This window comes from Ambystoma mexicanum, chromosome 2p (assembly GCF_040938575.1).
Source record: "Ambystoma mexicanum isolate Mex_15411 chromosome 2p, UKY_AmexF1_1, whole genome shotgun sequence".
NCBI lineage: Eukaryota > Metazoa > Chordata > Amphibia > Caudata > Ambystomatidae > Ambystoma > Ambystoma mexicanum.
Genome location: NC_090923.1, coordinates 1,142,011,518 through 1,142,155,696, shown reverse-complemented (window position 1 = coordinate 1,142,155,696; position 144,179 = coordinate 1,142,011,518). Strand labels below are relative to the sequence as shown.

Below are 144,179 nucleotides of genomic sequence, written 5' to 3'. Positions count from 1 at the left end.
CTTGCTTCTCCTGCTCCCAGCTCTCCCGGCACATCCCTCGCACCCCAGCTGGTTGCCTTCACGGGACACAGGACCTCCTGAATTTGATGAGCTATGGCTGCAACTCAAGGTTGAAGCTCCCGTGTTTCTCCTTCCCGGCGATGACTCTCCAATAAGTGTCCTTCATCGCGTTTTATGTCACTTGGCTGGGCCCTCCCCAGCAGAGGATTATAGTCCTCTTTCTCTGTCCAATGAATGATCGGCATCACTTGCTCATTCTTCCTCTTCACAGTACCAATACCATTTATTTCGTAAGGTTGATTCATAAACCTTAGGTCACAATAACAAACAGTGGTTTGATATTCTTGGCCCTTCTTGAGCCTTGAGGCTGTTGATGGTCCCAGAGTGAGTAACTCAGGGAGTTCAATGGCGGAACAAGATTCCTTGTCCCCAAGGGGGGAATCTCTCCTGGTGAAGTCCTGCTTGCCTGTACCCTTAGGCAGGGTATCGGATAGAGGGCTCACCTCCCTAGCCTCCCAGGCAAAGGGTCCTTGCTTGGGAGACGTGACTGAATCTCATGATTCGTCACAATCCCTTCTCAGCAATCAACCTCCAGTTGGGGTGCCACACCACTGCCAGAACTGCACCCAGCCCCTGCTCTCAACAAGTTAGCCCCAACATCTCACCCCTATATGCAAAGTGGCTGGGATTGTTGTGCATGAGTGGTGGCATTTAAAATGCTCCTGTCCTAAGGTTAACACACCAGAAGAGCTTAACACTATGTAGATCATTGGAGCCACCGGGCCTAGTCTTTCACATGGCCAAGGGCAACAAGAGACCAAAATTGTCCTTTTCAAATAAAGACCTCCCTGCTGCACCCAGATAGAAGGTTCATACATCCAAGATGACTTCAGCAGAAGAATATAATGGATCAGTGGTGGTCTTGGAATCCTCGATGCCTGAGGCTTCAGCCAATGCACAGCAAGGGGACCAGTCGGAATTGTCCGTCATCTTTACCCAAATGAAATTGGGCTTGACCCAGTTAACAACAAGTTCAACAAAGGATTGAGAAGTAAAGTGGACGTATATCTGAGGTAGAGCATCGAGTAGGAATCCTGAAAGGCACCAGTTCATAGGTGAGCCACGTCATAAGAGCACTGCAACAGGAGGTGAACGGGATCCAAGCCAAGAATGAATAATGTACAGGTGGTCAGCATACCCTATTCTATTCCCGTGAGCAACATGGGAATCTTTATGGAGACGTTCGTTAGGGAAGCCCTTTGTGACCCCCTACTCTCTACAAAGTTCTTGGTGCCTAGGGCACATTGAGTAGCCGGTCCAAATTCTCCACCTGGTCAAAATGCCTGCCCAATGATTGTCAGTCTGTTGAACTACAGACATCGAGATCTGATTCTACGGCGAGCCCGCGAATCAGGAGAACTAAACTATCGAGAGGTAAGAATCTCCTTTTACCCAGACTTTACATCATCTATCCAAAAGGCCTGACTATCATTCACCTCTGTAAAGCTCAAATTGTGGGACAAAGGCTTGAAATATGCAATATTTTACCCGTCCAATCTTCTTATCATTCACAACAATAAAACACACTTTTTTACTGGCCCAAAAGGAATCACACTCTTATCTGGACTCCCTCCCAGCCTTTTAAAATACCAGAGCCCCTGAGTTGAGCAGGATCTGGGAGTTGTGAGGCAGGCATGGTACCAAGAGTTAGACACAGACACAAAGATACAAGTTTTAATACCTTTGATTTGATTTGATTTTTTATTTATATAGTGCACAAAGCTCAGAGGCATCTAGCCGCTTAAGCTTATGAATATGGTTACAGTAAGGTCAGGGAGCAAGCAAATTGCAATAGTAACAGGCCAGGCAGAGAAAGGACCTGTGTAGTGCAAGAAAATACATATTTAGAAAAGCTTGTCTCTTGTTGCAGGGAACTACATCAGAGTACATATAAGGGACGTAGTAGGTGCATTAAAAACATACTTGGGAATGCTCACCTTTAGTTGCGGGGGGACTACATTGTACTCTGGGATCCCCAACCGGCCCACAGAGTCGGGGTTTTCCCAGAAGCACTTTAAGACAAGATAGCAGCACCCATGAGATGGATGAGGGTGCAGATTAATTCTCCAACACCAAATCAATAATTACAACTCGACGGTTTGGCAAAGGGAGTCTGTTTAATGATAAGTACAAAAAGCAGGGAGTCTCATGAATATCAGCAGATGCGTGATCTTCTCTCTCGCTTCACAACTCCAACGAACTTCATAAAAAACACATCATTTATACTAAAAACTCATCACCACTGACATTTTAACGCTCAAACGTTGGCATGCAATTCTATTGGTTCAGGAAAGGTAACTTTTATATAGGTACTATATCTGTATATGCTAACGAAGTAAGGAGATTGGATAAACACTGTCAGGTGGAACATCTAAGCCCTACCTTCAAAATGGCTACTGTAGACGTCACTAAAGGTACGACGTCCCATTGGTTCTACTAACTATAGGACCCTAGATTACTTGGTCCACTGTGATTGGGTTGACACCAACCCCACTCATACTTTTCCACTTTGCTTAGCAGCACACAGAATGGTCAGCCAGGTGCAGCATGCCACTTAGCTCCCCTGTCCTTCCTCCAATTATTGTTACAATCAATCATTACTTTATTGGCCATGTGTCAATTATTTCACTGTGGTTGGCCTCGAGATTGCATCTCCTGTCTGGAAAAGTTCTGATATCTTCGCCTGGCCTGCTGCCATGCATAGGTGTGAAAGTCTCACTTCTCCTTGCTCGGCTGGTCACGTGATTCAGACACCATGAATTTGCCTCTTCTTCATGTAATTCGTGTATTTGATTTTCGTTTCACCCACCACCTGCCTTCAGTTCCTTATCTTGACCTTTCTGAGCAGGATAGTCTGTTCTTTGCTTCAATTAATTGTAGCTACTGTTTGTCTATTTTAACTGATACGACCTTGGCTTTCTCTGCACCATTTGCCCCTGCTAAGTTTAGTTTCTGCCGCGTATTCTCGATTTAGCTAAATATGAAGCTCTCCTTGTGTGGCCTTTAGTAACCTTTGGTTAATTCTGCTTCTTGTGCAAAGTGGAAGTATACTTATATAACGTGCATCTTTTGAGGTAGATATGTATAGGTGCCGCTTGCCGCACTATCTTTCTACTAAGCATAGCAAGCCGCACGATTTTCTTAGCTTTCTTGCGGTTCCAAACATATGTACATGCATAAACTGGTCGAATATCTTCATCATGCTTACAGCTTTAGCTTCTTACATTTGAAATCATCTTTTCGCTTTAGGTCCACGATGTCCCTTGTTCATGGTGTTTCGTCTCTTTGCGTCATTCTCTGGTCGTCATTTCTTCTATATTTGAGTCAGTCCGGGTTCTCGTGTCGTCACCATTCGTCTTCCATTAAGCCCTTTTTGGCTTCTTCAGGGACTGTACTTAGACGATCTTCATTTCGTTTTATTTGTTGATATGGTTTTCTCAATGGGTACCTTACTGTCCATGGTTTCCTTGGTATTGGTACTTCAATAGGCATTGTTCTTCTGATAGGTACTGGACAAAGCCCCAATGCGGCTCTCTTCTGGTTTATTTGCTAATCATAAGTCACATAATTCGGCGTGAACGTTCCTGGTACTTCAAAATGGACGGTTGGAGTGCGTGCTGTACTTGGGACCTCCTCTACAACATCAAAAAGTATATGGGACATAATAGGAGTATTGAATACATAAATTGGGAGTTCTGAATGGGGTTGGATACTTCCGTACTGGCCGCATATCGATAATGGGAGTAGTCTCGACCATCAAAGGAAAAATAACATAGTCAATGTCATTCAGTCAAAATAAGAAAGGTCTATGTCAGAAACCTATGCTTGCCCTCACGCTTTTACAATAACTATGTGTAAGGAAATGTACCAAAACAAAAGAGTGTATCTAAAGAAAGTCAGAATGGCAATGGAGTTGGTTCACAACTTCCTTCCCCAAGTTCAAGCCACTGATATGATATGATATGGGATTTCTAACGCGCCTATACACAAGTGTTTCAAGGTGCGGCCAGGCAAGGAGGAACAGAGGGAGGACAGAAACAACGATCTTACTAGCTAGACCAATTGACATTGAGATTGCGCAAGTCCTGGGTAGGGGGGAAGGGGAAAAGTGCCAGGAGAAAGGGGAGGGGGCAGTGTTGTACATGGGATCAAAACAATAACAAGAAGTGCGGCCAGCAGGTGGCAGGTGATACGGCAAATGAGGACAGAAGGTGTCCAAAAGTGCAGGTAAGGGGACTGTAGGGTTACAGATAAGGGCCCAAGTGCAAGGGTTGCCGGGAGGCAGTGCAGGTGTGCAACTGGGTGGGTAGGGGCCTGTGCCTGAAATCAGAGGTTAGCCAGGTGACTAGTGCAGTATCAGACAGGAAATCGGCAGGGAGAGGAAGAGAGAAGGCAGAGCAAAGGGGAAGGTCTTGAGGTGCTTCGGAACCAGGGATGGTTCTCCTTGAGTTTCCGAGGCAGGGAGGCTGTTCCAGAGGGAGGCCCCAGTCGAAGAAAGAGATCTTCCACCAACTAGTTGCTTGGAGAAGCGACTGACCCTGAGGGAGTTGGAGGTGGAGGAGCGAAGAGCTTGAGTAGGAAGATATTTACAAAGAGAGAGTTGGAGGTATTGAGGACCCAGGCCCCAGAAGGCCTTGTGGACAATGTAGAGGGTCTTGAACTTAATCCTTGCAGCCACTGGGAGGCAATGCAGAGATTTCAGTGCTGGAGGGATAGGATCCCTGGGCTTGAGGCCAAGGACAAGTCTTGCAGTCCTTTTCCGGATGAGTTGCAGAGGGTGGAGAGTAGAAGCAGGCAGATTTAGAAAGAGGCTGTTGCAGTAGTCCAGTCTAGCGAGAACCAGAGCTCTATTGACAGTGAGCTTCTGGAAGAAGGAGAGGAAAGGAGGAATACTTCTGAGGAGGTGCAGTTGTAGTTTTATTTCTTAGTGACACTGGAGTTCTTTAAGAGTTCCTTTCGGGAGGCCAGTTCGCACAGTTCAAATAGTTCCCACAAGTCTTTCAGGCTTCCCTCGCCAGATTCAGTTTCAGCTCAACACAACACAGTTCACTCAGGCTTCCCTTGCCTGATTCATCAACGGATCATCATAACACAGTTCTCTCAGGCTTCCCTCGTCTGATTCACCATCAGCTCAATGTAACACAGTTCTGGTATAACGTTATTTCAGGGTGACTCTTTCACCATAGGCCCCTCAGGTTTCCCTTACCCGAGTCTGGACCTTTCTTTACTTTAGACAACGGTTCACAACCATTTTACAACAGGCGCCTCAGGCTTCCCTCACCCGAGTTCGGACCTCTGTGGGCTTTACCTTCCTTCAATTCGTAACTCAGCCCAAAGGATTCCCTTCCCCAACCTTCTTGGTTGTCAGTTCACTTTCACGTCAAAGACTTTTGAAACTGCATAGATTTACTCAGGCCTATGCATGACCACTTCGACACAATGCATCTTGGTTATTGTAGTCTGAGATTCTTTCACAGTTCACAGAGATTTTCGATAATGTGTTTCGTTCGGCAGGACCACTCTGTTACATTGTACTTCTTAACAATTGAGTCTTTCTCTACACACGTCTGCCGTCATACGCATAACCTTGCTTGCAACTTTGTTATCATTCACGTCTTCACAAGCCGGGCTCTCCCTTCATCCAAGAACTCACCGGCTGTGATTGCTTTCAACATGTCCTTCAGTGCTCTCACGTCCGAGGTCAAGGTCTCTCCCTCCTGCCTGCCCCTCAGACCATCCCAGATCCTCTTGTTGTTATGGGGAAACTAGTGACCTTTAGGCACATCAAAGAAAGGATTCCTCCAGCTTTTTGGCTTTCCTCTCGGAACCTTTTTGGCTTCTTGGAGACATGGCTCCCTCGCCTTTCTTCCGCTTGCTCTCCTCTGCAATCTGCTTCCCTCGTCTGATTCACCATCAGCTCAATGTAACACAGTTCTGGTATAACGTTATTTTAGGGTGACTCTTTCACCATAGGCCCCTCAGGTTTCCCTTACCCGAGTCTGGACCTTTCTTTACTTTAGACAACGGTTCACAACCATTTTACAACAGGCGCCTCAAGCTTCCCTCACCCGAGTTCGGACCTCTGTGGGCTTTACCTTCCTTCAATTCGTAACTCAGCCCAAAGGATTCCCTTCCCCAACCTTCTTGGTTGTCAGTTCACTTTCACGTCAAAGACTTTTGAAACTGCATAGATTTACTCAGGCCTATGCATGACCACTTCGACACAATGCATCTTGGTTATTGTAGTCTGAGATTCTTTCACAGTTCACAGAGATTTTCGATAATGTGTTTCGTTCGGCAGGACCACTCTGTTACATTGTACTTCTTAACAATTGAGTCTTTCTCTGCACACGTCTGCCGTCATACGCATAACCTTGCTTGCAACTTTTTTATCATTCACGTCTTCACAAGCCGGGCTCTCCCTTCATCCAAGAACTCACCGGCTGTGATTGCTTTCAACATGTCCTTCACTGCTCTCACGTCCGAGGTCAAGGTCTCTCCCTCCTGCCTGCCCCTCAGACCATCCCAGATCCTCTTGTTGTTATGGGGAAACTAGTGATCTTTAGGCACATCAAAGAAAGGATTCCTCCAGCTTTTTGGCTTTCCTCTCGGAACCTTTTTGGCTTCTTGGAGACATGGCTCCCTCGCCTTTCTTCCGCTTGCTCTCCTCTGCAATCTGCTAGCCCCTCGGCCTTCCATTCTCCTGAGCCTGTTTCCCAACAGCCCTTGCTCAGCTATTCCTTCCCATACCTATCCTCGTTCTCTGTGTGCTTCTTTGCTCCACCTCTTATACTCTGTTTGGCCATCAATGTGTTTCAGGTGTGTGTAATTGTGACTGAGTGCCTGCCCTGCCTGGCATCATTATTGGAACAGGGCCATTGCATCTTACTAGCGGTGATCTTCCTAATCCCAGTCTTTTTCTTCCACGTCTCAGTAGTCGAGTTGTCAGAGAGAGAATGGGATTTGTGGGAGTTGTAGTATGCCGTAAATGCAGAGGGAATATTGAGTAGATAGCTGTCAGGAAATGGAAGATACCATGTCTCACTTCGGGTGTCTCTTCCTAATTTCCCGAGGGCCACCTACCCAGGGGATCCTCCCTCGCTTGTCTGCCCCCAGGGTTGGGTTCCAATAGCGATGGCCCTTCCCATGCCAGCTGAGGTACTCCCGGGGAGTGGGCAGTGAAACACTGTTAGGCTTTTCAGAGGAGAATATGGGAATGCGCCCTCGACACCTCGACAGAAGGGTATAATTGAATGATGTAAGTTGAATAAACAGTGGCCCCGATGACCACACAATATAACGGTTGAACTCTTCCCTTTCATTGCACCTTTGACTCTATCACAAGGATGCCTAATAGGGTATCGTGCCCCAGCATATGCTTAAGGATATAACACCTAAGTCCATTTATTTTCAGATATTAACGATTCTGGAGCTCCCCCCCCCCCCAAAGTGGGGGTGAATGGATGAGCGACTCGACGTTGCCCTCGGGCAGTTGCTCAAGGTTTGATGTTTGGGTTTGTTTGATGGCATGGGTTGGTATTATCACTGTGTGTTGTGGAAATAGGGTTGGGGGAGGGAATGGCTCGGCTCCCAGAGAGCAAGGCAAAATTTAAAATTACGGGGAGGGGAGGTCGGAATTCCAAGGGTTGAGGCCATCACATGGTCAGACCATGCAGTGATACACAAAATTGCAAATTTGCCAATCAGGGCTTTAGATGACAGCATTAGCCGCTGAAAGCCAATAGTTTATTCAAAGTATGTGCCAAAAATGCTGACAGTAGTTTGTTGTAGCACCTCCATTACGCAGTAGTGAGCTACAAGGCATGTGCAGGCCTAGTAGGGGTGGTAGGTCACATTATGCATTGTAGATAGACAGGCAGGGTGAAGGCCCAGTTCTGTAGCTAATAGACATTATTGGAGTGTTTGGAACATTATGGCACCTATATAGCGCTTAGATAGCCAATCTTAAGCGCTATGAACACTAAGCTATGAGTGCATGCCTTTTAGAGCTTGCTCACATAGGGTTAATTCATCTCGACTTCTCTTAGAATATTCTGCCTTTCTAACTGTAGCCCTGCATGGCTTTGTAAACAAATCCTCTTTTCTCTGGGAAGGCACTGATAAGACATTCCTGAGTTTTCGCGCAGATGGGCTCCAAGCAGGGAGGGGCACAGAAAAGGAGCACAGTGGAAATTCACAGGGAAAGTTCTGGAACTGTGCGTCATGGACTGACAGCACGAGATTATAAAAATGCATGCCCACATGACTCAGGTGGGAGATCGATCTGTGGACTTGGTTCGAGCAAAATCGAGTGTCCGGAACCTGCTGCTCTGTCGGCACCCTGCAGCGCTGTCCTCTGAGCGGGGCTTGCAACAGCTAGCTTATGAGGGCCAGGGTCTCCCAGTGCTGATTGAAGGGGCGTAAGACTGTGTTTCTCTATGTTTCTCTAAGTTCTATGTTTCTCTATATTTTGTATTTGTCTAAGTTTTGTGTTTTGTAATCTTCTCTAACTTGAATCCCAAGATGTTGCTGAAATTCACTGTTTAGAATAAATGCTAAAACGGATTGAAGGTGTCATTTGTCACTAGCATGAGTTCACTGCTCGGGACAATAGAACCTGTAGTTTGGGCTGAATTGGGTAATTTTTGCTCTCAAGGGCTGGTCCCGAGGAAGATTTTCCCAATATCAAGACATTTGGTGGCAGCGGTGGGATTTGTGCAGAGCAGTGCCTTGCTGTGAAATGACAAATTGTGTGAGAGAACACAGTGCAGAGTGATGAGCAGGCTGTCGCATTTCCTTGGTGGTCTCACTGCAGCTCTGAGACTTCAAAAAGACAGCAACGTTGGTGTCGGCTTGCTGCGGCCGATAGCTTGTGTGGTTAAGACTTTCCCATTCAGTAAATCAGTTGTGGCTGACTTACTGCTTGGGAATGAAGCCAGGGAGCACAAGGCGATAAACAAGCGGGAAATGGCTATGTTTAAAGCGCTCCGATGAATGGTCAAGAAAGATTTATGTTCAATTAGGAAAGAATTTTGTCATGCGGTTTCCCCAGTTTAAAGTTGTAATTTGGAATGCAAAGTGAGACGGAGTTCTCAACTCTATTCTGTCATGAGGGCAGGAAAATAGTTGCGAGGATTTGACATGCAAATTGTGAATAGATCTAAACATTGTGATCCAGCCCCAGTGTGCTAGCGAGTGGGGGGCTGTAATGTAAGGAGGCGAAGGTTTGCTTTTTAAATGTATGCTTTTGAAGTGTTGACATTCCTGAAGATAACGTGGGAATGAGCAGGGTTTAGGAGAAAGAGTAACATCTGTGTTGAGAGCCTAAAGGGTTTGTTTTTTGGCAAATGTAAATTCCATGTGCTGGTGGTGAATTCTGTTTAAGGAACACGCTAAAATGGCTACATTGCATTTTAGCTGTGCCTTGCTTACAATGGGTGAGAGACTCACTTAAAAAAGAAAGTGAGTGAATGGCATTTGGATTTTCGATTTTTGTGTATTGATTTGAAATTGCAGAATCAGTTTGCAATGGTTTGGGGGAAAAGACAATTTATATTTTCTAAATTGCCCCTAGAGTATGTGACTGTTCCCACGCTATGCCATGGATTAAAGTACTGTTGCGTTATAAGTGATGTATGTTTTGGAAATAGTGACCTGTTGACTGTGATACATGGTGAAAAATGTTGTTGACACATTAACAGCCCACAAGCAATATAGAGTGTGGGTTGTTCTTGCAGGAAAACGTGCAGGGACCTGCACTACACTTGACATGTTTTAAATGCACTGAAATAATTGGTTTTAATTTGGCAATGGTACAACAGAATGAAAAATCTGTGTGTGATAAGACAGCACAAAGATTTAGTGGGTTGCGGATTCTTTTTAAAGATCGCACATTGCATTGGAGTGAGTTTGTGAAGCCAAACTACAAGGTTACGAGGAAAAAGAAAAATGTATGCCTTTACATGGGACATTGATCAGTTTAAACAGGCTAAAAAGACATTTTGCAAAATTACATGGAGTAGAATCTGATGACAAGAAAATGTGCCTCTTTTGAAAATAAGAGTCTTGCTGTGCAGAGCTTGTGCCTTGAAGATAACTTGCACTGTCTTGGGCGAGGTGCGCGAAAGAAAAAAAAACTGTTGGAGGAAGGCAGGAAAGCAGAATGCCGTGCTCCTGTTCAGTAAAATGGTGTTTATAAAAGCTGGCAGATATGGGAGCTTTTCTGAGTTGCTGAAGCAGTGCAGGAAACAGTTAATCTGGATGAACTGTCTGAAACGAGTGCCTTCCATTGAAGCCGTCCCAGTTTAAGAGTTATAGGCAAAGAGATAAGCTTGCTGCGTGGTATGGCGCTGCCATGTGCACAGGAAAGATAAACAATGACATTCCTGCATTCCATCCCCTGTGAGAGACACCGTCAGTGTGAGCAAAGACTGAGGAGGGGGTGCAAAGACAGAATGCTGAAACAGAACTGAAGGCAATAATTGCTGTGAGTGAGAAGATGAAAAAGAGCGCAATCTACCTTACACCTGCTGATGTATGCATGCTTTCTGACACTGGCATGCAATAACACAGCTGATCAGAAGTAAAGAATTTGCCCAGTATCAACACTGGAAGGAAAATAAATGCTGCATGCAGAATGGCAGACAGGCGCATTGCATCTGAACATTTGGGAAACCTGTGCATCTGTGAATGGGCTAAGAAAAGACAGCTGCCCATTTCAAGAGACATTGCCGTGCAAGCTGCATCCCCATGCCCCATGTGATGTGAAGTGAAGAGACATTGCTGTGCAAGCTGCAACCCAGTACTCCATGTGATGTGAACTGAAGTAAAGCGCTGTGCACTGGAGAAGAAACCTCTGGGCGCTTTGAGAAGTGAAAATACACAGCTTGCAAAAATGCAAGCTACAATGCCAGGGCTGGAGTAACTGACGAAGACATTATGGTGTTCCAGATGGAAGCAAAACTGACAAAGGTAGCCGTTTTGCAAGAAACAACATGCAGAGCGGGGCTTTGGAGTATAACATGAACACTGCACATTAGCCATGATCCAGAAGCCTCAAGGCTTAGTGCAAGAATGAATGATTTGTTGAAGCAACAAAAGGAACTGATTCAGACTATCGCTCTCAAAGGGGTGGCCCAAGAAATCAGCAGACACCCTTTGGGAAACTGACAAGTGGAAAACCAGAGGCTTGAAAGACACTAGCTGTATGGAGAAAAATAAACAAAGCTGCTTGTGCAACTGCAGGCGGTATGGGACTGAAAGACTTTACCTTTGAAAAAATGGAGTGATGCCAGCAGGGCAACCTAAATCAAGATCATGAAACACTGGAAGCAAGTTGGCGCCTGGCATTCGTGATCGCTTTGGTAAAAAAGAAAAGCATTGATCCATTGAGAAGTGCGACCTGGGTACTTATTATATGGCTTTTGTAAAATCACAGATCAGTCTGAAGTACCATTGACCAACTATGATCGCATTGCACAAATGAGTTTGTGACTAGGCAATTACACCCCGTATGGTTGAGTGCAAATAAGCCCCCAGTAACATGCAGAAGGGTGACAAATAATTGTGGTAGCAATGATAAAGTGTGTAGTTACCTGATGAGACTTCTGAAGGTGGGGGTGGTGTTAAGGGAAGGGGTGGATAACGCTGATATTGTAGTTTTGATGACATCCTAACGTGAAGAACAATGACATTGTACTTTTGATGAAATCCTAACATTTCTGTTTGTATTTTGCCTAGGCAAAAAACCAAGACAGTTGCGTGCCATGATTGGGGTAGATGTGTGCAATTTGCGGGTGACACTGATCAGTCAAGCAGACGCATTCTCAGAGAAAGCGAGTCACTGCGAGATGATATGTGAACTTTGAACCTGTCCTGCACCGCACTCAATGCTGCTAACATGCATGACGTATGAGGACATTTGTTCTGCAACCTGCGAAAGGTGTCCAACAGAGTAATAACTTTTGCTGAACTGGCACGGTGTAGACTTGGCTAGTTATCAAACATTTGATGCTGCACACCCAAATGATTCAGTTGCTGGAAATAATCTGGTTGATGTGTTTTGCCTTTCTTGTTTAAAGGATTGTGGACAATGGGTTGTGGACTGTGACATCATGCACCACAAACAGCTGTGTGACACAGCACTTGAATGCTAACACATTGAAAAATGTTTTTTTAAATGCACTTTTTGAGATGAATCTGAAAAAACAAAATGTTTTGCTTTTCCAACTTAATTGCTTTAACCAGAGATGTTTTGCCTTTTCTAAAACTACTACGTTGCATGTAGGCAGGAAAATGATTTATGAATTGTGTGGGCAGCAGGATTATGCAAGCAGGAGCGTAATATATTTTGAGATAAAATGAGTGCGCACACCAAAGTCAGCTGTGCGTAGGTTAAGGTTCTTAATTTGTAGTAATGCTGCCAAGTGTGTGAGCTCTAATTTGAGATGGTAACCTTTGAAACACTGAATACTTTTACAGCCAGCTTTAAGGCGGGAAAATGAAACCATGACTGACTTAATACTTGATTTTATGACACAGTGTGTGACACGGTTTTTGTTAAACCAACCAGTTTCATGTTTTTTGTGGGGACAGCTGTCTCCAGTACACTAATGCAAAGAGTCACCTTTTGATTGTAGACATTTAATATAATTCCTTGGAAAAGCGCTACAAATGAGTATCCACATGGAATTGCTAGCGTACTGGCCTGGCACATTGTCGGGCATCTTTTGTCACTGACTCATATGACTGGTGCTTATGAAATCCTAGGCCCAAATGTTTCAGTGAATGGATCCAACGATTTGTTTTTCTGACCAAGAACTGCAGCAAGTGTTCTCGCCAAGATTTTATGGACTATAATTTGACTAAATGCATTTTACACAATGGTACGATGAAACAGCCACTGCCGGATGGTAGTATGGTGTTTGTAGCTAAAACTAATATTGTATATGGTAGGCATCCCAATTGGAGAAGGGTATTCTCCTAGTCACACAAGGTAGAAACTGTGAACATGCTAGATTTCCCAGTAGTAAGGCAACATTTAAATTGTAGGCTGGTAATGCACACCTCTATTATTACAGTGATACACTTAGACATAGATTTATCACGAGGCAATGTTTCCTTAGTACTACCAAGCTGCTACAAATGGAGTCCATTTCTATGGCCCATCACCAGAGTGCGCGTAGCTAGGGAGCTAGATTCATTAAATGCGGGAGCAGCGGAGGGAGGGGGGGGGTAACAGGAGCTTTAAACGATTTTGACATAGAAACTGTGCGCAATAAGCTAGCCACTATGGGTTCTGATGCCAGCTCTGCTATATAACCTCTGGCCTAGTGGGGTCCATTGATAAGCCCAACACTGCTATAAGTATTGGCCACCACTGCAGATGGCAAAACTTTAGTTATGAAGACATTTTTACTGCCATAGGGCATGTCAACAAGACTGCTAAATACACATGATTCATTTTATGGCAAACATTGTTAAATCAGCAGGTGTTGGCTTTTCGCTCCGAGTGGGGGCGACCATCCTCAACCCACTGGCACACAGAGCTACATTTACCAGCGAACATATGGATCAAATTGCTTGCTTTTGATTGCATGAATAACACATGCCATGCTTTAATGCAAATTAGTAGAATTGTTTTTAGTTAGATAACCTGGTGCCCATGGGTTCACCTTGCTCATGAAATTAGATGGTTTTTGGTTGGGTTCCACATACATGGGGGAAGTGTCTAATCACACAGCCCATAGGCACGTTTGAATGCCCTGGGATCAGGGGGGGGTAGGACCTTAGAGTGAAATGCTGCCAGGTTTAGAATTGGTAACATACATAAATGCAATAGTGCATTGTAGATTAGACTACACCGGATTGCCTTGACATTCTAACTGCATGCTGCTTTTTAACTGACAATCAGTTATACAATAATTATTTAGGTATTTTTGTGTAGGCCAGGTTTTGGCTAGAGTAAATGTCCACGTTCACTTTGTGTAGGTATTTTTGTGTAGACCAGGTTTTGGCAAGGGTATATGTCACTGTTCACTTTGTGTACATTTTTGTTTAGGTAGTGTTTTTTACTAACCTTGCATGCCACGCTTTGATTAGGGGTGGAGTGTAGTGATACACAAAATTGCAAATTTGCCAATCAGGGCTTTAGATGACAGCATTAGCCGCTGAAAGCCAATAGTTTATTCAAAGTATGTGCCAAAAATGCTGACAGTAGTCTGTTGTAGCACCTCCATTACGCAGTAGTGAGCTACAAGGAATATGCAGGCCTAGTAGGCGTGGTTGGTCACATTATGCATTGTAGATAGACAGGCAGGGTGAAGGCCCCAGTTCTGTAGCTAATAGACATTATTGGAGTGTTTGGAACATTATGGCACCTATATAGCGCTTAGATAGCCAATCTTAAACGCTATGAACACTAAGCTATGAGTGCATGCCTTTTAGAGCTTGTTCACATAGGGTTAATTAATCTCGACTTCTCTTAGAATATTCTGCCTTTCTAACTGTAGCCCTGCATGGCTTTGTAAACAAATCCTCTTTTCTCTGGGAAGGCACTGATAAGACATTCCTGAGTTTTCGCGCAGATGGGCTCCAAGCAGGGAGGGGCACAGAAAAGGAGCACAGAGGAAATTCACAGAGTTGGGTTTTTCCATGAGCAAGCCTATATTTTGCACAGGGAAAGTTCTGGAACTGTGCGTCATGGACTGACAGCACGAGATTATAAAAATGCATGCCCACATGACTCAGGTGGGAGATCGATCTGTGGACTTGGTTCGAGCAAAATCGAGTGTCCGGAACCTGCTACTCTGTCGGCACCCTGCAGCGCTGTCCTCTGAGCGGGGCTTGCAACAGCTAGCTTATGAGGGCCAGGGTCTCCCAGTGCTGATTGAAGGGGCATAAGACTGTGTTTCTCTATGTTTCTCTAAGTTCTACGTTTCTCTATATTTTGTATTTCTCTAAGTTTTGTGTTTTGTAATCTTCTCTAACTTGAATCCCAAGATGTTGCTGAAATTCACTGTTTAGAATAAATGCTAAAACTGATTGAAGGTGTCATTTGTCACTAGCATGAGTTCACTGATCGGCACAATAGAACCTGTATTTTGGGCTGAATTGGGTAATTTTTGCTCTCAAGGGCTGGTTCCGAGGAAGATTTTCCCAATATCAAGACAGACCATGAGCTAGTTGTAGCTGACTGGCGGATACCAGTGACCCCGGGGAGCTATAGGTGGAGATGCAATGATGTCCTGCTGAGGGATAAGGTGTTCAGGGAATTTCTGACGCAAGAGATAAAAGCCTACTTTGAGGTTAATGACAATGGTGAGGTTAGTGCGGAGACGGTGTTGGAGGCGGCCAAAGCAATGTTCAGAGGCATGCTTATTGCAGAAGGGTCTCAGAAGAAACGTGAAAGAACACTGATTGAGGGTAAACTGCGGGAGGATCTGACGGCTATGCGGGCTAGATTGAATCAGAGGGATGTTGACAGGGAGGCTCTTCTGGGGGAAATGAGGGACAAGAGACAGGTGCTCCACACGGTTTTGATTGGTTAAGTTCTCAAGAAAATGAGATATACCAGGCAGAGGTATTATGAGAGGGGGGACAGGGTGGGAACCCTCCTGGTGAATAGGATGAGGGGCACTAGGGTGGACCGGAAGGTGGCAGGTGTCAGGGACCTGGGGGGAGGGATGCGGAAAGGCGCAACCTGCATCACGGAATGGTTTGCACAATTCAACGAGGGATTGTATGCCGGGGAGAGGGTGGACGATGTTCAGGCATACCTTTCTGACCAACGTCTCCCCAAGCTCATATATGCGGACAGAGAGGCACTGGAGGGGGAGATTTCTGATGAAGAGGTTGAGGAAGCCATTAAAAGGTTGAAGGTAGGGAAGGCATTGGGGGGTGATGGCTTCAAGTCTGACTTTTATAGGCAAAATCAGTCTCTACTGGCGAAACCTCTGGCCAAGGTGTTCAATCAAATAGTGTGGGGAGTGTCAGGGAGCAAAGCTTGGGATTCTGTGGGCAGAACCTAATTGGCGCTTTCAGACATGTAAATAATTGTAAAATAAACACACCAACAAAAGGCAAAAAACTACAGCTTTATAGAAGGCTTCTATGTCCTCATTGCAGGAAAAGGACCTGCAGAACTACACTATCCAAGCACCCCTCGGTCAGGAACTACTTGACTAGACCCACGTTGGGCGAGGCACACGCACGTGTGTACACCAGAGCCAAAGCACAGGTCTTGCGCTCGAACACGCGATCTGAGAGGACGTGTCAGCCGGAGCTCCCACTATGGGGACCAGCACGAGGGGCCACGCCCCACAACACTTCTCCACAGGCCCCTCGCCTGCAAAATAAAAGTCGCGCTGCGCAGGGGGAGGTCCACAACACAGGGAGAATTGCCATTAGCTGCGTTACGGAGCGGACAGCAGAGAACCGCCAGAGAAGCAGAGGGGCATGCGCCAGGGGCCACAGCCCGCATCCTAGATCCCCCTGCTTCACCGAAGCTAAGTCCCTGTCTAATTCTTCTTCGGTGCCATAGACGCTAGCGGGTTTATTCTGATTGCGTGCATAACTACCGAACAACGGCCTGAGCAGTGCATATACTCTGCATACAATTAGAATACCTAATTAGCCATGCGGCGAACACCGCGTTCACAGCTAACTTGTGCGACGTGGCAAGTCGCAACCCGTCACGTGCGCCAGATTGCACGAACGCTCGCCCTAGGAGGCGAATCTGACTAAACCCTACACCCCAAGGCATAGGCGCAGCGCATAGCCACGTGCGGCGTAAAACTGCACAGCTAAGGCAAAACATTCACGTTGCATGCAACTAAAACAGAGGCAGGAGTCAGGAGGCAGACTCTGAAAGGGGCACTAATTTGGTGCATGTACAATGTGTTGCATATGAGTGTGTGTGTGTGTGAAGAAACATGCATAGTAATTCCTGCTCTCGTTGCAGCACTGATACTGCTCCATAACCTGACCTGAGAGTGCGCAGGCAGGAGGCCAGCACTCACCCCAGTGCTAAGTGCCTTTCTAACCCTAAACTGTGTTGTGTGCATGTATTTTAGTGTATGTAATGTAATTGCATTTCATTGTGTTTTCCCATGTCCCCTGCCCTACCCACTTCCCCTCTCCTAACCCTTTTTCCAGTTATCCTCGCGAACTGAACCCATCCAACCAACGACTCCCTAACCCTCTTTCCCCACTGGGGTCTCGGCGGCCTGTGTGGGCTTTCGCTTGCAGGCACCCAGACCACAGGGGGGATGGTTGGTTCGTGCCACTCCTGGACCTGGAAACCGGATGCGTGACAGTAGCACAAGCCCAAGCGTGACAGGTCCCCGAGTGGTACGAATCGCCAGACCATGGAGGAGTTTACTAAAGTCCTGCAGGATTTACAGGCCGAACTCACTGCTACAAGGCAGGACTATGTAGTATTAGCGACCCAAGTGCGTAGTTTGACCGCACAACAATCTCCCCTCCCACGTGAAGGTTCCGTTTCCACACCAGTCCAAGTACATGTCTCCCCAGAATCCGTAGTGCCATTAGCCCCACCTGAAAGATATTCAGAGGATCTGCAGAAATATCAGACCTTCCTAACGCAATGCAAACTTCATTTCTTGACGAAACCAGCAGCCTTTAAAGTAGCCCAGACGAGAACAGCCTTTGTCATATTGTGAAGAGGTGCCGGAAGCGGCCTTGGGAAAAGCCACCGATTCGCACACATCGGTCGAACTCGGCGGTCCTGACAGGAGCGGAACTGGCCCCGCCGAACGCTACGGTGGGGTTAGCTACTCACCTTACTGGAGTCGCCGACCCGGACTGGGAAGGGGGCGGGAACCTTGTCAGGATGCAGACCGCGGCCCCCGGCCGAGGAGGAGCAAGAATCCCGACATCAGAGGTCACCCCTATGTGCCCAAGTCCCGGCGCCGCATGGATGCCGCCGATGGAAGCACTTCAGGAGCAGTCTCCATGCTGCAGAGGCAGGCAAAACGGACGGCAGGGAAACCCGGTTTTAAGGGGGGCGGGGCCAATCCTTCCCAACCAATAACAAACGAGCTAGGCAAGACGTCTGCTCATTGGTGGGGATTTGAACCAAGGGAAGTATATAAAGGCCCGCCTTTTCTAAACAAGGCTGTCTGTTATTTTCACAGGACACCGAGGAGCAAGCAGGCAACCCCGAGTGGTGGGCCTACCCAGATAACCCGAGTTAGAGGACCACAGCCTTATCACAAGGGCGAGTGGGGAAGGAAAAACCCCACGGTGAAGCAACCGCCAGAACTTTCAGTTTGTTGTTTATGTACCACACCTCAGTTATTGTCTTTTCCCGGATCATCCATACGGCAATAATAAAGATTATTGCAAAACGAGCATAGTCTCCTGTCCATAATTGTTACACTGGCGACGAAGGTGGGATATCGACGGCGCGATGGAGGCATTGATAAAAACGCTGTCGGAAGGACAGCAGCAACTGCAGCAGTTGGTTCAGATACAAAACCAACAAGCAGCTGCCGACCGCCAAGCCTTCCAGCAGGCATTGCAGGTACAAAGCACGGTGCAAACTACTGCACAGGACAAACATCATGACACTATATCGAAGCTAACCGAGCTGGTGGCTACCTCTAGGACACAACCAATGGTCCCATCCGCATTACTACAGAAGTACAAAGACGGCGAGGACCCTGCCTTCTTTTTTACAAGCTTCGAAAGAATAGCCAGGAACGCACAGTGGCCCCCCGAACGATGGGGACAATATGTCGCCCCCTTGTTGTCAGGTGTCATGCAAGGAGCCTACCAGGCGGCAAACCCCACCGGGAATACTCCCTATGGTGAAATAAAGGCGGCTGTACTGGATCGTCTTGGCCTTGATGAAGAGGCCTATCGAATCCAACTAAGGGACACCAAGTTACGACCTGGGGAAAATCCACGGCAGCTGTATTATCGAATAAAAGACCTGGTGGAAAAATGGCTGTCAACTCCGACGGTCGTAACTCAACCGATACTTGAAAAGATTATCCTTGAGCAGTTCATAGAAGCCCTACCAGGACAAATGCAGAGGTGGGTGAGGCAACATCACAGACCCTCCCTAACTGAAGCGGTGGACATTGCCTCTGCATATCAAAAAGCTGGGTACCACAGGTTTCCACCCACAGGGATAACAGCCCGCATAGCAGTACCAACGACTGATGCCCCGCTGACCAAAGGGGTCAGACCACAACAGTTGAGATGGAGACAACCCGAGGAGGCGGTTCGGAGGCCAGACGAGAAGAGGTCGGGAATTGAAGACAAGTCCGCTGGGACCAGTCCGGGATATCGGCAACCGCAGTGCTTTGAGTGCAACGAATGGGGCCACATAGCCCGGTTCTGTCCCAGGAAAAGATCCGCTGAACCAATGGATATCGGATACCTGCACGCGCTACAAGAAGAGAGCATAGCCGGTCCTTACATCGTGGACATACGAGTGGACGGCAGACCCACACGCGGTCTACTTGACAGCGGCAGCCGGCAAACCGCCATATCACCTAATGTAAGTAGCAAACCCAACTTACTTAACGTGTCCGTACCTATTAAATGTATTCATGGAGATATAAAACTTTATCCGATGAAAAATGTGGCTATCGAAATTAATGGGGAGTTGTCACCCGTGAGGGCTGCCGTCCTACCTTCTCTGCCTGCCCCGGTAGTCATAGGGACTGATTTACCTAACTTTGACCAGGCACTGATGATGGAGGGGAGAAGGGAAGTATGTCCCGAGTCAGAACCGGGAAGGGGCATGCCTAGTCCAAGAACCCTCAATAAAAAGAGACGAAACCGTATGGACTGGTGTCAGGCTTGTTATACGACTAGAGCAATCGACTGGAGACTAGAGGATAATGAAGATAGCATCAGGACAGAAACCCTAACGGACAACACCCTCAAGGTAGCCCGGGAGAGGGCTACACAGGAAGGGGATCCGGATCTTTCCAGGGGACCAGGATTTGTGCTTCATCAGGGTCTACTGTACCGAAGATACAAGACAGATGATGGGACTGTTAAGGAACAGTTGGTTTTACCCAAGAAACAACGCCCCATAGTGCTGCAATTAGCCCACAACCATCCTTGTGGAGGCCACATGGCTTCGCTGAAAACACAGCAAAATATACTCAAACGGTTTTATTGGCCGGGAATTTATGGCGAGGTGGCTCAGTTCTGCAAAAGATGCCCTACCTGTCAGCTAACGAGCGGAGTAAAACCAGCCAAAGCTCCTCTACAAAAAATGCCCCTTATAACAGTACCATTCCAGAGGATCGGCATGGACATTGTCGGTCCATTAGAACCAGCCAGTCGAGGGTATAAATACATGCTGGTCATAGTCGACTACGCTACACGTTATCCTGAAGCATTTCCCCTTAAAGGGACGTCAGCCAGACAACTATGTGATCAACTCATACCCTTCTTTGCCCGAGTTGGCTTACCCTCAGAAATCATCACTGACCAAGGGACGAATTTCATGTCGACTTTACTGCGACAAGTGTGTGAACGCCTACACATCAAGCAGCTAAGAACATCCGTGTATCATCCCCAAACCGACGGCTTAGTCGAAAGATATAACAAAACGATAAAGAAAATGTTGAAAAGGGTGACAGGACCAGGTGCCCAGAACTGGGATAGGGCGATACCTCTTGTTCTGATGGTCCTTCGAGACACACCCCAATCCTCCACGGGGTTTTCCCCCTTCGAACTCCTGTTCGGGAGACAACCCCGAACTATCCTAGACCTGGTTAAGGAAGAATGGGAAGCCTCCGAAGAAACGACCCTAACCGAATATACCGAGGAACTGAAGGAACACTTAAGCGCACTGCGTGCTTTGGCGGAAGCCAACCTTTCTCATGCCCAGAACATACAAGAGAAAAACTACAATAAAGGGAGCAGAATGAGAAGGTTCAGCCCAGGAGACAAGGTACTCGTTCTCTTACCTACCAGCGCCAACAAATTACTGGCCAGATGGAAAGGCCCGTACGAGATCACGGATGTTCTCAGTCCCGTGACCTATAGGGTGCACCAACCTGACCGAACCAACCCGGATCAAATATACCACATTAACTTGTTGAAGGAGTGGAATGAACCCCGGGTATCAGCACTAGGAACCATCGGAGACATAGAAACATTGGAAACCGCGAACCCAGACCCCGGTTCGCTGGACCGCGTCCAGTGGGGGAACGCCCTATCGCCACACATGAGAAGGGAGCTGATGCATAGGCTACTACCCTACAGAGAATCCTTTTCCACCCTACCAGGGAGAACCAATTTACTTGAGCATGAGATAAAAACAGAGCCCGGACAAGTAGTACGGCTCAGACCCTACCGGATACCCGAAGCCCGGAGACAAATCATAAACACGGAGGTGGATGAAATGTTGCAACTAGACATCATTGAGCCTTCAGTCAGCGCTTGGTCGTCGCCCATCGTTCTGGTCCCTAAACCTGATGGCTCAATCCGCTTCTGCATGGACTACAGGCAGCTGAACAGCGTGTCCAGTTACGAAGCATACCCAATGCCACGGATGGACGAGTTGTTAGAGGGACTCGGGGCTGCCCGGTACCTGAGTACGCTAGACCTAACAAAGGGATACTGGCAGATCCCTTTGCGACCCAAGGATAAAAAAAAAAACGCCTTTTCCACACCAAGGGGACTGTATCAGTTTAAGGTTCTTCCTTTTGGCCTACATGGGGCACCAGCCACCTTCCAAAAACTTATGGACATCATCCTAAGACCGCATGAGGGATATGCAGCGGCCTACCTTGACGATATCATCGTATACAGCAAAACCTGGGAGGATCATCTGAACCATTTGGAAAAGGTGGTAGCCGACCTACACGTAGCCGGCCTTCACATCAATCCCAGTAAGACCACGATGGGAACTCACGAAACAAAGTACCTCGGCCACATGGTCGGGGGTGGAATGCTGAAACCACAGATGTCCAAAACTGAGGCCATTCATCGCATCCCAACACCTGTGAACAGGAAGCAAATACGGGCTTTTCTGGGGCTCGTTGGTTATTATAGGAGGTTTATTCCCGATTTCTCTGCCATAGCCGCGCCACTCACCGATGCGCTAAGACTCAAAGGGAACCCAAACCTGACCGATAACAAAGACGCCCTAAAGGCCATAGACCTGCTAAAGGAGAGGATCACATCTGATCCGGTATTATGTTGTCCCGACTTTCAGAAGCAGTTCTTCCTCCAGACCGATGCCTCGGACCAGGGCTTGGGCGCAGTCCTGTCTCAGGAACAAGAATCGGAACTGCGGCCCATTTGCTTCATCAGCCGTAAATTGCTACCACATGAGTCGGCGTACTCCACGATTGAGAAAGAATGCCTGGCCATAAAATGGGCGATTGAATCCCTCAAGTACTATCTGGTTGGTCGTCGGTTCACGTTGTTCTCGGACCATGCCCCTCTCCAATGGCTTGCCCGACACAAGGATACCAACCAGAGGGTTCTTCGCTGGTTCCTCTCCCTGCAACCCTTTGACTTTCTGACTCTGCATAGGCCAGGCAGATTTCAGCTGGTGGCGGACTACCTGTCCAGATGCTCCCACTGGCCCGATCGGCCAGATCCCGGGGTGAGTATGTGTGAAGAGGTGCCGGAAGCGGCCTTGGGAAAAGCCACCGATTCGCACACATCGGTCGAACTCGGCGGTCCTGACAGGAGCGGAACTGGCCCCGCCGAACGCTACGGTGGGGTTAGCTACTCACCTTACTGGAGTCGCCGACCCGGACTGGGAAGGGGGCGGGAACCTTGTCAGGATGCAGACCGCGGCCCCCGGCCGAGGAGGAGCAAGAATCCCGACATCAGAGGTCACCCCTATGTGCCCAAGTCCCGGCGCCGCATGGATGCCGCCGATGGAAGCACTTCAGGAGCAGTCTCCATGCTGCAGAGGCAGGCAAAACGGACGGCAGGGAAACCCGGTTTTAAGGGGGGCGGGGCCAATCCTTCCCAACCAATAACAAACGAGCTAGGCAAGACGTCTGCTCATTGGTGGGGATTTGAACCAAGGGAAGTATATAAAGGCCCGCCTTTTCTAAACAAGGCTGTCTGTTATTTTCACAGGACACCGAGGAGCAAGCAGGCAACCCCGAGTGGTGGGCCTACCCAGATAACCCGAGTTAGAGGACCACAGCCTTATCACAAGGGCGAGTGGGGAAGGAAAAACCCCACGGTGAAGCAACCGCCAGAACTTTCAGTTTGTTGTTTATGTACCACACCTCAGTTATTGTCTTTTCCCGGATCATCCATACGGCAATAATAAAGATTATTGCAAAACGAGCATAGTCTCCTGTCCATAATTGTTACACATATCTTATCTCACCGGGGATGTGGCGGCCTGGGCAATCCCTCTAGTACAAAGTATTATATTATATTATATGATTGGGAAGAGTTCCAGTCAGAATTCGGAAAGATATTCAACCGTAGGGCGGCAACCATGTGCAAAGACCAGGAACTCTTGACCCTACGGCAAGGAGGTAAGGAGTTGGTGACCTATGTCACCCAATTTAACCGCTTGGTGGCTGAGGCAGAATGGCCCCAAGAGAAACAGATGTCCCTCTTTTACCAAGGCCTGAGAGATGATCTGAAAGATTTAATAGCTCAGGTAGATCCCCAATCCCGAGACTGCCCAGCCATGATGGACTTGGCTTTACGCCTTGATCATCGACAGGCCAAACGTCGTGGAGACAAGAGGCGTGGTGATCCACGCCCGATAGCACGATTGGATCAATTGCGTGTCTCACGGCCCGTTGGCCCTGCCAAAAAGACGTCTGGGGATGAACCCATGCAAATTGGGTCCATTCGAGGACCACTTACTAAGGAAGAAAAAGACCGCAGGCATAAGGAGGGGCTCTGTTTGTATTGTGGGGCCACGGGACACTTCGTGAAGGAGTGCCCCACAAAACCTAAGGCACAGGGAAACGCCTCGGCTCGACAGTTGTAGGGGTAGTACGGTCGAGCCACACAATGAAAATTACCCCAGTCATTGGACTCTTGAATTATGCTCTGCACGTAACGATGTCCGGGATTTTAGGGTTTCTTGGCCAGGAGGTTCTTGTTACCCTTCTCTTAGATTCAGGGGCTACAGGTAATTTCATCGACATTGCCTACGCCAACAAATGGGGAGTACCCCTATGTCGAAAAGAAGTTCCAGAATCAGTGAAAGCAGTGGACGGGAGAGTGTTGTCTTCTGGTCCTATCACACACTGTACACAAGTTTTAACTTTACAGTGTCAACAGAATCATATGGAAAACATCCAGTTTGATCTGATTTCAGCCCCCCAGTTTGGTGTTATAGTAGGTCTACCATGGTTTTATAAGCATAATCCACAGGTGATCTGGTCGGAAGGCAAGGTATCGCTATCCTCCACAAAATGTCTAACACATTACTGTAAACCCAAACAAGACCTAATGTTGGCACAACCTGCCAGAGGCGCCCTGTGCAGCATATCCATGGAGGGCGTTGACCTAAGCACCCTGCCTCTAGAATACCAGGAGTACCAGGAGGTGTTTAGTAAACAGGCTGCTGAAACCTTGCCACCCCACAGACCGTTCGATTGCCGTATCGATCAAGAGCCAGGTGCATTTATGTGCTTACTGAAGCTGAGACGTTACATCTAAAAAAACTACATTGACGCCAATCTTAAGAACGGGTTCATTAGACATTCCAACTCACTGGTATCTTCACCTATCTTTTTCAAACCCAAGAAGACCAGTGATTTGAGAACGTGCATTGACTACCGCAGGGAAAACCGTATTACGATTAAGAACCGATACCCATTACCCCTTATTCCAGTGCTGTTGGATCAAGTGTGCAATGCAACGGTCTACACTAAAATGGACCTACGAGGGGCCTATCACCTGGTATGAGTACGAGCAGGTGATGAATGGAAGACGGCATTTAGGACCAAATTTGGCTTGTATGAGTATCAGGTCATGCCCTTCGGCCTGTGTAATGTGCCAGCAGCATTCCAACACTTTCTCGACAGAGTCCTGCGCGGGTACCTGGACGTATTCGCAGTAGTATACATAGATGATATACTTATATACACCCAAAACATGCATGATCATGGGAAAAATGTTTGTGCTGTGTTACAACGCTTACGGGAACATCGTCTGTATGCTAAAATCAAGAAATGTGAATTCCACTGGTCCACGGTGAAATTCTTAGGATATATTCTGACGCCTGCTGGAGTGCAAATGGATCAGCGAAAGGTACAAGCTGTCCTAGAATGGCCAGTTCCCGTGTCGGTCAAAGAAGTGCAAGCCTTCTTGGGATTCGCCAATTTTTATCGGCGCTTTATTAAGAAATTCTCCCAGTTGGTAACGCCCATTACAACATTGCTCAAAAAGGGGAAAACATTCCAGTGGAATGAGGCTGCGGACCAAGGCTTTCAACAATTAAAACAGGCTTTCACCTCGGCGCTGGTATTAAAACATCCAGACCTAGCTCTACCGCTCATTGTAGAAATGGTTGCCTCAAGCTACTCCCTTGGTGCTACATTGTCGCAACGGGACCCCCAGACAGGCTTACTGCATCCGGTGGCTTTCTATTCTCGGAAGCTGCTCTCAGCAGAAGCCAATTACGCTATCGCTGACCGAGAATTGTTGGCGGTAAAAGCTGCGTTCGAAGAGTGGCGACACTACCTATTAGGGGCTCGTCACACCGTAACGGTGATCACAGACCACCGGAACCTGCAATTTATTAAGACAGCAAAAGCCCTCAGTCCTCGTCAATTACGTTGGGCATTGTTTTTTGCCGACTTTGATTTCTTGATCACCTATCGCCCGGGTGCCGATAACCGAAAAGCAGATATTCTGTCACGGTATCCGGAAGGGGAAACCAAGGAGGTGTTAGAACTTCGTACCATGGTACCTGCTACGTGTATCATCGGAGTAGTGGGCAGACCCAACATCTTTGACGATATACTCAAGGCCATGTCGGTTCAGGAGTTGCAGGGTGGGTGTTCTAAAGGGGTACAACATTCATTAGTGAATAGCATTCCGTATTACGCTAAGGCTTTGTATTTACCCACAGTGAAATTGCAGAAAGAAGCCATGCAATGGTGTCATGGTGCCCCTACAGCAGGTCATCCAGGAATAACTAAGACCGAGCAAAACGTAGCTCGACATTACTGGTGGCCCACTCTGAACCGCGACGTACGTCTATACGTTTCAGATTGTAATATCAGCGGCTGGCAAAAAGCCAACCATCAAAAACCTGCAGGGTTATTGCAACCTCTGCCCACGCCACCAACTCCATGACATACAGTCACCATGGACCTAATTGTGGATTTACCTCCCATTCAGGGTTTCACTTCCATTCTGGTAGTAGTCGACTCTCTCACCAAAATGAGTCATTTCATCCCTTGTAAGGGAACTCCCACTGCGGGCGAGCTAGCAGAACTGTTCTTGCAGAACATAGTGCGGTTACATGGTTTGCCGAAATGCGTTGTTACAGACTATGGCCCTCAGTTCACTTCCCATTTTTGGTGGGCTTTCTGCCAATTGATAGACATGGAAGTGAGTCTGTCTTCTGGTTACCATCCAGAGACTGATGGCCAAACAGAAAAAGTGAACCAGGGTCGGGAGCAATATTTGCGCTGCTACACCACCAGTGCTGAGACATCCTGGGTGCAGTATGTCTAGCAGAAATTGCTTACAATAATACCGAGCATACCTCCACCAAATGTACACCAATTTTTGGTGCCCATGGTTTTCATCCAATGGTATTGCCCACGGCCGCTAATTCCCCACAAGTAGATTTGCCCATGCTGACGGGACGCCGTGCCCATGCTCAGCAAATTTGGACCCACATACGAGGAAATATGAAAGTTGCAAAAGCAACCTATAAGACCTGTGTTGACAAAAAACGGCGAGAAAGCCCTCAACAAGGGGATCGGGTGTGGTTGTCCACACGTAACATTAAAATGACTGGACCATGTAAATTACAACCCCGGTTTCTTGGTCCATTCACCATTTTTGCCATAGTCAACCCAGTAGCAGTGAGATTGAGCCTACCCAGTCAAATGAAGATTCACCCCACCTTCCATGTCTCGTTGTTAAAACCAGCTCGCCCTACCATTTGTGCAGAAAAGCCACTGCCCATAATCGTCCAAGGCCATCCGGAATATGAAGTGCAGGCTATCTTGAATTCCCAACAAGGAAAAGATGGGCTTTATTACTTCATAGATTGGGTGGGGTACGGGCCGGAAGATCGGTCTTGGGAGCTGTAGTGATACACAAAATTGCAACTTTGCCAATCAGGGCTTTAGATGACAGCATTAGCCGCTGAAAGCCAATAGTTTATTCAAAGTATGTGCCAAAAATGCTGACAGTAGTCTGTTGTAGCACTTCCATTATGCAGTAGTGAGCTTCAAGGAATATGCAGGCCTAGTAGGAGTGATAGGTCACATTATGCATTGTTGATAGACAGGCAGGGCGAAGGCCCCAGCTCTGTAGCTAATAGACATTATTGGAGTGTTTGGAACATTATGGCACCTATATAGCGCTTAGATAGACAGTCTTAAGCGCTATGAACACTAAGCTATGAGTGCATGCCTTTTAGAGCTTGCTCAAATAGGGTTAATACATCTCGGCTTCCCTTAGAATATTTTGCCTTTCTAACGGTAGCCCTGCATGGCCTCTAAACTAATCTTCCTTTCTCTGGGAAGGCACTGATAAGACATTCCTGAGCTTTCACGCAGATGGGCTCCAAGCAGGGAGGGGCACAGAAAAGGAGCACAGTGGAAATTCACAGAGTTGGGTTTTTCCATGAGCAAGCCTATATTTTGCACAGGGAAAGTTCTGGAACTGTGCGTCATGGACTGATAAATATGCATGCCCACATGACTCAGGTGGGAGATCGACCTGTGGATTTGGTTCGAGCAAGATCAAGTGCCCGGAATTTGGAGCTCTGACGGTACCCTACAGCGCTGTCCTCTGAGCGGGGCTTGTTACAGCTAGCTTATGAGGGCCAGGGTCTCCCAGTGCTGATTTAAGGGGCGTAAGACTGTGTTTCTCTATGTTTCTCTATGTTTTTCTAAGTTCTATGTTTCTCTATATTTTGCATTTCTCTAAGTTTTGTGCTTTGTAATCTTCTCTAACTTGAATCCCAAAATGTAAATGAAATTCACTGTTTAGAATAAATACTAAAACTTATTGAAGGTGCCATTTGTCACTAGCATGAGTTCACTGCTCGGCACAATAGAACCTGTATTTTGGGCTGAATTGGGTAATTATTGCTCCCAAGGGCTGGTCCCGAGGAAGATTTGGCCCTTTTCAAGACAGGAGCCTGCTCGGAGTGTTCATGCTCCAAGACTTGTTAAAAGGTTCCATTTAAATTATCCAGACAAACCCAAACCCAGATCCTTCTGTGCGGGGGGGAGTACTGTCAGGGAGCAAAGCTTGGGATTCTGTGGGCAGAACCTAATTGGGGCTTTCACACATGTAAATAATTGTAAAATAAAGACACCACCAAAAGGCAAAAAACTACAGCCTTATAGAAGGCTTCTATGTCCTCATTGCAGGAAAAGGACCTGCAGAACAACACTACCCAAGCACCCCTGGGCCAGGAACTACTTGACTAGACCCACGTTGGGCAAGGCACGCGTGCGCGTGTACACCAGAGCCAAAGCACGGGGCTTGTGCTCGAACATGCGACCTGAGAGGACGTGTCAGTCAGAGCTCCCACTATGGGGACCAGCACGAGGGGCCACGCCCCACAACACTTCTCCACAGGCCCCTCGCCTGCAAAAGATAAGTCGCACTGTGCAGGGGGAGGTCCACAACACGGGGAAAATTGCCATTAGCCGCATTACGGAGCGGACAGCAGAGAACCACCAAAGAAGTAGAGGGGCACGCTCAGGGGGCACAGCCCGGCATCCTAGATCCCCCTGCTTCACTGAAGCTAAGCCCCTGTCTAATTTTTCTTCGGTGCCATAGACGCTAGCAGGTTTATTCTGATTGCGCGCATAACTACCAAACAACGGCCTGAGCAGTGCATATACTCTGCATACAATTTGAATACCTAATTAGCCACGCGGCGTACACCGCGTTCACAGCTAACCTGTGCGACTTGGCAAGTCGCAACCCGTCACGTGCGACAGAGGCGAATCTGACTAAACCCTACACTCCAAGGCATAGGTGCAGCGCATAGCCACGTGCGGCGTAAAACTGCACAGCTAAGGCAAAACTTTCATGTTGTATGCAACTAACACGGAGGCAGGAGTCAGGAGGCAGACTCTGAAAGGGGCACTAATTTGGCACATGTACAAAGTGTTGCATATGAGTGTGTGTGTGTGTGTGAAGAAACATGCATAGTAATTCCTGCTCTCGTTGCAGCACTGATACTGCTCCATAACCGACCTGAGAGTGCGCAGGCAGGAGACCAGCACTCACCCCAGAGCTAAGTGCCTTTCTAACCCTAAACTGTGTTGTGTGCATGTATGTTAGTGTATATAATGTCATTGCATTTCATTGTGTTTTCCCATGTCCCCTGTCCTACCCACTTCCCCTCTCCTAACCCTTTTTCCGGTTATCCTCACGAACTGAACCCATCCAACCAATGACTCCCTAACCCTCTTTCCCCACTGGGGTCTCGGAGGCCTGTGTGGGCTTTCGCTTGCAGGTGCCCAGACCGCAGGGGGGATGGTTTGTTCGTGCTACTCCTGGACCTGGAAACCGGATGCGTGACAGGGAGACACAATACCACCGACGTTTCTCCAGGCCCTGATTGCCGTAATACCAAAGCCCAGGAAGGACCCTGCGGAGTGCGCCTCATATAGGCCCATCTCCCTCCTGAACATAGATGCAAAAATCTTTGCCAGGGTTCTGGCGTCACGCCTGGAAGTCTATCTCCCATGGCTGATCCACCCAGACTAGATGGGCTTCACCTGAATAGACAAGGGGCGACAGTATGAGAAAGAATGAGCACACAACGTTCGAGACGAGATAGGTCTCTAGCTCTCGCTGGATGCCGAGAAGGCATTCGACCGGGTGAGTTGGGCCTTTATGGGGGAAGTCCTCCTGCCCATGGGGATGGGTCAGAGGTGGATGGGATGGATATCGGCATTGTATTCAAACCCAACGGCAAGGGTGGTAGTAAATAGGTGTGAATCTTAGTCCTTCGCTTTAGGGAGGAGTATGCGCCAGGGAAACCCCCTATCCCTGCTCATATATGCTCTGGTGATGGAACCATGGGCAGTGTCGATTCAGAGAAACAAGGAGATCAGCAGCATTGTGGTGGGTGTAGTGCATTGTAAGATGAGTTTATTTGCGGATGACGCACTGCTCTGCATCACTAAGCCATCCCAGTCAATCCCACATATGCTGCAAAGCCTGGAGAAGTACAGGGAGATGTCGGGTTTCAGGATCAATTTAGGAAAATCTGTGACATTCTGAGCAGGGGGACCCTCGAACACAGAAGAAGGATTTCTGGCTGGGCTCCCTTTAAGGGTACAAAGGGACGTGTTCCACTATCTGGGGATCAAGGTCACACAATGTTCCGAAAGATCTTTTCACAAGCAATTTCTTCCCCATGTGTGCTGCAGTCAAGCGAGACATAGTGAGGTGGGCAGGAGCAGGCTTATCGTTGCACGATTTACTTTCATTGTTTGCTGGATTTACTTCCCTTGCTTTCTTATCGTTCTTATAGTTCTTAGGTCAAAGGCTTTTGACTTTATGGGCATTTTGCTTGACCTCCTGTATGACCACTTTGAGCTATCTCAGCAGCTCTCTTACGGCCTTCTGGTATCTGTAGTTTTACTCAAACCGGGATCGGCCAGAGTTTCTCGGAGCAGCACCCACGTGGTGCCGGTCCCCTTCTGCAGCTGGTAGCTGGTTTCCCCTTTACAATTTTACAGTTCTTTACATTTCTTTTACTTTGCCACTTTGCAACTTTCATTCCCCACAGCCCGGTTCTTATCGGTTTCCCCTTCAATCACTGGCTGTGATGAACCGCTTGGTTTTCCTTGCAACTGGAGTCAAGGCCGGTACCACGGTAGCAGGAGTCTCCCCCGCTCCGGCTTATCAGCGTTGATAAGCTCCGTGTACTGTTCACATCTGCTGCAGGACACTTGAGCTATTTTCCTCGGTCTTATGTTTCCTTCTGCAGAGGTTTCGATGGGTTTCGTCGAGAAGGGAAAGGTTGTGTCTCTCCTCGTCGGCCTCTAATTGTTTGTCACCTTTCTCATCCTCTTGAACTGCCTGGTCTGGATATCTGGCTTGTCGTGCAGTCTGCCTTTATTGTACTGTGCTCTCTTGCTCCCCCTTTTATCCCTGTGGGGAAGGGAAAGGGCCGTGAGGTGTGTGTGATTCTGATCCATTGCCCGACTTTGCCTGACCCTGGTATTGGGACAAGTCAGGAAAATGGCTCTGGTGTTAGTCCATTGTCTTTCATGTTGTGAATTAGGGAGGATTCTCATAAATGTGCCAATTGCTCCCACTTTAGAGCCCTCCAGCTCTTTTGCTTAACTTTGGGATTTTGAACTTTTAATTCTGTTTGTTTTCTGTGTTTATTTCCTTTGGTTATGGAGTTTTAGACAACTCCATAGGCATCATCTTTTCATGTGTGTCACACAGCATCCTCAGTGCAGTGACACAGGGAAGCCTTTTAGGCTGTCCCAAGGTTTAAATACCTTCTCTGGGATAAACTACTGTTTCCCAGAGAAAGTAAAGTGAAATTGACTTTACTAGTCATTTCAAATTCCTAGACCTAGCACATCCTATCTTACAATAGAGTGCTGGAGGGGTTACTTAGTATCCCCTATTTCTAGAAACTCATGTTGCAGTCAAATGCTACCCTTTCCTCTCGAAATGGCTGGTGGCAGTGGTTTTACAATGAACTACCATGATTTTTCCCGACTGCGAACACCGGTAGCGTTAAATCACGGGAGACATGTTTTTCAAGATAGCGTCTGAGCCCCCTTTGTTTAAACAGGACCTGGTCTTCTTTTTTCGCCATTTCTTTTTGGAAAGGTCCTTCTAGAGTTTGTCTCTGCGTACCAAACCCAGTTTGGTCCCTTTTTGTCTACGCCTTTGTCGGGCTTTAGGACTGAAGACCGCCTCTGGTGCCGAGTGTCTGAGGTGGACAGGAAGGGAGGGAGGTGCCCGAAACTCCCTGTGCTTAGTCTCCTAGGAGACCCAAATGCACTCTGGTGTGATTGGCTGGCTGACTGTCCTGCAAGGACAGCCGCCCTGCTGAGTGAGTGGCAGCTAGGTTGGAATGAATGGGAGGAAAGAGGATAAAAGGCAAGTCTCTTGGCTTGGAAGGCAGAGTCGACCACTGGAACGAAAGAACCGAAGACGAGGTGGAAGAGGACAGCTGCTGCAACTCCCGGACCGTTGGTTTGCCCGGTGAAGCCCTGCTGCAGGTCTGAATCACCAAGGTCATCTCGACAGAGAAGCCCTTCAAGGACGACTTCTGCCTTTGAGTTGGTGGGACCAATCAACTTGTAAGACACCTGGATACCATTCTCTGAGCTGGTTGTATTTTCCTCAGAGTGCTGCAGGAAAACGAATAGCCAGGGAGAGGGACACCGGTTTGTGTGCTTGTCTACAGCTACCGGAATTGAAGATTTGCTTCTGCCAGCTTTTTGACCAGTCCCCGTGCAGTGCAGGAGTTCCTCGACATCCTCCCTCTTGTCCCCACGACTAAGGCTCAGGAACAGCAAGATCAGCATGAACTGCCAGGAACAGATGTCTTCAGCTGCATCTTTTTCTTCATTGTAAGGTACTGTGAAAACCTGACCGAGAGAACTTACCTCTCACTGCGAAAGTGCTTGAAACTTTGGCAACTTACAGGCCTAGTCAGCTTCTGAGCCAACATATCAATCTTTCTTTTACAAACTACTTCCGAGAACTTTGGCAAAGACTTTTCCGTTTAACTTCCAGAACTGCTTTATCCTATACAAGACTTTAGCCCATTGACTTTGCCCTAACCTATTGCATTGAATCAGCTCCTCTGGCAAACTCAAACTATTTGCACTGCTTAAGAGTAACTATAATATCCATTTTATTAACTTATGCCTTTTTGCTCCTACTTCAAATGCTCTGAATGCCATTTTTCTCCTCCTTCAAAGTGGTTTAAATGCCTCAGAAACTGATATTGTTATGTACTGAAGTATATTTTTGTGCGATATAGATTGCCTCCTTCTAGTGAATGTTTTATAAATGACTGTTAAATAAATGAATAAGTGTTTTACCAAGACACCTGAGTATAAGGGTCTGTTTGAGCACTTGTAAATATAGACCTCTGTGTAACATCCTTACAGCTCACATTCCCTCTCGAGATAAACCTGACTGCTCGGCTCGCTACAACAAAACTGTGTAGTACAGACTTATACCAAAGGTTGGTTTTGCTTACACCTGTAGTCCTAGTTGTGTGTAGTGGTCGCAAAGGGTACTGCATACAAACTTTGCCTAACATTGTGCGAAAGTGTTTGTGTCTGAAAAGGGGAGGGGGAGCAGTGTTTTTGAAAGTCCTACGGAAGAGGATGGGGAAAAGGTGTTGAAGGAAGGGGGATACCACGTCTCACCCGTCAGTGTCCCACTCTCCGAGGACCCCCCATCCAGTTGATCCTCCTTCACTAGTCCACCCCCAGGTACTGGATCCAATAGCGATGGCCGTGTCCTGGCCACCTGGATGACAGATCCCCAGGGTTTATCCAGGGAGACATCTTCAGGTTTCTCACAGCCGGTAAACAAACATAGGCTGCAAGCTTTAATCGGCCACTGAGTTACTACTGTATGCTTTTTATGTTGACGGGAAAGTTTGAAAGGGAATTGTATCTGGGCAATCACAAAAAACAGAGGCTCTTCCAAAACTAGGGTGAGTTGGAAGTTAGTTGACCAGTTTTCCCAGGGAGCTTGATCCTAACCCTGGGCAGTGGCTTCCTTCGAGGGTTTGACAGCTAAGAACTAGGTCTGCCTCCCGTCACAGTCTTCAGCTACAACCCAAACAGACTTGTTTTTGGACACTGAGAATGCTAGGATCCCAGCGGGTAAACATGCATAGGGTGCAAGCTTTAATCGGCCACTTAGTGACTACCGTATGTTTTTTATGTTGAAGGGAAGTGTGAAAGGGAATTGTATCCGGGCAATCACAAAAAGTGAGTTGGCAGTTAGTTGACAAGTTGTCCCACTGAGCTTGATCCTAACCCTGGGGAGTGGCTTCCTCTGAGGGTTTGACAGCTGAGAACTAGGTCTGCCTCCCATCACAGTCTTCAGCTACAACCCAAACAGGCCTGTTTTTGGACACTGAGAATGCTAGTATCCCTCGCTGATTATTTCAACCTGTTCCTCTTTAGCACACGAGTGAAGCGGCTGCATTCCCCATACACAGCCCCCACTCACTTGCACAAATACTAGATCAGCGTGTTCTGATTCTAGAATAGGTCCCTGAAGTACAGGCAAGTCCCTGTTCAGTCCAGAACCTTGCAACGTGCCACCTCAGCAAGCTCTACCCCATGAGGCAGACGGGCGGCTGTAAGCCCGAGCCTGCTGAAGGGTGTCCCTCTGTATCTGGTGAGTGATAGGGCACTGCTGCCACACCAGCTCAGGGAAGCCTTTCAAAAGCTACACCGTGCTGGTGTAGCAGCAACGTCCCATTTAAATGAAAAGCTCCAAGCTGCTGTGTTGGAGTGGAGAGCTTATCACTTAAATAGTGCGCCGCAGCCACACCAGCATGGGCAGTCTTTCAAAGGCTGACCCATTCTGGTGTAGCAGCAGCACCCTAGTTAAATGAAAAAGCCCTGCTCCCATGCTGGAGCTCCCATAAGAAGGGACATTTGTTTTTATGAGGAGCAAATTGTAAAATCGTTTTCAGGGGTGGGCTACAGGGGCCACAGCTTTTCCGTTGTTTAGAGTTGTAGGTATGTGCAGTGCATGTAACGGACAAATCAGAGCAGGCATATTAACCCTTTGTGCAATCTAACTGGGAATGGGAAATTCTGACCCGTAGGATGCAAGTATATCTTAGCAACAGAGACATTAACACCCCGGGCTATATTACAGGTACTCAAACTTAATTTTATCTCTTATTTGATTCATTTTTTAATTGACTCTTTATTTTAGAAGAATTATTTGAGTACTGATTAAATGTTGAATTTTTAAGTTTTGGCTCCACGGGGTGGTGGTTTAATTTCCCTCTGCATGTGAGCCAAAATGAATTCCCTAAATGATGACTAGGAGATAAGGGTTGGCAGAGGTAGATATAGAGTCTGGCTTTTGTTGGCTGAACTGTCTTTTATCTTGGTTAACTGCAGTTAAAAGGTTTTGCATTTTGCATTATTCATATTAGTAAACGTCTTTTAAGATCAGACAGCAGGCGACCATTGCCAAACACAGTGGGCCTTTGCTGACTTTCGCCAAAGTCCAAACCAACCATGGTTGCCTATGCCCAAGCCAATGATTGCCAACTATGGCCCACCAGCTCCAATCATAGCTAACCATTTCCAAGCTTCGCCAATCATGGTCAAGTCTTGCTGATGATGGACAGCGATTGTGGACCATGGCCGACTATAGCCATCCGTTGAGCCAGTAAGGTTGTTCCATGGGTTGATTCCCCACCACAGACATCTGAGGATCACCTCTAGACTGAGCCTTGTATACTTTCAGGGTCTATCAAAGACCTTGAAATGATGTGAGGTTAATGGTCAAGGTGTATTATTGAAGTAGCAAGAGTACATTTAGTACCAATTAATCTGTTTTTACATACTGCCTGTATTCCTCTCCTTCTTGACAAATTTATGATATACACAGCCTATAAGCTAGCTAGACTGGCAATACTGCTTCGGAGAGGATTAATACGCTTGCTACTGTGATCTGCACGTGAGCAGGAGTAGGTACAATTTTTATATTATTTATTTCAAACATTTTCATCGCGAAACATATTCTAATGAGGCCTCACAGCGTTGAAAAGATTGACAGCTTCCACAACCACGAGGTTGATGAAACAGGAACTGTTCCATTTTCTAAGAGTATAATCTGGTATGGCAGAATTTGCTAAACCAGGGGACTACACCAAGAACTGCACTAGAAGCAGTTAACATGCTTTAACAAGCTTCTGGCCGTGGGGCTTCGAAGGGAAGGATGCATCAATCCTACTCACTGACAAATAATCTGACAGGGCTTTTGTATTGAGCTGCACAATAGAGGAATACATCAGTACAGTACTCCACTCATGCACATTTTCTGAACTAAGGACGTGAGACCAAAGGATATGCAGGAGGTGGCACTTTGCAGCAGCACAACATCTCACTTATCTCCTGACTCAGGGTCTGTGAGCCCAGGCCATTGTAAAAGAGAGGCAACATAATGCGTACCTGCTGCACCCATGCACCAAAGCAGTATCCCACTCATGTTCAGAATGGAGGGCTTCTTACCTGCAGATGCTGTAATGGGTGACAAGCACAACATGTATGCCTATTGTGTCGATTTTTCTGCACAGCATACTGTAGTGCAACGCTCTGTGTTGCCCTCATCGCTCCGTCCCATGCTACAAGTGCATGCTGCTCCTGGTGCGGGGAGGAGTGTGGAGGTGTTGCAGGGCGCTGCACAGAAAAGGATGGAGTGGCAGGCAGAGAGGTTGCTCTCATGGGGCTCTCCTGCTTGTGGAGTGAACTACACAACGCACACCAGACAGGTGTGATAGCATCATAGATGCTTTATGAAGAATAATACAGTATCTTGCTAACAATAACAAGGCTATGTGCTTTATTTAAGGAAGTCAACTTTATGTGTAGAAATGCTCATTTCTACTCATATCTCTCAGGCACATTACCTCCATGCTCCTCTTCCTTGTCCCAGTACCTACTTTTAAAGTATCAGCCTCTTTGTCAGAAACCCTTTAGGGGTCGGCATATGAGGAGGGGCACACAGCTTGTGGATGTTGTTTGGCACACAGCTTGCAGACTTAATTGGTGCTGTAAACACGCTACCGGTGTAACAAAAATGCTGAAGCCATGTGTGCATTCAGCCACTTGATTTATAAGCACTCTGTGTTTATTTCATTGAAGTCCTGTTAAGCAAAAGCATTGGCAAAGCCAACAGTTTTAGCTTATGTATAATATTAGGAACTTGCCGGGCACTGCTTAGATGCCCCGGGTACTCACACCATTTTGCACTTGCAACTATACATGGGCAGTTAATAATAATACGACTGCGCCTGGCAAGTGCCTTTGCCATGCCTACACAAAAGCCCAAACTGTTTGCATTGCTAATGCGTGTTGTATCAGTGTGCTTCATCTTGTCGATGTTCCTGTTGCTGTCTGTCACAGACACACCTTGTACCCACTGACTTTCCTTATGTATTGCTCGTTGTGGTTCTTTCTATTTGTGCCTCGTTGATGGAAAATTGTATTTGAAAGGTTGCATTTCTTGATTTATGCAAGGAATCTGTGGTGGTATATGACGAGGATGTATCACTTTGTTGAAATTACTGTTCACGCTCTTTCTTGAATATAACATTTTGACAAAAAAAGTGTAGAAGCTAATGGAGGAAGTCTTATGTGGTGTGTTAAAGCCCCTCAATCAGGAGGATGGGTGAAATGCACAAAGGTGGTTCATAAGCTCATAGATGTGGTACCAGGGACTGTAAAGCTTCATATCTTGACCTGATGGAGAACACCTGGACACAGTGGCATACTACGCGGGGGGAGAGGGGACACACTGCCCCCCCACGGGCTCTTTTGAGAACCTGACTGGGACTATCGTTAGTGGGCTACTTCTGCCGTTCGGTACCTCAATGAGGGTGCCCAGCGGAAAAGGTGTCCCGCTGGCAGGACAAGGTGTGCAGAGGATTTCCAGCTCAGCACCTTACCCTTTCCAAAACCTCTGCCAGGACAATGTCCCACGGAGCTCCGGGCAGCAGGAGAGGGCTCTCAATTTGCTCTTTGTCAACAGAGCATTTCAATGTGAGCCATTAGGCACTAATGGGAGGGAGGTATATTACCAGGGACTTTTGTCCCTTTAGAAATGTGCATGGGAGGGAGTGATCAGCAGTGAGAAGGTTCCATAATGCTGCAGGCTTTATGAAATAATGACTATGGCTTTACCCAAGGGGGATTTGTTAGGCTCACATTAATCTGCATGATGCTATTGTGACTTTACATGCAGGGTGGGGAGAATAAAAGTAAAGCCATCCTCTTATTGCTCAACATATTTCTATAATGATGTATAGTGTAAAGTTAATAATTAAAAGGGTATGTTCTTATGTAATGTGCTTTGCTTCCAAGTAATTGCTATAAAGTATTATTTAAGCCCATGAAATGCAAAGGGACACCTTAATAAATATCTATATAAACTTAACCTGTAAAGATCTGCTCAGTTGCTTAAATTGTCCATATCCCTGTTTTACGATTTAACCAAAGTGTGTGATCCTGGGCAGATCATGTAATCAGACTGTGTTTTATCTGCAGCTGTGTAAGTGATTCACTTCAAAGCTTATGTGTTAACATATCATGCTGTTATTTTTTTTTTTAAAAAAGCCTGACTATAGAGTTGCTCCATATATAGCAGTGCAATTTAGGTATTTTGCACCATAAAATTATTTGCCACTTGGCTTACTTATGACAACTTATTTTAGAGTCACTTCCATTGTGCCTCCAAGTTTCAAAGACTGATGATGCTCCTTTCAATGTGCTTTTCTGTGAAGTAATTTCTGTTGGCATAGCTCTCAACCATTTGTCTTGCAAAGGCGGGTGAAATCACCCGATTTTGTTTCTGGCGGGTGAGACGCCCATTGGAACGAATGGGCGTGCAGGAGGCCTGGCGGGTGAGTCAGCCCTTTGCAAGGCGGGTGACAACCCGCCAAAAGCGGGTGAGTTGAGAGCTATGCTGTTGGTGCAATCCATACGCAAATTTGTATGTATTTTGCCCAGAGCGCCTGGACAGAGCTCTAGTAGATGACTTCCCTGCATCTTTAATGATTCCGTAGTTTTATTTTTTTGTTGTGTTAAAATGCCATATGCCACTAGTAATGTTAACAAAAAAGTAGATTGGGACAGGGGTATGCAGTTTGTGGGCGTGAATGAGACCACATGGAATAGCGCGCACTGCATCTGAGGGGAAAGTAGCGGGATTTAGGACTTTCATCAACACCCTTCCCCACTCTTTCAATGCTGGATACTCCCCCGACTGGACAATATAGCGCTCAATAAACATTTCATAAGCTGTAGCTGTCTTGTTATTACCACAACGGAGCGCAGCTCGACATTTCATGAACTGTAACGCGTCATTAATGGCTTCATCAGTCGAAGCCTCGTATCTTAATGACAAGTTAAAGTTTATGAAATGCCGAGCTCCGTTCCTGTTGTGGGTATAGATTATTTTGAGAGAAAGCTTTACATCAACATCTTCCTCAAAGGCACCCTCGCGTTTTAATGCAAAACTTTCCCTCAGAATAAACGGCGTTTACCTTTTTACAACAACGGAGGCAGCTCGTCGTTACGTGTAAGTCACGTGACGAGGGGACGTTCCTATGAGCATTCCTCTAATGGGATTGGTAGCTAGTCGCCTCCGAGCAAATAGGCGAGTATGAGAGAGCTCTGTTGAGTGTGTGCTGGGGGTAACCATGATGCGTTTGAAACAGAGCGTCTGCTAGGATGGGGAAGCGCCTGCGTGGGTCCGCCCACGCTTCCGATAATTAAGAAGAAGAAGAAGAAGAGAGCGTCTGCTGAGGTGAGAACCCGCAACAGCGAGAGGCTGACAGCCCCCAGAGAGAGAACGTGGACCGAGAGCGCGTCCAGAATCCAGATAAAATGAAACCTGGTGAAGGGGCTACTAGCTAGGGCGAGAGGAGTACCTCTAAAAACATTGTTCTATCGTTAAAAGAGAGAGAATCTTTCTAGATTACAGCAAAGGCAGTAATAGAGACCCCTGAAAAGAACGACGATCATAGCCTCCTTATGAAAACGAGAGCCCCAGAAATTGGGCGCTCCCAGATGCAGAAATCTTGGCTAGCCCATAGTTGTGTGAGGGCTGTTGTTTTATGTTAGTGGGTATTTGCAAAGCGCTAATCTGCCACGGGTATGGTCGTATAGCAGTGAGTTATGTTTGATAATGCGTTGCTGCATTTCATTTCCAATACAGTTCAGACCGTGTAGATGGAGTTATTGAAGTATAGGACGCAGTATTGGGATTGACCAGTAATTTCACGAATAGGCAGAAGCTATCTGTGCGTTTGTGGTGTGAGCGGGAAGTTAAGTCTGTGGCTTGTCTGCATCGCACTGTGTTAATTTCGCAGTCTTTGGTCATGATTCTTGGCTCAGCTGAGTTGGCACTTCATCCTTCAGAATATTGTGTTGACGAATAATCCCTTATATGGTAGTACTTTGAATCTGGAAGAATATGTAATGAAGTACTATATATAAAGTTAATATCAAAGATGTCTACTTCCGTCCTAATTGGGAGGGGGGTGGAGAAGGGTTGCGGGGGATATATATATATATATATATAGCTCTCTCGGGTGATTGTCATAAGGGAACCTGTTAAGGAGAAAGTCAAAGAGCGAGAACTAGAGACTGCAGTACTGAGACGTGCACAAGTAATCGATGTTCAGAGTGACAGTGGTGGCATCACTATTGGGTGTGGGATGGATAGTCAGTTAGGGTGCAGCACTGAGGGGCGGTGCTAGGTTTCAATGTGGGTGCCCTGAATATAGGATGCTGGCTGCTTTACAAAAAAACAAAGTGCATTTTGGGGACATAAGAATGACCAGCAATTTATCAAATATGCCTGTGATAGCAATTGAAGTGTGTATTCCTTTTGAGCATGCAATGCGCACTTGGTATGATTCTCGTTTCATCTGCCAGTGTAGTCGCCATGACAGTATAATGTGTGCAAAGCACGAGACCTATATACAGGGGTTCTGAGTGTGTAGGTGTTTGGTGCCCCGGAAATCCTTCTGCACTAAAATTCCCTACACTTTCAATGGTACTTCCTAAAAATCTTAAGCGCTGTCGTTTTTTGGCCCAATTCCTTCCCTGAACTTAAGAAGTTAGAACATTGTAGCATTACTTCTCATATTTTCTGAAAAGCCTGCTATTTGTTGTTTGAAGTACCCTGGATGCATCTTTCACGTTTAGTATAATTTATAGTGTATGCATGCTATTTAGATTCTGCTGCATGGTTCTTTAATGTTTTGTTTTCCCAGTATGGGATAATGGGGTTATGCATGATCTGCTCACTTAACAAGCAATCTTTATTATTCCTATTGATACTCTTTCTCGTAACGGTATTTTAACTTGTGAGGCTCCTGCATCTAACACAGGAAACCTCCTTCCCAGGCTACTTCTTTCAGTGATAATTATCTGCAAGTAATGTATTTGTTACCGCCACATCACTCTTCCTCGTCCCAGACTTAACAGAGCAATCCAAAATGGGGAGTGTTCTGTGACAACCCACACTGAGACACAGTCTCCCTGCTGAACTCCCAATCTCCAGACCCGGTAATCACCCCATGTATGTGAATTACTGATTGTAGAACGCTAAGCCCAAAACATATGGCTGTAGGGGCCTCAAAATTCATAACTTGTAGTTTCGAATAAATGTATTTGTTGAGTGCAAAGTAAATAAATGCTAATCCCTCTCCATCACTCACGCTTGTCTATCCCAAACGGCTGTCATACCTGTCGGAAGCTATCCACAGAGCCACCTCAAACAGACCTAAACAGACACAACATTGCAACCAGCTCAAGGTCACATTGTATAAAAGACTCAAAGCAGGTGGCTCCAGCTTTGCTCTCCTAGCCCCGAAGAACTGGAATGCGCTACCTCCAGCCCTCAGGAAAGAGCCCTCCATCACTCTATTCCGCAAGACTCTCAAAACGCAACTCTTCCACTAACCCACCACCCACATCAGATGGCTGACCTACTTGTACCGCTTCTACTGTATGTATCGCCTCACTGAAGCTCGACTTGCATCTGTTTGCTAGCCTAAACAAGTATGCTGTCACTATGTAAACTCTATGTCCGCTCAAGATAAGTATGCTGTAACCGCGCCACAATGCCTTTGGGCCGCTGGCGCTTTATAAAATCAAATAAATAAAATTGGTGTGTCTGTGTAGTGTGGGTAACCCATAGTCATGTAAAGTGGCATGGATGATTGGTTAGTACATTGGTTAATTTTGACAGCACCTCAAAAGTGTAAGCGCAGATCCGATTGCCGTTCAGTGGTACCCACCAACACACCTGGTTGAGGTCAGTTGGCCGGCACGCCACCTCTCCAAGCATAGAGGGTAACTTCTCCCACTGGTTCCTCGGCCTGCAATAGATTGGGTGCACCTAGTACATTTCTTGTTATTCTGCAGTAATTATTCATTATAACTGTACTTCGACTTATGAGGTTGGTTGCTGAATAGATGCATGGCCTGTTTGCATAAATCTAGAAGAAGTGATGCGTGACTGAACACCCATAATTGTCTGGGGTGACCAATGGTTAGTCTAATGCTTCAATGAAATGAGTTAAGTGGCTTTTCTTTCTGAATGTGTAATCTGTCTGATGTGAGGGAGGCTACTCTCCATTGATCTCTCTGACCTTAGCTTCAGTGTCCTGGGCGTGTTAACGCTTTTTGGTGAGTCTTTCTGGCATTCCTAGGTAGAGACTGTTTGCGTAGTCGATTCTTGTTATTTTCAGAGATAAGGCTATAAGGGTTCTGTGTGGAAAAGGGTTATGGGAGTAGTCCCCTGAGGAATCCCGGGAGGTAGAAGCACTTTTTTGTGATTGCGTTGTTCCTGGGATAGTTCGTTGTCTACGCGTATTCCTAGGTTATTTGCCACGTTTGAGGTTTCTGGTTGGGGTCCCATACCCGGTGGCCAGTCCAGTTGTGGGCTCCCATGTCTGGTGGCCAGTCAGCTGTGGGTTGGTTATATTGCCTTCCGGAGAGTGGGACCAATATTTCCGTTTTGGCTGGGTTCAATTTTGAGGTTATTCGTTGTCATCCAGTTGTAGCTGTCTGTGTGACAATTGTTGAAGCTGTTGGTTGGTTCTTGGGTCGTGGTCATCTTCAAAATCAGTTGTGTATCGTGCGTAGTTGTAGGCTGTCAGTCCGTGGGTGCAAATGATTTTAATTAGAGGGTACATGTAGCTGTTAAATAGAAGGGGGGGATAGGCTGGATCCTTGTGGGACTCCCCAGGAGATGGTTATTGAGGTGGAAGGTGGTAGTTTCTTTTGTTTCGATTTTTGAGGAAGGACGTAAGCTTCCTTAGGGCGGGTTCTTTTATGCCGCCTTCCAACAGTCTTTTTATTAGTGTTGCATGGCTAGTGGTGTTGAATTCCACAGAGATGTCCAGTAATATGAGGGCAGATTGGGTGCCTGTATGCAAGGTGGCCACTGTCATGTGGCCCGAAGGCACATGGACCTTCTGCACCACAGATGCCTTACCTGGTGTGTTTGTTCGACTTCAGTTGACCTGAAGCGCCAAAAGTTGCTCCTGGTAGATGTAGATATTAAGCTAGCCCTGCTCTTTTAGGTAACGCGCCGGAACTAAATAACTCCCAGTTTTAAACCCTGAATGTTTACTTTTAAGAACCCTATAATCGTTTTCTGAAGATTCTCCATCTTGAAGAATTTTATTGCCAGAAACTGGTTTACAGCTTTTAGATCCAGGATCAACTTGTTGTTGGGTTGCAAATCAAGACAATCCTTATCCTTTATGGGCTTTTGGAACCTTGACGGTGCCCTATTTTTGAGGAGCTTCCTCATAGTTTTCTGGTTTTCTTCTCTTTTCACCCTCCCCTTTGTCAAAGGTGAATGATGACTGAGTGAGGGTGGGGAGGGACCACAAACTCCTATTTGGTTCCCCAGTTGCATCGTCTTCCTGGCCCAACTGCCTGATGTGAATCTGTCCCATACCTTGGAAAAGTGGATTGGTTTGCCGCCTAACAGCCTACTTTGATTGTCAGGACATCCGGCTTTTCTGTGGTGTGGCAGCCTAGATTTCCTGAAATTCTGATGTGCCGCTTCCCTTTCTGGTTTCCTATGACCTTCGATAAACTTTGTGATTTCCCCTGGATCTTGGTCCGTATTCTGTTCTTAGTAGAACTTTTCTTTCCATATTAGTGTGTGTGTTTGTCAGCTTTAAAAACGCTGTGGATCTTGTTGTCCTGGGTCTCTCTGAAGAAATGGTTGCCATTGAATGCAAGTTTCAATGCAATAGCGTTCTGGGACCTATCAGATCGAGGCCATGGCTCAGTCCGGAAATGGTTCTGCCAACATGACGTTTCCTCTCACTCTGTCATAGAAAAGGCAGATATGAACGCGGTATGCTTCTGCATATTAGAGTGAGTGCACAGTCTTACCCTTTGTCTACGGCTTTGCTCAATTTTTCAAACATAGTGAACAAAGTCTCTACAGTGTATGTCACCAATGTATGTAATGACATTGAAAAGTGGTGAGAGCACCAGGAACAGTTGGTTACTGCGCCAAGCTCATCCTTAGACGTTTGGTTCTAGTAAAGGCAGTCGGCTGCAGGAACCCTTGAGGCTGTGCTCTTGTGCCCCAAATGAAGATTGGGTGTGTTTGTGTTGGATTCCTACACAATTGGCGCTTTACACATCTCTATCGTGGTCCCTATATTTTTTTGCGATGAAAGATATAGTCCATTCGTTTTAGCTTGATACCTTTACAAATGTATTATCTCTGTGGGTGCCGACACGTGTTTGGACCATTACAAGGCCTTTATCAAGGCAACAATCAATATGCTGTATACATTTGTTTGTTCAGATATTAGCCATATCCAAACACAAGCGTGACAAGTGATTGAGTGTAGTGACATATGAGGTATGTTCACAAAGACATTGATTTGTGTAATGACATTGTTAAAATGTCATCATTAGTATACCATTATCAGTATGCAGCAATTTATTTACAAGTTTGTTGTTGATGGTGTATGTTTTACATACCAATTAAAATAACAGTATCATAAAGCATGAGAGACACAAATGCACAAGGGAGGAGAAAAGGACATTTTATGTTAGATGGTCCACTTGTTGTGTTTGAAAGTATCGATAAGTTAAGTATTTATTTAAATTGTAGGTAATTTTGTGAGCTCACCTAAAATATGGTGTCTCCTCTGTATTGAGTTTTGAAGGCAGATAGCCAATGGTGATTATTGTCACTGAGTGCATCTGGGAAAATTAAGTGGTAGATTTAGGCACAGTTGGCTCCAGATATAAGTTGTCATTCAGGCATGTGTATTGATGCAATTAACACATGGGGATCTGGCTGGTATATGAGAGTCCCAAGTGTGCAGCCAAATTTTAAATGTTTATCAAAAGTAATGCTATCCTCCTGGTTATTAACGTGTATCTATTGAAAATAGAAACTTGATCACCCGGTCGTGATATTTGTATTGGCTGGTCATGCAGGTTGAATAGTTGGTGAGGCCTGGTCTACGTCCCTCCGTGATTGTGCCCGAAGTGCAGCTGGGGCCTATACATGTGTTTTAACATAGTGAAAGGGGCAGGAAGTATTCATGGAATGTATTAGGATTATCATTGATGCCTATTTTTTTATATCAATGCCTTACCGTACCCAGTGGACACCTTGCAGCGCTGCTAGTACACACGTGGGTGGTGTGACTGAACAATGGATACGTTGCGCCAACACAGTTGGTTTCTGCCGTAGTGGGTCATGTCATTGCACATATACATTATTTGCTAGGTTCTGTGTTTCTGTGAACCAGTCCAAGATAAGATCAGCCGAATGTCAGGTAGTAGTGGGGTGGGGGGGGTCAAACACTTTCTCAAGTGATACATTACTCCTGTGATGCTGGTGCACCTTTGAATTGGTTGTGCAGCTAAGCCTAAGTGTATGCGATAACGGCGGATATCCCGACGTTGTCATGCCGCATAGTGCTTGCAAAGTCCTCTACATGACCTAATATAGTTAGTGTGATAGGAGGGTCGAGGTATAGCAGCGGCCCCTCGTTTTCCGTAAAGAGTCAGGCAGTAGCGATATCTCATTAATATTATCGATCAAAAAGCTGACAATCCCTGTTAAATTCAGTTTTCTTACTCTAGTGAAATACTTTGTTCGTTCACATCTCGGAACAAAGAATCGAAACTCCCCCCAATGTCCCGCTTCCCTTTAAGGCTCATTGCCTCTCACGATTCGGATGTTAGTCTGCCGGTCATTGGTCCTGCCTGCACTGATGCAGAGTGATACTTATTCTTCTACTGAGGATTCCTATTGGCCCATTGCCTGGCACCTGGATTGGTCAATAGTATATGTTCCCTGATTCGCCTATTTGGTCATGAGACCTCTGCGCCTAATGTTTATTCTCTGTGATTGATAGAATAATGCTATTCCGCTTATCTTGCGATGAGGCATGGCCTTCCTGGATTGCATTGTGCATTCCCATAATTAACGTGGCACTCAATTGGGTAAAGAGGGTTATTGCATGTATTGTTGTCCTATATTTGTCTGATGAGACTTCAATACCCAAGTGGGTCATCGCTTAATGCGCAAACTTGCATATCAGTATACTACATGGTATAGGATGTGGATTGTCTCTAGTCATAAACCAATTATTAAGTCTGCCAGTAGGATTGCCAATATTCCTTCTGTATGCAAAAAGTATAATTGTAAGTGTCACTAGATACATATACAGTTGATCAGTAAAACGTACAAGCTGCATTGATTTCAGGGAAATTATTGAATTATTATACCTTTTTGGTTTGTTGAACAGCCTAGTGCATACATGGCTGGTCCTAAATTGTGTGATACGCCATTACTGGATGGGAGCTATGTAACTTTACACTATGTTAATGGACGTTGAGCAATACTTTTGCTCACCTAGGGTTGCCTATTCCATCTACAGCGTCCGCAATTTATGGTTGATGGTGTGGTGGTGTATGGGATATTGTTGGCCATGGAGGGTGGATAAATACAGTGTGGGGTGTGCTGTATTCAGGCACATGGTCACTGTATGCATTGAGTGTCACGCTGAGACCCGGGCGCACTCATTCTGAATATTTGTAATCGGGTAGCATGTGGTGCCCCATGGAACCGTATAGGTTTATACATTGTTTTACACAAAAAGTAGTATGATAATACAGTGCTGTGTTCAGGCACATGGTCATTGCATGCGTCATGAGTGCCACACTGAAACTAATGTGCACCCATTCTGAGATATATGGCATGTCAAAACATTTGTAATCAGGTAGCATATGGTGCCCCATGTGACCTCATAGGTTTAAAGACATTGTTTTACACAAAGAGTAGTACGATCTGAGTTAGGAAAACCTAAAGGTCATTCCAACAGTAATTGGCTTGTCATATGAAGACGTTTAGTTCATGCTCAGTGTTGAGACCATGCTCAACATTCCTTTTTCTGCATATCAGTCTAGCTTCATGCTGTCGTAGCTTGAGCGCTCTGTTTCCTCCTCGTGAATCACAATTTCAAGTCCCACGAATTGGATCTCTTTCTGGTTTGTCATTTTGATACTGCTCTTGTCAATGACGGTGGGTATCTGGCGTCTGTGGCTTTCAACGTGTGTCATGACCCTTGCCGGCAAGTCAGCCTTCCAGTTAGGGCCAGGTCAAAGGCCTTAAAACCTCATCCAAGACTCTCTTGGAGTCAGTCCTGGCGCCTTTGGTGCCAGGCTCATAACCATCATGAAGACCAACATTGGAATGGGACTATTTACTTGGGGGACTATTTAACTTGGGGGTGGGGGGGAGGTTCAGCCAACATGGAGGCACACACATAGCTCAGTTGCAAGGAACTGAACTATGCGGGCTAGTCTTTTGGGTGTGGCAGGCCTGGGACTACTTTGGGTGTGGCATGCCTGGAATTATTTTACCTGGACTACTTTTATCTGAGACTATTTAAACCACACCCAAACAGCAGAACATGCTTTGTGTTATTCTGCTGTGGGCAGCATAACACTCACTGTGTCCAGTTCTTTGATGCCAGCTTACCTGAAACCAAGGACCTGCAGAGAGAGAAAGAACACTAAGAAACTTACCTGGAACAGTATCCTGTCTTCAATTGATCGCTGACTTCAGTTCCACTCACCTGAAGGTACGAATTCGCATCATCCGGCACCGCATGCATCCTGGAATACCATAACCTGGAAAGAGGAGAAAGAAAGACAGCATTAGTAAGCGTTTACTCACGTTTCCTCCCGAATGAAGAAAGCCATACAATTCTTACCTGGGTAGTCATCTCCTGGTCAGTATCATTGCTGGAACATTACGGCGCTCGGCGAGGAACATCGCTACCTGCAATATAAAAGGCGAATCAGCATCGCGCATTACTCACCGGACAGCATCTCGCACACCGCGCTTTCGCCTACCGGCCCATGCTCACCTTCAAACTGCATGACAACACCAAAATACCTTTCCATACCTAAAAGGAAAGAAGCAAGACATTATTATTCGAACTAAGAGGAACATAAGAACTGCATATAAAGCCTGTAAAGCGGCAAACCTATGGAGTCGCAGCAGGCCTGGATTCCCACAGGGGGGGCTTGCACCAGTGAAGAAACTTGGTCGCTGCTCGCCCACCACATTACGCGCCCCTGCCACGAGGAGCAGGTCGGAGAATCCACCTTTTTACAATATTAAGACCCATCTTTAACCAGAGGCGTTACCAAGGGACCAGGAGAGGGTTTGAGAGTGCAAATCATCCAACCAGGGCTGGGTGGCGTCCCGGTGGATACCTGGTGAGCGTCCAATATACTTAAGTCCACACACATATGATTGCATAGGTGACAAATTTGTATCTGCAATTTATGAATTGCTCAATACTCTTCTTATATATTGTGCCAAATTGTACATTCTCAGTGGTTAGTGCATGTGGACACATTGAACAGGTCCTGCATTTATGGAATCCAGGGTTTGCTTAGCCAGTTGGTTGATTTGGGTGCCTGTGGTGCCATAAATGAGGGACTGAGCATGAGTTTGAGGGTGGGTGCTCTGCAATATGATAGCTTAGGTTTGTCAGAGATCCAATTTTATATGTCCCTGCAATTGCCAGGATATGTCAGTGCTTCTTAAGGATTCTCTGCTATTTATAGCGGTCTTCATTATATTGGTCGCAAATCTGATACAGTCCTCTGTGTGTGTTTGGGTGTCCCTTTTTTGGGTTGGAGTAGATTGACCCTTGGGCTAGCATTGGCTTTAATTATAGCATCGTTAATGTTAGACATTTTGTATATTCCCTCGAAGAAACAACCTTTCAGTGGGTTGCACTCTTCTTGGTATGTCGTATTTGAGCTACAATTCCTTTTTGCCTGGATACAATCTCCTTTTGTAATGTTCTCTATGACCTTCTTCTTGTGGAGAATAAGACAGATTTGACTTCCGTAGGTTTCCTATAGGTCCTGGTTTCTATGCAATTTGCATTTGTTGTGATTCTGATATCCAGGAAATCTATTGTGTGCTTGCTTTCGGTTCAGTCAACTCAATTCCAAAACTGTGTTGTTCAAGTATTCCTTGTAGGAAACACAAGTGGACCATCTAACAAATCATTTCCTTTTCTCTTTCCCTGGTGCATTGTTGTCTCTCCTGCTGTATGATCCTGTTATTTTAATTGGTATGTAATACATACACCATTAACAACAAACTTGTAAATAAACTGCTGCATACTGATAATGGCATACTAATGATGACATTCTAACGAGGTCATTACACAAATCAATGCCTTTGTGAACATACCTCATATGTCACTACACTCACTATTCACTCAAATCACTTGCCACTTTGCACTTCTCACGCTTGTGTTTGGATATGATGACTAATAGCTGAACAAATAAATGTATACGGAATAATGAATTTAATGACAGTTTTGTGTGCAGGGGAATTGTATTGACATATTCACCAATGTTTTCAGTTGACATACGTGATGAGGGCTCTGTTGCCAATCTCAAATGTGTGCCCTTTTCTTGAATTGCAATTTTAAACTTAAAAATGGTTGTAGCAAATGTAATTTGGCCCCAATAGACTGCAAATTGAATGCGTCGATTTTCAAAGATTGGATTATCAGGCATCTAACGGACCACAGCCAAGAATGCAAACATGTAATCAACTGGGGTCTATCTAATTGTTATGTACAGCGTTATTCTTTTCAACATTGCCAAAGTGCATATCATTCAATTCCGTATGTAAAGCTTGTACATAAGTGGATTGACCTAAGCTTTTAATATAGATTTCCAGATCCTCCCCTCAAAGATCTGAAACCAGTCCATAATAGATTCTGATCTAAAGTCATTGCTGTATAGTATCAATGGCACAGCTTTAGACTTCAGCATAGCCAATAGAGAAAATCCCTATGCTCCATGTCAAATTTCATGCATGCCAATACGGTGGATAATGTTTTTTTCAAAAGTTTTTGCTTACAACGTTCCTCAGTTAAGGCGTTAGTAAATTGAATGCTTATATATGTAAATTCAGTAACTTCATTTTATCCTATGCTGGTCTAGTCCATCTAAAAGGGTCTCTTCTCTAAATTATACTGAAGCCTATATATTCAACTGTAGTTTCTTTTGTGGACTCCAGTGGTCTGGCTGAAGTTTGAGCTTTTATATAATCTTCATTGCAAATGATAACTTATGTAATCAAGTGTGAATGGACCCTACCTGAATTTGAACATGCATAAAGGTTACACAGAGATCTTTGGACATCTGCGTATGTGCAAATCTGACTCAATGGGATGAACCTTCTGAATTGGCCTGCCAGCCATCAGTCGTCCATCGCCAGCTCTATCACTGCTGCAAAGGCATCACCTCTTTCAAGGTCCATCTAGAATCTATCAGTCCCAGACTTCTCGTTCATACTTCAGCCCCCAAGCCCTTTGGTTCCACTACACCTCCAAGCGCTATAACATCGGAACAAATCAAAAGCCTACGTGTCTGGATTCATACACATTTTGTGGCCATTTTAGTCTTTCAAGCATATTTTTCCTTCAGACAAAAATATTATTTACACCGTGTCATTTTCCCTGTGTATTCAAATTAAAATATGCATTAAAAAAAACACAGGAGCTCAATTTCTTTAATGTATGTGTCAAGAAGAGCGCTATTTATATATTTTTTTGTTTTTACTTGAAAAAAACAGTTACTCCTGTGATTGGTGCTGATCTGAGGCACAGGTCAGCCCATTTGATATCTGCTCATTTGTTTACTTTCTCTGTGCTGTGAGTCTGCACAGCCTACGTCATACAAGGCATGGTTGACAGCTTGATGGACAGGCAGAGAGAGGCGTTTCCTTTCTTTACTGATAAGGGAGAAGTAGCGACATCAGATTGATTTCTACCGGTTTGCATGTGTGAACTGAGAACAGGGAGCTTGACTCGCAGTAGATCTCGCCTCTCAAAATCCACCATTAGTTTCTTTGGCTCCATCACACTACAGGAGCTATTTATACATGGACCCATCTCCCTCAGAATCAGACTAACGAGCTTCCAAAACAACGTAATGCCTCAGGTTCACGGGCATGTAGCTAACGTGGCCATCGGAAGCTTTCTCTTCTCTTGCATAAATCATATGCTCGTTAATAATTTGAAGAGTGCTGTGCTCCGACCGGAAACATCACACAACTAGCCTCTGCTGCATGCCAGGTAGTACACAGATGAATGTTTGTGCCACGCTCTTCTATCTGATTTCGTGCAGGCAGTACTTTAGGAAACAAAGACGTGCAGGTACTCGCCAGATTACGAAACCGGACATTCCGGCGTGTCGCATTCGCCGGCATCTTGGGTACTGGTCGCTTTTAGGCGCACCCTGTTGTTTGCAGTCAATGCCCAGCGAGATTAAATTATGTGCCAAGTAGCACACGCTTTGGTAAAGCAGTGTATCGGAGATCCTTCCACACAAACTTTCAGTTTATTATGCATTGTGTTAAGAAAGTTTGAATATCTATATTACATGAGTCATTTTTTTTTTTGCTCGTCAAACTAGCAGATAATAGTTGTAAACTAAGCTTCAGGCGGGAGTGTGTGTGTTTTCAGTCTAAAATGTTCCATCACAACTCCAATTACTTAAACATTTACACATTAGTATAGCCACTGCTAATAACAAAGAAACATCATTTGCAAGGCTTTCAAAATCAATCCCTGCTCCATCAAATTACTCCAATGGTAACGGGTGAAGCCCAGTTAGTGTTCGGCGCCTAGTGTGGTGAGAGGCAGTAGATGCTTGTTTCTCTCTTTTTGTTCTGGCACTGCGGGTGGTGGAGAGGGGGGGGGCGCCGCTTTCCCCATCAAACCCTGCAGAAGCTTAGTCCTTTAAGTTGTGGTAAAGTGAAATGAAAAATGTTTTCACCTCGCAACATAGCAGAGTAACAGTACCCTTTTATGCATTGAGAAGTGCAGGCACTTTGGGCTAGTTGGGACCAGTCCATTAAAAGCACTGCGTGCACAGGAAAATACATTTACCAAACACCTATAATGGGCGTCAAAAGAACTGTGCTACCTAATATGCCCGTTATGATTCACTGTTGCAGCATTAAGTAGGGATACCATGTAATAAAGATAATAGATGGGATAAAGTACCCTCTATGGTATGCTTTAAGTATCTGGCAAGACACCAAGGTGCTACTTTAAAACGTCACGGCACGAGATGACTTGCAATATCCTTTTTACGTACAGGAGGGATTGTTATTCCTTATCGTATATGGCCACACACTGGCCTCCCGTTTAATATTTGACCTCTTCTCTAATGTATTGTAAGAGATCTTGCAGTTGCTGATATGGGATTGCAAAAAAATAAATATTGATATTTTATTTCTATCGCGCTCATACACAAGTGTTTCAGAGCGCGGGAAGGGGAACAGGGGAGAACAAAAACAACGATCTTACTAGGCCCAGTGACATTGAGAACGTGCAGGGTAGAGGGAGAAGGGGGAGAAGTGCATGGAAGGGGGAACAAAAGGAGAGTGCGGAGCGAGAAGGAAAAAACGAAAGCAAAAATAATAATAAAATAATAAATAAAAAGGCAACAAACAATGGGAGTGCAGCCAGCAAGTGCTGGGTTTATGGCAGCAGGCCATGTAGGTCTGAAAGTGCAGGAAGAAAAGGGGAGGGCTGTATGGTACAGATACAGATCCCAGTGCAAGGGTCTGTATCGGAGGCAGTGCGTGAGGGTGGCGAGATGAGCAGGTACCTCGGCCCGGAGGACAGAGGGTGGCCAGGTGCATGGTGCCGAGGGAGAGTAGAATCAACAGGGGAGAGGGGAGGAGAAGGCAGAAGCAAAGAGGAAGGTTTTGAGGTGCTTCTGGAACCAGAGATGGTTCTCTTCAAGTTTTAGAGTGGCACGGAGGCTGTTCGAGGGAGGCCCCAGCCGAAGACAGAGATCTACCCCCAGCTTGTTTCTTTGAGAAACGACTGACCCTGAGGGAGCTAGAGGAGCAGATGCTCGAGATGAGAGGTATTTGTGGAGGGATAGCTGAAGGTATGTTGGACCCAGGCCCCAGAAAGCCCTGTGGACAATGCAGAGGGTTTTGAATTTAATCCTTGCATCCACTGGGAGCCAATGGAGAGATTTCAGAGCTGGAGAGATACAATCCCAGTGCTTGAGGCCAAGGACAAATCTCGCAGTCCTGTTCTGGATAAGTTGTAAAGGGCGGAGAGTAGAGGCAGGTAGATTAAGAAAGAGGCTGTTGCAATAGTCCAATTTAGAGAGAACCAGAGCTTGGGAGACAGGGAGCTTCTGGGGGAATGAGAGGAAAGGAAGAATACCTCTGAGGAGGTGCAGTAGGATGTTTGACTTTTTTGATACATCAGCGATGTGGGCAGAGAGGGAGAATATGCAGTTTCCAATGTGTTACAGAACAATAGGATAAGCAGTTTAATAAAATGCATCTAAAACATTCGAATTGGTAAAAGTTGTCAAGGTTTTACATGCTTCAGTGGCAGCTGGAGTTCTGCTGTGTGCTGGCTCGAGCAGGAGGCCTTAGGACCTCCCAACTGAAGCGAAATGACGGATTACAGAACAGTAGTATTGTCATTTTCTTATTACAGGTCAGTAGTGGTTTTGCAACCACCCTGTAAGAAAATGATGTACATGCTTTTACTGATGTTATAGCGGTCGTGTGACCCTCTTTTATGGGCCATAGAGCGAGTACCTGCCCATCTTGCTCTGTGTCCCAACTTCCCCTGTTTTCATTTAGTCTAGGGCCCTTTTTGTAGGCTGCCTTCTCCTTTGCTGTGCTCACTTCCCACTCCCCCCCCCCCCCCACTGCGTGTATCGCCCACGCACGCACACTTCTTCACTTCCCCTTTTTTATGTGCGCAAGCGCTCTTCTCTCATGGATGCGCTCGCTGTTCCTGGCGCGTTTTCATTTAGGGGGTAGTTTCTGTTAACCACAGGCCCTTTCGCCGCTGCATTTCTTATCGTGTACTGTATTAGCGCATGCCCTGCTCGCTTCCTTTGCGTTACACAGTTTGTACCTCACGGCCGGGCCACTCCCTTCCCTCTCACCATTTATCAGCAAAATATTTTTTTTTATTCAAGCCATTTCTTTCCCGTTTCTATTATTATTCTTGAAGGCGCAATAAGCAAACACGTGTTTCTTTTGTTGGTTTGCCTTGTGTTGACGGCTAGGCATTTTTTGTATTCTCTGCTGACTGATGGTGATGTGACCCATGAGCAGAGAGGCCTTTTCTATCCACCGTCTGTGGGTGGAGTGGAACTTCTGCATTGCTCTGTGCGTGCAGGTGTATTTTAAGAGAAAAGGGAGTGTTGGTAGGTTGCCAAGTGGGTGGAGGTGCCGCGGGTGCGTTTCCTGCCTTTCGTGCCTCTGGATTAGCCTTCTGTGCGTATCCCGTGTTCCTTTTCTGTTGGAGGAGGCGCTTTGACCACGTTCCCAGATAGTGGGTGAAGGTGCGTTTTCCTTGTCTTCCATGCCCATGGGTCTTCTGGGTGTATGTGTGTTTCTCGTATTCCTTGTCTGTTGGAGGAGGTGCACTGTCCGTATTCTCAGTGAGTGAAGGTGCATTTCCTGGATTCTGTGCCCATGGACAACCCTTCTGGGTGTATGTGCGTTTCCCTTCTTCCTTGTCTGTTGGAGGAGGTGCATTGACCGCGTTCCCAGCCAGTGGGCGGAGGTGCATTTCCTGCATTCTTTGCCTATGGAATATACCCTTATGGGTGTATGTGCATGTTCCCGTATTTCTTGTCTGTTGGTAGGAGGCGCATTGACGGTGTTCCCAGCCAGCGCGTGGATGCGCATTTCATGTCTGTAGACGGAGGTGAAATCCCATTTCCCCTGGATGCAGAGTGTGGTCAAATTGCCCTGTGGATGGAAGGGCGTTCTCGGTTTGTGGGTTTTAGCGCGGGTGCAGGTGCATGCCACTGGATTACCTAGTAGACAGAGGCACATTTCGTTTATTCGTGTCTGCGGTTGTTGAGGTGGTGGGATGGGGAGCAGAGTGGTGCATTTCTTATCTTTAGTGCCTAAAGTTGGTGCTTGTCCGATAATGACCCACTTTGACATTTGCTTCTTCTAACCTTTCAACTAAATCATGTCGTACTTGTATATGAAATCGGGCAAGAAGGAACGTTATTTTGTCAGTACGTGCAGGTGCTTTTTTTCTATTAATGCCGTTTGTAAGGACATTGACTTTGGGGGGGGGGGGGGTTAGGTGTATTGTATTTGGTATCTGTGGGTGTTTCACCCTGCAGGAGGGGGGTGTCTCTGCAGGTCATGCTGCAGCACGTGTGGGGAGTGCTGCCTGGTTAGTGGCCTGATTGCTACAGCAGCTGCACATCCCCTTTTTGTCACTTATGATAAACAGTTTTTTTGAGGAACTTGTGGCCCGAGATCTGCTGACTGTATGTTTTGATACCTTGACCAAGGATGAGTGCATCAAGTCTCCTCCAGTTTGTCCAGATGAGGTGGTTGTGTTTCCTGCGCAACAGACCTCACTGGGTTCTGGGCAGGGAGCGTGTGGATACCCTCACGGCACCGAGAGCATACAAGCCAAAGCTAAAGACACACGCTTAAGAAGAAAAGTTCTTACTTTTATTCCTGTTACATGCCAGGCCCCGGTGGTTGCAGTCTTGGTCCTCGGTGTGTTGGACTACTGCAACTCACTTTACCTGACTCAACCCTGCTACTTGATCAAGCGACTACAGTTACTCCAGAATGCGGCGGCCAGAGCTATTCTTCATCCTCCATTTGGAGCGCATGTGTCTCCACTGCTTAAGAAATTGCACTGGCTTCCCATAGCAAACAGGACTTCTTTCAAGTCCATGTGTATGGTGCTCCGAGCCTTCTATGGCCTTGGACCGGAATACCTTCAAACCAAATTTCCGGGCTATGTGCCAAATTGATCTCTCCGCTCCCACTAGTCTCTTTTGGTAGCGGTACCTCGCTACCGACTTGCCCGAACAGGAGGACGTGCCTTCTCGGTGGCAGCCGCCAAAGCCTGGAACGACCTTCCCCTTGCGCTACATGGAACTGCTGATCACCTCGTTTTCTGACGGCTACTAAAAACGACTTTATTCTAAAAGTTAAGCTCCTCCATTAAAACTGTCTATCACGCTATCAGCGGCAAGATGCCTTGGGGTGTACGTGCACTTTAACAAGTTCTGTTAACATAACATAAAGATACCACAGGCCGTCTCCGTCTCAGTAGTGAGAATAGAAAAACGCGTAAACAACTAGAAGTAAAAACATCATTTTTATTGTGCATCGGTTTGAAAAAATCTTTCACAAGTACAAACAGTACATACAAAATAGGAATCTAATGTCCTATCTAAAATGCAATGAAAATGAAATCCATATGGAACATATAAGCGTCCAAAGGACTAAATACAAAAATAGTCCAGATTAGGTACAACTAACTTCATATAGACCCAACTATGTACCTATAAAATATATATATCATTCAATTCTAAATGCTTTAAAAGCCTTAAAACCGTAATTTGAGATTGAAGTTTCAGAAAAAACACATAGCCAACAAGATACACTCTGGATAAAGAATTATTACAACGCACTAATGACAAAATAAGTTCCTGTCTCCAAGGCATGTTGATGGGTATACGTGCAATAAACACGGATCACATTTTAAACAAGCATTGACAAAGTTAACAGTTTTGGCTGCTTGTACATATATTGGGCATTTTCTAAGCACTGCAACTTGCCAGGTATTCGTCACTGTTTTGCAGCGTTATCATTAATGGCTAATTAGTACGATTATGACCGTGCCTGGAAAGTGCATTCCATACAAACACGATAAAAAAAGGCAAAGAAAAATTGAGATTTCTGTTGCGACTTAGCAAAAATAAAGAGTTGATGGCTGAAATGCTTAGAATTAATCTTAGCCAATTGCTCTGGGCAACAGTCCAGGCCATCGTTCTTCACCTGCCAAGCCATTACAGAAAGGGGGAAAACATATGCAAATCAGGCTTGGTCCCACCCTCAAAGGGGCAGCCCAACCTGAACTGCTAGGGCACATCCCTTCTGCACGAGACCACAAGCATCCCCAGACATGTTTCAGCCTCACTATTTCAATATGGTCGCGTTTTCTTTTCTCCAGTAAAATATAGCGCATTCGGCAAGATTATGCTCCATGCATAATCATGTGATGCGTGATGTGAAGCGTCCTTTCATTCAAACATAATAACAATGCTCTGCGCATGCGGCAGACGCACAGTATGTTTCCACGCCCACTGCACATAATCAGGTTGTCAACAACCGGTAATTGCATAGAAGTTATACATATGTGTCTGATGTTCAAATTGGGTAGTTGCCGTGTGAGGATGAATACTGATGGTGTGTGTTTTCATTCATATTTGTTGATAGATGGCCCATGAACGTTCGCATTTAGGTGCATATATGGATGGTTCCCACATGAAATGGGATCTACACCTGTCCATTTATGTTCATCATCAAGCTTCTCGAAGTCAGTATTAAAGTAGATGCATGCTCTGTCACAGCATTCACATAAATCTTGCTCTGTGCTGTGTATATTTGGGTATTCTATTTAATTCTTTAGGACTTCTTCTTGCACCTAAATAAACCCGAGCATCCACTAACATCAATACAAACAGGGTCCAGTTAAGATACAGTCGTAATGGTGATTATGGTTGCATTGTTGTGTATAGGGATGGACACCAAACTGGTATGCTAGCATTCCCAACATTTGTGTATGTATGTATGTATGTATGTATGTGTGTGTGTGTGAATGTCACTTTTATACAAACGGGATTGACATTTTGTTATAGATTATACAAATTGACTGCATAAGACGCATGGGATGTCTTTCTTGTCTAATCTTCCTTTTTGAGGATTTATCATTAAAGAGGTCGGTAATTGGAGATTTAATGGCTTAATCATGTTGTATGTGGCAATCTGACAGTGTCTGAGGAATTTATACTTGGGTTCCTCTGCAGGAAGGAGGCCTACGTGTGTACATTGACACTTTCTTTGCTAACCGGCCCGAGATGGGTGCAATAGATTATCAGGTAACAATTAAGTACAAAATTGTTTTGCAACAATTAGTTGATTGTTTAAGGTAATTTATAAACACTGCAAGATCATGATTAGAATAGTTTTTGATTTGCGGACGTTTATGTAGTTTAACACTTTCAATATGGGACACATGGTCATACACAATTTAATAATTGAAGAATGAAAATCATCCTCTGAAAAATGCTCCATAGTTAGTTGTGAACAGAAACATATTGGGTATATGGACTGTAATCAATTTGCAGTTGCTTCTGCTTGATTCCAGTTTTGTAACAACTTTTTAGTATATGAATAATACAATTTTGTTAGTTATTTTTTGGTTTGCACTTTGCCACTGGGTGAGGTATCATTTTTTTGATTTAAGGTGAAGCTTTTTCTAACTTTATATCTTCTGCGGCAACGTTTTTGTACTTTTTCTGTATGTTTTAGCATATATGTTTGATGTTGGATGATCTTCAAGCTTTTTTTAATGAGCTATTGTGAATAAAATGTGTAATATATTTTTTTAGACTAATGATCTTGGAGTTTATTTATTAGCTCCACATGTGTTTCATAGTAAAATTCCTTAGTGGAGGGGATTTCTTTTATTGTATTTTCGTTTTTTACCGGGTTTATCCCCTCTGATTTCTGGGTCCCTCTAACATGTATTAATGGACCTGATCTATGTAACCTGCAACATGAAAAGAAGTTTCCTTTTTGTACATGGGACTCTGATTCAGAGTCATCGGTGACCAAGGCACTTCGTTATAACAATGGTGACGAGCTGAAAGAACCTATACTGTGCTAAGAAGGACCAGCACTGTTCTGGGGGAAAGCCTGAAGAAGGGACACCAACTGCCCCCCCCCTGTCCCTCCCAAAACCTGAAGATAAGTACCCTCTATCAGGGATTTTTAGTGGCCAGCCTCTGAGTAAGACCCCAGCATTGTGTCTGTTAGTGTTCATGACATGAGCACAGGCGTGTTGTGCTAAGGAAATCATTAAGATGTGGCCAGGCTGGTACCAGTACAAAGCTGAGAATGTGGGGCCCCGTGCTGACTTGAGGAAGTTTGCCAGATGTAAGGCAAGCGCAAAGAGAAGATATTTACTGGAGAATTAACAGGAGTCTTGTGTGTCAGCTGTGATCTTGGCAGAGGATCCATGTTCATCTGGGCTGGGCAAGGCAGGAGAACTCTGCTAGCTGGGGCTCCGTGGGGGTCTTCCATAGCAGAGACATGGATACAACGGAGGAGCTCTGTCCTCTGGCGGCACAGGAGGTGTGGTGCTCTTTCTTGGAGTGTCCCCATCAAGTGGCTGTCTGGACAACGAGCAGGAAAGCTCCAAGCTCACCAGGGCTTTGTTGAGGCTGGAGGCAGTGAGAAAGGCAACGGCAGGTGGGTGTCTGAAGAGTGGATGTGGGATCGTTGGACAGGTTCCGTCCGGTTGTGCACTCGAAGTGCAAATGATGTATAACAATGTCGCTGGCCCATACACTACAGTACAGTGAGCAGATTGGGACCTGTGCCTGTCCAAGTGGTTGGCGTCTGATTTTCCATGGAGAGCGGTGTTCGGCCTTGGAAGAAGGTGGACGTGAGATACTTTTCTGTGTGGTGTGTTCACAGGAGAAGATTGGGTGGCACAATGACGATGCTGTTATTATTACAAGCGTTTGGGTACCGGTACTGTGGGGGCTGAGGCACCATTAAGGTATTGAGGGGTCAATTTTATTGGAGGTTGGAGCTCTATACTGAGTTATCACAGCCACAGATGTTGCTAGGTTGAGGCAGAATGGTCGCAGCCACAGACTTTGGAGCGTCCATTGTGGCTTTTGCTGGGCTGTTGCATATTTAGGTGAATGGCAACTCGAGCTTAGTTGTGATGCGAGGCTGTTGAAATGTAGTGAGCTTTAAAGTGAATGCATGTGGTGGCCTCTGTTAGAATTGTTGGAAATACAGAAGTATTTTAGATGCATGATGTATGTTACAGTGGTGAATCTAGCGATGTCATCACTCCTTTCCCTGGGAAAGTCTCCCTATGGGACATGGGAAATGCAGAAGCTACCTGATCCTGACCATGGTAGCGGCTATCTGAGGGAGTACCACATAAGGGGGGGTGACCCTCATGGGAATGAAATGGATTCGGTAGGTGGAACATGGTATCCCGCCCCTTTTTTTTCCCCTGTGAAAAACCAGAGGGTGTTTCACTACCTAGACCCCGGGGATCCCTTAGTCAGGGGACCAGGGCATGGCCATTGCCTTTTGGATTCATACCCTGGGGGTGAATAAGTGCGGAGGATCACCTGGGTGAGTGGTCCTCGGGGAGTGGGGAAAGAGACACCCAATGGCGAGACGCGGTATGCCACTTTCCCAATAACCCTATACATTCCTATTTTATAGGATATTCCCACTTCCCAAATCCCCCCCACACCCTCTTTCCTACACAAATGCTGAGCTGAGGACGAGGAGGTCTAAGGCTGAAGGGATTACCACCCATGCAATACACTGGACATGTCCCTCTTGCGACATCAGTCACTGTTGGGCATTTTAATCACGCACACCTAATACCTATTAACTCTCCCCACATGGTTAAAAGGTGGAACACTGAGACACACTTGGAGCAATTCGGTGCATGAGAAGGAGCAGTTCCGTCAGGGCTATGGCGAACCAGGTGAAGGAAAGTGACAAACTGAGTGGTTGAACCAAAGGGGCAGGAAGACAGTGACTCCATCCCTGGCGACAGATCATTATTTCCAATGAGCCGTGTGGATTGCGCACAACAGCCCAGCTGGAAGGGAGAAAAAGTCTTCCGAGTGATACAAGGTTACCAGCCACCCTCTCGGATGAACGGCAGAGTTGGGGAGGTGCAGAAGTGGCAGCGGTAACAACCTTGACTCCTACATCAAAGGCATGAAAGACGGAAAGCATGTTAACACAACCGTGAGTTGAGGTAAGTAAAGAAAGCTGGTCTGTGTTTAATTGAAATGCTTGCAACAGTATCGGAGGGATGAAGGTTGTGCGAGTGCTGAGAAAGTAAGTCCATTGTTAAGAACTGTGAATACAAAATACAAAGTAGCAAAGTGCTCCGGCAAAGTGAGATTGCCCAATCGAAAGTCTCTGTGAAATGTTTTAAAGCTGCAGAGGCAGCGGGGAAAAAGAGAGTAACCACATGAAAGAAAGGTTTGCAAGACTTGATCTAGAAGCAATTGATCTGAAAGTAAGTCATACATAGCAATTTGAGGAGTTCAAATCCGCAAGACTGAGTAGAAAGACCAAGAAATTGCAAAGGGACATTAAGAGTTTAAATTAGAAACTATTTATCCGTACATCACAGATGACTACGCTACAACAATAAATGGAGGTGGAACCCAGGGTCCATCAACACAGAGTGGGATAGAAAAACAGAGGCGGTGGGTCCCCTTCTCCGGCTCAAGTAGTGGATCCTCTTCGGATGATCAATCCAGGTACCAACAAGGACCCTTTCAACCCAACTTCCCCCACCCCATTTGGCTCCTTTTTTCAGCAGAGGAGGCCCGGGAGGAGCTCCATGGGGTCGGCAGCAATGGGTAGGGGGCAACCAAGAGGAGGAAAGTTTGGGCCAAGACCACGTAGAAGGAGACTGAGATATTGAACCAACATAATGACCATGCAACAAAACCAGTATTTAATGTTGCTGCCATTGAACTCTCACAAGCTGGAACCTCTGTGTCAACCAAAGGTCTATCCTTTGTACCGACCACACAGACAGACTGGTATGACTTGGAAATGGAGGTATGCCATTTTCTACGCACAGTTAAATTACGCACTTTCTTTCAGGTACATATCATGGAAGAATGGGAACAAGCCACAGGATTACACACACACCCTTGACCTTCACACCCTCTGACAGTCAAGTCCCGGGTGATCTTCTCACATTTGAAAGATATATTTTAAATGATTTGAACAAATAGAAATCCAGAAAAATGAAGATCCAACATAATTTAACTAAGAATGAAAGAAACACTCATTTCCTTACAAAACAATAAGATCGTAATGAAGCCAGCAGACAAAGGGGGTGGCATAGTAATCATGTCGGACTCCCAATACAAACAGATTGTTCGCGGAATTACTTAGCGACTGAGAAAGCTATAGAGTCCTGTGAAAAGGCCCCACCAAGGAGCTACAACAGGAAATCCAAGATACCATTAACTATGCACTACAACACGATTGGATCTCGGAGAAGCAAGCAGATTTCATCAGTAGGGCACAAGGAAGCACTCGATGCTTCTATGCTTTACCAAAAATCCACAAGTATCCACACAACCCACCGGGGAGACCAATTGTCTCAGGCTGAGGGTCAATCCTGGAACCTGAATGACCATGTATTTGCGTGACACCACCTACACTATTAAGATCTTTGAAGGGCTGGAATTCAGTCCTGAACATCATGAGCTGGTGACCATGGACATAAAGTCTTTTGTACACCAGTATCCCAGAAGATGCAGCCATTGACTGCATTAGGGAATGGCTTACAAATGACCCCATGCAGACTAGGGTCCCGACGACCTTTATTGTGGAACTAATGACCATTGCACTGTGCAAGAATTTCGTTGTATAGAGCAATTTGACATACTTGCACACCAAGGGAACAGCCATGGGTGCGGCTTTTGCCCCTAGCCTTGCAATTCTTTATATGGCCAAATATGAAAGCGACTTTATTTTTTCAAACTTGGAACAGGTGGAGAAAATATATGAAACGCTGGTACAGGTACATTGACAATATGATATTTGTCTGGGCAGGTCCAAAAGAGGAGCTACAAAGATTCTGGGAATGGACCAATTCCTGCAGTGAACATATTCAATTTACCATGGAGTATAGTAACTCGGAGATCAACTTCCTGGACCTTACCATCCGACACAGAGAAGGCACACTACAATGCGACTTATATCGAAAAACAACGAATCGCAACACCTTACTCCACCATGTAAGTAATCGCCCCACCCACACCAAAGAAAACTTGCCATACAGAAAATGTGTACATATACGTAGGAATTGTGCATCCATGGCCCATTACTTCAGATCTGTGGATACCCGGTCCACATGTGAGTGGGCACGGGTCTACCCGAAAAAGCAATTGGGGCATGCGAAAAAACAGGGCAGTTAAACGGACCGGAGGAGTCTGCTACAAACCGATCAGGAATTTACTACCGCCATCAGTGATCGGCTGACGTGTGTCATTACACACAGTATCCACACGTTCCAAGTGAAGAAAATCATACAGAAGTATTGGCCGCTAACCGGAATGAATTTGTCCGAAGAACCCATACCACAGATTGCGTACCAACGGGCAAAAAATATTCGGCATCATTTAGTACACTCCTTATATTGGCAGGACACTTCCAACAATGGTCTATGGAACGTACACACACTTCAAGTACATTATCCATGTGGAAGTTGTGTGGCATGTCAATTTACGGTGAAAATGCAATCATTCACGATGGGGACCAAACAATGCACTCTTGGAGATCTTACAAACTGTAAAACCAGCTGTGTGGCCTAAGATATATATATATATAGGACAAACAACGCGTAAAGTGAACACACGGATATCTGAACACTGATCAAAAATAAGATGTAAGAACCCGACAGCCTCCGTTGTAAGCCACTATTTGGAAGCAAACCACACACCAAACGATATCTTATGGTGGGTGGTAGAGAAAGTCAAGGGAGGAGCAGACGTCCAGAAAAGCTTACTTGAAAGAGAGTCTCGCTGGATTTATCGATTTTTAGATAATTATAATCGAGGTCTCAGATCTTCTAGCTGGTCACATAATGAACTGACACTGCCCACAGTATAATAGACCCCGACATTATCACCCGAGTCCCTGACTCATCTGAACGTGGCCTCTGGGTACACATAGGCCAGTGAACAGCAGCAAATACAATACAGAAGACGGCACATAGGAGCAGGGACCCCTGAGGAATCATTAGTGCATGCCCAACACCCTTGCTAGTATTTCCCCAGATTGACACAACTCATATATGTCCAACAATCACTAACATGAATACCTACAGACCTGGGCAAGACATCCCAGCAATATTTAATACATGAACACCAGTATGGATATAAGACACCCGTCCATGGTGACACAACCCCTGAGACACATCGGAACAACTAGCCCATAGAATACAATATGGGCTGCAACTACCAAATAAGGGCTGGAAGCCATTTGTTTACAACGGAAATACACGATTACAATGCAAACTTAGATCAGTGTAAGCAAAATGGGCGGACCGATTCGTTCACTCATGCACATAATGATCCAATCTTCCTTTATGAACCACCCCACAGGATCTAGAAAGAAGTACAAGATGGGGCTTTGATGCCCTCTACACCATACTTCAGAACAGCAAGATATGTTCTCCACTTTAACTAAAAGGCAGGAGTCTTTTCCGAACACTTCCTGTGACGTGACTAATGCAGCTGTATGTGCCTCTTTAATGTCCACCCGGGCTCAAGGATTGGGATAGAGCACCGGTGGGTACGTTGACCACCAGTAGCTAGAGGTGTTTTGAATTAGTTGAGTGTCTAGGACTTCAGACACATTATGTATTACACCTTTACACCGCCACGTACATACTGAAGGCAGCAATCAAGCACCCATAGACCACCGAAACGTGATGTCTTATTGGGGACAATTCTGATCTGAGGTTGACAACTCTGAGACATTTAATAAAATGGGTCCCCTATACATATTTCTCTCACGTTGGCTATACAATAACCCCGACAACCAATGTTCCACTAAAATGGGCCAAACACTCGATCAATGAATAGCTTTGAATCTTAATAATCTCTTCCGTTAACCTCCAGAAATATTTTTTGTTTAATAATTAGTGGCAAAATAAGGCCAAGGCTTCCAATATAGTTATATAATTTATTTTTATTGTTTGGAGATTGGAGGATAGGAGAGAGTAGACATGGCTGAAAGGAGAAACCCCCCACCCCCAAAAAAATATATACAACTATTTGAATTATTCACTTCTTTTGAAAATGTTTTTCGGGTATTGCATTTACTGTCTTAAATTAATTTGATGTGATTTTTCTGATTTATTGTTGTACATTTAGGAGCAACTTCTCAATGTTAATATGTGGAATTGATTATTTGTGGTGGATTAAGTGTCGTTATTGTTAATGTCAAAAAATTGCTGATTTTATGATATTTCAATATCTAATATTAAAACTTTATTTGACTTTTCTAGTTTTGAATCTTTAGGGCGTTATTTATACATGCCACATTATTCAATTGCACACATCACTATGATGTTGTACTAAAGTAATTTAATTATTGCCTTGTACAGTCCCACCTTTCTTATTCTAATAAACTATACCACACCGGGGAGCTCCCAAGTTCCCAGGAACATGGGGTATTATACGATGGCCCTTGCGAACAAGGACCAGTGGAAGGTACACTAATTTTCAGATTTGAGATTTCAGCTCAGGAGACCCAGCAACATGACTAAAATAGCCCAAGTTGATGTCTTTTTCAAAACATTTTCCCTTGAGAAAACAGAGGTACACCCTTACGTTGATGTCTATTCGTAGCAAGTACATTTTCCAAGAGACATTGGAACTGAAGGAAAATATGTAAAGTGGAAGTAAAGAAAGAAAGGAGGGTTGAAGTGGTCATGTGCAGGTGAGGGCAAAAATCCTACCAGTTTAGAAAGTCTTCGACAGCGAAATCATAATAAAAGGTGGCTCAATCCCGATGGAGGGAAGCCCATGTGTGGAATGTGACGTAATCTTGCGGAAGGGAACCCCACCATGGAGAAAAGGTTTGAGCCCGATTGAGGGGAACCTATTGTGAACTGTGACCAAATACTATACTTTTTAACTTTTTGTTGAAACTGTGTAGAAGCTTAAAGGGTGACCTGGGCTTGGGTGATGGAAACCCGAGAGGTTCAACCCTTGAACTTGTAACTCAGACTTGAAAGGCCAAGAAGGCTCTGGAGGGCAGAGCAAGCCGACTGTGTTCGCAAGCCAAAGTGTGTTCATCAAGTGTTCCATCTAACCCTGTGCTATATACCGTGGGGATGAGAATTGATACGGATTTATATTTCCATTCAATTTTGTTTCACCACTGATTTTATTTTCTCCCTTTTTTTAGATACATATCCCTATGTCACATTATTAGGGTGAGGCCAGGCATTAGGTTTTTGTTAGTATAGGCCTCTATTATTCGAGATTACTCCCATCTTAGTTATAGGACCACACAGGAATTTTTCCAACTCCTTTGAGTCTAACAATAAAGGTTTTGAAACTTACAACTATTGTGTCGGTGTCTACTTGCGATATCGTACCTCCCTTACACCCCTTAGAACCTGACAACACCCCCCGTAATTCCACAATGGCAAATTGTAATGTTAGACAATAACCTCTAATCGTGGCTAATAGCAAAACTCTTTCATATACTTATTTGAAAATGTTTGACAATACTGAGACGATGAGGACTATTGCGATTTGCTGACGCTGAGAAGCAAGATACGTGCTCTAATTGGGAGAATTTGATGGGTGCCAGGACATTCAAAAGCACCAAGCATTGGAAAAGATGGAGTCTCTCTACACCTGACACGAGTCGGGGAAAACCTATGGAAGCAAGCTGCAGCGTGGATCGAGGAAACTCTGAAGCGGGACGAAGGCCGTGTGAATGCCGGTAGCGGACAAAGCTGCCAAAGGAAGTCCGAGGCATCACAGGAATCAGAGAAGCAACAAGGTGCCTGCGAGACAAGGGAACAACTCGCTGGGAGAACCAAGACTGCAAAGGACGCCAAAGCTGCTAAGTGAAGCCGGTGAGCCCATAGAGGCAAGTTGGGATGCTGGGACGCTTCGTGGCGTGCAGCGCGTAGCGGTAGAACAGACTTCTAGGAACTTGGTAAGCACGAACAGGGAAGCTGGGACACCGAGACATTTGTTAAGAGAAAACGAGGCAGATGACAGCAGGTTGAGGACCCAATGTATTAAAGAAGCAAATAACTAACCTTGGAACTGTTTGAACATTGAGAAAGCATGAAAGTGTGACCCTTGGAAGAAAAGGATTGGGAGTCTGGGACCTGCACCCAATTGTGTTGATACAAATCATTGGAAACCTAACGGGGGTGTGTACCAGACTAAGAGGAAGGTCTGGGACTAATTCTAATGCTTATTGAAGTTTCTGAAGTGTGTGGAATCCAGGGGAAGTGAGACAATTCCCCCCTGGGAAATTGAATTGTGACAGATTGTGCCCAGGGAATCATTCCCTCTGGTTCTGTCAGGATGCTGAGAAGTGAAACTGCTTCTTGATCATGTGTAAATCTGGGAAATGTGAGGAGGGAGACATGAAAGTCAGACACAAGATTGGCACGTTTTTGGTTAAAAACTTTTATTAAACGAGAAGGAGTTAGTTGGTTGGTTGGGGGGGGGGGGTGAGGCTTCTCTGCTCTAAGAATTTCCCTACCTAAACCAAACACTAAGGATCGGTCTGTGTCCGGATGTCAAAACAAAACTTTTTGCACTACAAAAGGCCATTCTGTTTGGCCCAAAGCACCTCATAGGTGAGAATAGGTCCCCTTCGTCACCTTTCTTTCTGTGATCAGATTTGAAGTACACTACAAGGGTAAAGAATTTGGGTTGCATATGGCAGAGCGACTATTGCAACATCTTATTGGCTGGTGCTCCTGCCAAACAAATAAATCTGCTGCAAAAAGCACAAAATGCAGATGTCGAGTTGGTGTTCGGGGTTAAGAAGTCTACACCAATCTCAGGACTTTGTCGATCAATCCATTGGTTGGCAGTGGAGGACAGGATCAAGTTTAAGATTGGATGCATCATATTTAAATGTTTGAATAATCTACGTATCTGATGGATAAGCTAAACTGTTACCAACCAAGTTCTTGTTGACCATCCCTCCAACCTGTTGTGTGTCCAGAGGAAACTGCAGGTGTTCAGAGTTCGGACCATTATGGAACAGCTTTCCATTGGAGATTAGGAAATTAGAATCCCTGTCAATATTTCGAACAAAATTAAAAATCCATATGTTTAAAAGTTTGAGAATGCATGATTAAGTGACGGATAGCAATGTTTATGACTTGGTAATCTACAGTGGACCTATTAACTACAACTGTGCCTAGATACAATTAGGTTTGTCCAGCAGTGCAATACAAATCAATCAGTCAATCAAGTTATACTGAAAGGTGATAAAGGAAAATGTCTTTAAAATTGGAAGGTTCAGAAAAAAAGTGTTCATAAAGAATGAATGGTTCAAACAAAAAGTTCAGTAGAGAAGGTTCCTGGTTACAGAGAGTATTCCCCTTCCCCCTGCATTCTTCCTTGCTCCTTGAGGCTTTTTCCACACTATAGTTATTTGGGCCGCTGAAGGATAAAAAGGGGTTGTGTTCCACAGGGTAGCTCCGTTCCTGACCTGCTCCTCACACCCATGCATGTCTGCACTCCACCTAACCCGCTACTCAAAAGGCGCCTTGTTAAATGTGTGTTCATTGGGTGCACATGCCATCAACACTCATGACATGACTCTGGAGCAACAACTTGACTTCATAGTAGTAACCGAAACCTGGCTTCATCCAGCCCCCTCCTGACACTAGCTATCCCCCTTGACTCAGCCATTTTAAGGGCTGACCGAACAGCTGCTATGGGAGGCGGAGTAGCTGTTAAAGCTAAAACCTCATTATCGTTCAGATCCTATTAAGTAGATTCAGTAGACGGCTGCAAGCTTTTCTCTCAAACATCCTATTGATCCAAAAACAACCATTAACTTCCTCATTGTCTACAGAGCCCCTAACTCCACCAATCACCCATATATAGACGTCCCCCCCCCCCCTCCTCACCACCCCCCTCCTGAAGCCTAACACTAGCTTTATCATCCTAGGGGACATTAACCTGGGATTTAATGACCCTAGAGATCATAAAGTCACAGCCTTCCACACAGCATTACAGGAAATGCACTTCACTCGAATAGTTAACGCACCCACCCACACCAAAGGCAGAATCCTAGATTGGATTCTAACCTTAAATACCAAACTATCCCTCAAAAGTATCTCAGAAATTACATGGTCAGATGACCATCTAATTCGCTTCAATATAACTATACCCAAAAAACAAGAGACACCCCTGCCATCACCCGTCCCTAGCATGGTGAGAAACATGCGTAAGCTTACACTAGAAAACCTGACCCGTGTCCTCACAAAATCACTGGAGACGCAGCCCATCCTGAATACCAATCCAGATAGCATCTCCCTCACCTATCACTCATGCCTCAAAACAGCTATTGATGAGGTAGCTCCATGCAAAACGAAAATCCCCATATTAGCCAATTGAAGCAATTCCTGGTTCAATGAAGAACTCGTCGTGTTGAGACCAAAAAAGAGCATTTAGAACACTGAACAAAAAAAAAAAAACACTATTGAATCCATCAATGAACAACAGACAGCCACTAAAACATATAAATGTGCTACCATTGCCCACAAAGCAAATGAAATGAACATGTGCATCAGCAACGCTTCCTCCAGTAGTAAAGAGCTATTTTCCATCATTAGAGAATTGGAATTGCCCATTCCCCCCGCTTCCCCCATCAGGCCTAGCAAAGCATGGTGTACAACCATCCGGAATGCCTTAGCATCCAAAATCCACTCTCCAAGAGAAAATACGAATGAAAAGAAAACTCTTGGAAAACACACCTGAGGACCCCCTCATCCTTCCGACCAACAATAAAGACACTGCCACCAGTTCAACTTCATTTTGGGGTCTCAAGATCAAGTTCTCAAGACCATCGCCTCCCTCAAACCATCCAATTGTAAAGGCGATAGCTTCCCCGCCAAATTAGTCAAGCTATGTGCCCTCACTTTAGCACCTATTATCACCAACTTCATTAACTCCTCCTTCAGTACCAATTCCATCCCTGCTAATATCAAAGAAGCTGGGGTCACGCCCCTTCTCGAAAAACCAACCCTGGATCCCACTAACTACAGACCCATAACCACGGTACCCTTCCTCCTCAAAATAATTGACAAAATTGCATATACCCAAATCCAAGCACATCTAGAAAATAATCCTCTGTTAGGGGATAGACAATCAGGCTTTCGTCCCAAACACAGTACAGAGACCGCCCTATTAGATCTCTGGATTCCATTAGAGACTCAGGGAAACTAGGGATCCTCCTTTTACTTGATCTCTCTGCCGTGTTTGACTTGGTGGACCACAACAGACTATGCAGAGCACTGTCTAACAACTTTCGCCTCTCACTAGAAGCAACTGCCTGGGTCAAATCATTTTTTTCCAAACACTCTTCAAGAGTAGCCATTGGTGAGGAGGCGGCCGACCCTATACCAGTACCACTAGGAGTACCGCAAGGCTTACGTCTCTCTCCCTCTTTATACCATGCCTACACTAAACTCCTCTTTGCAGCATTAGATGCCATGGGTGTGATCTATACAAATTTTGCGGATGACACTCAGTTCCTCATCCCAATCAATGGGTGATCTTGAGCAAGACTCCACTAACATTAATAAAATCTACTCCCTCATACAAAATTGGATGGCCACAAACAGTTTATCCCTCAATGGCGAAAAAACCAAGATCCTCATAATAGGATCTCCAGCTCTATTAAAAATGATGCCCCCTGAATACACCTCCTTCACTGTAGATGATACCCCCTTTCCAATCGGGTCAAAACACTAGGTGTGTATCTAGACTCTAACCTCACAATGAACAAACATATCAACTTGATAAGCATCATCTACTGCGTACATGGCCAAACGCATTGCCCTTAGTAGACAATTCCTTGCCACTCAGAATTGCATCACCTTAGCTCGAGCCCTGATGCTCGCAAAGTTGGACTACTGCAACATACTCCTGTTAGGGACCTCGAAGAAGAATCTAGTTAAATTACAACATAAAGCCCTGAGAGCAGCTCTTGGAATAGAAAGAATAGACCACTTATTGCAGACCAGGAGGGAGGTGCACTAGCTACCTATTCAAGCAAGAATACTTTATAAAACTCTCACTATTACTCATAAATGCATCGCAGAAGGAGGGGGGCCCTGTTAGCAGCCCAAAAATGGGGGCCCACATCAGTGTATGCTTGTTGTCTGTGCTGCCGCCTCCCCCCCCCCCTGTCTATCCACTCTACACAGCACCTGCCCTGGCGTGATGCTGGCGCTGCGCCTCACCACCTCATTGATCTGTGCGTGGGCCCTGGGGGCATATGCTAACCTCCCTGGCACTACTTGCCTAGGTTGACTGGTCTGGGCAGTGAGCAGTGCCCATTTTTCTGAACCCTCTTTGCCCCCATAAACTCAGATACTTGGCTGACCCAGTGGGGCCCTGGAGTGCCATCTGCCTGGGTCCTCGGCCACCTGAGGGCCCCTTACGGGCGGAGGCAGCTGGCCTGGTGCAGATTCTTCCTCTTCAATAATCATTCATCATTACTCCGGAGGCGCTGTGGTGCCCCTCATCACTGCCCCTGTATACGCTGCACTGGAGGGCTGAGGCAGCTACTGGCTTTTGCTGCGACTCTCTACAGCCCTATTAACACTGGTTGGGGGCCACCACATTGAACTGTACCCCTGTCCTTCACCTCGCTCCAGGCGTTGCCCACTGACGTGCCCTGATACCTCGCTCTTCACCAGAGATGTCTAACTGATCCCGGGGGGGCAAACAAGGTGGGCACCATGGATAAGTTTACGAGGGCAACGCCGAGGGCTGAGCCAGGGTCTACATCGTCCATCCAGGAGGAACTCTAACCCGAGTCACACCCTGGCACTTCAGCCCCTGACCTTACTACAATGATGGAATCAATGGCCAAGAACTTTGCCTCCTTCCATGAGGAGCTGGATGATATCAACGCCAACGTGGCCTCACTTAAATCTCGGGTTGACCAAGCCAGGACCAGGATCACAGAGGCAGAAAATAGAATTAGCGGGAACGAGGATGGGCTGCACACCCTTGAAGACAGTCGCCACCCTGACCCGAGACCTGAAGAACGTGAAGGCGAAGTGCGATGATTTGGAGTCCCGCTCACGCAGGAATAACCTTCGCATCATTGTGGTTTGGGGTCACAGAGAATGCCCTTAAGGGGCGCATGGAGACAGCAGTTGAGAACTTACTTGGGGAGCTGCTGGGTAACCCTGCACTGTCCCCATACTTCACCGTCGAGCCCTTTCACCGCGCCCTAAGATGGGAGACTTCCCCAGACCTATCATCGCTAGAATCCTTAATTACAGGGACAGAGACCTTATCCTCTGCCTGTCATGCAAGAAGGGTGACCTGCACCTCGACTCGCATACAATCGGATATTCCCTGACTTCTCGATTGGCGTGCAACAGGAGAGACGCTAGTTCCTCAGCGTCAAAAAGCTGTTGAGAGAGCGCAACGTCCCCTATGCAATATTGTTCCCGGCTCGACTCAAGATCACCTAGAAGGATCCTGTCCTGGAGGAAGCTGTGAAGTTTATACAGTTGCAGATACCGCTTCCCAATGCAGTGGAGGACTCTATGGACAACGACTGAGCACTAGCCGGTTAATTTCCATGTAATCCTTGCCTGACCATTAATGTTTGCTTCCTAATGAGATGATGGTAATGATGTCCTATTAATCCAACTTCGCATATACAATCTTGTTCTTTGCAGCAGTTGCACTGAGTCGGTTCCTCCTGTACTGCCCCTATCTGCTTCCCACCCGACTCTGTTCAATTTGGCACAGGCCTGCGCTTGCCTCGAAGTTTTACCAATTGGTTTCATGATACTGGAAACTGTCTGCATATAATGTTCAACCCTTGAGTCAAGTTTTGCTTTTGCTGCGCTCACTGGCGATGTATGATAATGGGATGCCTTTAAAGCCTTCATTAGAGGAATGTCCATATCCAAGGAGGCTGGTGTACTAAAGACGATCAGAGCTGACCTCAGTCGCTCTGAGTCCCGACTGCGAGAGCTTGAGCGGGATTGCCAGTCGTCAAGCGACCCTGCCACTCTCACCCTAATTAGTGAATAACTTGTTCAATGCACACGCCACTAGGGAATCGGATACATCAAACAGTGCGTGCAGTTCCTATGGCACTCCGGTGCGGTACGCAAAAACTGGTCAGATATGACGCTCCAATACAAAAGAGCGGGATTCACCGCCCCTGGCCTGACGTTGTATTGGTTGGCGGCACAAGCCCAATATGCCTCACTGGTATCCGGGTACCCCCCGCCCGCATGTGAAGCTGGAGAACCTGGCTGCGGCCGGAGACATGGAGGCCAGGTCATTCCGTTTTGGCACTAGAATTTCTGCAATACTCCAAGCTTCGTGCTGCCTTCTGCGCTGCTTGGCCTGAATTCCTCCAACGAGCCCCCTGACTCTCCAGGGGTTGCATATATAGCCAACTCGGGTGGGGCCCATGGCATTGTCTCCTCATTATACAAACTGTTATTGTCAAGTGACCCGACTCGGCCCTCCAGGGCGCACAGTGAGTTGGCGGATGAGCTGGGCCTTGAGGTATCTGATCACCTATGGGGTAAAATGTGCTCGTACACCAATAAAGTCTCCCTCAACTTCCGCTACCGTGCTATGCAATACAAATTGTTGAATAGGCTATACTACACCCCTCTCAGGATCTAAATTTGCCCGCACTGCTCCGCACTCCTGTCCGCGTTGCAAAGAGGAAAACGCCGACCATCTGCATATGTTCTTGACATGTCATAAATTGGGGGAATTCTGGGAGAGAATCCTGGGGACATTGTCTGAGATTAGTGAAACTGTTATTGATCCTGACCCGTTGGGAGTCCTGTTCGGGGCGTTGAAAACTGACGAGGCTAAACGTATGGCAAAATTCTTAAACATTAGTTGCATGGTGGCTAAGAAATGTGTACTTCAAAGTTGGAAGAGTTCCTCTCCCCCCACATTTCAGAAATGGTTAAATGTGCTCACTTGGTCCAGAAACTGTGAAGATAAGTACCTTGAAATGCTTCCTATGCACTCGCGCCCCAAGAACATTTGGACTGCTTTCAATAGCTACCTCCACAGCCAAGAGGAGAGCACCTCCGTAAGTGGCTCTTCTATGATCTCACAATGAGGGGCGTACACATTGTGGTTTACTGTAAGTCTTTGCTCCCCAACATGCTGTAAAGTTGCTCACCCAGTTACTGTACTATTTTATATCCGCATTGAATGTATTGCTCACTCTGATGTATGTGTTTGCTGTATGCCTCTGCCTACAAAAAAAAATGCATTGCACAAGAAGCACCCACTTATCTCAATCACTGTGTTGTCCGCAAAACCCCCACCAGGGCACTAAGATCCAGCGCTTGCACTCAACTTCTCACCCCCCCTCCACCCTGTTTAGAGAACTCTAGAGAAGGGGGAGCTAGCTTTCCTGTTGCAGCGTCAAGAATCTGGAACTCACTCCTGCAGAACATTAGTAATGAACCCTCCCACCTACGCTTCAAGAAACTGATAAAAACCTGGCTATTCAACAAATTCTAATATCAGCCACCACACAACAATCTATAGGATACATGAGCACCACTGGTTCTCTATGCAACTCCAAGTGTTATTATGACCCTTCAATGATCAGTGCATGTGAACAAGATTAATGTATTGCTCCTGTGTTTCTACTTTACACTTCCTTCTTCCTCTGTAACCAGATAAGCACCACTGTATTCTCGTAAACTACGCCGTGATACCCATGGGTTTGGGGGTATAACAAATGCAGTAAATAAAAAATAAATTCCCCTAGGTTCCATTTTATTCCTCGAGTTTTATCAACAATAGTTTCTTGAGTCTTCTTTAGGCCTACTACCATACTTGCCCACAAAACTGTTTCGTTTTACAATTTCAGGTGAGTTGGTTTCTTCTTTTCAAATTGCCTGTTATACTCTCCTGCCAAGATTTCTTATGCACACACTTAGATGGCCTGGTTTACTCTCCTGCCAGGACCTTCCCCTCCACCCCCCCCCATACTTGGAGCCTTTGGTTGGATAACGTATCCTTATATATAGGCTATCCTCTTGCTGTTCTTTAAATGTTTGCACTTTGTATATCCACACATTAGGAGAGGGGTTATTCTCAATTTAAATTCCCCCTTTTCAATATGTCCATACTGTGTCTGCCTAAATAGTTTTTCATATATTTTCTCTTGATGAGCTCGCCGATACACTCCGGTGTCCCTTATGCTTCTGGGTGGACTCGCGGTCTTCATTGGCGTTGATTATCTCTCGGTCTGCAAATGAAGCATCTCAGCCTGCTTTCTCCTTGCAGCTGTTTTTAGGTCCACTGTGGCTTCTTCTGGACACGCCTGCTATTCTCTCTGCTTCAGTAAGTGATGTGCTGCTTTTCTCTGGCTGCAAACGCTCAGGAGGCCCTCACCTGCTCCTGGCGTTCCCGCTGCAGTTCTTCACTCTGCAGTTTCTCCAAACTGGTTCCGGGTCTCTGCTCTTCGCAATGCGGTTCAGGACTCGCTCGCATGTCGCCACAGCAGCTGTCGATGTCTCGGCTTGGGCTGCTTTAGATTTCCCAGGCACAAGTGTGTGCTGGAAAACACTAGCATGCTTGTTCAGCTTGTGATCTCTTTTGCTTCCTTCTCTCTTCTTTGTCCCAGAATTTCGAGGATTGTGGGAAAAGGGAGCAAATGGATGACAATAGGCCATGAAGGTTTCAGACACGGAGGTAATTTTCAAGGGAAAATGTGGGATACCATGTCTCACCCGATGGAGCCATGACGTTCCCCCGGAGGCTGTCTTCTGCCATGTGGTCCTTCCTCCTATATCTGCCCCCAGAGTCGGTATCAGGTAGTGGCTGATGTCCCCTGGCCACATGGGAGGTTGTCATCACTGGGAGATTAGTGATGACTCCACTGGATTCATCACAGAAGGCTTAAGGGAAGAGTCATACCCCTTAGAATTATGAACTGTGAGAAGCTGGGAAAGCTGAAGGGAAGAGTCCAACCCCTTGAGGTTGGGAACTGTAGAAATCTGAGGAAGGTCAAGGGAAGGCCCATACCTCTTGCGAGTGTGAACTTTGCGAAATCTGAAGAAACTCTAAGGACGGGAGATCCCTCCCCTTGCCCCCCGTCCCGCCTCTTTGAGACTTGTGGAGCTTTGTTTATTTTCAGCAACTTTATTTTAAACTTTGTTGGAACTTTGAATAAGATATGCGAGTGGCCAGCTAAGCGTTTCTTTTCCCTTTTTATATTGAGTTTGGCGTGTAAGGGTCAGGTTGGGATTTGGACCTGGGACGGAAAACTTTCGGTCACTGACACTATTTAGTTTGTTTAGGGCAGGGAAACCCCTCTTAGAGTAGGGCGCGAGAGGATTCCCTCCACCCCCCCCCCCCTTTTTATTTTGGTAAATGTCTTTGCCAACCACCATGACATCCCTGTGTCAGCATCTTATTCAAAATTAATTGCATTACCTAACAAAGTTTTCACCACAGGTGCAACCAAAGCCACAAGTATTGGGACTTATGGGCTTATAGAGTCACATTACCTATACTTGCCCTGGTTTATGTAACCTGCTTGTTGTGCTTTGGGGTTGGTGAAGATGTACATGATTGCATGCTATGTTGGGGAATGTTGTGTTCTTTATTACTGGAATCGTGGCATGTTAACCACCAGGGTCCTGGTTTTGATATAATTTTGGGGTGCTGGTCACCCCTGCAATTTATTTAGGGGGTGTTGGACACCAGTGCCTTTTAGGGGTGTTGGGCACCCGGCACATTTTGGGGTGTTGGTTGCCCCGTGCCATTGTTATTTGGGTGTTGGAATCCCGTGCCAGGATTAGGGGTGTGGGACACTCAGCACATTTTTGGGGGGTGTTCACTCGTGCCAGTTTTAGGGGTGTTGGACACCCAGCGCAGTTTGGTGTGTCATCCAGTTTTGGTGTTGGACACTAGGCATTTGCTGTACCAGAGTGGATAATTGACAGCCAATGTGTAGTGTGATGGTCTGGGTGAGTGAGAGGGTTGTGTTTGGTTTTCATTAGTGGAAGTGTGCCACCCCTCTTTTTATCACAAGTATTTATAGGGGTGGGTTTGGAGCTGGTTTGTCCTGCTGCCATGTGGGCGTGTCTTTTGTGTGACATGCGAGTACGGTGGTGGTTTTGTTTCTGAGTGGAGTGTATACTCCTGGCGTCGTTGGAATGGGAGATTGAGGGATGTTTGACTTTTGGTGCTATAGGCAGTGCTACAGATGAGATTTTGAAGTGGCGGTATTTGACTACCTTTTTTTTTTTTTTTATAAAGGTTTGTTTGTTCATTTTTATTGTATGCCAGACCCACGGGTATCAGGGTGCAGGAGCAACAAGGTTATTCTCCGCTTGGTTACAGTGCTGTACAGTAATTACAGTGTGTACATAGGTTAAAGCAGTTATGAAAGCCGATGCAATAGGTCCATTCCGCAACGGGAGTTATTTTATAAGCAAGTCTTTTTTTGTATGGAATATTTGTATTTTATTTTTTAGGACTATTTGCCTATTTGTAGGGAGTAAAAGTGGCCGATATACCCATTATCTGTAGGGCTTGGCTATAGGTGTTGGTATGTCTCTTTTGGGTGTGTGTTCATATTCCGCTTGAGGTGGAAGATGTGTTGTGACTTACCTTTCCCTATCTACTCTGTGCGTATGTGATGTCATGAGTGCCTGGAAGTGAAATGTTGGGTGAATGTTTTCTGCTGAGTGTTCTCTGAATGACAGTTGATGAGGGGCCGGCTTGGAGAACGGGTGGCCAGTGGATGTGTCCTGAGGTGTGCTTATGTACCAGAGTATTGTGAACTGTAACCTGAACAATGTAACCTGCAACCTAAGTAAAGAAGTTTCAGTTTTGTACATGGGACTCTGCGTCATCTGTGACCAAGGCACTTTGTTATAACAGTTTCGTTCAGTTGTGATGTAACAAAGAAATACTGAAAAAAAATTTGCAGACAGGTTAGCGCTTGCTAAAAAAGTACCAGGATATGTATTTGGCAAATTCTACATGTGCCTTTGCCCTAGAGCCTAAATATGTGCTCCCCTGTCACTGCCCCTACCGTGTTCAGGTACTCTTTGTCTGCTCATGCCTCTGCCAGTGTATGCCCCATGAACTCGCTATGGTTGTTCAAAATGTATATTATACATAACACCCGTGCCCCCACTGTGATGCTGGAAATGCATCGGAGGGACAGGGCCTCCGTATCCTTGTCCTTTTGTTCTTTTTATCGTGCGTTCTGTTGTGTTTTACGTGCAGGAGTTCCTGTGGGACTCCTGGCGGTGCAGCTCTTTCTTTTGGTTTGGTGAACGGACCCGTGGGATACCCTTATGGTACCCATGGGTGGGGGTACAACCCTGTGCCCCTAGTGTATGTTTTTGGGCAGGGTATGGGCTGGTGGCAGCTCCATGCTGAAATTGACAGGTGCGCGGAGTATCCTCCATTTTGGGATACCCCGGCCCTGCCAATGGGATCTGTTGATTCCTGATGGAAAGCAAGATGGCCCCTGTGGCCTCTTGCTTTCTATTACCCATTACCTTGTTTTCCCAAAGTCCTGGGAAGCCCTGACTCTCTCCCTTCCCCCTGACTGGCTGTTGGGTGGAAATGCCATATATGGTGTTGTTGTGAAGGCCCGGCCAGACTAGCTGGAGCCTTCCCGGTGATGTATGTTGTGGGTACCTCCTGTGGGTGGGACCTGGGTGAATAGAGTGTGTGACGAATATGCATTCTGTGTTGTGGGTGTCTAGTATCTGGTGGTTGACACAATGACTGAGACAACCCTGCCCGAAACAGGTATGAATGCAGCTTGGAGTGTTGAATGGCTCGGTACTTGTCCCAATACACATAACTTGTTGTGTCTGGAGGGAAGTGAATGGCCTGAATACCTTGTGTGCCTGATTGGCTGCCTGCCTGCATGAATGCCCGTAGTCATGATTGGATGCTTGAGTGTGACCCAGTGGAATGAATGGGAGATCAACAGTATATCTGGGGACCTCTCACTGCTAGGAATCGTGTTCAGAAGCTGAAGTCCACTACAAGTAACTGGATTAACTGACGCTTGACCTTGAAGCCCTGCTGGACGAGAAGAATTGCTGTTGCTCTCCTTCACAATCTGAAAGCTGCTGTGCCTCCAAGGACTGACCCAGAGAGGACCTGGTAAGGCGCCCTCTTCCCGAGCTACGAGGGACCATCGTGCACAGCGGATCTTTGCCAACGCTCCCTGGTAGACAGACCTTCGACAGGCTGCCGACCCGATACGGGGACTGCTGCGGAACTCCAAGGAGAAGCACTCGGACTGTTGTCCGCCACTGTCGCCGACCGGAGCCGCCATGCTCCCGTTTGCCTAAAGAACTTCCATTGATCATCGGACGGTCTCGTCTGCATCGTCACCCGCTTGTCTCCTGCTGGAGAAGGCCTGACCGTCGACGCGCCGAGGAGCATCCACCGGTGGGTTTCCCGCCACCTAAGGACCACAGAGATGCCGAAGACTCGACTCCCTTGCTGGGCCACAGTTCTTCATCATCTCTTTGCGGTCCAGAACTATCGTCCCTGAGGTGCCCCGCACGCCTCTTCCTTGCAGGACGCCAACGCTCGGTCGTCGACGAGCACCGCTGGGAACGAAGCTGTCACTTCCCTGCCGTAGTTCACCCTGTTCACCGTCGGACGTTCGACCTGTGACTCCCACCTTAAAGGGAGGGCACTCAAGAAGGGCCGCCGATTCTCCGACACCAAACGCCAAGTTCCCCGACACCTCTCGACGATCCGTGGCTCCCGCCTGAAAGGGAGACACTCAAGAAGGATAGGTCGACGCATCGTCGGAGAACTCTACTCCACCAGGTACATTTGGGGGGGGGGGGGGGTAAAACCTTAATAGGAGGAAGTGAGACTATTGAACATGTGGACTGGACTTGTGCGATATATCCTTATTTTACAGGTTGCCCAGGTGGGGGGGGGGGATCTCCACACAGAACTGTGCCTAGCGGTAGGGGTCAGCATTCTGCCTATTGTTTCAACCATTTTACGTTCCTGCCTATCTCTATTGCTGGTTTCCTCGTTATTAATCTGTGTGACATTTTAACCGTACAGTTGATGCACTTTAATGAGATTCGATAACATTAGTGGTACCACTTTAGAATTGTATATATTTATCATTATTGACTTCCAAGTACAAAGTGCGTTATTGTGATCGTGTACATACCTTTGAATATTAATTATATAAAGACTGTGTTTTCAGTAATACAGTGTGTGGACATTCCTTTGTGGGGGTTCGGGGACCACACTGTACTTAAGAACCAGCCCGCATCACCTCCTGAGAAGCTAGGCCTTGATTGCTCGTCCATTGCTACCTTACAGAGAATCTTGGCTGGGGTCTTCTGTGCCTCTCCTCTACCATATAGAGAGCAGAAGTACAGACACCCCCCTACCAGTCTTTACACCCACCTATTCTCATATTCTGTTCTCTAACCCTGAACCTTCATCCCTCCAGTCTATTGTCAATATCCTTTCCATCCGACTGCAAGATCCCACCTTCAACAATATCTTGTCTACTTCTGAGCCTAGCCACTTTCATTTTCCTTTTTGACTTTTTGCTATATTCCCCCCTTTCTAGACTTCTATTGTGACCTTACTTTCAAGCATCTCTAATGTCATGTTGTGACATTTTACTCCCCAAGTCCCAACCGCCACACCACCCCTCTACTATTGTGGCCACCAGTCTCACTTTCTGACTCAGAGCCTCCTTTCTTCGCCCCAGTCTCTGAATTTGACCTTAAGTTTTAATACTAGTCCTGCGCTTAAGGTGTCACATTTACAATGATAATTGCCATTAAGAATATGCAGGTGTTCCATCTTCTCATACCTCCCTTTTGCTGATGGATCCATGCTTAAATCGCAGGAGAGCTTGAATAATATGCCAGGAATGCCCAATGTGGTTCTGGGCAGGTATATGCAGCAAGTGCCTGGTATGTTGCTTTGTGCATATATTACATACGTTTTTGATCTTTTGGTGTATAGGGAAACTTCAAAACTGCAGAAAAAGATGCCGATGCTGAGATGAGGTTATCCTCCTGGTCCATTCAAAGTTGCTTATCTCAGGACTGTTCTTAGTCTGGCCCTTTCTGATCTCTTGTCCTCATAGCAACCGGACCTCAAACATAATTAAGCAATATGCCCTGAGCCGCAGGGCCATTACCGAAGGTAATGCCCCGGGGCCCATAGTTGCACTAACGATGTCCCTGGGGCATTACCTGACTTGGTAATGGCCCCGCACGAGGGGCATATTGCTATTAGTACCCTGGCCCACAAGACCGAGATACTAATAGCAATCTTTTTCTGTTCCGAAACGCTGCGGCATTTCGGAACAGAAAAAAAAGGACCAAAACAATGGCTGTCGGGGAAGGGGAAAAAGGGGTCTGTTTTCCCTGTTCATGGCAGCCTACAGGAGTGGATGCGCTGGGGACCGAGTCCCCAGCGTGTCTGCTCTCGAGAAAACAAGTTAAGTGGGTTGGGAGGACGGGGAGGGGATTGTTGGGGGGGGGTGGGGGCAAAAACTCACTTGAAGCCCCAGCTGGGGAGGATGGCAGCCTCCAGCGGCTTGGAGCCGGTGACGGGAACGAAACGTCAGCTTCGAGGGATTCTGCATGGGGTATGGACCGGGCGAGGGCCAATCAGAATGCTTCTTACATTCTGATTGACCCTTGCCGGGTTCTAATTATTGTTCATTCACCCCTAGAATTTGTATCAATAAGACAAATATTCCCATTACCTGGAGCATTAGATACTCCATAAAAACAAAAAAGTACTAATTAGCACATCCCAAGCTCATGAATATCTGGTCAAAATAGTTTTCCTGCATAGTTAATGCTTCTAAAGAGATGTTTCAGGCTTTTCAAGAATTGTTTCAGCTTGCTTTCATCCAGTCATCCAGTCATCCAGTCATCCATGCAGCTGGTCTAACCTTGCACAATAAGCAATCGACTACTTCAACAAAAATGTTTACTATCGAGATAGTTATGCGTTCTTAAGATCCTGTGGCATCTTTGGCCATTCAGGCTGTACCTACCCTACTGCACATTATCTTCTGAGTGATGCTTGATTGTCACCTCACACGGTACTGGTAGTCACAGGTTGTATTTATTGAAGGAGAGCCCAGTCACTTTAAACATAAGTGCTATGCATTGGAACAACAGTAGTGAGCATAGCAATCTCGTTGCAGGGTGCATTACAATAGGTCAAAGTCATAGTTGAGCAGCAGTTGGTGTTGGGGCTGATGGCAATGGGGATATTGATGAAGGTCAGCATATACCAGTAACATGCATGTTCTACCTTTTTTATATTGACTATAAAACTATCACGTAGGTGAAAAGATCAACAGACCAGCCACACCACAAGTACCATTTTTCTAAGTACTTTATTTAGGGTATGTGCACAAACAGAGGGCCAAAATAACAAAACCAACACAATTGTCAGAATGAGTCTCCAGGAGCTGACTTGAATCTCAAGAGCAGGTATACCAAGAGGAAATGCCCAGCGGGGGATGGGGGGGGAGGAATAAAGTGTTCACAAAAAGCATGTCAAAGTCTGGAACAATAGCTCCCTTTCTCCTCCATTGTGACTTCGAGAGGTTCCAGAACCTAGGGTTTGAGGGTTCAAGGGGATCCTGAATCCTTCTCTTGATCTCAGTTTTAGGGTTCTCGCCCCCTTCTTTTAAACCTTCTAGTATAGTATGCCTGTCTCTGCTGCATGTTCCGCTGGCCTGCTCAAGGACTAGGAGGTAGAGTGAAGTTTCTCTGCTATAAGAGCATCCATCTCTTCATTTGGTACCTTGGCTACCATGGGAAGCTGGTTCCCTGGTGTTTGGCAGAGCAACCAATGGAATTCCCTAGCCTCAATGCAGGTTCAGTCTCTCTCGGGATCCGCCATCCAGGATCCTTGGTCTAGGTCCCTTCTGTGGGGAGCCAGAAGAACGACACAGCCTCTCCGAGGACGTGATGTTTACTGTTTTATTAAAGTAAAGATTTAAGACCTAACTTTCCTTTTAACTATGGGTGATCCCTACCCAGGTTACTAACTAAGGTGCTCGTTTGTCTGTCGTGAACGTCCAAAGAAGTATGCTGTCCCAAAACTACCCTAACTGACCCTACTACTAAGAGAAAACTAACTTGGGTCAGCAGAAGGGAGGAAGTTAGTAACCTCAGTAGAGATCACCCACAGTCATAAGGAACGCCAGGTCTTAAACATTTACTTGATTAAAAACAGTATACATCATACAGCTAGTACCAGTCTTTAATAGCCAATGCACAAAAAGTCTCTTGTGACTTCTGCGTTAATCTCTTTAGTTCCACAAGTGGGGTGTTCAACTTTCTGTCTTCTCGTTGGATCCCTTTTGAGGGAATGTGCCTTTGATGTGAGGCTTTGATATTTAGGTTATACTGTTCCACTCCTTGTATCACTTGACTTTGCAACTGTGTTCAGGTTTATCTCTTTCTCTCTCTTTAGTATTATGTTTTTCTTGTACAGGACAGCGAGTTATTTTTCCCCTTTACTAAGGTATTTTCTTACACTGATTCTCTGTGCCCAGATTCTTATCCAGCTTTTCTCGTGATTTTGTAAGCCTTGTATCTATCTGGTTTCAACGTTAACTCAGTTTTAGGAATTTTGGTGATATGATTCTCTGGATTCACACTCTTTATGCTTCTAAGTTAAGTCTAATACACATCCTCTACTGTGACGAGTTACCTGTGTGGGATAATGATTGCCTTGAATCTTCCTGTACCTCTCGGTCTCCTGGCCACCTTCGTTCCTGAAGGTTATTTTCGGGATGTTTCTCTCTCTGGGACTCCCTCTCTTTATGCACCGCCAATTGTACCTTCTCTTGGGTGTTCGGCTATTCGTTCTTTCTACTTGTCTTGTGGGATCCCAGTGTTCGACTGCACACCTGGATGCCGTGAGACCTTCCGTTAACTGTGGTATTGGTGATGTTCTTTGGACTGACTGTTCACCATCGATTCATTCCCATGGCATCGCCACCACCACCACCTATTGGGTTCCTGCCATTCCGCTTTCACCAGGTGCGGGGCTGCCGCAAGTCTGGCATCCTGTTTTGCCACTGCGAGCGAGTTTGAAACTCGTGGGCTTCCTGGTTCTCGTCCTTGTCAGCGGTCACGTAGCTGAGTGCCTCCCCCAGTTTGTCTGCAATTCTCTCTTCTGCTGTTCTCTCTTCCTTCTCTGGATGTATTTCCTTTAACATACTCGTCCCATTATATTGGATGTCATGATTTAAAGGGCAATCGCCCTTTTCCACAAGATAATATCTATTAGTAGTTTCTTCATCCCAGTCATGATAATTCATGTCTTCTTGTGTTGTAACACATCTCAAGTAGGCCATAGTGTGTTTAGCCTGAGGGAGTTCCTCGCTGGATCGGCTGTCCTTGTCCCCAAAAGGCAGTCTCTCCCGCTGAGGTCCCACTGGCCTCTAACCTAAGGAGGGTATTGCAGAGTGGGCTAATCTCTGTAGCCTCACAGGGAGGGGTTCCCCTTTGGGGAGAAGGGACAAATTCCTACAATTCGTCTCACCACCTCCTTCTACTTTCTGATCTGAGTAACCTCCCTGGCGTGCACAGATTATTTCTATGCCCGACTCTGAAATCTGTTTATGCACTACCAGGCCTAAGAGAGCCTTTCTTATTTACTATCTTTAAAATCTTCCTTCTGCTGTTCTGTCTTCTCTATACCTTTCTACAATCTCCTTTCCATACATTCCTTGCTCAGGTTTGGAAGGCTCTTCACTGTCTGCTTCCACCAATCTTCAAAGAAATAGGGAGGGTGGAGCAGAGGGGAAGAAAAATGTGAGAAAACCTTCAACCAGCCTTCTGATATCTTTCCCAGTTGACCTGACTGTGTTCAGTCATTTCCAACTCCATGTTTTTCACCAACCTTCCCACTGTCTCCAACCTTCTTACTGTTACCAACCTTTCTTTCAGTATCACCAACATACTCCTCACTATCACCACTCTCCTCCCCTTATGGCCTTTAGTTTTCTCCTCTTTTCCTACCTCCTTCTGCATACTCTCCAAACTCCTCTCTCCATGTCCACCTGCGTCTGGGTTGGGCTCTTGGTGAGGGTCTGCACCTTCGTTCTGTAATTAAGTTAGGGCTGGGATTTCTTGCTACTCCTGGCGTTACCAGTGCTTAGTTTGGGCTTCAGGTGCGGGTCGAAGGCATTATCTGCCTTGCTGCCATCTTGAAATCTATTTCTCCCTCCCTTAGGTTGTAACCTTGCTGGGTAGTACAACTCACTTTCTGTTTTCCCAGCATGTGAATTTGCAGCTGATAAAACAATGAGCTTCTTTTTAAAGCTCCTGAAAGTATAGGATTTGCACATTTTTGGCAAAATAGTAATTTTGGATCTTCATCGATTGAATGCTCGGCTGGTAGACATTGGATTGATACATTTGTATCACCTACGGAGGTTTGGGGAGCAGGAAACGTTTCATTAAAACTTTGAAGTGACCACAGGAGGTTTTACACATGGCAAAATGTTTTTCTTCCAGCTTTTGAAACGGACTTGCTTTCCACTGATGAGGGTTTCACAAAAAAGGAGATGACACCCTTTCCCCGAATTATAAACATGGTTTCTCTTAAATTGCTATAGGCTTGACATTAACTGCAGCATGAATCTTAAGAGCCTCTTCAAAACAAAAAAAAGGCGAGATGGTCCCCCTTTTAGGTCCTCTTCCCTGAGTAGAAATGAAGTTGAGAGAGCGCCCTGGAAGGTCGGAAACTATATGTTTTTGACCTGCAGAATGCAAGGAGTTCAGTTGTAAGTTGCAAGGAGGAAGAAGGAGCAGACACTGGGAATACAGCGCAGGGTGGCAGGGAACTATCATTTTGAGTGGAGCCGGAGATCGTAGATCATGCCTGAGGCGTACCAGTGATAGTTTGTCATGTAGAGTGGATTTCAATACAAAGAGGAGGAATTTGATGAGGAATCAATATTGCAAAGAGATCCAACTTGCACGAACATGGTGTGCAGAGTTAGGAGATGAGTGTGGGGGGGTTGTAGAGAGTGAATTGTATTGAGGGGAGGAAATGATAGAGGTCCAAGAAGCTGCAGAGCAAAAATCAAGACTTGTGAGGATGAGAGAGTGGTGAGGTGTGCGCGCATTTAGAAATGTTCCAACAGGTTTATCTACTTGCCTTTTGAAGGAGCGGTACAGTATCTCTGATGACCAACATCTGAAGTTACCACTTGGCCAAAGATCCATGCACAGAACGCTTTTTAAAACTGGTAAAACGGGCAAATTCTCTCATTGCCTCAGCTGATAAATATCTCCATTGAAGTTTGGGGAGACTATAGTCCAATAACCAGGAATAGATAGGCTTACTTCAAATTTGCAATATGTTGTAAATCCAATCAAATCGGCTGTTGCCATTTCCAGGTGTGTTTCTGAACAATAAGTGTAGAGAATTCGTTTGTGTTACCTTATTGCACCATTTGTGGCAGGCAGTGGGTGAAGGTTGTTAGTGTCTTAAACCACTCCCCCTGCTGCTATATAGGTGTTCATGAGAACGCAGCAATGCTGCTTATGTTTTGGAGCTGCCCTGTGGTGAAAACGTTCTGGGTGGGGGTGCATGATATAATGCCCAAGATGAAGATTGGGAATTATCGGTGTACGCAGCAGACCTGCTTATTGGGGATGTACACCAGGAGAGGTGTGAAGGTGTTATGGCATGAGCTGAAATTTGGATGAAAGCTAGGGGAGAAGAGACAGACTCGTTGATGGCTTGGAACTGTCTTACCCTATTGCTATGTTGCCCCATCAGACGATATGCCTCTGTGAAGGGAAGGGCTGAGATGCAAACGTGAGGGACGTGCGGATGGATGGGAGCCTTGTTGGATGGGTGCCTGTTGTCGTTGGTGGGATTGACCTAGGGGAGTCCTCTGGAAGATGCATTCCCTGTCAGAACTCCCGTTCTAAACAGCTAATGTTAAAAGTGGGATATTATTAGTTGGAACAAGCACAGACAGACTTTATGGACGGGAGGGTGCGGTCGGCGCAGATCAAACTTGATGTATATTATGTGGGGATTTGGAACTATGTGATTGTTTATTTGTAATGTGGCTTATTGATGAAAAGCAAAACAGATATTTAAAAAAAAAGGTTGTCCGTCTCCTGATCATATGGGGTCTGTCAGTGGTATTTTATACCATTTACCAGAAAATTATTTCTGACTTTTTAGTTGGCTCTTAACTCACTCACTGCTGGCTCATCTCCTCTCTATGAGATGCCACATTCACATCTGAATAGCAGACAGTCTTGTGAGATTGTGCGAGATCTGCGCAGTATGCCTGCCCTCCTCTGCTAAATACATTACTTTGTTTGGCCGTGCATTTGAGCCTTGCCCACAGGAAAGGGATGGCTGCTGACTTCTGAACCCCATCTTTGTGTCTACCATAGGCCCTTGCCTATGTTCAAAGTCCAAAACCTATAGTTCATGTACTGCTGGAGTGCCGTTCCGGGGTTCCAGCTGGGCCTCAGTCCTTTTCCCTTTGGGGAGACTTGCGTATTTCCCCTTTCCGCACTCTGGGGTTCTTTCTGTCTCTTCCTCTCCCACTCCTGCGATCACTCTTGCTTATTTTCCACTCTGGGCTCTTTCACCCAGGCTGGGATTTCCCAATGTCTGTTTTCCCCACTCTGGAACTTCTCTCCCCACTACAGGGTTTCTTGGCTCATTGCCCCACCTTTGGGGTTCTCTTCCCTGTCTGGGGCTTCTCTGTTCTTCCCGCACACTTGGACATCTTTCAGTTTGTCTCACCACTCTGCGATGTTTTCTCGCTCAACACTCTGGGGTGTTTTTCCATCTCTTCCCCACTCTGGTGATCTTCTCCTTTGTACTGCCCACTCTTGGCTGCTATAAGTCTCTCTGGGCTTTCTGTACTTTTCCCCTTCTCACTCCTTGTTTGGGGTATGCCTCCTCTTAATCTAATCTGGTTTCTTTTCCCTCTTTCTACTCACTGAGGTTCTCGCAGTTTCCCTCCACTCTGGGGCTTTTCTTCTTTTTCCTCCCCACTCTGGAGCTCCTTCCTCTGACATTGCTGCCTGCCGTCTTTCTGTCGGAAGCCACTGCCTTCCTGTATCTGATGAGCGGTGCTCCCTGGAAACGCTATGTAGGCCGACTGCCTCTCATCCCACCGCTTACGTGACTTATCAACTAAACTCTGCAGCGATGGACATCTCCTCCTGGTCCCCGCTGGCTTGGTGCAGGAGCATGTGGGTGGTTCCACCTCTGGCCTCGGACTGCTAAGGTAATCTGTTCTCGCTTGAACTGTCACACCCTTTTGCTCCAGTTTCTCGCCTGCCGGGCTGCACTCTCCATGTGCGACGCCACTTCTGCCTTTCTATCTCTCCGATCGTCTCTCACTGTACTCTGCAACATAATTAAACTCTGTGGGCTGTATCAATACTCCTTCCTGATTGCTTCTTTGCCAGACGTGACCTCAGGAGGTTGGCTTTTCAGTCGTTCTGCTGTTTTTCTTAAATGGAATAAAAAGATGTTTCGGTGAGAAGCTGAGCCAGCCAATGTTAAAGGGTTCTCACACATCTTAGTTCCTGCAAACCCCATAAAGGTGTTCCATTCGCGAGGGATGGTGAGTTGGGTCTCTCCCTGAGGTATCCCTGTACCCTAAGGGGGAGTGGCCTCAATAGGGATCACGCTTACCCTATCCCCTAGGGGGTGTTAACCGTAGCAAGCAATCCTCCCTAGTCCCAAAGGGGGTGGCTCCCCCTTGGGGAGAGGAGACCAACTCCTTGGATTCGTCACACACGCAACTGTAAAATTCCTATCCAAAAGTACCATGTATTACCCTATCCCGTTCTGCTCTCCCAGTAGGTTGGGGTCAAGTAATTTGCAAGCATTACTGCCTCGATATGAGCTCGAGAGCTGACGCTCAGTTCGGCCAGGCTGTGCTGAAGAACCTGTTTCAGTAAGGGGTATTTCCATCCACCCATAGTTCCTGTAAGGAGTACTTGGGAATCTCCCATAAGTATGGAGGAAAGGGGACGGGACATAGTATTATTACCAGGTTACTCACCGTAGTGACAACCTTGCTCCTAGTCCAGTAGTCCCCTTTCCTCCATACGCCCGCCCGCCGTCCCCTCTAATAAGGTTCCTCTGTTATTGCTAATGAGTCTTGACCCTGCGATAGAAAAGGACTGATGGGCGATGCGCAGGGCGGAGCCAAGGTGGGCGGGGTTACGGCCGCGTGCCGGGCCCCGCGCAGGAAAGAGAGGAGGGACACATTTTTGAAAAAAATGTGGATGCTTTTCACAAAGTGCTCCGGTCCCGTCCCACAGGATGGAGAGATCTCCCAGAAGTATGGAGGAAAGGGGACTATGGACTAAGAGTAAGGTGGTCACTACGGTGAGTAACCTGGTAAATAGACAACACTGTTCACACTAATGTGTAACTAAACCCAACATGTTTTATTCTATCTTTACAACTGTAACTTTTGCGAGAACTTCATCAGGGGAACTCGACAAAGCAGGTAGTAAAACTTGAATCTACTCTTCTCATCCCAAGCAATTCAAGAACAGATCATCTTCTCGACCACGTAAGAATGATGTCCATTCAACCAATCATCGGAACGGTAGATGTGTCTTCGCTGTAGACTACCATATGGTTCTGGAGGATAAATCCACGTCCTTATCACAAGAACCTGGAAACCGCCGGTCCATGTATCCTTTTGTAACTTCCTGTTGTTGGTGGTAGTTGCTTATTACACCACTACCTCTGCGGTGCTCTGAGATTCACAATTAGCTGGTTTGTTATATTAATCCCTTCTCGTCGGACGTACGACGCTTGTACAGAGATCAACCATCTGACTCTGATAGCTTATTCACCATAGCAGAACCGTCAAGGCTAATTCTAAGCTGGGCCCTCCGAGCCTCTTACCCACTTTTCTCCCTACTTCCTGATGGTCTCTCAATGAATTGCCATCTGCAGGGTTTTTGGATCATAACTGCTTTCTGAGCATCCCACCCCTCCTATCCCCCTCTGCTTATTCCATTCTTCCCACTCACCCCAGTAGGAAAAGCACATTTATAATAATCTTTAGCCGTTTCTGAGTAAAAAAGTTAAAAACACTGGTTTAAAGGCTGTCTGAGTACCTCTCAGGTTATCTCTCATATGGGGAACTTCTACGGCCACTTGGGAAGACAGAACTACCTGCTCCCCTACCTGGACCCGGTCTTCTCCCCTCCTTCGTTGAGTTAGTGGCATTCTGCTCACTCCCCTACTCCATCCTTACAAGGTCATATGTTTTGGGCTTATCTTGGGTGGAGGGGAGAAAATAATGGCGCTCAATTCAATGTCCTGTATCTCCCCCCCCCCCCCCCATCTTCACGAATGGGTCATCGGCCAAAGTACCCGTACTGCTATGTCTGCTGGCGTTCTTCGTGTGAGATAATACCCCACCCTCTGGGGCGATCTTTGGCGGATGCAGTAAAAGTTAGACAATGCTAAGGAGAGGCTTTGGATTGGCTTTAACTTTTACTGTTCTCACACTGGGAGCAGTCTCTGTTGTTATCCTCCCCTGTGTTGGACTGATTGGGTAACTGATCGGGGAACGCCAATAGATTTCTTTCATTTAGATTTTTATTGGCTGACGGGAGGTAGGTAAATGAGTTTGTCCATAATGTGTCCTCCCATCTCTTTAGCGGTTCTCAATAGGGGCGATGCTGAGAAAAATTGTAAAGGGTCATTGGCCCACCCTTTCCTGCAAACCCTCCTTTATTGGGTTTTGTGTTGACACTCCTGGCTCTTGAGACCACCTCCCTGTGGCTTCTCTGAAGCACACCACCTTTACGCATTTTGGCCACAAAGAGCACTTTTGACATGTGGAGGGAACAGGAATTTCCTTTTGGCTATATGAATGTGTGCCGTCGTTATTACTCGCTTTGCCCCAATTTCTGTCAATGTTGGTAAGCCATCAAGCTGTTTAGGAGCACCCTCCTTCTCTGCCAGCTCAATCAGGGGTGCTTCAAGAGGTTCACACCCTGGGGGCTCCATGTACGTACTAGTCTTACTCCGCAGGCCAGCTGCCATGGGGTCTTCAGAAGAATCACACGACACGTAGACACGTGAACAGGAAAGGACAGGACAAATACAGGTAGCATGTTTCTAATATATTTTTTAAAGTTGATTTACTTTGACCTTGGTTACGGCCGTATGCTCTCACTTTCAATAACGGGAACTCTAGGTAACACCTAAAACGTCAGTGTGACCAAACACGTGCTCAAGCCCTCACCGGAGTGTAGGCCAAAAAGTAAGCGGTAAGCATGCAGCAGCAGGTATGGAATAGAGTTACCTATTAGCAGAAAGGAACAGGAACGTGTACAACCACCACTACTGCTCTCAGCGTGGTTTCAGTCCCCGTTCAATACTACAGCCGAAACTCTGTTCAGCTCCATAAAGCTCACGCTCGGCGCTTGAAGCGAAGCACTAGAGAAAAGAACCATGCTCCGTTTTTGTGGGTTTGTGGCGAAGCATTGTTCCATAAACAATTTCACACCGTTTCACCAATCTGCACCACATTTTGCATAGTTACCTGTTAGGACCCTCTGGACGTTACTAGCTACATGAAATTTGGAAACCCCAGCCCTTTCCCCGGATTTTAGCCCCTTCACACGAGACGGTTGCTTGAAATCGGCGAACAATGTGGTCGTAGAAGGACCGGTCCCGAGCAAAACTCAAGGACCAGGCCCGATGATGCTCGGTTTCCAAGATATTTGCACCCCAACGAACTGCACCATGCCAGGGTGAGGCGACAGGTGGGATAGAGCACAGAATGTCCCAGTATGCAGCAACACACCAACTCTCACCTTACCCCGTCTGCTCTGGGGTATGTCAGCCAGCTACACTCGCCCATTCTCAGTGCAGTTTACTTCAGGGTGCAAAGCGCTTCAAGCAATAAGCGAATCGGAACAGTGACCAACAGGATCAGTGTCGTCATGTCTTGTCTACAGAACCCGTTCAGAATACGGGTACTTCTTCTAGTGAATATATAAATGTTGAGCGAAAAAGTAGGATTTTTAGCATTACTTTCCCCATCCATAATGTAAACCTAATAAAACCTCCTGCGTTTTAAACTGTATGCTGAAGGCTTAACAAAAATGCATATTACAACTACCTGACTGTAATAATTACTTCACACAGCAGATAACTTTAAGCACCCTCCCCGTTTCTAATCCACCAACAATTGCACATTTTAAATGACATGCCACATACCACAACCACCACCACCACTATTTAATAGTAATCCTTTCCTTCCCATTTGAAATGCTCTTTTGAAACAAAGGGAAGTGCTAAAAAGGACATTTGAACAAACCCACTGCAAGCAAGGACTCTGTTGCCGCCTGGTTTCCTTTATGTGCTTAAATGCAAACGTAAAAAATAGTAGCCATAGAAGATCTTGTCTGAGCTTAAAAGTTAATCTTGATATGGAACATATAGATTGCACACCCTGCAAACTCCGAACCCTGCCAGGAAGCCTTTTCTTCGTTTCTGAACTCAACTGAGTTTTGCATCACCAGATGACAAGGTGCGGTTGATGCAGTGTCGGCAACACCAAGCCCTCCCCTCCCGCCCACACACCTCCGATGTCCTAGGGCTGTTGTGTGTAGCATTGCTGAATGAGGACTGTTTCGGGCGTGCAGAGGCTTTTCGTTTCTCTCTGGTTGCAAGGAGACAGTTTTGCGAGATGTTGCTGGTGATGCTGCACTGTCTGCAGGCAGTGTGCACTCTAATATGGCTTGTGTAAATCGACAAACAGCTAGGATTTTAGTGGTCTGTACAGTGATAGCATAGTCTAGTCTTTGACGGCAGTCTATACCGAAAACAGGTTCCTAGTCATTGCATCGAATTCCTACGATCGACATATCGTTCCATCTAAAAAAAATGCATTGGAAAAAATTGCATTGAATGCATTTTTTACATTTTTTGTTTTAATGTCCATCAATCCCCCTTTTTTTAACCTTTACAACCCATAATAATTACACTAAACCCTTTACCTTTAAAAAAAATGCATTCAGTGCTTTATTTTTCGATGGTAAGGCATTCAATGGTATTGCATTCGATGCAATGACCAGATACCCCGAAAACACTGTATGATTTTGGTGTTTGGGAATGCTCCCATTACTTACTGGTAATTTTCATTGCTACTAGTCCTACTCTTCCTCGTCCCATTACTTGCTTTTGTGGGGATCCACCTGCCATACCAGAACCATTTTCCAAATCCTCTAGCTCTGCCCGCCTTTGCACCCCTGCAGGCATATAACACCCATGTTACCACAATCCTTAGTTTCATTTCCACCCAGATCATGGGTACTTCATCTACAATGGGAGGTGGAGGCCGTCCATAAGTACTTTAATGAGGAAGATTAGGAGTAATGAAGATTATGGTTAGGAAATCTGAGCGTTACCTCCATGTTCCTCTTCCTCATCCCAGCACTTATAAGGAATATCAAAGCTTGATGGAAGGAGTCAAATGATGACCAATAGACTCAGCCAGATGTGGAGTATGCCCCTCTACCTTTATTGAATACCTGGCAGAATCCTTGTACCTTCAGTGGTTACCTGCGCTCAGAATGATTGTGCCAAACACACAGGAACAAAATCCATCATTGTTTAATCTGTAATGCTGAATGAAGTTATTAGTCTGCCCATGTAGCTACCCTACAGATCTCTAGTAGGGAGACCCCTTGGGCATCTTCCCAGGACGTGACCATAGTGCCGGTAGAACAACCTTGCATGCACCCTGGCTATGAGCGGGGTGGAGGGAAAAGTTGCAGCCACATAGGCAATTCAAATAGCACAGTGACTCCATCTGCATCTGGAGGCAGTAGAGGCCTTATTTTCCGACCCAACTGTTCCAAAAGGTGCCAACAAATTGTCAGATTTTCTGATGACGGCTGTCCTATCTAGATAAACCAGAACTGCCGTTCTCACATCCCAACTGTCTCAAACTGGATGGATCTTGGTAAAATTCAGTAAAAACTGCATCTTTTTATTGACACCTACACCTGTGAAGAAAGGAAGAGTCACATTTTAGGATGAGTGCCTCGGGAAGGATGGGAAAGGTGGGGAGAGGATCTAAAAGGGCCCCATATCGCCCAATGTTCTAGCTGAGGTAAGGGCTTCCAGAAACGCCGTATTTCGGATAAGAAACCTTATGACAATGGACTTTATAGGCTCGAACGGGGAAACCTGCAAAGCCATATGGACTAAGGGAAGATCCCGAGTTGGAACCACAGGGTGGGACATGGGCCTCGACAACATGAAACCTTTCAACAACCTATTAACTAAAACCTCCCCTTCTACATCCTTGCACGGCTCATGGAATGCCCTAATTGCAGACCAGTGAGTTCTCTGTGAACATACTGCTAATCCTTTAGAGAAGCCCTCCTAAAGAGACGGCATGAGCTTAGGCGAAACCACAGGAACGTGGGAGAATGTTACTATTGGAGCACCAATCTTCAAAATTGCTCTATTCCCCACAATAGGACTTTTGAGATGCTTGATATTCTGCAGAGGTTGACCCCCTGTTATGCAAGCTGAGCCGAAACTCCCCCCCCCCCCCCCCCCCCACCTTCCAAAACCCATCTTCAGTTATTGAATAGGGCACCTAGTTCCTGTCCAGAGCCCGGGGCGATCATGAAGAGAAGCATCAACACTCGAGCTACTGCCATCACCATGAGAAGCGAACTCTGAAGCCAACAAGGAGCAAGAAGTATAACCTCTGCCCTGGAGCATATGATCTAGACCATCCTGGGGATCAACAGAATCTGGTTTGGGGGTTGGGGTGGGCATTTAGAAGGCCCGAGTGCCATGCTGTAGATTGCTTGGGGGAGGGGGACAGATAAGGTTCTGCCCAACATCACAGTCAAAAGTCCAACACTGAAAGATCCTGGGGCTCCGATACACATCTTTAAATGGGCTGTGATCTATTGAAGATCCTGGTAAGGAAGCTGGGGGAGACTTCTGGATATGGAATTAGTTACTTACTGTAACTCCAGTTCTCCAGCATTGGTATATTTCTTAGATTCACATGCTGTGAATGGATTGCAAAGCAGGATTACAACAATACATATGGGCGGAGGCAAGCTCTCAGCATAACTTACCACTGGAGACTGACTAACCTCATGCAAAAAGGTTCTGCAGAACCGACTGGCCGACCCTAGACTCTTCTGAGGAATCTCTGTCGACACAGTAGAACCTGTTGAATGTATGCACTGATCTCCAGGTGGCTGCATGGTAGAGATCAGGCAGCAGGATTCCGGAGAGGAAAGCAGTGATTACCGCCAGTGCTCTGGTGGAGGGCACCCAAGGGCTGCCTATGGCAGAATGAGATGCAGGCTACAATCCATCTTGAAATGGAGGACTTTCAGAGAACCTTGTCGGGTCCCGAAGGTCCAAATTGTACAGAATGACTTAGTATGAGCCACATGATTCTCGTGGGCATAGACTACAGGCAGTGTGTGCAGGGCCTGCTCCGCTGGAGACATTGGTGTGCCAAAGAACACAGGCAAAACTACCCGCTGATTGAGATGGAAAAAGGATGGCACCTTAGGCATGAATGTCGGATTAGTGTGTAGAATAGCCTTGTCCTTGTGAAACGTCAAATAGGGTGGTTTCGAGGAAAACGCCTTGCATTTCACCCTCTCGCCTGCCCAAAGTTATTGCCACCAAGGACGCTGTTTTCCAGGAAAGATGTTTAATGGATGCTCGGTGCATGGGCTTGAAAGGCGGCTTCATGAGTCTTGCGAGTGGCACATTTAGCTCACACGCTGGTGCTGGGCGACAAACTGGTGGTAAAGATCGGAACAGCCCACGCAAGAACTCCTTCACCAGCTGGTAAAACCAGAGGGGAGGCACCCCTGCTGAGCGGTTGTACCTGGAGATCGCCGCCAGGTGCACCTTAATGGAGGAATGCATGAAGGCAGACTGAGCCATGGACAACAGATAAGGCAACAGATCCTCCGGCCGGATGGTCTGAGGTCGCAGTTGATCCTGCACTGTACCTGAAAATGTTTCCATTTGCTCCTGTAGCACGTCGAGGTGGACAGAGCTCTTGCCTGGGCCAGGACCTCCTGGCAGTCTTGCGGAAGGGACAGGGCTCTGAATTCTAAGAACACAGGAGCCAAGCTGTCAGATTGAGCGGGTCTTTCTCGTGGTGTAGCACCGCCCGCCTGGTTCCTGGAAAAGAGCGATTGGTGTGGGCGCAGCTTGATTGACTCTGCTGACGAAAGGGCAAGGAGGTCGGAGTACCAAAACGGTCTCAGCCACGCAGGGGCCACTAATATCAGTCTGCAACGATAGTCTCAAGGTGTGTAGGACTCGAGGCTCCAGAGGAATTGGGGGAAATGCATACAGAAACTTCCCTTCCCATTGAAACGCAAAGTTGTCCCTAAGCTCTCCGGATGGGGTACGCGGCTGACATAGGCTTGCAGCGACTGTTCTCATAGGTGGCAAAAAGGTCAATCTCTGGTGTAACCCACATCTGAAACAACAGGTGAAGATTGTTGTGCAGTTCCCACTCATGACAAGAGTGCAACTCCCTGCTGAGGGAGTCCGCCAGAGTGTTCTGAATCCCCAGTAGATGAAGGGGAATGAGAAATGTGTCATGCTGTAGAGCCCAGTGGTACAGGGCAGGTGTCTCCTTGGAAATCTGTGGGGGCCTCATTCCTCCCTGCTTGCGGACATAAAGCATTGATGTTGTGGTGTTGGTGTAAATCCGTATCACCTTCTCCCTCAGGAGGGTGGAGGTAAGACTTCAGGGACAAAGAAATTGCCCATAGCTCCAGCAGGTTGATGTGCTGGCTCTTTTTCTCCTCTGACCAGGCCTCTGGTATGTTGGTCCTGACAGTGGGTGCCCCAGTCCTCCAGGGAAGCATCTGTTGTGATGATGGTCTGATGGTCTGGCAACCCAATGGGGTGCCTTGTACCAGATGTTCTCACTGACTACCAGTGAAGGCTCTGCCTGAAAACCGGTGTCAGAGCAATGCGGTCATCCCAGGTCCCTGAGGCTTGGATTCAGTGGGCATCCAGGAATTCCTGCACCAGCCTCAAGTGTAATTGGCAGTTGGTGATCAACAGGATGCATAATGACAATATCCCCAGCAGGGATTTGTAGTTACTGACTGGCCTTACCTGGGTGCCGCTGAGACAGTGTACCTTTTGCAGAAGAGCTGCCACCCTTTCGTCCGAGGGCCTGGCGGTGCAGGTCTGGGTGTGTAGTCGAGCTCCGAGATAGAGTGCCTGTTGCGATGGAACCAGGCACGACTTCTGGAAGTTGATGGAGAAACCCAGCCACTGTAGACACTGAATGGTGGCAGTGGTGTTGGCTTCTGCCAGTGAATAGGAGGGGGCTCTCTTCAACCAGTCGTCTAGATATGGGTAGAAGTGCACTCCCCTCCGTCGCAGGTGCGCCACCACTGGTGCAAGGCATTTGGCAAACACCCACGGTGCAGAACGCAGGCCGAATGGAAGGGCCTTGAACTGATAATGTACTCCTGCCACCATGAAGCGTAGGAAGCGCCGGTGCGAGCGGCGAATAGGGATGTGAAAGTAGGCGTCCTGGAGGTACACCAAGAAATCTCCTTGTTGTAGATGGGCCAACACCTGCTGCAGTGCGACCATGCAGAAATGTTTGTGCCTTTAGGAACTTGTTGAGCACCTTTTAGATCTGCTATGGGCCTCCAACTCCCTGACTTGCTGTGCAGAGACATTTTTCTTACCAGGAAGTAGCAGGAGTAGGCTCCTCTGCCCAACTCCTCCTTTGGAACCTTCTCCACTGCTCCTTTTTAGCTGCAGAGCTCATACATTCTGTAGCAAGAGGTACCGCAACTTTTCTGGCTTGTGTGCAAGAGGAATGTCTGGTGGATAGTCCACGAACTCCAGCAAGTGGCCAAGCTGGAGGAGGGATAGCGCCCATTTGTTGGTTGTGATGTTTGCCCATTCTTCCAAACCTGATGGTCGTCCTCCCGCCAGGGTGCTGAAGCGGGAGGACCTGGCCCTGGGCTAATAATGTCTGTTTTCCAAACTGGCCCCTAGATTGGGAGGAGCCATGGAGCTGCTGCAATCGCCTGTAGGACTGGAACTTTTCCTGTACTGGTCACCTGACAAGTACAGGGTCTTGTAAGAGGGGGAAGATTGGTACGTTGAGCAGTTATCCCATGAAGTCCTGCCTTAGAACGAAAGAACTGCCGCCTTTGCTGTTGCGTGCCCAAGGAGCAAGCATTTCCGTGCCTGTTTTTATGGACTGTAAGGCTTCATCCACCTTCTTCCCAAAAAGGGAAGATCCGTCAAAGGGCATATCAATGACCCTGGACTGGATATCGGGTCTAAAGTCTGTGAGCTTGAGCCAACCCGGCCTGCGTAGAACTGCTCCATTTCCAAGCTGGCGAAAACTAGTATTGGTGATGTCCACAGAGGCAGTGATAGCCAATCCGCCCTCATGAAAGATGTCAATGTCATCCGGCCGATACTATAGCAGAGGATCCATCTTCTAACGCAGCTCGCGATCGTAGCATGCGAGTATGGCCATTGCATTTGCTGCCTTGATAGTCGTGGCCGTGGTGGTCATTTATCTTTTTACCGAAGTCGTTGAGGCGCTTGCTTTCCTTGTCTGCAGGGGCAGAGCAGGATGACGATGGGTTAGCTGACCTTTTCTTAGCAGCAGCAGAGACAACAGAGTCTGGCATGTGTTGGGTGCAGAGGCAGGTGGCCTTCGCATTCTGGGCCTCTGTGCTTTTTGTCAAACCAGTCCCGGGGCAGTTACGGGGTGCGCCAAGGTGACCAGGTCATCCTCCCAGACATCTTCCAACAAAGGTCTGGACATGGCTGATCTCCTGTGCTGTTCTCTGTGTTGGTATTGTGCACACTCTTTGCGTTACTCCTTTGGCGCAAGGCTGAACATTTTGGCCTCCCTCGACATGAGCGTGTGGGAGTCCTCGAGTGGAATGTCATCTGGTTTCCCATCACCTGCCATGAAATCGTCACATTTTTCAGTGTGGGACGTATGAATGGAAACCCCGTCGTCCAACTGATCGGGATCCATGTCTGTTCCAGTATGGGAGAGCCTCTGTGGTAGTGGCAGGTGTTTGCCCCTTCTGGGAGGGCGAGGATGCCATCTGCTTCCCTGGAAGGCCCAGGGACATCTGCGTGCTGTCACCTAGGACTCTTCTGTAACAGGGGCTGGTGCAAGGCAGCCGTTTTTGCAAGGTTGCCACCGGAGGGGTTAATGTGGATTAAATGTCCAGTGACATGTTGCCCTGTGGAAGCAGCAGTTATAAATTGGTTATTTATAACCAATATAATGAATTCACTGAATCTCAGAGTGCTCACGAGATCAGTGTCAGAACAGTGCGGCTTGACACGTACGAACCACGTTTCACTGACCCCAAGGTCCTTTCCTCTATTCCAGGCTCTGCACTCAGCGTTCGGTATGGGTGTGACTGCAGCAGCAGACGTTTTGTGTGCCAAATTTCTTGGCCGCCAGGAGTGGGCCCGAGCTGAGCGGAGTGGCACCATTGCGGGGGAGGGCTGCCGCCGCCTCACAAGACGCCCACTACTACCAAGTACTCCGCTCTTTCGGTAAGCCACGCATCCCTTACGCGCCGAAGAAATCTCTTGTCATTTTTCTGGGGCGTCCTCCTGATATTGCAGCAGAGGGCTACTAGCGCGCCTCACTGGGATTCCCGACAGCTGGCTGTAACGAAAGCTGGTTGTAACGGTGGGCGCAGCAGTCACTCACATTAAATACGGCAAGAAAAATGTTTAATTTGTATTTTTAGTATTGGCGCCAGACGTGCGGTTCGGAGACTGTGGGGTAAATAACCCTTTGATCCGACCCGCCGTCCTTTTCACTTGACCTTCTGAAAGCAATTTGATTGGCTTGCATGCTTGCTTTCATGCCTGGTTCAATCTAGAGAGGAACCTTCGGCTCAGAGACTGTGCGGCTTATAACCCTTTGATCCGTCCCGCTTGGATCGCTCTCTACATTGCCCAGCATAAAGTTCAGCATACCCATCATACAGCAATAGATACTACGAATTTCAGAAATTCAGCAAGGTCAGCACATGATTATGCTGTGCTGCCTATTTCGTAAATAAATAAGGAAAATTTAATACGTTAGGAAAGACATCACCTATATTTTCACAAGACAGCAGAATACTGCAATCTACGTCAACTTAATAATCACTGCCCCAACAGGCCTCTTATTAAGGTTCTGAAATCCAAGTATGCTCCCAAGATACAATCTAAGAAGTAGATGAGCCAAGAGTGCCTGGTTGGGAGGACTCTTATTGGCACATCTTCCAGGCTAGAACTTCAGCAACAGTTGCACTTGCAACAAAGCGTGGCGGCCGGAAAAAACCATCGCTATTCAAGCGCAATTGCACAATGTAGATAATGATTGTACATTTCAAACATGCTTGGGGGAAGACACGTCCATGCGGGATGGCCAGGGGAAGCCATCAAAGACTTTACCTTCACAGCGACAAACCTGAAGGGAACAATTAAACACTACTTCTCAAGTCAAAGGTATGGGAGGCTGACTAATTCTCCTATAAACCTGCACCAAGTCTGGCAATTGGACAAAGGAATACTAGTGGAGGGAAGGAAAACGAGTAAGTACCTTCAGTATTGGATCCTCCATCTAGGTTGATGCTATCGCTGATTTCTGCAAACAGTAACCATAATCCCAGATCAAGCCAGAATACGACAGAACAACTGAGAAGCAACCCACCTTCTCCCAAGACTATTGGCTACCAAAGGGATAGGGACTCTAGTCCCCCTTTAAGGGAGACGCGACCATCCCTCGCGAGTCAAGCAACACTGGTTGGCCTCAATTTTGTTCTAAACTCTATTGTTAAAGCGTTTGAAAATATCAAAGGTGATGTACTGATACACACGGGTATCTTAATAGAAATGTCTAAAGACATAGATCAGTTTGACTCAACAATAGTGGCCTTGAGAAATGCAATCAACAACACAGTCTCACCAATATTACAGGCCATTACACAAGCTATGACACTACAAAGAGAAGAGACGGACACAACATCTGAAAGATGCATTAAGGGATTTAAAAATGGAAAGTTCTGAGGTTAAACATCTACTTACAGATTTTCTACAACAAGAAAAGAAATCATGATACAGGAACCGCAATTAACTGTAACTCCGCCAGAGGTTAATATGCCCCTCTCACCTCTAACAACTGACTATCCCTCCACATTTGATGATACTCCTCTTTCTCAGTCAATCATGGATGAATTCTGCCATCTGGCCCAGTTGGCGGACAATATTCCAGAGAGCGTACCTTCCACTCCAGAGGAATCCCCCCCCCCCATCCAACAAGGCCCTGAAGAGAATTTAGAGATGGAGGAATGGAAGGATGGCGTGCAACAAACCTACAAGCACAGGAGAAGATTGAGGAAAAAGAGGGGAAGAAAGCATAAAGCATCTGGGTCTCCGAATCCCAAAGGGAAAAAGTCAAAAAACAAAGATCGAAATCCTGGGGAGCAGTAAGACTAATAATTTTATAAAAGCCTTAACCAACCCAGTGGCAAATCCAAAAATCCAGGAGAAGAAGGGAAAGGACAGCCAAACATCTACAGACAGCCAACCTGGGCCACAAAACTCAATACAGGAAAAAGAAAGGCCTCAAAGGAGAAGCCCTTATCACCAAGCAAAGAATGAAGCATTACATCAATAAATATAGGCATACAAACTGATTTACCGTCAAATAGCCCCAAAAAGGGATGTCATTCTTTTTATTGAAAGCATTTATCATAAATTAATAAAATATTTACTTAACATTCCTGTTTGTCGTTATCACCAAGCCAAACATTTTACAGCTTATTATTCCTTTGGAGTTGCCACTGTCTTAATTGTCCTATGTTTGGTTATTCTGTCCAGGTTGAAGTTAACGACTAAATCGCAAACCTTCTCGGTTTACTTGCTTGGCAAGCTTTTCTAGTGCTACATTTAGGAACAAGCCTAGGCCTCTGACCAGTTTTTTGTTAAGCACTACATACATGGTGTTCCACCATGCGTCGAAATCCAAACCACATGTTGTTGGCAAAGCAAGGAAGAGAGTCCTTTCTCTTTCAGATTTAAGTTGTTTACAAAACATTGTCAAGTGTTGGAGAGATTCCTCTTCTTCGTTACAAAGACGACATGTACTGGTTCCCACTAAGCCATATTTCTTTAATATCTGACGAGTTCTTAAGATATTCAGTCTGAAACGCAATAGTGTCTGTGTTTCCAATTTTTGCTCTTTCTTAGATAGTTTGGTAGTTTTTTTGGAAAATTGAGTAATTTGTTTGAGTGTGTGAGATTTTGCTTTCGCACATATGTCTTCTGTTTGGGCCCAATCAATTGCTAAAAGATCTTCTTTTACTTTTGTGGGGTTTTTATGTAGCTGGGCCATGCTAATGCCGATGTTTTCCATTATTTCTTGGCATCTGTGTCTCCAGATGTTTAAAAGACCATACTCCATCTTTGGAGTTTGTGCCTTTAGCACCTTGTATTGGGCAGGACAATAACTACTGCTTTTCTGTATGTTGCCAACATCTTCCACGCCACTTGTACATGTAGCGAGTAGAGTCCCAATTTGTGTCCTATTACTCTGCTTGGGACACAATTTGACAGCCTTGACCCTCTTTTCCAAAATCTGCATTCCAGACGCTCCCAAGTTTGCCATGGCATTCTCAAACAGCACTCTCCCGCATAGGTGATTGTCGGTGTGACTTTTAGATTGTAGAAGTCAATTAAGCATTGTATTGAAAACTTCCTTCATTTATTTCTTCAGGGTCAACGCTTGGGCGATAAATTGGTCAATTTTTAGCTTCAATGTCTTCCATGGACTGTCACCGCCATCTGAACTGATCATTACTCCCAGGTATTTGTTTGTTGGATAATTTAATGGAGGTATCATTTTGCCTCCATTGGAAACCCTTGTTTCTTTTTGTTTTCGGTCTCCTGAAAATTAGGATTTCTGATTTAGTTGCGTTTATTTGTTGCTTGCTTTTTGCAACATATGCTTGAAGGGCATCTAGTTTTCTTTGTAGCCCTATAGGGGTCAAGTCCAACAGTACTAGATTGTCTGCGTACAATAGATGTGTTTATAGCAGCTCCATCTATTCGAGGAGCACATGATCTCTCTGGAACCAGCCAGCTCCCAATGTCATGAATGAAGAAATTATACAAGATCGCGGCCAGAGGGCACCCTTGCTTCAACCCTCTCATTGTTTTTATACATCTGCTAAGATTACCTTTTAGATCTAGCCATATTTTAAGATTGGTGTTTGTTTGGAGGGCAATAATTGCCTCCAGTAAGTCAAGCGGACAACCCTTTGCCTTGAGTTTTTTCCAAAGAATTTCTCTATCAACCCTGTCAAAGGCTGATGCCATGTCAATGAATGCCAGATAAATGGGTTGATTATATTTTTTGACGATTTCATTTTGAGGATGTTAATCGGGAGAAGGTTGAGACCATAGTCAACCCGTTCCACAAAACCGGACTGTCTGATGTCCAGGTTACCGCTTTTTGCAATCCACTCTTTTAATCTCTTCAGGAGTATTCCTGCGTATACTTGTCCCAGCACATGTAGTAGAGAAATCGGACGATAATTTTCCAGCTTTGTCCGATCCCCCTTTTTAAAAATCGGGATTACAATAGCGGTTTTCCATGACTTGGGTATTTGCCGCGTGATGTTAATTCTGTTGAATAAAGCATACCATAGATATTTCTGGGTTTAGCTTGAGAGTGAAGTTTGATAGCCCATTAGGACCGGGAGCACGCAATCCCTTTGCCTTCTTTATTGTTAATATTTCACTTTTTGAGAAAAGGATCTTCCATAAGGCTTTAGCTGTAGTTTCTTTAGATTGGCTTGATTTTTCTTTCTTTAGATTGTCATTTTTAAAAAAATGTTTCACCCATTGATCTTCCTGAATTGGATTTAGTTGTTCGTGTCCTATCGGCTTTGTCTGTTCGTTTGATTGCCCAGAAGAACTTGGGATTTTTGTTTTCAATTGCACAAATCATATTTTCTCCATCCTGCTGATAAAGTTGGGCTCAATGAGCCTTTACCCAATTTCGATGTTTTGTTATTGCTGTTTTTGCATCCAGACTTTTATCTGTTATTTCTTTTTTTCTTCTTTATCGCCTGCAGGAATTTTTGCAATTGTTTTTTTTTCAGCAAGTTGCTGATCATATTTGTGAAATCTTTTTACTTGGACATTTCTGTGCTTTGCGTCAGCAGTTCTAAATAGGCTGAGACATTCTTCGTATTAAACATCTGAGTTTTTTTGGTCTATCCATTTTTGAATTGCATTGTTTAGACGAGGAAGTTCTCTGTCTGTGAGACAGAGCCTGTTTAATCCATTATTAAGGTTGACTTTGTACGGCCATAGCTCTGTGTTTGTTTTTTTTATCTCTCAACGCAAGCCTTAGTTGTTCAAGTGTTATGATGAGTTGTTTATGATCACTTTTTTGTCCGTATTTAAAATGTCCTAGCTGTGATTTGTTGGAAAGTTCCAGAGTCGACAAAAAAAAGTCCAATGTTACACTGGCGTTGTAGTTGGACCAGGTAGCTGCTCCCGTTAAGTCACCTTTTACACTTCTGTTTCCCATTTTTAGGTCTCTTATGTTGATTTCATTCAGCCATTATTTGGATCAAAGATTTTTTGGCTGTTGTTGTGCACTGTTCCCTGTACTGTTAGTTTTTATAGAGTCAATGTTTAAGTCTCCACAAATGAGTAGACTTGACGGAAGGAATTCTGCTCTGAGCTCGTCTGTGTTTCAGGACTGTCTGCAGAAATGTCTCTCCTTCTTTCGCCTTACTGTTCCAATACAGGTTGAAAATTATTTGCATGGTTTTTATGTCCATTGATGTTGGTTCTTGTTCATCCTACATTATTACAGTTTGTATCAGGGGAGATGGAGAAGAGCATCGTATGATTGTTTTTCTTGCCTTGTTTTTTATTATGGTTAGCAAACCAGCCGAAGGTCTCCCCGTGGCTCCCTTTTGGGCTTTGTTTAGCAGACATGTTTGGCCATCAATAAAGGGGATGCTTTGTAGCCAGCATTCTTGAATGCATATTGTATCGCCCGCCAGCAGTTCCTGGTTTATGTTCTTTAACAGATGTTTAAAACCTCTAGAGTTCCATGAGGCAATTTGTGTCCTTATTTGATCTTGTTGGCGGGCAGTCTATTGTTTACTTTGTCCTGCTAGAGTTGTTGAAAGCCATTCCCAAGATGCTTTGTTGTCAATTTTTGGAAGTATTTTTGATGGATTTGCAAAATCTGTGGGCTCCATTTCCTCTGGGGTTCCTTTGACGATATTTCGTAGGGCCTTTGAGCCTTTCAGAATTGTTGGCGAAAATCTGATTGGTTTGCTGTTAATATCAGATTCGATGTCTTCCCTTGTCTCTCGGCTTGGACGCCCTTGATCTAGATTGTCGTCCACTGGGTTTTACTGTTTTGATCACTCTCCTGAAGACTGTTTAAATCGAGGCCCAAAATTCTTAAGTCTTCCATTGCTGATTTGATTAAGTTCACAAATGAGTTGGAGGCAAGGTGTATGTGTATAAGATCTGTTTGTTTTTCGTCCGGAAAGGCCACTATTTTGATGTCTTTGGGCTCGATCACTAGTAAGGAAGGAACCGAGTGTAGTAGCCTCATCAAGTTTGCCCTGTTCAGAATCAGGCCATACTTTGCTTTCAGAATTCACTCAAGGGACAATTTTGGCCGTTTTCCAGCTTGTTTTAGACGCCCACCTTTTGACATTTTCGGTTTTATTTTGAATGTCATTGGTGAATTGTCTGTTTGGCTCTGAGACTTTTTAAGAGTGCACAACCATGGCGTCCATTATTTGTCTTTGTTTAAGTTTGTGTTTTTGGTTGTTTACCAGAAACTCTCTTTGTAGTGTTTCGAAAGTAGGGGATGTGAGGGGGGAAGACTTCGGTTCGTTTCTGTCATCATAGGAGCTCTGAGAATCCTCCTGGTCATTTTCACTTTCTAACTCTATGATGCTCTCTGCCTCATAGGTTGAGAGGTTCAGGAGCACCTCTTGGTCTCTTTCCTCTGAGCATGTCGATTCCACCATATTTGACTGATTTTTGGTGAATTGTCTTGTTTGTTTTACCATTTGATTCTTTGTCTTCTTGAAGTGCTAACTTTGTGATCTGTGAAGGATCTACTTCGTGAGTTGGTTCTTTCATCAATTTTATGTTTCTAATGAAGTTCATCGATCCGCCATTACAAGACTATTTTCCCATCAGTTGATTCTTGTTTTTTTTTTGTTTGCGGAGCTATGGTTTATTTTTTTTTAGCTCCAAGCTCCTTACCTTTTACGTCACCAGTGGATTTTATTGGCTCAAACTGCAAAGACGTCTTTTGATGGTTTATTTGAGCCTATTGAGGCTCCCTCGTTTGCACTCGGGCCAGTCTGTAGATGGACATGTTTCACCGAATTCAAAGGCATGTTGTCTTTGTATTTTGTCTGCTGCAAACGCATGGGTGTTTGATTTGGGGTTGGCAGATCAATCATGCAATTTACCTGCGGTGTGTTCCTTGTGCTTCCTGAATTGATTCTGTGCACAAATTCACCTGTCGAGGGTGAAGAACTTTCTGGTAATAAGTGTGGTTATTTTATCCTTCCTGACATTTGATCGCAATGGCTCTTCACTTTGTCCTGGTGTTAGTAGCATGACTATGTCTCTAAAGCCATTTAGGAAGGATCTCTTGGATTCACGTGCATCTTCCATTAATTCAATCAGAGTTATAAAGATTACATTTTCTGACTCTTTTTCTCTGGCTCTTCCATCCTTTGTGGCTTTTACTCTATGTATATTAGTTTTGTCTGCATGAGGGCCAATAAAGTGGTCTGGTCCTTATGATTTTCATGTAGACCTTCGTACAGTTTGAGAAACGGAGCCAAGGTTATTGTCAACATTGAGCCGACCGCCATTTGTAATTTAGAGCAAAGATCAGCCCATGCCTGGATAGGATCTTTTGTCAGATCTTGTAGAGCACTTTTGTGTCTATTACGTACTTTGGTCGATTCATGAGTTCCTTTAGCTTTATTGACCTCTTTGGTCCAGATTGTAATCTGATCCGAAACTTCGGAGTCATCACTGTTCATTGATGGTGTAGAAGTATGTATTTCACTCAAGTCAATGTGATTTTCAATCGCTGGCTCAATTGTGGCTTGCTTTTGGTTTATTGATGTTGCTGGACTCTCATCAGTATTTCCCTGACAATCATTCTCTCTCATATTGCTTATACCTCTTGAGGTTTTTTTGTAATGCCACACAGTGGAGTGGTTTGGGTTCACTTCAACAATCGGGCGTTTGTCTCTACGGCCGTACGGAGTAGATGTGCCTTGATGTTTAACTGGCATTTCAGTACATTTTCCTATTTCCACGTGTTTAAACGGGGAAAAATTGACACAATTGTTTTGAGCATGAAGATCGTCTTCAGTTTTCTTCAACTGTCATGTTGTTTGTGTTTGCGTTTTTTTATAATCCTGTGTCCGCTATTTCTCTGACAATCTGGGCCTTCTGATTCTTCGGACAGTACAACTGTGCTATTATTTTGTACAAGCTTGTGTCGACCGGATGCTTGAAGTAATTCGTTGTCCGTTACTTCCCTCCATGTGTTTGAGCCTCTACTTTTTGCGGAATGTTAGCCAGTTCTTTTCCAAAAGGTCTTTTGACTGAAAGTGCCATCTGATTGATTTTAGCTCCGGGGGTAAAGTTGTTCGTGTTTTTGCTTGGCCCATTTTAGCCCTTTGGGTGGTTATAAGGGCCGGCATCATCTTTTTTTCGTGAGTTTGAAGTTTTTCTTTTGCAGGAATAGATGATTTTTTTTGTGTTATGATTAACTGCTGTTTTGTTTTTTAGCACAATGTCACACTCTTGTGCAAGGTTTTCCATTTGGGCAAGATTATTTCTGTCTTTTGGCCGAGCTATGGGCAGTTTTTCACTTTTCTGCTGTTTTGTCTTTTTGTGCATGTAACAAACTTTTACTAGGCGTTATTTGTTTGCACCATTAGGGAGGGGCAGCCCAGTTTTTTCCGCTGTGGTTGGATCACAGAAGAAACCTACAGCATCCATGTACGCTGGTCATGCCTCGGGTGATTCCTCTGATGGAGGGTTTGTCGTCGCGGGGTCTTTCTGCAAGGTACATTGAAAAGCACAGCACTTTGAGGCGGGACTACGATGGATGTCAGCGACCTGCATTGGGAGGGGCCTGGGAGTTAATCCATGGCCGTTGGAAGCAGGCTGAACAATCCCGCTGGCGGGGCACCCACCCGCTCCTCCCCCCCCACCTCTCAGCTCATGCAGGCAGACCTGGACGGATCTCCGCCGGACTCCCGCACGGGGGCCGATCCGCTCACAGAGGACACGCGCGCTCGAATGCCATCAAGGTAAGCCGCAGCACTTAAGGTGAAGCGGGAGACTCACCTTGAGAATCTGGAAGTCTGCATTTTCCATATTCATGAATTTGGGCAGTCGCAGTGTTTACAGTGCCTGCATAGCCTACTGCACCTTCAGAGGGGATTCGATCCACAGAGTCCGCGTCCTTTTCGCTTGTGATTTCCCTCATGCTCGTGTTCTGCTCAGGGCACACAGGGCCTTGCTTAGGCTGGCAAGGGCTGTCGTCACATCCCACTAAGAGGGTTTTTGTGTGGCTACGAGTTCTAAGAGCGAGCTTACCAGGCTCAAGGTGGGGCATTTCCATGGCTCAGCCCCCTCAGCCAACACTCGGCCAACACTCCGCGGATGCTCCGCCTCCTAGTGGTAGGTTTTATGGAGTAGCAGGAAGCAGAAGATAGAGCTGGTAAACAGACTCGGCAGTGGTGGGGCTCCAAGTGTTTGCTCCAATCCAACACTCAGCCAACCCTCCGCTATTGTTTATATTCAAGATCTATGGAGGCAGGAGATTTGTGAACAAAAATCAGGATATTCGGGAAAGGTTCAGAAGCTGATCACAGGCGCACACAAGCACGAGCTGCCAGTGGGGGCGTAATCCAGTTCTGGAAGCTGGCACTATGTCATTAAATGGAGGGAAACCAATGAAGTGGGCTCCGATCTTTCTTTTAAAGAAAAAATCGCAAAGTGTCAACTCAAGTCCAAGAGCCCGCTTTAAAAATTGCACCAATTTTCTGTAAGCCTCAAAAAAAGACTTCAAATATGCCCACAGAGCCCTGCCCAATAGAAGACATCCAAGCAAGACCGGGAGTGGTTGGAATAGGAGCTAAATCCGTACCTCCTCCGTCAGTGCTAATCCGTACACTGCGCCAGAAAGAGACTCGTAGACAGGAGGAAATATCAACTGGTTCAAAAGATTACAAAGACCCCAATAACACACAGGAGGAGCAGGTGTCTTTTGCCATTCCGAAATTATGGTTCACCTGCAAAAAACATATATTCAATCCAAAATTCTTGAACAGAGGAGAGATGCTGTCAATAATCCACAAATGTTCCGGCTCTATACCTCTTTTCGACCAGAGATATAGACTACACCAAGTTCCCTAATCCCAGTAAGATACATTTGGCAGAAGTGGGGTTGACCTCGAGAGCGGGAGCCAGAGCAATTGTTACCGCAGCAGACCTTTTGGAAAAACGCAGCTTGCTGGTGCACGAATCCCTACCAGGGGGAAACGAGGAACAAGATAAAGCACCCACTCTTAAGGAAAAGACAGCTCAAGGAAATGTTGGACGTCTGCAGGGAGGTCAAAACTCCCCTCCAAAAAGTGGCTCAGATCACGCCGTCCTACCTTAATTCCTGAAATTGTCACACACATCTGCTCAAAGTTATGCACAGGACAGACTATACTTTAGCAAAGATCAGATTAAAATAACAAGCTGGAACACAAGGGGATCCAGTACTTTCACAAATGCGAAGACCAAATTAGAAGTATTTGGGGGTAATGACTTGATCCTTTTCCAAGAAACCTGGTTAATGCATGCACCAGAATTAGAAGGCTTCACAATGGTGAGTCAAGCAGCAACAACGATGGGGAAGGGTAGACCAAAAGGGGGGCTACTTATGGCCTGTAGATCAGATTTCTTTAAACCAGTTCTAAAAATCTCATGTAACCAGGACGGCATCTTAGCTGCAAAATTGGAGGCGCCATCAACCGCCGGGATGAAAGAACTGCTGGTGATTAACCTATATTGGAATCCCGCATGTACAGCACTCTCGGTCTATCAAGATTCCCTGGGTGAACTTCTTACACATATCAAAGCCATTTACCCAGATTCACATACACTGGTTGCCGGGGATCTGAATTCTCAGTGTTCCCATATAATCTAGGGTGCCATTTGTACAAAGCAAGAACAATAAGTGCAAACAGTAAAAAATCGTGCTTCTAGTTTAAAGAATGGGACTTAAGGTTACTGAATAGTAACATAGAGGGAGATGTGCTGCCAGTATACACCTGGTCACGTGGGAACATCAGATCCACTCTGAATTACATTGTTGCATCTCCCTGTTTTTCATCTGTGCGATGAGTTATTAGTGGGTGACTCTAATTTAAGTGATCACCCTAAGCTACAGGCCTCATTTCGCTGGAATTCCGAACTAAAAGCAGCAGTATGGCATAATAGTCTACATGTAAACCACCAGAGGAATAGAGTTTTTAGAAATACAGAAATGAAGGCCATCGGTTGAACGAGGAACTCGTACATATTGCTACAGCTTCAGGTCCAGAGCACTGGGAAGGAAACTGCCTCCCGCAGCATTTTCATAATTTTCTCTGGTCAATAGACCAACCCCAAATTACACTTCTTCGAAAAAGAAATTCTCATAAACATGCATTTGATGAAGATTCTATGAGGAAAAACCGGGAAACCCGCTGCTCCATTGCAATAGCAAAGAAAGAAATTCTGGATAGCTCTACTCTATGGAATGAAATAAAACTTTGTATAAAAACTGGTCCAGACAGCGGCGCTTCAAACACCTGCAGCAAGATGACGAATCCATGTTAAGAACATTATCAGATAACAACTCCTGCAACTTCTGGTCCCTGATAAACTCTCAAGATCAAGAGGCGATCCAAACAAACTGTGTGCAAGAATCTGCATGGATTAACTATTTTTCAGAAAAATACTCAAAATCAGATCAGGGCCCTTTGTTTATCCCTTCAGACTCCTCATGGGCATTTGAAATCACAGAGGAGGAAGTCCTCGAGTTAATCAACAAGTCATCTTCATCCAGAGCGGCAGGACCGAGCGGACTTACCGATCAGGTTTTAAAAGCAAATCCAGAACTCTGAGCGAGAATATTGTGTCAACTCTTCTGTGAAATTTTGAGGACTAAAATCATTCCGCAATCTTGGAAGACTGCTTTAACAATACCGAAAAAAGGGTGACCGAAAAGATCCTAGTAATTATAGGCCCATTACATTGCTGGATATTGAGAGTAAAATCTTTGCTGGACTACTATTGAAAGAACTGGAGAAATGGGCTAAAACGAAGAATATAATACCAAAACAGACTGGCTTTAGAAGGGGTCACTCAACGGCCCTGAATGGTATTACTCTGGCAACTATTTGCTATGGGAAAGAAACATCAAAACCACCAAAGACATTTGTAGCCTTTATTTTTATTTTTTTAATTATTTTTTTAATGATATGTCTGGCATCCAAACTTCATTATTTTCTCACTTTGCTGTCGCTGTTATCTTAGAATGTTTTTTTATCTCATTATTTCTATCCAGAATTTGAGGTTTATCCGTGCTCCTCAAAATTTGTGACCATCTCTCTTGTGTGTCTATGTGCTTCCGTGAGATGCCAAAAGTCTCTGAACAGGTTTTGTTTCTCTGTCAATGTGGGACAAGTCATTATTAGATGGAAAGCGATTTGGTGGTGTTTTCTTGCTTACAGAATCTACAGTGCACGTTCTTTGGGTCTATTTGTTTTGTTTGGACTAGGTAGTCTCGCGTTGGGAGGATGTTCAGGCGGAGAAGCAGATGGAGATCACAAATCTTCTGGTCAGGAAATTGTATTAGATAATCTGGAGGTTTGTTTAGTGCTCTAGATTCAGTTTCACATCTTAGAAATCTTTTTTAGAGCAGTTGTTGTGCTTGTGTTTTCATCCCGTCGTTGCGTTTCAATTTACGTTTGGCGTATTGTGGGGTATGGATCAGCATCTCGTTGGAGATCTCTTCACGCTGCATCAGTTTCTCAATCTGTGTTGACTATTGGGATAATGCAGTCACGTGTAATGCGTCCTTTTTTTTCGTATGATCTCTATTGCAGGAATTTTTTTGTTGTTTTGATTTTTCTGTATAGGTAGATTTTGTTTCCACACGATTATTGAATCGAGTGATTGCAATGCAAGTTTGTGGCGAATTCTCGGCATCTGGAAGCTGGGTAGTAATGCTAGTGTTTTCCTCCAGAAAATTACTTCATATTTCTTCCACTCAATATGTTGTTGATTAATTAGTTTCACCGGCGTAGGTGAGGATTGGGACTACCTTTTGTTTGAATAGAGCTATTGCCAGTCTAAGTGAGAATTTGCTAAATTTACAGTGTAAGAAACGACCTTGGCGTGCTAATGATTGAGATTTTGCTTCTAGATGGTCTTTCCATTCCTGCTCGTTATGAGATGGGTTGATCATAGCGCCTAGATATTTGATGTGGTTCACTATTTTGATGGGCTCGCCTCTAAGTGTGACTAAAGGTGTTATTTGCCTCTTCCCTTTTAGCTTTGATAGCATCATCAGTTTTGTTTTTGCCGTGTTGATTTGCAGCCTTTGTAGATCTATCCAGTGCTTTCGATTTAGTCGATAGAGAGAGACTCTGGCTCAAGCTCACCAGAAAGGACACGCCTAGGCCTTTAATAAATATCTTAACAGCCCTTCATGATAATAAAACAGCCGATGTAAGACTAAACTGCGAAGACCTTCTGTCGGACGAATTCCAGGTGAAAAGAGGAGCAAGACCGGGCTGCATGGTGGCCCCTTTTCTCTTCGCCTTTTATCTTGCCGATTTCGGTGAGGAAGTAGATTCAGCAGGTCTAGCAAGTGCGAAAGTTGGGCAGGAAGTAATGAAATGGCTCATGTACGCAGACGATATTGTGCTCCTAGATGGAACACTTGTGGGTCTCCAAAGGATGTTGTCTGCTCTTGAAATCTACATGACAAAAACGATCTAATAGTCGACTTAGATAAATCAAAAATAGTCTTTGGTGGTAGCGGAAATGCTGACCGATTCCCTTGGAAGATAGATGGCTGAATCATCCCTGTGGTAGACGAAATTAAGTACCTAGGATACACACTGTACGCCAAACCAAGAAGGGCACAAATACTATCTGATCACATGTGCGACTAAACAACTAGCCGCGCAACTACAAAGAATTGTTGGTCAGTACTGCAAATTCTCATTGATTCCAGCATTGAGATATTATAAAGCTAAGATCATCCCAACTCTTCTATATGGATTAGACGCCAAACCACTGGCTTGGGCATTGGACTCGGATAAAATTGAAGGCTCAATTTGGAAAAAAAAATGTTAAATCTCCCCAAAGGCCTTCCAATTTCTCGCCTTCATTTCGAGTTGGGCTTAAAATCTTTAAAATCACAAATGGACTGGAAATTGCTTTCTTTATACAGACTTATTATGGATCCTTTACGAAATTCGCTTTAAGAAGACCTCAGAAAGCACTTGGATCATCATTCGCCAGTCCTGCTCAATCTAAAAAAGTGGTAAAAGAGATTAGAACAAATTGCGATAGCAATGAAGATCTTTTGGTGTCAAACCCGATGAAGATAAAGAAACAGATGGAAACAGCAGATTGGATTAAGACAATAAGGGAAATGAGAGCAATCTCCTCCTCAACCTCTTTATCCTTACTTGAAAAAAAGGTTTTTTTTTTTTACCGAGATGTCTAATAAAATTTCCAGATTGCAAGATAAAACACAATGCGGCTCAATTTAGTTCACACAGGAGCTGTTCAAGTTACAAGGGGTCAAGAAAAAAGCGGCAGAATTTTATGCACGGGCTGCAGAGACCTAAAACATCAGACGCTAGAGCATCTTTTGAGACCTTGCCAAGGCACTTTAAATGCCAGAAAAAAACATTTGGGTAAATTTGTCTCTAATTCAGATCTAGAGACAGGTCTCATCACTGATGTTCTGGAATAGATTGATCACTGGGCAAGAGACGATTGATCACTGGGCAAGAGACGGCATTGACGATAAATGTAATCAGAGTACTTGTAGATATGGAATTCATTTTACGAAAATACTGTTAATACCATATAGACATGTCTGTTTGCAGTTTCTTAAACTTAAAAAGAATCGTATGAATTGGTCTGTTAATAATTGTAAGATTCTTTTTCTTTTATCTTTTTTCTAATACTTTCTCTTTTTGTGAGAAATATAATTTTGATTATAACACAAATAAAAAACAAATTGAAAAAAAATAACCAATTAAATTAGTCCTGTGCCTGAGATGAATCCAGAAGAGGTAATCTGGTAGTCTGATTAGGCTTGTCTCACCCCGTGGTGAGATGAATTGCCTTCTGGGTGGCGATGTCCTGCATGCTGGAGATGACAGCAGTAAAATGATGGCCTCATCATGTGCTTCCTCTTCCGATTGGGAAGGACTTGGCTCAGAGACAACAATACCTCCCGGTAGCAGGGCCACCCCAAGGTTGGGGAATGATGCCCGTGGACTGGCCGTCCATGCAGACACCGCGCTGGTCCGAGTGTTGGTAATGCCATTTACAATGGCAGTGGTAACAATCTTATGGGAAGATGCACTTTTTCCTATTGACGGGGTCATCGACAGTGCCGTGACGAGGGTATCGCAGCCAACAACGTAGATGCCGTCGAAGAGGTTCTTGATGACGTAGCAATCGTGGCTGTTGACGGTTTTGTCGCTGACGAGGTGGAGGCCGTTGACGGTCTCGTCAATGACGTGGCAGTCGTGGTCGATGACAGCTTTGGTGCCGGGTGCTGGCGGATGACGTTGACTATCTTAGGGTAGACTACCAGGAGGAAGGCTTAGTCGTTGACAATGACTCTGCCACTGCCGATCTGGACGACGAGCCATTTTTCGATGTTGAAGGCGAAGAGTGGCCACCAGATTTAGACGTGGACTTAGATGAAGACTTCTCCTTGGGGCACTAGAAAAGGGCTTGGCTGTCTTTGCCGACCCCTTTGGCCATTGACCTTTGGTGAAAACCGGTCCTTGTGCACGGATCTGGGTTTCTCGCCAGAGGTGTCTTCATGCCTCTTATTGCTGGTGGCCTGTACTTTGTGCAATCTTGACCTCTTACTATAGGTGGTTCGCTGGGCCGCCCTGCCCTGCCGTAACGAAGCATGACTCCGTACAGAAGTGGAATTAGAGGCCCCACCATCGTTCTCTAGGTGTTTCTTTTGGCTGTGGGCAGTACGACACAAAATGATTGTTCAGGTTTAAACCGCTCCATGTTACTGAGGATTCCCAGCCTGGCGGGGGAATATTCACAGCATGTGAATCTATGAAAGATCCAATGCTGGAGAACGATGACAAATCCCAGAGTCCATCAACTAATAAGTCCAGCAATGTGGGACATGAGACTGTATGAAGGAGCCTTGATCAGCTAGTCCTCGAGGTAGGCCTATGCCTGCATGCCTTCAAGTGTAGGGCTGCCACAACCGATGCAACTACCATGGTGAAAACACTCTGGCCTGATTTGAGGCCCGAAAGTAAAGTGTGAAACTGAAAGGGGGAATCTCAGGTTTGATTTCCAGGGGACACTTTTATTTGATCTCCTCATTGTAATGGTAATGTGGAAGTAGGCATCTACGAGTTCTAGGGAGTGCAGAAAGCCCGCCCCCATATCCCAATATCTAGGCCATGTAACGATTGCAAGATCTCCATCTTGAATGATGATCACTGAGAGACCTTTTAGATCGATGATTGGTCTGTTTTTCCCCAACGCTTTCATCACCACAAAGATGGTGAAGTATGAACCTAATTTTTGACCAGGGGGAACCCTTGTGATCACCTAATTCGCCAATAAGTCCTCTACCCCCTCCAACAGAGCCGCCTTCTTGTCCATTGTTTTGGGAATGATGGTCCCAGAAAGAGGACAAAGGGACAGGAATTCTGTCTTGCATCCCATCCGTTCCACCCTCGGAACCCATTGATCCGTTGTTGTTTTCCTCCATCTAACTAAGAAACAGGATAACTGAGCCCCAATCAGGAGACTATCATCATCGGGGCCTTTTGTTTTGGAGCACAATGCGTTTTGCCTTATTGTCTTGGCATCATGGCTGAACTTTCCTCAGAGCTCTGTGGACGTTCCTGTCCAGTGGATCCTGTATTGTGGGCTCGCCTGTCATGGAGGATTGTCCCATCAAGCAAGGAAGGATGTTCAACACTTGGATATTCTAGGATAAAGAGGATAAAGATTTCTTCTCTCCTCAGAGGGGATAGAGTTTAGACAAAAAGTAGGGCATGGAGATTCTTTATGGTTCCTTCCATTCCTGCAGAATCATTTTAACTGGGATTACTGCCAGTCCCTTCTTCAGAGTGCTTAAATCCATTTATCTTGGGGTCCTTTTCTTGATCAGGAACGCAATGAGAAGAACTCCATGCTGTCAGCCGCTTCTGCTACCTGCTGCCTGGACAGATATTGCTCCTTCCTGTCATCTTCCTCGAAGAATCGGGCTTGCTGGAGGAAGATGAAGTGTAGAAACTATAAGAGGACAAGGAGGAAGACTTTGCATGCTTTTTGCTCCTTTTACTGTTTTGTCCCTGCAGGTCCCTTTTTTAAAAAAATTTAAAAAAAGTATTTTGACCTGAGATATGGACCTGAGAGGAAGCAAGTTCAGCAACCTTGAATTTGTTTCTCATTCCTTTACTTTTCTGGGAGAAGATGACTCCGAACTAGACTAGAAGAGCTGACAGCTTGCATAACAATAAACTTCCTTTTGGCCGTCTTTGTACGAGAAGGAGCCCATCATGAGCAGTGTCAACAGTGACACTGATTGAGGTCAGAATGAGCACCTTTTGTAGTATTCGGGGACACACACACTGTAGGATCACTGAGGACTAATATAAACTACACAAATAGAATCTATGCCCTGTGCTCTGCTCATAAACATCATGCTGATGTCCTACTAGAAGCGCAGTGCCAGGAAGACCCCCATGCTGAGTGATTTAGAATGCAGGCTTGCTTCTAGAATGCCCACCTCATGGCATGAGATGACTGAAAATAATCACACGGGGCAATTTCTCCACCCCTTCCCCTGCCAGCTGCCTTAGGGGGCTACCCCCTTTGCAACAGAAGCGCAGCCCCATGCCTTTCCTGAGCTGAAAGGAAGTAAGCTTGGGCCGGAACAAATCTCTGTTGTGCTTTTTGCCCAGTCCACCTCCCTCTTGCTTCCTATGTTCATTTCCCAGTCTGTAGTCTGTGAGAAACCTGAAGGTGTCTCCCTGACTAGGCCCTGGGGATCTGTCATCCAGGTGGCCAGGACACCGCCATTGCTATTGGATCCAGTTTCTGGGGGTGGGCCAGTGATGGAGGATCCCCTGGAGGGGGGTCCTTGGGGAGCGGAAATGGTGCACCGTCAAGTCTGATGCGGTATCCCCCTTCTGCCATGTAGGATACTCGGACTTTAAACCCCACCCCCTTTTCCGACACAAACACTTTTGTACGAAAGCAACGGACTGACAGCAGAGCAGTTTACCTGACATGTCCCAACACAAGGGTCAGGCAAAGTCAGGCAACTGACCAGAATCACACACACCTGACAGCCCTTTCCCTTCTCCACAGGGATAAAAAGTGGAGCACAAGGGCACAATACGAACAGGGTAAACCGCACAACGAGACAGCTATCAGAGTACAGCAGTTCAAGAGAAGGAGAAAGACTGCGAGGAGCGAAGGACTGACGAGGAGAGAAGCGACCTTGCCTTTTCCGACCTCGGCCCGTGAAGCCTCCCTGAAAAGAATCGTAAGACTACGAACAATAGCCAGCGTGTGTTGCAGCAGATGTCAACGGTATCTCCTACGCTGATGATCAGAACAGGAGAAGACGCTTGCTACTGTGGTACCATCCTTGACTCCAGACAAAGGAGAAGCCAAACGTTTCATCACACCCGGTGAGTCGAGGGCAGAACAGATGAGAAATCAAACTGCGTTGAACAAAAGTTGGAAATGGCAATAGAAAAGGGAAATTCAAGGGGAAACCAGCTGCAGAGGGGTCCAGCATCACGTGGGTGCTCACTCGAGAGACTCTGGTTAATTCCCCCTACTGTTGAAACTACTAAAACCAGAAGGCCGTAGGAGAGTTGCGAGGGAAAGGTCAAAGTGGTCTTACAGGGGTCCAGCAAAATCCCCTATACAGTCGAAAGTATTTGACCGACAAACCATTGGAAAACTAAGGAAAGCAAACCCCAGATAGTGATAAAATAGAAGGAACTGCAGAATGGGGAAAAACATGATGCCCGATGAACATTGTGTTGACCAAGAGTGAACCCAACAGAGGGATGTCCACAGTGAACTGTTTAAAAAGACATTAACATTTGTGAATATGAAAGGTGAAAATATCTTTGGGTGCAAGCCACAGTGAATTCCGACAGAGGGAGGCTGACATTTGAGAGGGGTCTGAAACTGGAAGAGGGGGACCCAGGGGTGAAGAAGCATCACCCAAAAGGAGGCAAACAATCGAGGGGTTTGAACCCGGAAGAGGGGAATCCAGGGATGAAAAACCATCACCCACCGACACATGAAATGTAACGGATATAAAAGGTAGAATACAGGACGCAGTGACCCTGATGGAGGGAGGCTGCTATTCGAGAGAGGTCTGAGGCCGGAAAAGGAGGACCCAGGGGTGAAGAATCCTCACCCCAAGTACAATCAGAAAGGAACGGTTTGTTAGCATACTAGGCCCTCGGAAGCAAGATACTTAACCACCGAAGGTCCTGATATTGCTAGGAACTTTTAGGGATCTGAGCCTGGAAGAGGGGGATCCAGGAAGGAAATCGCCCAACGTCTCTACAGAAAAGAACATTTTGTTAGTTATTTTGACCACATCTGGTCTTCTGAGGCAAGAGACTTTTTGTAGAAACAGACTTAACCACCAGAGCACCTGATACCTGAGAACCCGATACCTGAGAGCGGAACTGAAGTCTTGTGCTGGGAAAGCTTGAGCGTGTGCTATGCTTAAAGAGTTCCACCTTGTCCCGTACTCAAAATGTGGGGAAGGGAGACCCCCGGCTTCCACATCCTGACTTATCATTTGTAAACACTTTCTTTCTTGTGAACCCTATCCCACACTCTTTTTGGTATTTAGTTGTAAGGATTGGGAATTTTTTTTTTATATATATATATTTTTTTATAGTATAGGCCCTTTTATTTGACAAGACGCCACTAGGACTTCCTTATTATTCGATGGTCGTAGTTTGCTCACATCTTAGATTTAGGTTAGGCATTTTTCCAACATACCTATACAGTTTAGTAAACACCCTTGAACTGTGATCACTTGTCTGTCTTCTCTCTCTCTCTCTCTCTCTCTCTCTCTCTCTTTCTCTCTTTCTCTCTTTCTCTCTTTCTCTCTTTCTCTCTTTCTCTCTTTCTCTCTTTCTCTCCCCCCCCCCTGGAAATGCCCCAACTATTTAGCGCCCTGCTTTGTAGGAGGGTCTACAACCATTGCTTCCCATGCCTCACACTGGTTAGTAAAACAGGTGGTTGCCCGACACGGGTTCTTGACAATAGACAGGAAATGAGAAAAACTAAGCTTTGTGGGTAACCCACGCATTCTATACCTCCAGGACAGCAGGTATGGGTGGAGATACAAGATTTGGAAAATGGTTCCTTTATGGGAGGGGGGGGGATCAACTCAAAAATAAGTGCTGGGACGAAAAAGGTAACAATCTGGTATTGTTTTGTGAATTTTTAGGCAGCACACGGTCTGGCATTGCTTTGTCGAGAGCGCAATTTACTATTGTTCTGGGAGAAAAAAAATGGAGAAAGGAGTACGGTTTTTGCGTGAACTGTAGATCATGACAGAGGTAGGGTATTTAGCCATAGCTAAAAAGAATGACAGTTGAGTCACTGGCTTTGTGATTTTATTTATTGAATCGTGTTCTTGATACAATGAATCCTTAAAGGAGGAGAGTAAATCCTCTATTGTTCTGGGAGGTGCACACAGAGTGCCTTGTCTGGCATTGCTCTGCTATCGGGTATTGTTTTTGTGCAAAGTTGAACTACTGTATATGGGAAATGGGCTAAGGGTGCACAGACTGGCGTTGTCCTCTGGTAGTGCACAGTCTGTTATTGTTTTATTGGGAGCATAGTCCAGTATTACTGTATATAAATCCGAAATGAGTGCAATGTGTTGCTGGTTACTAGGAATGAGCAAAGAACAAATAGCCTGATATGTATTTATGGGAATGCAATGTCATTGCACAGTGGGGTGAAATGTTGGTGGATGCGCATGGTTGCACAGATTGCTTTTGCTCTGTAAATCAGTACTATGCTAAATTCTCTGGGAAAGCACTGGTGGTGTGTGGTATTGCGCTATGGGAAAACACATTGTTGCATTGACGAGTTACAACCTGAAGGAAGTTTGTCATCTAATAGACCCTTTTGGTTCACCTGTATTGCTTCCCCGCGTGTTGATCAGATCCCCCTGTCAACCACTTTAAAATGTGTGCTTCCTAACCCTTCCTCTTGGTGCGTCATTTCTCATGTGCATTCTTCAGTTGCAGATTAGTCTTTCCTACATCACATACAATAAACCCTTGCATCTCTGTTTGATTGGGCCTTCCTTTGGCTCTCTCTAACCTTGTTGTTGGGTAAAACCCATACATGAGCCACATGCAATGTCCCCAGGTCTTTGTTAGACCAGGCCTGTGTTTCCCACCCTAACCTTTCCAGTGCTTGATCATACCAGCATGTTTCCTTTATAGCCCTTCTGCCCCAGGATAGGTCTAACCAAGTTTCATGTATCAAACCCCTGCCCCAATTTTGAATCAAGCAACCCCATGTTTCTACACCGGTGTCGTCATCTCTAGTGTGCTGGGTCTTTTCCTTTACCGACAATCTTCACGTCCCATCTGCTTTTCAGCAATAACCTTCACATGCGCCTATTGGCTCCATAATCATTATATGCAAAAAGAATTCACCAAATCTACCATCAAGTACTCCTCGCTTGGTCTCACCAAATCTACCGTTGAGTACTTTGGTCTCAGGTTGGGTTAATTTACTATTCTAACTCCAGCCCTAGCATGTTCACGAGCAGGTGTTTGTTGGCAGTTTCGGAAATTCTTTTCATGATAACGTTCAGTAGATGTTAAGTGCGTCTCGAGATTAGGCTGCGGAAAGATTATGCCTTAGAACTGACACAGGATGAATCCGACCATACTGGTTCATCTCTGGAGAACAAGTTGTAAGTGTATGTGGGGGAGACAGACCCAGTATAGTGATGGGAAGGGTTAGAGTGAGGCACATGGTGCCTCACTAAACGCAGGCCAAGGGGCTGGGATGGGAACCTTTGATTTGATCTGATCTAACCCCTACCCCTCCATCCACCCCTACCCCTTTTCTACTAGTTTAGCTTGTTTCCTCCTGTTTTCTGTCTTAATTCTTCTCCACAGTTGTCAGGGGCCTTTAAGCATCATGTTGTTGCCTTTGCCAGTGGTGGATTTTGCCCTTGTTTGTTCTAACCTACCTCTTGCTACCCTTGTTGTATTTCATCCTCCTGTATTATTCCATAACCCTTTACCCAATATTGAAGTCATTCGCCCTGGTCTAACATTTTGCTGCTTTGTTTGCTCAACAGGCATCTGCCTCCCAGATTTGGCCCTGAAGGGATTTTGCAGCCCTGTCCTCTGGAGACCATGCGTGAGTGGCAGAAAGCATATGAATCCAGAGATGTCTGAGCAGTTGGAAGAAGATGGTGAAGACTGGCTGTGGCTCACTGTCCACAGCCCTGATGACCTGCGGAGCCTATGCTAAGCGGGAAAACCTCTGGCAGGGGTAGGCCAAGAGGAGGTGTCTCGCCAGACTGTTGTTTCCCCTCTAGCCATTTCCCACCATGCTGCTGACCGACCTGTTACTGGCCAGCCTGCTGTGCCTAGCCGTGTCCCAGCCAGAATCTAGCATGGTCTCTGCTGGTGTCAACAGCAGTTGCCCTGGTTACTTGCACATTGGTGACGGCACAGCCCAAGAGTTCCTATTTCCAGAAAAGAAACGGGGTATCATTGTCATCGCCAGCCGCTACATCAACCATACAGGCCTCTACCACCGTCCCACGTTGACAGTCGCCTCCCTCCAACCTGCTGTTCTGACCATCGAAAATGTGACTGATGCCAGCCGAGTTGGCCAGCAGGGTAGCAGCTACGTGATTAACATCCGCTCAGGCATAGCAGGGGTGGCCCCGCTGCTAGTGCAGTTGCTGGATGAGCATATGGATGCTAGGCAACCTGTGGTGATCGAGGAACGCAGAGACTTCAGCATTAAGGTGGCACCTAATGAGGACACACTAGCCTGGGGCTCTGGAGGGCTTGGTCACTTCTCGGAGAACCCAGTGCTCTATGTGCTGCTACCTCTCATCTTCATCAATAAGTGCGCCTTCGGATGCAAGGTAGAGGAGGAGGTGCTGCGGGGTCTACTTCGACAGCCACAGCCAGTGTTGTTGGGCATCTTTGCCCAGTTTGTGGTTATGCCACTCTACGCGTACATACTGTCACTGCTTTTTGCGCTGGATAAGCCACTGGCTCTGGGTCTGGTCATGACCTGTTCTTCACCAGGCGGGGGTGGCGGGTACCTGTACAGCCTGCTACTGGGTGGGGATGTCACCCTCGCTATCTCCATGACACTCCTCTCGACGGTGGCGGCCACAGGACTCATGCCACTGTCTTCTGCCCTCTACAGTCGCCTGTTGGGTGTCCATGAGACCCTTCATGTGCCATTTCTGAAGATTCTGGTCACATTGCTCTTCATCGCCATCCCAATCTCCACAGGCCTGGTAGTGAAGTGCCACCTACCACGTGTGTCGCGGGGGCTGCTTCTGCTCATCAAGCCCTTCAGCTTCATGTTGATCGTAGGCGGACTCTTCATGGCCTATCAGATGGGCGCCTTCATACTAGCTGACGTACGGCCCTCCATTGTGCTTGCTGGTGTCTCTGTGCCTCTATTTGGCCTAGTGTTAGGCTACATCCTGGCCCGCTGCTTGGGGCTGGTGCTACCCCATCGTCGGACGGTCAGCATTGAGGTGGGGGTGCAGAACAGCCTGCTGGCCCTGGCTGTTCTACAGCTCTCCTTCCATCGGGCTGAAGCCGATTACGCCTCCCAGGCCCCCTTCATTGTGGCACTGAGCAGTACCTCTGAAATGTTATTCATAGTTATCATGCACTTGGTGTACAAAAGACTGTTCCCGGCACCTGAGTAAGACTTGTGTGTTAACCTTTGCAATGGGACTCTCCCTAGGGTCCTTTCCAAGGCTTTTCCCCCTTCTAAACTGTCTGAATCCTCCAACAAGGAATCCTTTCTTACCCCATGTATTTGTCTCCTCAGAGCTGGACATCCTACCATTACTGCCTCTCCTTCCCCCGGATTCTGTCTCTCTCCAGATTCCTACTCTACCTCCCATCCTGGAACCATCATCTACCCCATTCCTGGATTCCGTATTGCTCTGAATGCCTCCTCCTCATAACCTTCTGTCTTTGCGGTTCTCTCTCAATCTCTCTTTTTCTCCATCTTTGGGGTCCCAAGCGAATCCCTTCTCTCCACACTCCTCTCCCTTGTAAGTTAATGGAAGCCAAATGCCAATAAGCACTATGCACTAACGGAGCTTGGACACTTCAAATGAAGTTTTTTCTATGTTACAGGGCACCTTGGACTGTCCAGGACTATTTACACACCGAAGAGATGTCCGAATATGACTGCTATCTAAGACTCGTTTTGTAAAGTACATTATTTTAATAAAGGTGGAGAAATCTGATCTGCTCTGGTATTCAAGGTCTTTATCTCGGTTTGCTCTTTGAAATATTAGTCCTACCAGAAGGATGATCCACGCCCCTGTCTGCCCCTGGTCCCTATCATGCATTCAGCACCTCCAGCTCTCATATCCATTATCATTAGCCTTCCCCTATACCTACCCATGGGCATCCCCCTCTGTTTCTAAACTTTACAAAGGGCCTATCTCTCTACAGGCAATCATGTCCCTTGTCATAGAGCAGTGGTCTATGACAAGGGGGCCGAACCCCCCCCCCCCCCCCCTTGAGGGGGATCCAAAGAATGTCCGAAGGGGGCACGAAGCTACTTAAAAAGGCAGTATGGCACCCGGCACATTGGTCTTTGAAACAAATCTTTCGTGAAACGCCGCTCTGGTAGTTCTGTTATTTCACACAGCCTCCCTTCCTGCATGCCAATTGATTGGATTTAAGCAATGTTTTGGTTGTGGTGGGCATTTTCTGCAGTTTAGTATGTTGCCCCTCCACAAAATTCCCATTCAGTGCACACCTCTGTTTTTTGCAGCGGTATAGGTATGCGGTCTTCGAGGACACAATTCCAGCTCATGTTCGATAAGGCACCAGTAATGGAGACAACCATCTCATTCATGAAAGGTTGCAAGCTGATCAACTTGGCTAAGAGGGGTTCTCTACATGGGTGTCTTTAGGTGCTGGTATGAAGGTCGCCTGCTCTACTCTGGGGGTTCCATGTCTTAAAATCGCGGCAAAAATTGCTGTGAATACAAAATATCACAGAAAAAATGCTGTGTTTTTTTTTTTTTTTGCACCACAAGCATGTAAAGGATGCGGGGGACACCCCCTCAACTCCCAGAGCCATTATACCATTTAAGGGGAGCGGGGACACCCCTGCAACCTTTGCTTGCCTTAAATGGTATAATGGGGTACACCTTTAATGGGTCAAACCACAGCATTTTTGCCGTGATTTATTTTTTTACCTGATACCACGCTGGGGCCTTCATCCACACGATTTAGGGGGAACCACCGTGGACAAAAACGCAGGTTAGTATTTTTCAAAGGTAAAGCTTTCAGTATTCCGACCATAATTCCCATGGTACCCGATGACCTATTCAAACCTGATATAATCACAAAGGTGCCGCAGAAGGTTGTCCCAGCTATTGCAATCAGGCCTTTAGGCGCACTGTTCCTGGAGTTGATCTGGTGTTTGTTGAGTCCTCCAAAAGTGTGCATTTCGCTCTTGCAGATTCTGACCATTGGGAGTAGAGTTCCCTTCGTCTCAGAGTTCCATGCCATTGTTACTAGTTTGTAATGCTTCCTCAGACCCCCAATAAGGGTGAACCTCCTGTGCCAGCCAAGTGCACGTTAAAGACAGGCTTTAAAATCCTTGCTGCTGTTACCAAAGCCTTCCAACACCATAGTTCCCTTTTCTAAGAATATAAAGCTTGGAATGAAGGAACAGAGTGAGGCGCAAAACTCTACAAATTTGACAGACTCTTTCTCTAATGGTGCAGAACTGCTCATCGTGTCAGTTTCCTGTGCTGCTTGCATCGGTTCACGAATAGTCCGTACTGAGGGATGAAATATCCATTACCTTGGAATTTGCAGACCCGGATTTGGATGCGTCGCAGTTTTTTCCTCTTCAAATATGGTCGGGTCATCCACTTTGGAATTCAGTAGTTATTACTATAGCTTGATCTCATATAGGAACGTCAAGAAACGAAGCCTGTTTGTGTTTATCCTGCATCACGTGAGCTCACACTCGTACAATGCTCAAACAGTTACTTAAGCAGCCTCACCCTTTCCAATGGAACATACTCCAGTTTCAGATCCTCTGTTCAATGCTGTGTAATGTATGGAGTGGGTGACCAATACATTGGTACAGACTGTGCTCTCTAACAAGTTGCTATACTCGTATTGTAGCTCAGAGAAAAACCTGCTTGCACCCGCCTGAAGACTCAGTAATTCCTCACCCAATTCTAGGTGCCGAGTTAGAAACCCTTCCAAATTGTCTGGACAAAACATGTTCTTCTCTGAATAAAAGAAGATATGGATATTGATGCATAAAATGTCTTTGCTTCTCACTAGGCCGAACCACATGGTACTGATAGCCATACATGCTTTGGAGAGATTACCCCCATTAAAGCCACCTTCTGGTGGTCCTTTTCCTACACGGGCACCTTCAAAATCAAACCAGACAGTTTTAGTCCTGCGCCGTTTCTTTCTTGAACAATGTTTCCTTGTTTGGCAAAAATCACATACCAAAAAAAAAACAGTTTCTAAAGAGGAACCTTTTGTTCTTCTGTGCTCAGTCAGCTGTAGTTTCAGCAGCTTTTGGGAATGTCAAGGGTCCACCTCCTCTGTAGTCTGCAGTACCACCCAAAGAGGCGGCCTCATTAAAATGTTACACTTTCCCTTTTTCAGATTAATGTTGCCACTGTCGTGTCATTTTTTCAAGTTGCACAGATGGGACAATTTGTATAGGTTTGAAGAACTTCTCCCACATGAGATGGTAGAGGAATTTGCCTTCTGTAAAGGAGGTTGCTATGCAACAGCTAGGCACTTCTTGCTTGTACCAAGACGCCCAAGAAAATGTTCTTGATAATCGTTTTGATCACATAGATGCCATTAGGACTGAACGCAGTTCAGGAATCTTCGCAAAGGTTTGGTGGTAGTGGTGCACCTACTTTGGGAAATTGTTCTAACCTGCTCTTACGATGACTACTGCCTACCCCAGGCCTCCATGCACCACTAGAATCTACATAAGGTGTAAACGTGGGATTTTCCATAAACTTCCTGAAGTCCGTCCTGTGTTCTACTCAAAGATTCAGTTTATCAGAGCAGTCCTCCACTGTCTTCAAGGAAAAGCCTTTACAACACAGGAAGGGATAGTGTTCAACCAGGAGGCTGTGGAGCATTTTTCAAACCATGTTCAAACCTCAGCATGCAGGTTGTAGACACCTCTAGGCCTGGTGCATTTGTGTCCCTTTCTGTGGCAAGATATGTAATGACAAAAAAGAAATGGGATACCCTGCCAGGAAATATTTCACTAATCAGAAATAAATTCAAACGGCTCTTAAAATGTGGTAGTGGCAGGGACCTCGAATGTTACTCAGCTCTCTTTTACCCCTATGTTTACCGGGCAAACTGACTCGCACATTTCTTTACGTCAGGAATAAGTTTTTCCTTTTTGTCACCTGTTTGCAGTTTTTTTTCTCAAAAATATGAAATCACTTTACGTCTTTAAACAAATAGACAAACAAATATACGTAATACATTAATATCTAAAGAAATGGTGCATACAGTTAAATGTAAAGCATAAAAACATAAATGGGGTTGGTTCATATTATAAATGAAAAGATATCCGCATTAGTCGAGGGAAAAACCATTACTTCTAGGCTTATGCACTGTATAATAACATCTTAGCCCTTGCTATCTAACTAGTAAGAACCTAACCGTGAAACAGCAGTCATATCTTATGTTGGCGCAGTACCTTCAGTCAGAAAAACATTCTGAAAGGTGCACCTTGCCATCTAATTCTCACGAGATTCTTCATCGCAGCAGATTTTGCGAAATCTGGATCTGAAAACTCGTGGTGTTTGGGCTGCCAAGACTGGTTCCAGCACATCAACATTTTCAAAGACACTATGATTGTTATGTTCTATTTTAACAAGCGGGGGATGCTTTATACTTGCTCCCTCCTTAGCTGCAGGCCAACTACAAAGAATTGGTATTCGACACTTCAGCGTCAACTGACACTTAGCCATGTATATATATATATATATATATATATATATATATATATATATATATATGAGAGAGAGGCATTGTTGCAGCAGATGCTCTGAGTAGCCTTCATCATGCTCTGCATGGACCCTCGGTCGCGGTGTCCAAAAGGTTCTTCCAACTCAAGGGCTTTTGGCAGATAGATTTATTTGCCACACTACACCAACATTCTCAGGGTCATCAACACACGTCACATTTTGGCCTTGGCATCAGCTCTCTGGGAGATGCTCTTATCCTAGATTTGTAGAACCAGGTCCTAGATGGCAGTCTTTTGGCTCCTTTGGTTTTTAGGATTCTTTAGAGATTCAGGTCATTGGTCAACTCAACTCTGATCCTGGTGGTCCCAATCCAGCCTTGACAAGTATGGTATTTGGAGCGTCCCTATCTCTCTGAAGACAGGTTTCTGGAATCCTCCAAAGAGCCAGATCTCCTTACTCAGCAGTAGTGGTGCATTCTCCATCCCTCCCTTTCACTGGAAAGCTAACCTACACCCACCTCAGCATCTCCGATAAAAGCCTGGCCACCATGTCTGCAGGGAGGAAAGAGTTCTCTAGAAAGCAGTACAAACACCAGTGGTTTGGCTTTTGCTGTTGGGCTCTTATCAAGAGCATTATCCCTCTTTTGGCAGCCTTGGATGATGTAATGTCCTTTGTGGCCTACTTGGCCAGCACAGGGATTCTTGTTGATTCCGGTAAGCACTACCTTTCAGCTATGGCTGCATAGCTGTAATTTTAAAATCTGAGGCAATGAAGCTCCACATCGATTATTTTATTCATCTTTACCCTCCGTCCACCTTGAGATGTGAACATAGAGCCATGTTTAATAATGCACAAACATTTCCATTTTATGGCTTCACGTCATCTAAGTTTATTTGCCTAGAAGATCATCAATATCTGCCAGAAGATTTGGTGAACTACAAGCCCTTCCTTCTAAGAAGCCTTACCCCCATACTTCAAAGGGACATGATGTTCTTCCCTGAAGTCCATCCTGACTCCTCTTCGAGTGATCATTCTTGTAGTCTTCCACGCTAGACGTGTTTTCCCATGTTTTCACGGTGGTGACGTTCTATGTCATGAAAACTAGACCATTCAGGATTACAGATCCTCTTATTTGGCATGCCTGGTGGCCTTGCTTCTGGCAAGAAAGCAGCTACTGGAACCAGAGCTAGATGGCCTGTCTCCTGCAACTCTCATTCCTGAGAGCTGCAAGATATTCCAGTGCCTCCAAGACTTGATGCACATTCCACCAGACCAATAGTCGCATAGTTGGCCCATCTGAAACCACCACAGATAGTTTTCTTCTTCTGTAAGGGATGCATCATTTAACCAAGAGTTTATGCAGAGCGTTGTTGCTTGAACCTAGTTACCACCTCGCTTGCCAGTTGGAGCCCAAACGTGTATTCCTGTAGTCGGGAGGCAGCACCATGTAATGTAAGGAAAGAGCGATTTGCCCAAGCATGGAAGGAAGGAATGGTGTTAACGCTGGAGTCCTCTTGCCTTTGGTTACTGTATCTGGTACTGCAACAAAGTATCTGTGTGTCCCCACTCTAACTTCTTATTTGGGACATTCTACCTTTGCAGTGCTCTTATGCTTGGTTATATTAGTTGTTTTTTGTTAAGCCATTGCATGTGTTTTTGATATGTTGTGCTATGTTAACTATGCCATGCTGTGCCCTGCTTTGAAATGCTATGCTCTCTTCGGTTTGGTCTGCTACACCATTTCAGGGACAGGTTCTGCAATGTTTCTGTTAGCATAACTGTGTTTTGTTCCCAAATGTAAATGCATGTTTACTTCCCGCTTCCGCAAACACATTTTTATGTATTTATTTACCCATTCTGTTTAGATTTTTGGGATATGATTGCGGCTTCTGTGGTTCTCATTTTATGTGTGTGATATTTTGTTATATTGTTTCACATTCATGTTTAATATTCAACCACTTAAAACGGACACAAGGTGGCATGTAGCATTCCTGAAAACACTCGAATCAGTAAATAAGACAGGAGTGGCATTCCGTTCCTGAAAAGGGCCATAACGCCCAGGTGAAACTGCAAATGTTATCTGGTAAAATCATTCTACACCCCGGTTTTGACCTAGGATTGGGTGCCTTGAAACACAATTCCTTGATGTATAAGCGCCTCACAAAAGCACAATAAATAAATAAAATAGGATTAACATGCTTCCCACTATTCCAATGTAACTGCAGCCCATTATCCTGAAGGATTTACAAGGCTAGATTATGCAAATTTACTTCCAGAAAAAACTCTACTTCTACCTGTAGTCTTTCCTTGCAGACTACTATAACCACCCCCATAACGTTCCTAGCTAGCCTCAAGATCTTCCAGGAAGCCTGGTTCTGGGCTTTGCTCCCATAGGAGCCATTGTTCGAAACCCACCCTCCTTTCAAGGTGTCCATAACGCTTTCCAGCATTCATATTTATGTGACTTGAACTTTCATGGAAAAAAGTGCAAGGGCTTTGCCCTCCTGTTTTTTTGGGTGTGGCTTGAATATGCTCTGTCTCCAGACAACACACTTGTTCTGTGGAAGGCTTAAAAGCATGCCTACTTTCGATCCAAAGGAGAGAAAAAAAAGAAATGTTTCTCATTTTCCAAAGATATACAACCCCTCTCAAATGTTATTAAAATATCAAAAGGATTTTCAGGTGTCCATACAGCACAGATCCTGTTTCACGCCCGTTCTCCCTGCTCTGGCTGGATCAGCTCCCCTCAGGGCTGATCTTTAGCTGCACTGTTGTTTACATTGGTGGCCTACAACCTGAAAGATTCCCTCCATCTTCTTCAGTCCTGTGGCTGGTCTGTAGCATAGAGCTATAAGCAACAAAACGTGTCATAGCCTTATGGTAACATTCAAGCATATTAATGTACCCTGAGAGTGTGACAGGGTGCCACTGCATACAGAAGGACAGACATCTGCCCCTTCTCTGCATATCTACCCTGTTTGTCACACATAGCCACCCTTGTCTTTTACACAGCCTAATGAACATAGCCTGCTTAGGGAGCACAGACAATATGTTCTCATTCTAGTTGGCAATGTATTAGTATTTTCTGGTATCCTACTTCCAAATAGGACATTTCCCTGTCTTACCACAGGCTAATATAGACTAGCATGACATGAAACAAATTCTTAATGATATCCTTTTTGAAATCAAAGAGCCAGGCTTTTTTAATTTGACCATGAAAGTTGTATCGCTCCATTCCTTAACAACCCCCTTCACCTTTAGACACAGTCTATTGTTGTCTACGCCACTCTTGGCAGTCACAGAATTAACATTCTGGAGTTTGGCCTGGGGAACAATGCATAGAGATGCCTGTGCAGATAGGACACCAAAGTTCCAGGATTTCTTGAGCACATTCCCTTGAGCCTCTCATGCATCCAACATTACCTACCAATTTACAGTTCTCCAAATCTGACTTGGAAACTGAATCCAATTATCACAACACTTTAGGACATACCAGTCTCCTCCTTTTTTCAGAACTATGGTCTACCTAACCAGACTGACATGCACCCATGCTATCTGAAAACGTTCTCCCCCCCCCCCCCCACACTACATCCACCCCCCATGTGTTTCTGGCATTATTCCCTGTCACCCCCATCCACTTATCATCCCATCTGTCATTTTCTTTCATTTAGCTAAGGTCTATATACCGCTGGATGGGGGCACAGTACGCTACTCCTTGGAAAAGTCTAGGTGCACTGACGCTACCACGCTGGTGATTTGGCATAGTATAAAATCAGATTAACATAACATGTCACTTTCTCCTATTGCCTAGAATCTGTTTGATCTGGTTCCCAAGCAGGTTGCGAAGGTGGACGAACAAGGCGGAAGAAGAAAAAAAATACTTCTAGAACAATCCCCGTTGTTAGTCTGTGCTCTTCTCCTCCATCACAACACACACCTGTCTGCCCCCACAAGCATATAGCATGCCTCATCCTGAATTTATAGAGGGAAACAATCTTTGCAGAAGGAAGGGTGATGGAATGGCATTCTTTGTATAGTCTGGGTTTGCTTGCAAGGGGATGTGGTGCTCGGAGCCCATTCTAAAAGCTTTAAAGTGAAGCAAATATTTTAAGAAAGATTCTGGGCGCACCTGGCAGAGCAGCCATACCCCAAGCAGGTTGTGAAGGAGGGAGCATAAAGGCTAAGACGGGTCTGCAACCTGTGGCTTTTTAGATGTTTTGGACTACAGCTCCCAGAATCCTTCACCATTGACTGTGCTGACTAGTGCTGGTAGGAGATGTATTCCAAAACATCTGGACAGCCAAAGGTTCCAGACCTTTGGGCTAAAAGAATCAGAATCTCTCTGAAGGTATTTATTCATTCCTATCTCTGCTCCTTGATGCCCCTGTATTTCTAGATTGGATTGTTTATAACATGTATTTCCCAAGGGGTATCTGCAGGAAACCTGCATCTGGGTGCAGATTATGATGAATACCGAAGGAAGAGAAAAACATAAAAACGCATGAATAGTAATTAAAAAAAGGTAGCCAGGGAATCCAACTGACTCAGTTCAAGGGCGAGATGGTTCCATAGTTTTGGACTCAAGATAGAGAACCACATGTCACCTCTCGTGACACATTGTGAACCAGGAATAACTACAAGATATGTATTGGTAGAGCAAAGTACTCGTGAAGGATGGTGAAGCTTGGCATAAAATGGGTCAGTGGCAAGCCATTCTTGCACTTAAGGGTTAAGCAAAAGTTCTTCAAAGTAATGCGTTGGCATACTGGCAACCAGCAAAGGGATAGATGGAGATGGGCGAGCTCTTGGGAAATCTGAAAATGTTACCAACTTTAGCATTCTGCACCCTCTGAAGGCGCTTTGGCAATTTTCCAGAGACCTGTACGCAAGGAGTGGGCGTAATCGAAATGAGAATTGATCAGTGCACCCATTATGGCTGCTTGGCCTTCTTTTCGGTATGTAGCAGAGAGATTTTCTTAGCAACTGGAGCCATTAATGTGAAGTGTAAGAGAAAGATCAGGCTCCAACACCACACTCAGATTTGTTACCTTCCTAGCATAGAATGTCGGAAGTCCAAAAAGTTTTCGGGGAGGGGTGTGGGGCGTTAAGGGTCTTTTAATCAGATTTTTGGGTTTCTGCATTACCTTGGTTTTGGGGTGGTTAAGTGGAAGATCATTATTGCTCATCCAATTGTGCACCTTTGTTAAACATTCCTTTAACCAATTGACATTATTATCAAGACCAGATTCTTTTGCAAAGAGTTGTGTGTTGTCAGTGTACGTTTCCCAGAGTTGCGAAAGATGTTAATTAAACCTCTTGGGTATAAATGAAATAGTAATGGAGACATCAGTGAGGCCTGAGGCACTCCACATTATTGAGGTAGGTGTAGACAAAAATGGTCAAGCTTAACTGGATGAGACCTATCCAAAGGAAAGCTCCTAAACCAAGCCAAGGACTGGTCGGACATCCACAGTAATGTTTTAGCTGAGAGATAAGGATATGATGATCCACGGTATCGAAGACCACTGAGAGTTCAAGCATAACCACAGGGACTGGTGGCTGTCATCCACAGCTGCAAGAGTGTCATCCTAAACTGACACAAATGCAGACGCGGCCCCATGCAAGGGTTGAAAACCGATTGTAACGAATCCAGAATAAGGTTCTGCTCTACATACATTTGCAATTGGTAGGTTGCTAGTTTTATATTATCCAAGCAATCTGGGCTAAGCCAGACGATAACCATAGTATCGAGAATGACTTTCTTTAGCTTGGCAGAGCTGTATGGTTTTGAGAGCAGGGTAAAATACCTTGTTGGAAGGAAAGCTTGACTAGGTAAGTGAGAAACCTGGGACAAGCTGGCCTGCAACAATAGCAGGACGAGCATCTAACATTTGATAGAGAAGGGTTGAGCACCAATAATAGAGGTAGGACCATCTCCTCAGAGACTTCTTGAAATCCAGAACAGGGGCTGATAACTATATCGACTCTGCGACCTCAACGGGAACTGAATGCATATCAGATTGTGACGACTGGTATTGGTCTTAACAACGAAAAAGTCATCGAATTCATTAGCCAATTGTACAGCAAAAGAGGGCTTTATTTAACATACAAGATGAGAAATCAATTTAACAATGGAAAAGGGTTCCTGGGGCTTACTGTCTTCCTTGTTTATGTGGTTAGGAAAAATTGAGGTTTTGGCCACATAAAATGGCTTTTTGTACCACTGTGGGACCTCTTGAGTTTGGAGTAAGGGGCATGTGTTCCTTGAACAACGCCACCGAATTTCATTTTCCCTGGCTTCTTTCATAAGTGCTCTTAATTCTGAAGAATGTTGGTGTTCATTTAATTTGAGGGGTATGATGATAACGTTTTGAAATGCTAGTCATTGGTCAAAAAACTGCTCACAGGGAACAAACGGGGCGGGTAAGAGGGCAACTTTGCCTTACAGTCTTCTAATGAAATGATCATCTGAGCTAATTTAGAAGGTTTGATAAGGACAGACTAGGCACGTAGCTAAAGTTTCGTTTTGGGAAACCCATAGTGAATTTCCTCAGATAATGATCGCTTCTAGATACTGGGTAGTGGAAATTAAACATGTATAAAGATGCTGCAAAAAAAGTCCAAAGAGTCCACCAATGTGTGATGCAGACAGTCGACATAACTAATGGGCTATGAAACAGCAGTTCAGATAATTTGATTGAATTTTGAATAGTGCTTTCATGTAAAATATCGATGTCACCAATTAATACGTTTTATGGATATTAAAGCCTCCGTGGATAAATCATCATGCAGATTGGCAAGGAAATTACAGACCAGACCTGGCGGGTGATGGCGCAGAACAGCATTTTCAATGAGACAGATGAATCAAGATTAAACTTAAAAGAAGATATTTGTGAGGCTTCGTCCCATGCGAGGAATGTAAAGTTCACAGTTGTAAAATGAGATCTAAAAATAAATGATATGCCCCCCACCCCTCGGATTTTGTCTGTCCACCCATTTGACGGTATAATCATTTGGCCCATGATGATTAACTTCAAAAGCTTCTGTAAAATCTGTTTCAGTGATAAATACCTAAATTAAGTTGTGTAATTGGAACAGCAATTGTACAATTCTTATTATGTACCGAGCGAGCATTCACTGATTAAGGCACAGTGTAAATCTGGCTTAGTTTTAGATGGATGAGGCTTAGTTGGGAGATTCACAATAGATGTAATGTTCTAAATCCAAAGAGTATAGTGATGGCAGGAAACCTGGCATGCAGGGAATATCCTTTATTGGAAGGATCAATAGGACACAGGCAATTAAGTACAAGTAGGCATGAATAGGGCAGAGATGCCAGTTAGTCACATCCTTGGGAGAGACCGCTTAGACTTCCCAACTGACAAACCTGGAACCCCCAGGACAGGACATTCGGGAAACATTACAATAGACCATATATCAGGCAGGCACTCCAGGTCAGTCCCTCTCCTTGGAAGTGTTATTTTTGTAGGTGGTGGGACTTCATTTATGTAATTGTATTTTATTTAGCATTCTGGGCATGATAGATCTGGTAATTTTTAGGTGAACAATGGAATAACGGGTCCACTGTGTGGGCATAATGCATAACATGGGCAGGAACCGAGAAGTTAAAATGTTAATATGGTTAAGAAAAAATTGTTAGAAGTAAGAAAGGTATCAGTGTGAACTTTAACCTGTTGCAAACCTGGTGAGTTGCAAACCTGGTGAGTTGGGACCAGCCCAGCAGCAGCATATTATTCTGAATGCTGTAATAGGTCTAAACCAGCTAGCTTTGCTTCTGACTTTTTGTCACCGGCTGATGATGTGGTTGTAGAGCGATGTACAATGAATTGTGGGAAACGAGTTCCTGCAGATTACGTGCTGCCCCCTGCATGCCCTGTTCTGAACCCTCACTCCACCTGTCTGTAATGACCCCTCACCAGTGTGCCATTCCAGCTCAACCAAGTCTACTGCCCGTCATCCCTTTTTCTACGCGTCTTGCTCTCTATCTGCCTTTTTCAGATTCCTGTATTTTTGCCTTTCCACTAGCCTACAACAACAAAAACTGCGTCTATTAAAGCCGTCTATGCTTGGAAATGAGAACCTAAACCCGACCTTTTAGCAATTTACAAGAATATACTAAGAGATTATAAAAACGCTATTCTTGAAGCTAAAAGAAACAATCGTATTAATTAGTAGTGCTAAGTCTATGGAAATATTTAAGATCCTGAAAGAACAGGAGTTGACCCCCACTCTGGTAGTCCCCTTACTGAAAAATGACAAACATTGGTGCCAACTGATTCAAGATGGCTTCCAAAACAAACTGCATAATATTAGGACTGCAATGCTTAAGAAAAAAAAAGTTGTCCTCAACATCTTTGGTTAAGGAACCCATTAAAGTCCCCTCTCGTGGCCCGGCAGTGCCTTTTATTTAACTTTCATCCAATATCGGAGCTTGCATTAACTAAAATTATCGAACAGATGAAAACTTCCCATTGCAGAGTAGACGCATGTTCATCTATGATAATTAAAACCTGCACCCCTTGCCTACTCAAAGCAGTTTGCATCTTTATAAACTCCTCGCTGAAGGAGGGTAGGGTGGCTGATGAGTTAAAAGAAACAATGGTCACCCCCCATTCTTAAGAAACCAGGGCTAATCCGGGATACCCCCTTGAACTTTCGTCTTCTCTCCAATACAATGTTTTCACTTAAAATATTGGACCAAGTTGCTTATAGTCAGATCGCGGAGCATCTGGACCAGCATCCCATTCTTTGCTCCCATCAGTCTGGATTTAGGAAACAATTCGGAACAGAGACATCACTCCTTGAGTTGAAATTCAAACTCTTAGCTCAGATGGATATAACAGTGCTCTCTGCCTTGTCATTTCTCTAGACCAATCGTCTGCATTTGGTTTAATCAAACACACTATACGGAATTACAGACTGAAGGCGGTTGCTAACTTCTCAGACAGTGCAGCATCTTGGATTGCTTTGTTCCTGGAGCACCGATGCAGGAGAGTCTGTTCTGATGTAGCAGAAGCAACACCAGTCCCGGTACTCTATGGTGTACCACAGGGGGCCAGCACATCTCCATGTCTGTATAATCTCTTCATGGCTCCCTTCTTCTTCATGTTAGAGGAGGAGGGGGTCGTGCTTTCAAATTATGTAGATGATACACAATGTGTAGTCCCTTTAGCTAGCATCCACAAGCAGGACGAACAGGAAATAAACAGAATCTTTAACCTAATTGAGAAGTGGATGTTGGACAACTGTTAGCCCTCAATAGGAGTAAGACTGAACTTCTGATAGTTGGCAGCCCACACTCTCTGAGCAAACTGAATCAGTCTTATAGTTTGTTTAAATTAGGAGATGATACGATATCACCATTGCCCAAAACAAAATTTCTGGGAGTTACACTTGAGCAGACACTAACTATGAGAGCGCACGTCACTGCGGTTGTTTCAGCAGCAGTCTACTATGTCAAATTGCTTTCACACCTAAGCCCCCTTATTTCTCGGGAAAGTGCTGAAACCATTGCTCGTGCGATAATAGGAGCCAAGCTAGATTACTGCTGTAGCCACCTATTGGGCATCAGCACGTATGACTTGCATAGGCTCCAGGTAGTACAGAACTGGGCAGTCAGAGTTGTCCTGGGCCTCTCGGCAAGACCGTGTATCAGAGGCCAGGTGCTCTCTTCATTGGCTACTCATAGAATCTAGGATCAAATTCAGGGTTTTTGTTATCCCCTTCAAATGCAAAGTACAACTGATGCCACCATATCTGCAGAGTTATTAAGGATAAGGTTAACACAAGAGCACTGAGGTCCGGCACGCAAAAACCTCCTTGTGCAACCAAGATCGAAAACATCAAAAGCAGAGAATGGGGCTTTCTTTTTGAAAGCACCCAAACTTTGGAACCAGTTGTCAGATTATATGCGTAGCCATCATTCTTTACTGGCTTTCAAAAAAGATCTGAAAACGCTATTGTTCACCTGAGATGGGACGAATAGTCTCTCAGTCGCTAGCATCTTGCTCAGCTAGGGCCCTGCATATTTGACTCCGATATCCCCCTTCTGTATGTTCTATATGTTTCTCGTAACTTGTCTGCGCCTTCACGCCTGCGGGTCCATAGCGCGCATTAGAAATACCTTGTAGTTTAATGTTCCCTGTATCCCTTGAGCATCCCACTCCCCACCAACCTCCTCTACACCTTAAAGCACCTCGAGTCCTAGGTTCTATGTGATTTCCGTTAATTATTTTCATCGAAGTAAAAATCATCCATTTTTTTTTTTTTTTTTTACTGGAAGATTTTGCTGCAAATATATGCGGGGGGGCTTCAGTCATCCCCTTAAACCCCCTACATTAATTATTCACCTAAACCCACCCCCCACATATATTTGCGGCTAAATCCTTTGTAACAATAAAATCGATAATTTCTGCCTCGAGGAAATCTACTGTGGCAAAAACTCCCTATCCCGATTCCTTCCTTCTTTGTTTGCTTTTCCCCTGCCCTGTTCCCTTGTGTACCCAGTACCGTGGTTCGTTCTTCGTGTTTGTTGCCCCTTTGCCAACCCATTCTTCCGGTCCAGTTACTCTCCTGTGGTCTGCCCACATGGATGAGCCCAGTACTGGGTGTGCCTGCCTGGCAGGCAAGCCTCGGTGTGCCCTTCACATTTCTAGATAATGTTATCGCATGACTGGGGCGAGTCTCGAGCAGTGAGGCACAGGTTACGTGTTACTATGACTGGTGACTCCAGCTTAGCAACTTCCGGTTTGACAACCAGGGAGGAATGTTGCACCAATTGAGTACTACCTTCCGTGGCTAATTGCATGTTTCCAATCGCTTGTCTTCATTTTTTACGATGTATATCTCTGTCTCATCTTCTGTTGTTCCAAGGTTTACTTATTTTATATATAGTACACATTTGAGTTTGCGGATTAGTTTTGCGTCGAGATGCGTGTCACTGCCCGGATATTGTGAAAGGTATAATCCACGGGGAGAAATCTTAAAACGTCTCTGGCAACTTGGCAAACCTCTCCAAACAATATTTCCAGTACACGTTTCAGTCCGACCTATTGTGAGGCAGCCGAATCGGCATCTCCACAAGTATCCAGAGCAAACAAGAAGTACAGTGAACGTCCAAATTTAACACTAGTGACAAAGTTCATGAGTCTAAAGGTATTTTTAAACCACTCGGATACACATATGAAATGCATGTGTCTCACATAATTGCTGTCTTAAACACAAAAGCTGAATGGACCCGAGACTCCCCAGAGACTGTTAAATGCACGTGATGTCCCCCTGCTGACGGATTGGGGCCAAATACTTATTTGATTTTTATCTTGAAACAGGATATGAAACAGATTGATTAGCAGCTTCTGTAAAAGGCAAAAGTATGTGAATCCAAAATGTGGGTTGAGTCTACCAAGTAGAATCGGAGCATTGTCAGAAAGCTAGACACACACACACTTTTCAATAAAAGGTTGTTTATGAAAGGCTTCACTTCCTGTCTCATGATGCCATGTACCAAATCTTAACTAAGTACCCGGATGTGAGCAATTGCAAAAATTAAAGCAGATGCGTCATCAAGGATGCAGATGTAGGTTAATTTTTTAAATAATTTATTTACAATTTACAAACAAAATCAACAACATCTACAAATATAGGAATACAATATGTACAAAAGAAATATCACAAAAATGCAGAAAAAATACAAATATTAAAAAAAATTAAATAAAACAAAAAAAACAAAAAATACCCCAAATCAATACAAGTTCATGAATTAATACAAATCAATAAAGCTTCCCCAGATCCTTTAAAAAGCAGACAATTTGTTTTTCAACTTGAAAATTATCCTTTCCATTTTACAAAGCTTATGCATTTCATCAACCCAATTGTCAAAAGAAGGAGCAATCCTGGTTTTCCATCCTCTCAGAATTAGGCGTTTGCTTACAATAGCTCCCCTGAAAAGCCATTTCTTAGGTTAATGTGTCTTCAGACATTTGGTAGGGCGAAGATAGTGGCAAGGTGCCTTAAATATGTATTTGGTTGTCCCTTCACAGCTGTGCACCTGCACTTCTCCATTGTAAGGGGTGGGTTTAGGGCACATGGGGGAATATACTTGCCTGATTCTCTACTCTAGGCATTACTGTCAGCTTATCCTCTCCCAAGTGCCCGCTCAATCTCGAAATGTCTTTCTTTAGGCCTACACACGCAATCCAAAGGCCTCGAAACCAAAGAAAATCTCCTGCCCACCCTCAAACCTAACAGGAACATACTCCCGAACAGTGATGCTCTAGAGTATACCAATCCCTTTACCGTGGGGTAGGTCTCTGGAAAGCTGAATTAACTCCACTGCTGTTCATCAGTTCACCCTATTGCCCTCTTTGTAACAGTGCAAGGGATCTGAATCTCAGAAGGAGAGGGGGGAAATGGCTCAGTTATACAAGTAACTAGCAGATGAGCCCAGTCATTGCCCAAGAGTGACCTAATATTCCACGGCGCCAAAGCCCTCCCAATAAGCAGTGTTCAAGCTTTCAGACTGTCATGTTCACGGTATTGCCTGCCAGACTGTTTTTCTTTGTAGTTATATAGTAAGGAGAACCTTCCAGCAGAAATGTCGTACAGGGGATAGCTTGCACAGGCAGTCCATAAATTGGATACTTTTATAAGTTACAATGGTAGTGTGGCTGGGAGTAGATAAGATGGTGTAGGGGCAATGCAAAGTAACTCAGACAGGGCATTGACAAGAGAACAGAGCATCAACACGATAAACATTTAGGGTGGGTGAGTTTAATGGGTGCAATTTACATATGCATACATTTGGCACTTTCATGAAAGGCAGGTGGCTGGTCGGTTGAGGGATTTAATGGGGGATGAGGATGTTCCCAGGCCTGCTATCAAGTGGAGCATGAGTATGCCCTTGATTTGAATTTCTTTCATAGGATTTGTGAGTCTTCTAGTGAGGAGCAGTGGAATTGGAATGAGGCACGTGATGAGTTTGGGAGATGAGGGTGAGTAGATCAAAAGAGAGCGATATGTCGCAGAAAGGTAGTGGGGTCAAGGACACAAGTTGTTTAAGGCGAGTAGTATAACCTTCATGAGGCAGCGAATTTTGCAGACTGAGCTATCTGACCTGATAGTGGTGTATTGATTTGGGAAAAGGCCCTGGGTAGGTTTTAGAGCGTGCATATAGCAAAGTTGAGAATGAAATGGCAGTGAAAGCTGAAGGATGAGATGAGTGTTCCCGAGGAGGAGGAATGGGTGGTGAAAAGGAGTGGGCACCAGACTGAGCCTTGAGGAACACACAATGGAACGGATTTGGGGAAGGAGGTACTACAGTTTAATGAGATGGAACAGGAGCGATTATAGAGATGACGCACCCTGTCAAGTACACTGTCCTTGAAATCAATCGAGGAAAAGGTCTTGAGAAGGGAGGGTTGATACACAGCCAGAAACTAAAGCAGTAGATCGAGTAAAAATAAGAATTGAGGCGTGGCAAGCAGTAGTTGAAAAGTTGGAGGCATGAAAGCAGTTTCCGCTGAGTGTTTTATTCTAAATCCCGATTGTAGGGTTTTGCATAGTGCATGTCCCTTAAGGCAATTGACAATAAATGCAGCCATTCTGAGGATTTTGGAGTGGTGGGACAGCAGAGACACAGTTCTGTAGAATGATGGATTGTTGGAGATCATTAGTGTTTTTCTGTTTGTTGTGGGTAGGACCTTGCCTATTTTGTAAACTGCTTGGAAGATGCCATTGCAAATTGAGAGATTGAAGAGGCAAGAGAAGATGAAATGTGCAAGTTCTTCAATTGTTCGGGTGTGATGGGTTGGTTGAACAGAGGATGGGTATAAGTTCAGTGTGGGAGAGAGGTGGGATAGATAGAAAGAAAGGGTGAGGGGTGAGTGGAGAGTGGAGAGAAGAGAGAAGGAGGAGGTGAGAGTAATAGAAGGGAAGGCATGCTGTCTCATATGTCGGCAGTTTTGGGGAAGTAGGGGGCAAAGAGACAGGATATGGAGCGTTGTTGATGGGGGGGGGGGGCGGGGAAGCATGGCATGGTGGGTCATGTATAGCTCCCGAGGGTGCCATTGAAGAGAGGATATACGATGTAAAATGCGGATTTGGAAGAGACAAGTGGTGGGAGGGCAGTGCAAGAGTCTTGGTAAGCAGTAAGAAGACTAGAGGTGTGATCTATGCTCCACCAGTGACAAAGATGGAGGGGCATAGCTGCCCTCGTCTGTTGGATATCTGTGGAGATTGAAGGGGGTGAAGGTGCTCTCAACATAGTTGATCAAATGGAGGAGCCAGTGCAATGCTGAACTCGACAAAGGTCTGTTTGATAGAATGCGCTACTGGTTAGGTTGTCTTGATTTGCCCAACATAAGGGACCACAGAGTCTGGTTTAATTTCTCTTTTGCGTATAGATGAGGAAGGGGGAACAGATATGGTCAAGTGGATGCATGAGTGATCAGAGGGAGAGGTGTCAATAGAGGAGTTATGAGGGGCAGATCGGAAGATGAGATCTAGGGAGTTGCCTTGGGTATGAGTAGGAAGGTTGTACAGGCTGGCCAGAGTGGTCCGAGTGGTCCGAGAGATTGGATTCTAGTTGTGTTTGATGGGCCTTTAATGTATTTTCTAGGTTGTGGTCACCCATTATGACGACAGGGACATCACCCGCAAGAGAAAGTAATAGGTTGAAGTTGGAGAAGAAGAGGTTACGGATGCTGGGAGATTGGTATGAGGTGAATATTGAAGGGCTGGAGCAAGAAGTTGCAGAGATGCTCTCAAAAAGGCGGGATTAATGTTAAAGCATTTGATGGTGTGCCTTTTCTGATCATCAGACCAACGCCACCCCCTTTTTTGAATTACGAGATGAGTGGGAAATGGTTGTGAAGTTCTCATGGAGGACAGACAGAGGGGGAGTGACGAGAGAGAGAGAGAGAGAGGGGGGGGCGGCTGGTTTCATTATGATCTTCTCAGAGCTTTTGGAGTGATGAGCGCCGAAGTGTTCAGTGAGAAGTTTTGTGTGCAGGATTGGGCATTGCAGTGGCCCAGAGTGAGTTTATTATGTGGAGGGTGAAGAGATAGATGGGAGAGTTGCTCAAGGGAGACCTGGAAGATGAGGTTGGAGCAGGTAGAGTGCGAGAAAGAGGAGTGACCATGGTGCCATTTTGGGAAGTGAATGGAGGATTAGTGATGGGTGTAGAGGGGAAGCAGTGGGGCAGATTGTGATGGTAGGCATATGCCCCGAGAGAGGACAGTCAGGAGAAGAAGTAGAGTTAGCAGGAGTGAGAGTATAGTGAAGTAAAGGGCGAGGACAGGCCCCAGGGCCTAAGCGGGTAGGAGGTTTGTTTACCTTGTTTGGTGTATAGGGACCTATGGCTCTCGCCCCATACAGGGACAAACTGGTGATGCCCGTAGCTGAAAAGACTGGCGCATAGACGCCAGGTAACAGTGAATATAAGAGGAGATGGAAATCTTTGGGCGAAGGCACTGTTGTGAAGTCAGGTATGCGGACCTGGATCAACAATGGCCACCACATGACTCGAAGGAGCTGTGGATAGGTAACATGTCGGTGCCTTCAGTTCTTTTAGTTTAGCTGTCTTTTTTTAATCTGGTTATTTGGGGCCAATTTGTTGAGTGTGTGTCCACTACCCTCTTTTGGGCATTGTCAGGGTGCATCCACCACATCTTATTTTGCGTTCTGGTAATGTATGGCCGAGCTAATCCCAGGTCCTGGGCTGAATTCCTCCTCAGAGGGAAGTAGCAGATGAGGACTGTGGTCTGTAAAGCTGACCTTTCCTCTCTATGCCTCAGGAAGTTTATAAAACACAGGTTTTTAGATTGCATTTAGTTCTGAATGCACCTTGTTTCTAGTAGAATATTACATACTTCTTTGCTCCATACATACTCTCGAATTTAGCGTGTACCCGTCCCCTCTTGCCCCACCCCCATCTGCTGGTCACTGCCCTCTA

General features: G+C 45.6%; 1 protein-coding gene across 2 annotated transcripts; it reads left to right on the top strand.

The window, feature by feature from the left end:
• Positions 1-39,572: 39,572 nt before the first annotated feature.
• SLC10A3 (solute carrier family 10 member 3) lies at positions 39,573-124,458 on the top strand. Of its 2 annotated transcripts, none has more exons than XM_069645226.1 (2): positions 39,573-39,768; positions 122,296-124,458. In XM_069645226.1, exon 2 carries the CDS (start codon positions 122,551-122,553, stop codon positions 123,904-123,906), a length of 1,356 nt encoding a protein of 451 aa, XP_069501327.1. In that variant the 5' UTR covers positions 39,573-39,768; positions 122,296-122,550; the 3' UTR covers positions 123,907-124,458. The 2 variants fall into 2 exon arrangements, with proteins under 2 accessions (XP_069501327.1, XP_069501329.1); XM_069645228.1 differs by lacking the exon at positions 39,573-39,768 and adding an exon at positions 54,834-54,917.
• The last annotated feature ends 19,721 nt before the right edge of the window (positions 124,459-144,179 follow it).

Bases quoted from the DNA above. Each gene is read 5' to 3' on its own strand.
- SLC10A3 (XM_069645226.1), top strand. From the start codon at position 122,551: ATGCTGCTGACCGACCTGTTACTGGCCAGCCTGCTGTGCCTAGCCGTG.